A 144,179-nucleotide genomic window follows, 5' to 3' on the forward strand; every position below is an offset into this window, starting at 1 on the left:
TTTGCTGTTCTATTGAAAGAAGTTCTCAAGTTATTGGGGAAATCTCTAAAGAAATGCAAGATGGGATTGAACAGTTCCCTCGCTCAATTGGTATTTATTGAGCATCAATTTTTTTTTACTTATCAGATGCTCTTCAAAGTTCCAGAAAATGACAAAACAAATAAAACATAGATCCTGGCTCAAAAGAGTTCAGAGTCTAGTCAGGAGGCACATGTAGTTTATAATCATTATTTTCAGACTTCATATTTACAAGTTTGCAGACTTGCTACAATGTATTTGTAACCTTAAAACCAACACTCTGGGTACATTGGTGTCTTGGCTAATGTGTATCAGTAGTGAAAGACTTGAATCACAGACATGCATGCTCCTAGCTGAAGTCGATTGAGACAAAGTTCTGCCTTCTTGTTTCACTTCTCATACTGTGGACAAGCGCCCTTTTCACTGTCTATTTAGTGCCACATTTTTCACATTCTTGTGCTTCATGTTGATGACTTCACTGTGTCATATGGCCCCACATGCGGTGCTGCAATACTGTTGAGCGTTCCCAATTGTGAGAAAGCTGTGGTGCACCTTATGGAGGAAATATATGCGTTAGACAAGCTTCCTTCGAGCATGAATTCCTACAGTACTGTTGGCTGTGAATTCAATAATGAATGACTCAACAATTTTATGTTAAATAAGGTGTTTTAACAGGAACACACATAAAACAAGGTTATGTATTGATCAGTTGATGCAAATGCCGTGACCAGAGGCTCACAGCCTGATCCACGCATTTCCCCTAGGAACAGTGGTTCAGTATTTGTGAGCTTAGGGTTCATAGTGACTTTATAACAAAGCTACTGTGAATAGCAAAAATTGACTCTGTATAAACTGGTCTGATCGATGCAGTTTGGTGAGTGCAATGATAAAGATGTGAATGCAATATTATGGAAACATACAAGAAAGAACAACGGATTCGTCCTTGCAGACTTGAAGAAGGCATTATAGAGGGACCTTTTTTGAGCTGGGATTTAGAAAAACGAGTAGAAACTCAATGAACAGACCAGGATGGAAGGTCATTTAAGGCAGATGGGAACTGCGTGCAAAGGAAGGGAGATCTAAAAAAGCCTGACACACTCAGCGATTTCTGAACCGTCCCCACCAGGGCCTCCTCTTTGTTCATCTACCTGAAGTATCCTTGTCCCCATTTCCTGCCTATTGAAGCCTAACTCATCTCTCAGGGTTGAGCTCAAAAGAATCTGCTCTCATTTTCTCCAGTTACAATGAATTCCTTCTTGTCCTGAGCCCCCAAAGCAAATCCCTGTATGTAAGCCTGTTTCCTACCCTGCCTTGTCATAAACTGGGCTAGCAACCTGTTTGTGTATTCCTCAAGGCCAGGGACATGTGTCCTTATTGCCATCATTTGGCACACGGCCTGGCACTCTGTCAAAACTCAAGAAATCACTTTTAAAAAATAAACACATGAAGAGGATACCCTTGAAACTAGAACAGTGCAAAGTTAATTTAATTAAGATATTAAAGTTCATTTTAGCAAACTTATATTGTGAGTGAAGACTATCATCAGAAGTTTAATGTCAGCCTACCTGTCCCTTCAAGGACAGTTTAATTTCACTGTAATCTTTATTATAGTAACCTCTAAACTTGTTATTAGTATTAGTAAGTTGAAAGACCATTTCATCTGATTATTGTGTCTTAGGAAACACTTAATTATTAAATTCCACACTGATAATTAGAAACCCTATTATTTCACAATGGGTTTGGCAATAACCATGCAGATATCCCTCAATTACTGAAACAGAAGCCATCTTCTAAGTGTGTGGAAGTGAAATGTCATACATCAAATAGTCTCTTCTTACCAACTTAAGCTGTAGTATAAGAGACAGACAGGTGTAAAGTAGGGAGTCCTCATGTGGTCTGAAATGATAGTCGTTAATGGGGTGAATGGCATCTGTGGCTTATTTATTCTTGCCCTTCCCAGAGTCTTTCCAGGTCCAAAGTGGATAGAATAAGCCAGAAAGTTTGGTGTGTGTATGTATGAGGGTTGAGCAAGAAGGTTTTCTAACAAGGCCAGCCCCGAAATAACATGGATCACCTTTGCAGGGACTGACAGTAGGGCCGGGCCAGTCGTGGGCGAACTTGACACACACAAGTGAAAAATGGGAAAGTGTTCATTTTGATCCTAAGGACCCTTCCAATTAATTTGGAGACTATTTCATTCTAACTAGACTCTGCCCTCCTGGCTGCTGTCTGAGTTCTTGCCTAAACCCAGAGCAGGAGCAGAGCTAGGCAGCTCATGGAAGCTTTCCAGACCTGTGGCTTGTCAGAGCCTGAGGAGGTCGGGATGAAATCACGTGCTGCCTGGGGACATTGGAGCTCAGAAAAGAGAGGGACTTGACCAAGGTCTCCTGAAGATTCCTGAACTCCAGGACCTGGGCGCCTATGCCTCCAATCCACACACTCACACAGCTCCTGTACATAGCTTGGCCCATTATAGGGGTTTCATAAATGTTTCATGATGCCCTTGCTGATTGACTGGGAAAGGAAGCAGTAGAAGCTTGTGCCTGCAGGAGAGCACCCCCCCCCCCCCCAACCCAAGAGGAGCTCTGACTCACAACCTGTTTGGCACTGTGCAGCCCTCTCTGGTTTCCTGAATCTCTCTCTCTAATGCAAAAGGCCTCCATGGCAGATGTTTTAAAACAATGATCACGACGATGACACCATAATCCCTGACTTTCCCCTTGCATCATATAATCTTTTTAAAGTGTTTCCGCAGACTTGATCTTTAGGGTAATTATATTCTTTGGACTAAGCATTTGCAAAAAGTTTTTGTGGTCCCGACGGATAACTGCGACCCGCTGCCCCCCACCCACCTCTCCAGCCCCCCGCTCCGGGCCACGAATCTGTTAATAATTTGAGCAGGGCTGAACAGCAAAGACGGCTGGGTTCAGAATCCAAAGGAATTTGGGAGTGGGGGTAGAGGCTGGGATGGTCTGGCTGGGTGCATGGGCACGAACTGGAGCTAGGGGTTGAGGGCAGGGCCTTCTCCCCGAGTTCTCGGAGGGAAGAGTGGGTGTGGAGGAATTCCGTGCGTAGAGACAGCCAGGGCTGCTCCATGCTTCCTTGGAGCGCAAAGCCAAGTGCCGGAGGCCGAGAGAAGGACAGGGGTTACCGCGTGTGGACACGGTCAGCAGCAGCCCCTGGGCGCAGAACGGGTCGCCGCGGGAGGGCGGGGACGACGCCGGTGACAGCGGGGGTGGGGATCCCCAGGGGCCGGGGCGGGGCGGGGCGGGGCGGGCCGTGCTGGGGGCGGGGCGGGGCGGGGCTCCGGGGCGGCTCGCGGGCTGCGGCGGCCGCGGGAGAGGCGTCCACAGCGGCAGCGGCTGGGGCAGCGGCGGACGCGCGGCCGAGCAGGGCGTCGGCGACCCGGTGAGCGCGGCGCGGACGCGGCGGGGCGCGCGGCCGGGGTCTACGGGACAGGGGGCTCGGGAGGCGCCGCGCGGGCCCTGCAGCCCCTCGGCAGCTCCCGACGCCCCGCAGCCCTCGAGGGAAGGAGGGAGGGAAGGAGAGCGGGGAGCCAGGTCCTCAGCCCTTCCGCGGTCGCAGCCCCGACGTCGCTCTGTGCGCTCTGCAGCCCCTGCGCGCTGAGGACCGCCTCCCGACTGCGGTCCAGATCCCTCCCGAGCCCCTCAACCACTAACGCCCAGCCCGCCAGGTATCTGCAGCCCCACAGCCATTCTTCCAGGACACCCCATCCTCTGCTTCCTCATTCCCACCACCAGAGGCCCCAGCTCCCCGCCGCTCTCTACAGCCCCAGAGGCAGGGATGACCCCCCAGTGCCTGCACTCCAGGACCCTTGCTGCCACCTGTGCCAGAGGTTCTAGCCAGCCAGCCAGCCGCTGTGCCGGGGACCCAGGCCTCTGTGTCGTCACCCTCCTCACTCCTCAGAATCCCAGTCTGGCAAAAGGGACTTAACAAATCCTGAGCTTTGGGAACGATTTGACCCACTTCCCAAAAGGCTGGTTCCAGGCCAGCCATGCTGTTTGGTGGAGACACCTGTCTCGCCTGCCAGCTGAAGGACCGGGAAGCCTGTGTCAAAATGGGCCAGTGGGTTCCTGGGTCCGCCTGCAGCCTGTCCTGACTTGCTGGCCAGCGTCCCCAGAGACCAGAACTAAGAGCTTTGTCGTTTAAGACCTCCAGAGCTATTGGCTGACCCCACCTCCAATCCTGAGAATTCGGCCAGCCGCTGTGTTGGGAGTGCAGGGTCCAGCACAGGTGGGGCCGCCATTCTGGGGCTGGTCTCTCCCGCACCCTTGTTTTCCCGCCTGCTCCCAGGGGAACCCAGGGCAGAGTAAAGAGGCATTCAGGGCTATGGTCTCCCCCACAGCTCTGTGGCCCTCCTTCCTTACCCTGTGGGAAACTTTCCCCTCTTCACCAGTCCCTGTCACCTCCGGATAGGGCCTGGGCCATCTGCATAACACTGGTCCCCAGGGCCCAGAAAGCTGGCATGGACCGTGGAGGGCTGGGACTGTGTGCTTGGCCAGCAAGGGGAGGGGGGCTGCCAGCCAGGTCAGGCTGGGTATCGGGGGCGGGTGGAGGGCTTTAGGGTGGGTCGGTGTCTTTGAAATCCAGATGGGGTCCGAGGGCTTGCTTTGCTCTAAGAGAGGAGGCTGTTTTTCCTGCATGCTTGTAACTGTCTTGTGTTGCTATGGTGACAGTTTTGCTTCTCTTCCTCCTTCTGACTCTTCTGGGAGCTGATTTTTATTGGTCTGTTGTCCTGTCTTTTACGGCTTTAATTTCTTCTTTCTACTTGCTCTGAAATAAACAGTCATAAACATGGGCTCTGGGCCCAGGCTGGGGGCTCGCAGAACATCACCTTGACCTGGGCTCCTGTGAGGGGAGAGAGGTGGGGACAGATCCACCCCCTCGGCCTCCCTCTCTAGGGAGGGGCAACAGCACCACAGCCTCAGGCACACAGTGGGCCGCACACCGCCTTGACACCAATGAGAGACCCCAAGTGTGATTTAGGGGCTCACTGACGTTATTTCCTTTCCTCTCGACACAGTTCTGTGGGCTTGGGACTGTCCCCACTTTGCAGATGAGGAAACTAAGCTCAGACAGAGCTTTTCCCCTAAGGTCACACTGACTTTAGCACCTAGGCAGCCTGTTTTTGTTGAATGGGTGGGACATTGATGGAGCTGGCATGCAAATGACTGTCTTCCCCAAACTCATGGTATGGGAGGCTCATTGGAAGGTGTTCCCCTGTTGCCCCCACCACTCGGCTGTGTCACAGAACTCCCACAGCAGCAGGCTGCCAAGGAGCTGCCTGTCAGGACCTTTATGCACCCTTGACCCCCACTGTTAGGGACCCAGTCTGAGAGGAGAGTGATGCCACTTGTGACTTCCTGTTTTTTCTCAGCACCCAGACACATTCAGTTGGCTTTGCTGTGAGGGCCTTGATGTGAGTTGGGTACACTGAGAGCCAAGCAGACCCCAGAGCCAGACCTGGGTGAGGAGCTGGGAGTTCACCAGGGCCATGGGGTCACTGGCATTTCCCAGAGATGCTGCCTCCTCTCTGCTCTTCAGTTTTTTCCTTCAATGTACACTCTCTTCTTCCCCACCATCCCCTTTCTCCCTTCACATTGTGCATGCATTGAGCTTGTTAATAATTAGCTGAAAAAACATGATGGTAACCTGAAAAGACCAGGGCATCAGCAGCTTCGTGGCCAAATGCTGGGCTTGGAGAAGTGAGTTTGCTCATATGGGCCTCAGTTTCAGTCTTTAAAATGGAGCTGACAGCATCTGTCCCAATGGCCACATTTGCTTGTCTTGAAGGATGGGATGGAGCAAACTATAGGGAGTACTTTGAGGTTTGAAAGCCTAAAGGACCCATAATGTCCTCAAGCTGTTGGAAGATCTCAGTGTTAAACAGATCCCAAATCACTGCCCAGAGATGAAGAACTGACTTAAGAATAATTAAGCCTTAACATCTCAGGGTTAGAGGCATTCACTAAAGCCATCTTGTCTAGCCTTGATGATGAATTCATTTCTCCATTTATGTACTTTACATTCATTGAGCATTTACTCTGTACCAAACACAGTTTTCAGAACTGGGGATTTAAAAAGATGAGCATTCTTCACTTTTTCAAGGAATGTAGACTCGTGGTAAAGACAGACGTGGAAAGAGATCTTTATAATACAGACAGAGAAGTGATGTGATAGGGGCAAGGCAGGGTGAACGTGGGGCTCAGCGATGGTGACTTGACAGCTCATCCACTAGGGCTGAGTTGGGAGGCCTGTGCTTTGGGCTGAAATGGAGTTGGCCTGCCCCTGCCCACTTAGAAAGCCCCCCTGCCACCCTCAGAGTGCTGGGGTGGCTCCTGCTGGGCCTCTTAGTTCCGATGAGCAGGGATAGGAGAGAGGCATGCCTTCCTTGTTGAGTTTTGACCCATCCACCCATAGCATCCTGTAGTTCCTACTCATCTTGGTTAAAATCCTTTCTTGGGCTGCATGAATTACCTGACAAGGCAGCAAGCTTGGTGATTGCAAAGAAAGTGGGTTTTTGAGTCAGCCGTGAGTTCAAACTCTACTATTGCTATGTCCTAGTTGTGGAATCCTGAAGGAGTATCTAATCTCTCTGAGCCTCAGTTCTTGCATCTGTAAAATGGCAATAATGATACTCACCTTTCAGGAAGTAAATGATCGTATGTTTATATAAGAGTCTGGCCTGGTGCCCACCTTGTGGTAGACTTGGTATTATTTAGTATATTGATTGAAGAGTTCTCAGTTACTGGGCCTCTTAGAACTGTAGTGGGGAAATTTTCGGACTACTTATGGCCTTTGGAGATGCACTCATTATCTGGGAAGGTTAAAAATTGCCCATGCTCAGGTTCCTCACCTTGTTAATTAACCTTTGAGTTACCCTCACCAGATAAGCTGTGTTCTACAAGACCCTGATTCTATGCAAATCACCAACACTTGTTTTCTCCAAGGGGAGCAAATTTGAAATGGCAACAATCTGAGTTTCAAAAACACATTGCTATCTATGAGAATACTTTAATTTTATGTAATCCCATGTGTTTATTTCTGCTTTTTTTTGCCTCTGCTTTGATGACAAATCCAAAATTTTCATCACCAAGACCTATGTCAAAGAGCTTACCATCCATATTTTCTTCTAGGACTTTCATGGTTTCAGTTCTTACTTTAACTTTCAGGTTCAAGTCTTTAATCCATTGTGAGTTAATTTTTGTGTGTGGTGTTTAATAGTAGTCCAGTTTCATTCTTTTGCATGTAGCTGTCCAGTTTTCCCAACACCATTTATTGAAGAGATTGTCCTTTTCCCATTGTGTATTCTTGACTCCTTTGTCAGAGAAAACACAAAAATGAAACCTTCATCTTTTTTATTTTGGGCATATTTAGCTTCCCTTTGCTTTTATATTTTAAGTTACCATATATATGTATGTACATGTTCTCAAATCATCACCACAACTCTGTGACATTAGTATTATCATCCTCTTTTTACAGTTAAGGAAACAGGCAAGATAGCTTGCCCAGCGTCTGGCAGCTAGTAAGTGGCAGGGCCAGAAGTTAAAAACTGGGTCCTGCCTGCTCTTTATGCCATAATATACAGTCTTGTCATTTCCTTGGCTGGTGCGCCAGTGACCTAAAATTGTGTTTGGAGAATGTGAGCAGATTTTCACGGGGGTGGAACTGGTCAGTGTTTTAACTCAGACTCATAGTAAATATTTGGAGACTTTATTAGGGTTTTGCTCTCAGCACAGCATTAACAAGGCTTTCTGCTGTTGGCTGAGGCTTTGTTCCTAGAGGTGATGAATACAAGAGGGATTTGACATGTCTGAGTGAAGAGAAAATGTTTGATGATGCGAGAAGTAGCTTCCTTTGCCCAAGAACAAATTCCTGGTTTGCCACTGAAATGAACAGAACTGATTTTTTAACTGAACATCTGAATGTAAAGCATGCCAGGTACATCCCAGGGATATAAGGACAAAAGCAACAAGGTCAGAAAATGTGGGTGGATGGCTCTTCGAATGCAAGGATTCAGTCTGTCAGAATAATGCTCATCTAGGAAGAGGGGTGGATTGAAAAGAAATTAGAGAATTGCTCACTCCTAGCTTTTCTTGGGTAACTTAGAAACATAATTTGCCTCGTCTCAGATCCTCCTTGTCCTAGTGAACCTAAGTGTTGAGAACGGGTGCCATGTTTGCCAGCAATGTGCTTACCAGGTCCAGTTTAGCACTGAAGACAGATGCGTTTCTATTTGTAATTATCTCGGGGCCTGAGCCTGGTGTCTGCTTATTTAATGACTTCACTTTCTAATAAAAATTCTGCATGGCATAGATAATTAGATCTTTAAAATGAAACTGGGGAAATGGAGTGTCCCCAAAGAGTTTAATTGCAGTTTGGTGATGGATCAAGCATAAAAATGAGATCACTCATTCATTCACTTAACAAATTGTACAGGGCAGTTTCCTGCCCTGTGATGCACGAGATGGGATGGTGATGAGTATGGCTTTGTCTCTGCCTGCAGGTAGCTCTCACTCCACGGGGAGACAGAGGAGGAAACCGGTACCTAAGTGGAGCTTGGCAAGTGTTACACAGAGTGCAGTGTGCTGGGGGAAGAGGAAATGTAATCACTTCTGCTCTTAGTGCCACACAGTCCATTCCTCTCCACATGGTATTTATGACCTGTGCAGCACCCGAGTTGCGGCTGACATGTTGCAGGGAAAGGAAACATGGAACAGAAAACACAGGGTTTAGTGCATGGCTCTCAGCTCTGTGCCTCACTGCCTGGGGGCAGGAGGAACAGGTCTCTGTACTTCAGTTTTGCTGTTGGTAAATGGGACAGTTGGCTTTAATGACTTAAAAGGGATCTTCTGCATCTAGCCTGATGATTCTAATAAGCCCTTGGGTGACAGGTGAGGAAGCAAAACCTGGCAGCCATAGTCAGCAGGGCTGCCGAGACAGGGCTTATTAGGAATGGGAAGAAGAATCAAGTGTGTTTTCAAAGACTCCTCTCAGAAAGCAGAGAAACCTTGCTCTCCCTTCCAGAAGGGGAACCACATTCTGACTGAGCATCAGATAAATGAGTGAAAGTCAAGGCCAGTGACAGCAGGGAGAGACAAAGGGGATGCCGGACTCAGCAGAAGCAGGGAGGAGAGTCACCAGCTTCCTGTGGTGTTTGTCGGTGCGGATAAGGAGGGCCTGGCCTGACAGACGACTTGCTTATTGAAATTTGCTCTTGTTTTAAGTCAATGTCTTTTTCAAAATTGGTTTGATGATTTCCAGGTTTTTTAGAAGAAATAAAAGCGCATCCTTATTTTGGGATCATAGATAACAATGACAAACACACAACTAGCTCAGCACAACGTCAGGTTCTCGCGTTCCTGCCGGCAGCCAAACACAAGCCCTGATAGCTACATTGAGGCTGGGTCCCAGCTGCTTAGAGCAGAGCGGTGGGGGGAGGGGAGACTGTGGCAGGGGAGGAGCAAACAGGGGGGCAGAGAAGGCCTGGGGGTCTGATGGCCATGCTGCCCTCTCCCAGGCAGCTGGAGCTTCGGCTGATCTCGTCTGAGTTTTGCTTTCCCCTCTGTAAAACACAGGCACCAACACCTCTGAGCCACAAAGGGTAATGTTGGCAGGAATAACAAGCATTTAATATTCGCTTCTGGCAATCTTTTAAAGAGCTTTTGAAACAGAGATCCGCATTCTACAGGGCAAACCAAAGTCCAGAGGTGTTAAGGACCTTGCATAGTGTCACCTTATTAAGGAAAGAAGCATAGTTGGTGTCTGAAACCACATCTGTGTGCCCTTCAAAACCTGGTCTCGTTCTACCACCCACACTAGGAATGAGAGCCCCGCATCTGCGAGGAGCATGGAATTAATAAGCATGTGTCTTGGCTAAAGCATCATCTCAAAGAGCTAGAAGTGCCTCCATACCTTGAAACTGAAAAAAGTAAAATAAACTATAGCTTTATTTAAGTGCTTCCTGTGACCAGCGTCCCAGCTTTGGGCTGATGTCGTTCGAGGGCATCCTTTGCTTAGCTCACTGCATCAGAGCACGCCACCTGGCACTAATGAGGGGCCTCTCTGGTGTGTGCAGCATACGGCCTTGCTGAGCTGTGGAGCCCACCCAATCGAGGCAGGCTGTGTTATGACTTACTTTTCAGACCCCTCCCTGGCAGAGCTGGAGGTCATGGGAACACCAGAGAACTATGGTCTTGGCTTAGAGAATGACAGATTTGCATGTCATCAAGCTGCAACAACACCTTTAGTCTAATTCCTCTATTTTACAGAAACTGAGGTCAAGAGAAAGACAGAAAATAGATGGGGTGGAGGGAAGAGAAACCAATATTGGAGGTTTTCCAAGGCTGGGACAAGAATTCAGCCTGGCAAAAGCTATAAGTGGACCGTACCTCTTTGACATCCCGAGAGGTGAAATGTGGACCTAGAAGTCCTGTGAGAATATCCCCGGCTGCAGGGTGAGCTCACATCTGGAAGCTCATGGACCTGGTTTAGAATCCTGGCTCTTCCTTCAGTCACATTCCTTAGGCTTGCCAAATTTTGCAATCTGTGAACTGAAGTTAATTAATAGTATGTGTGTCTTAGGAATATTGTAAAGAGTAAGTGAATCAAACATATGTCAGTGACCCTTTGTGCCTGATCTTTGAAGAAAAGGTGTTTGATAAGTTTTTGCTATATTCTTCAGGTTCCTCTTTACTTGTTTTGGGTGGAAAATGATCTGGGACTTCTTTTTTTTCTCATACATACATTCCTGAATTGCCCGACAAAGCCCCCAAAATCCATTCTTCTGGACTTACATTTCTAGCTTCTCTTTAGACCTGAAATGAGCCTGGCTCTGTTGTTTGCTGGATCCACTCAGCATCCAGCATTGCACAGGCTATATGATCCATTTCCCTGCTCTCAGTATTTTTTTTTTTTTTGTAAATGTGTGTGTGTTTCTTAATGGAGTGTTGAGGTTTCAAAGATGGGCCTTTGATTACCCTCAGAAATGATAAACGGAGTTGTAAGTTATTTTCTGGCATTCCCTTATTTGCAAATCCAAAATCCAAAACACTGAAAATTTACTTATTTACATAACTCATTTGGAGTCAAAAGCAGGCTTGATTGATCATACAAGAAACTCTTTATTGTTTTTATTATCCTATTCAGGATGAATAAGTTTTTCATCAGAAAGATGCATGCCCCAGACCCTGCTTGGCATGTATGTAACATAGCATATGTACTATATTACCTTTCTAAAATATGAAAAATTCTGAATTTGGAAGCATACCTGATCAAAGAATTTCAGAGGGTTTGTGGATCTCTCTAGAAAAGCCCAGAGGTACTCACAGCATCCCTGGGGTTGGGGGACTGGAAAGGCATGAGTGTAGCCCCAGATTACCCTACCTTGAAACCAGGTGGTGTGGTGACATGGTTCATCTTGTCATAAAAGCCTTAAAGGCCAGTTTTATATTTCATCAATTTTTAAATAATAGGAAATAAGTTAAATGACCATCCTTGTCCAAACACAAAAACCAGACAACAAGAAACTGTTTAAAGCATGGGCTCCAAAATTTCACTGGGACAAAGTAAGTTTTAAAAAATTCCTTAGAACTAAAAATAAGCTGGGAATTTTTGGTCTATTGTGGCTCGTAATCAAGTTTCATCATTGGCCTTTGGGGGAAGGTAGAAGGGAATTTTTAAATCTTACTCATCATTTTAGCCTTATGAGAAGGAACCCAGGCCTGAAGAGTGAGCATGGGGAAGTGAAAAGCCCTGAGCGGAGCGTGAGAAGGTCTTGGTTCTTATTTGGGTCTGTTCCTGACTTGCTGAGGAAGCTTGGACTCGTTTGCTTCCCTTCTCTGGGCCCTAGAATCTGTTTCTAAGTCTTTCTCTCCCTCTCTCTCTCTCTCTCTCCCTCTCTGTCTCACTTTCTTTCTTTCCCTCGCTACCCTCCCTTCCTTCTTCCCGACAGTCTAGTAGTGGAGACCAGGGCCCCACAAGACAAGCAAAGCACCGAGCCGCCTGCCTGCTGCACTCATATGGCTTCCGTCCAGTCTCCGGGCACTGAAAAGACTTCCCTGTGCTCTGCACTGGTTTCCTCCAGGCTCTTCCTTTACTTCCCTGGCAACCCTGATCCTCTGCTGCCCGAGCTGGTTTGTGTGGGATTCATTTTGGTGCTGGCATCTGCACTTATGCCCAGTGAGGGCTCCTTAACACTTAAGCCAAACACATTTCAGTTGCCCTGACGGTGATGGCCATCACCAGAGGCCACCCTGCGTTGTTGGGGCAGTAGAGGAGGTAACAGGAAGGAGAGGGAAAGTTCCCTGTTGTGGACGACGTCACCAGGGCAGGCTCCACCCTCGGAAATAGCGGCGCTTCTGTGGCCTGCACCTGCGTGGGCTAGGTGCTGAAGCAGAGAACATTCAGGTGAAGGGCGTGGGGGACTGACTGCCACCACAACCCCCATTTATATTTCTTTGCCTTTTAAGTTTACACTTAAGGTGTCATAATTCTGGCTTTTGCCAGGTTGAAAGTTTAACATTTTCTCCAGAATCTAACTATTTGACAAACCAGGGGCTCTGCCTCCTCTGAGCGTGGCTCACCCAGGGCATTCACATGTAGCAGTAACTCATGGAAGGAACCAGGGCCTGACCACGGACGGGGGTTTCCACCCAGGAGAAGTGACCTTAATTTCAGGATCCTGAAGGTTTTCAGTTCGCACTGACTGTGGGAACCACTGGGCAGTTGTAAGTTCAAATACAAATAAGGTGGCACTGGGACCCTGAGATGAGGGTATTCCAGGCATGGCTGGTCCCCCCACATTAGAGAGGCCTGGACCCCCAAATGTGTGTGTGCGTGTGTGGGTGTTTGTGAGTGTGAGTGTGTGCATGGTGTGGTGTGTGTGCGAATGTGTGTGGAGGTGTGTGTATGCGTTGGGAGTTCCTTTCAGGTCCTGGGAGGTGCTGGGCCCTGTCAGACACCCGCTGGACAAGGCTCCCTGAGCCCCAGCTTTTGTCTTAGCTCATGAACGGAAGTGACCCCTGAGGGGCTCCCACAGGGCTGAGGGGGCTTTTGTCTTTCAGGGACCAGTGATCCTGGAGAAGGGTAGTTGGGAAGGTGGCTGGCAGGAAGTGACCACATTATGTGTCTTAGGGAAAAATATCTAATCCTTCTTTTCATCTTGAAAAACAGAACCCTGTCAAATCTTGTTCTATACATATTTGAAAGGACTCATTTGAGCATACCACTTTAAAAATCAAAATAAATGAAAGAAAAACCTATTACAAGTTTTAAAAAATAAAGGACTAGAAATATATTCAGCTTTACCTAATCGTCATTTGGGGGAAGGTTGGGAAAGATTATAAAGGAGGAAAGGAAGGGAAGGAGAAAGAGAAACAGAAGAGAAACTGCTGCGGCTGGGTTCATCCCTGTGGCACACGGCCTGCTCTGGGCCCCTCCTCCAGCCCCGGGGGAGCCAGGAGTCTGGAGAAGAGGGGGGAGGGGGGACGGAGCCTTGTACAGTTTTGCTTATTAAGCTTACAGGGAGCAGAAGACCCCTTGGGTGTGATGAGAGCCCCGTCCGAGGGGTCCCCTGGGAACTGAAGCCTGCCACTGACTCGCCTGAACTTCTGTAATCCTCTTTCCCCCTCTGAGCCTTAGTTTCCTCATCTCTAATGGGTGTGGATCACCAGATGAAGTACACAGCAATTCCTGGCTTGACCAGGGCAGCCTGGCCCCAGACTCCAGGCCCAAGGCTTTCCGGGGAGGAAGAGGCTTGTATGTCTCTGCCTGCAGTTGCCATGACCTCTCCCCTATGGGTCCAAATAGGCAGGTTCCTCCCTCATGACCAAGGAGACCGTGTAGCTCGTGCTGGTGTGAATGAAGTGCTCTACTTGTGTCCCCTATTTTCTCCTCCCTTTAAACCACCTGTGTGTCAAGGCCCCATCTTACCTCCCATTTAGACTATCCATTTAGTAACCTGCTAGGAAGATCGTATGTTGTATAAATTTATCTGTTCAACCTCAAATTCAGAAAATAATTTGAGTAGCTTATATAAACTAAAATAATGTGCTTGCTGTTTAGTGATATATACATGTAAGTTATTTTTTTTACCTGGTAATTTACAGGTTGCCCAGTACTGCCACAGCCCCTGGTTTTTTGCGGTATATCCACTTGTTCAGTTGTTAATAACAATGAATTATGTTCCTCAGCATGCATTTAACACCTTTTAATTTGGCTAGTCTGTTTAAATTTCTTATCCTATAGATAATCTTGCAAGGTAGATATATTTATTTCTCTTTTAAAGATAACGACACAGATGCTAAGAAAGTTCTAAAAACTTGTTTTAAGGCATAGGATTGAAAATGAAGCACTAGGATTTTGCTTCACGTCTCCCTGGCTCTCAAAGTCCTGCACTTGCCCACACCACATTGTTCACACTGATTCCAGGCCACAATTTTAATTTTTTAAGAAAAAACAAAACAAAACATTCTTTTCCTGTCATGACTACTTACACCTCAGAAAATACAATCATAACTGGAGTTTCTTTGCCTTTTTCCAGAATGGAGTCCTGTGGCCTTAATGTAAACTTGATGCAAATCATATATTCCCATATAACAACCTTCTACCATGTGCTTGCAAGATGCCCCATGCTGTCCTAGAGACTTTCATGTGTCATTTAATGGGAGACAATGCTGCGGACTTCATTCTAGAGAGAGCAAGACTAGACTCAGATGCAATTCTGTACCCAAAGGCAGATAACATATGAAGGCAGATAGCTCTATAAACTCAGAAGATCGTCCCATAGGGTGCTTGGGCTTCTGCCTTTGGCCTAGGACTCAAGCACCCCTGTTGAACTATGAGGTCAAGTCCTACTGACCCACCCAGCCCTCACTGTGCCCAGCTTTCTCCTTCTCTGTCTGTGGCAGTCAGACCTCTATCTGGTGGTTATGGAAAAAGGCATGGTTCCTCTTATCTTTTCCCATCTTGCATCAGCCTGCACCACCCTGGGCTCATTTCAGCTGCCCTGAATTCCTATTTTAGTTTCATGGCTCATCACAGACTCGGCAATATGATGCATTAGCTTCATATTTAAAAAGAGAAAGTAGAAATGTGATTTACCTAAGACTACCCATGAGCTACTCATTCTCTTTCCAAAATATTCTTTCTTTACCCAAACAGATCCTTCAAGAATCCCTTCTGGTGTTATTACATTCCTCTGGAAGCCTCCCCCAGCAACCCACCAAATCCATCCATCCATCATCCACTTAGTCAACACACACTTACTGAGAACCCACAGTGAGTCAGGCACTTCTCCGGGTCAGTTCCTGGAGATTCACAGTGAACCAAACAGACAGAACTCCTTGCCCCAGTGGAGCTTATATTCTATGGGGGAAAGATGGACCATAAACATAGAAACAAGCAAAATGTGTTATGTTAGATGGTCATATGTTCCATGAAGAAAAATAAAGCAGAGGTGGTTTAGAGAATGAGGGCCCTGTGGGAGGAATTGGGGGGCAGGGTTGCTATTTTAAGTTGGGTAGTCAGGGGAGGCCTTCTGAGAAGGTGAGGAAGAGGGCAGACCTGCAGGACGTGAGGACGAACCAACTCACTAGCCGGGTGTGTCCTCGGCAGAGTCGGCAAGGGGAGTACAAAACCCAGGGGGGGCGTGCCCGGCCTGCTGAATTCGCCGCCAGGAGGCCAGGGGCTGGAGCAGTGTGGACACGTGGTCGGTGGCAAGCGGCGAGGCCATGGGCATTCAGTGGTCTCCTGTTGCTATATTGTTATGGTCTTTTCATCGCTCTGTCCCCCCACTGGCCGGAGCACCCTGGGGGTAAGGCTAGGCTTCTCCTTTGTTTTTACATCCTTAACACCTAGTGTCAGACCTGGGGTGGAGGGAGAATATAGCATCTCTGCTCCTTGTTTTCTTCTTCTTTTTTTAAGGCCAGAAGTTCTAATTAAAGATTATTTTTGGTTCTAATGGGAATTTGGAAGGAATGCTGCTTCTAGACTCCAATTAGCCAGCTCCTTTTTAGACAGCCATCAAATGAATGGAATTGTTAGGTAAAGAGTAAGGTGCCAGGGAGACAAATACTGGAGTGAACCTTGTCGAGTGGGTAGTGTTAACCGGAGTCAGGAGGAAGAGGGTCTCACCAGAAATCCCCAGGGATTAGCAGGACTGCTGGTCCCTGCTGGGGACTGGTGTTTACAAAAAGTGACCGCAGGCTAGAACAGGGAGGTTCTCAAGAAACCCTCAAAGCGTGTCGGGAGACCAGCCAGGACTTTCCACTCACTACTTTGCTGACTCAGAGGAGAGCTGTGGGAGACCCAGGGACCTGGGAGGCCTTGTCTCTGGAGACCTTTCTGGAAAGAAAAGAGCATATGCTCCCTGGCAGGGAGTTTCCCCTCCCAGAGCTAAACACTGGCCTTTGAGAGGCTTGGGCTGCTTCTGAGGCAGGGAAAGAGCATAGGAAATGCAGATGGGCTATGGGTGGCAGAGAAGAGGGCCGAGCAGAAGCACGTGGCCCCCGGTGGCATGCCAGGGTCCTGGGCCCCCATGGCTGTCAGCTCCCTCCTTCACTGTTCACTCCCAATCTGAATGTTGCATCCCCAGGATAAAAGGAGACTTACAGTAACTTGTCTCAACTCACAGCAGTTGGTACAAGTAGGTCAGTAGGCTAGACACATGGAGTGAGGTGAGTAGCAATTTCTGGAAATGGAAGCTTCAGGACATCCTAAAGTCTGTGAGAGACATTAGGGAATGTCAGCAAGGTAGTGATGAAATTGGATTTTCAACCAGAGGGATATGTGTGTGTGTGTGTGTGTGTGTGTGTGTGTGTGTGTGCATGCCAAAGTATGTATGACATAGTTACCAAATAGGAGTTTTCATGAATAAGAGTTGTGAAGAGAAGTAATTCCTTTTCAGCTCTTGTACCAGGAGGCAGGTTTGTCTAAAAATAATAGAAAAGGAGAAATGAAAGATTTGCCTTGTAATTATTCAACAACCGTGTTTTGAGAATGGACTGTGTGCAGGCTCTGTGTTAGGTGCTTGTGTAGATGCAATAGATCAACATGGCCCACATAGAGCCTATAATCTATGGAGCCTTCTAGAAGAGCTATACTTTTAAGGTCCTTGGGATAAAATCGCTCCAGCTTCAAATACATGTTGCTAATGTTTCAAGGTGGGAAAATAAAAATGCACAGTGCCTGGTAAGAGAATGGAGAGTTACTTCTGTGCCTGCCAATGAACTGTTTAAAGCACATCACAGCCTTTCAAACCTTCATCTCCTCACTCATTGGTGGAACTGACCTTCAGTCCTACAGCCCACCCTCTGCCCCTCAGGGACATGATGAACAGAACAATATTAGAAAACAAGTTAGAAGCTCTGTACAGATTTCAGAGTGTTACTAACATGCCTATGACAGACCTCTGTCAGCCATGCAGTGCCTGGTGAGAGGTTTGGATGAAGTCGGACATTTGTTCACAACTCAATGGTTATATAAACTCTGCTTCTCTTGGTATTTCTCTGGCTGGCTGTTTGGGCTCCCTTCCAACCTTCAGCTTCAATTTTCCTGATATTATATTTCTGGTTTCTGCAATTCAATGCAGTGCTTTCAAAATGTACACACGTATATGTTATCCAAATACTCTGGGGCCAGTTGTGTTTTGGGGGTTGGTTTAATGCTAATGGAAGAAAGTGGCCAGGATGGTTGTTCAGAATATGAAAAGCCTTGGGTACCGAATGAAAATAGCATCTGTGGGTAAACAGGGGAGGGAGGTGTCAGAAGTCAGCCTCGCTTGGGTCAGGGTAGGAAACCAACAGTGTGAATTGCCATGAAAAGTAACATGCAGGGTGCCAGCTCTCCCAGACCCCCCACAAGGAGTGGTTGAAAATTGAGCTTTCTGGTGAAAAGATCAGCTGCTGCAGAATGCTTTCCAAAGATGTCAGCAAGCTGGGGCAGAGAGCATAGAGCCAGCCTGAAATGTGTCTAAATAAAAGATTAAAGTGACTCATTCCTGTTGAAAGGAGCTTTTTAAAAAGTGAAAGTAAGAGAGACAGAAGAGAAAAAAGCAAAGGCAAAGAACAATAGGGTTAGAATTTAAAACAACAGGAACAAGAAAATTGAATTAGTCACTCATGTCAGATCCTGTGCGCCTCTGTCCTGAATTACTACCTCCCTGACAAGGTTTTGAGGTCAGTGTCTCTCTATGTTTGCATTTCCTGGTGAAATAACATACTATCCCCAGTGTCAGTACCAGGCATTTGATGGGCATTCTGAGGGTGCTCGTTGTATAGCTGCTGCAGAGGGCCTCTGTGCAGCTCAGGAAGCCTTCCTGTAGCAGGAGAACAGTAGCCACTGTCCCTGAACGAGTTCGGTATGACCATGACCGTCTGGAGCCACTCGGCCAGGGGCAGGAGAGCTGAGGCCGGCGGCCTGTTCAGTTCAGTAGAAATGGAGGCTCTGCCCTCTGGTTTGCATTTCTTTTACTAGATATTTCTTGTTGTTTTGCTATAACATCCCTGATACCAGGAACCAGAGACCAATGAACCCTTTATGATTTTCTAGTGTTTTAATCAATCTGCACTTTGCAGAGGAGATTTTTACACTGAAGGTAAATCAGTTTTGTGTTTATCCACACTAGGCTGTGATAAAGTACAGTTTTGTTCCCATCACTTTCATCTCTTTGCTGTTTGATCCTGGACCACCACTTAGCCACCGTGGGTCTTAGGGACCTCATCATAAAAGAGACATCACTCCCTCTTTGTTGATCACAATATAATACCTGTGACTATGAAACGATTTAATCTGGAAAACTGTGGTACACTAGTCAGTTTTGCTGCAGTAAGAAATAACCCCCAAATTTCAGCATTTGGTAGCAGCCAGCATCTCACCTACGTTACGTATCTCACCTGGCTACAGGCTGGCCTCTGTGGCATGGCTTTATGTTTCTTCTTATTCTGGGACCTGGGCTAAGAGGCAGCTGCTTCCTGGAATGTGTCATGCTCATGGCAGAAGGTGGAAAGTGAGGAAGGAGACAGAAACCGGAGCTGCTTCTTGAGGCTTCTGCTTTATTCTACTCACATCCCATTTGCTAAGCAGGACAAGTTGCCACGTCCTCTATCAACTGGGTCCCCCTCCCATGGGAGGCGAGTTGTTCCATGCAAGTCACTGACAACAAAAAAAGTCTGTATCATTTTTTTATGTTTGAGAAAATGATACAGCTTGACCCATATGCAATAAACCTATTCAACAAGATATGAGTGTTATGTCCTAGCAAAATAATAACTGACAGTGTAGTAGGAATTGAGCTTACCTCTGGTGTTGATATTTCAGTCAAGAAGATGACACTGTATTAGCCAACATTCAATTACACTAGAATAGAGCCACTGTGGGATGGAAGAAATTTTGTGTCATTTAGACACATATGCTAGGGGTAAAACCTAGCATTGTGCCTGGAAATAGTAGGTATCGGGTACATACTAACTGTTCTCTGTAACTACACGAGGACACAGATACTCCAATACTCTAGGAACCCAAGATTTAACATAATTAAAGTTGCCACAGTCTATTTAAGATGAGAAAATCTGGCAAAGCATATATTTTAACTGTGCACCAGATAAACAGGTTTATCAATTTATTTCTTAAATTTAAATGTAATCAATCACATCTCTGAAGTCTTTTTGTTCCTTTTGTAGGAAGTCTCATGTAATCACATCAAATAACTCTCATATGACAAAGGCTCCTCAAGGTCCCCACGTTGTGGTAGTCCCTGTCCTTGTCTGGAGCAGTTTAGCAATGCTTTTGACTGCTGTTGTGTCTTTCTCTGGGGCTTTCCAAAACTTATTATTCTTCATATCTTTTGTTGGTTGTTCCTACCCTGTCTTGCTGGAAGCGTAGCCTCTTAAATTTAGAGAAAAGTGAACCAAGGCTCCAAGATGTGGGAGCAGAGCCAAAGGCCTCGCAGAGGGTGACGCCACTCAACAGCTGTGTGACCCGGAGCTAGTTAGTCAACCTTTCTGCATCTCATTGTTCACATCTGCAAAACATGGATGATAATAATAGTGTCTTCCTCTTAAGGGTGCTGCGAGGATTTAATGGGGTGATACATGTGAAGGGTTTGGAGGCACACAGGCACATGGTGGGTGCATCTGTGGTCCATTCTGGCAATTACCTCTGAGCAGCCTGGGCACAGAAAGGAGAGGAGCAGTGCAGATGTCTGCTCCTCGGGAGCCGTCCTCCAGGCTGTGGCCTTTTGAGAAGGGAGAGCCACAGTGGGAATGAGGTCTTGGACTGAGGCTGGGATGTGGGCCTCCATGGATGGAGGGGCTGGATGGACAAAGAGGAAGGTGGGCCCTCAGCAGCAGATGAGGCCACGCTTGCGTCTTGAACAATCTCGTGATGTGGTGCAGAGACTGGACCACTTGTCAGGGTCCTCATCACTGCTGTACCTGAGCCGGGGCAGTCAGGGGGACCCACTGGGCTTCCTGGGTGGGCAGGACTTGCAGTCTGTTCTGGCCATGGGCCTCAAAATGCTGTGGTGGCAACTTGGCAGAAACTTCCCGAAGCAATGCTCATTTGAGGCAAAGGAACATTTACAGGGATGTCTGTCTTTGTCCCGGGACTCTGATTGTATCTCCCAGAACAGCTGGAATCAGGCAGGGCTGGTCCAGTCTGTCCAGGGTTTGGGGTCTGTATGTGTGAAATGCAGCTCAAGAAACATGCTCAGATTCAGTCTCACGTAAGAGGGCTCCTGGCTCAGGAATCCGATCTCCGTCCTCCCCAATGTCCCACAGGGTGGGAGGAAACTTCCAAGCATGTCATACCCTCTGGGGGTCCTTGCAAACCATTATCTTCTGTTTCCTTCTAAGACTTTGGGTAGACAATGTTCTGAGGGGCCAGTGCGAACTACATTAGGAACTTGAAAAAAATAAAGCATCGTTTTGCTTTTTATTCTGTAATTGAGACTTACTTTTTCTCTAACACATTTAAGTAATTTCTTGAGCATATCCAGATATTTCAAAGTCCCCTTCAACACCTGGCCCTTTTGTCACCAGGATTAACAGGTTTAGCAAGACATAGCAGCTTGCTTTAGAATGTCATGTTTAGTAACAACAGGGAAAATGTAAGCCTTGCTCACATTTCAATCATTTTTCCCTTCCACTAGCATTATGTGGTAAGATAGTCTGTGCACAGCTCTGATGATATATGTTGTTCAAGGACACAAGGACACTGATTTTGAGGTGAGTTTTCACCTATATTGCCTCCCTTACTCTTTACAACAATCCTAGAAATTATATCTTACTATTTATGCCCATCTATGGAAGAGGGAACTAAGGTCCAGGGGCTCCTATGAGTACCTGGCCCAGGTTATAATGGCTGGGAGCTGGAAGGGCCAGAACTTGAGCCCAGAAGTGTGTCCAGACCCAGAGCATGTGTTCTTGGCTCTGCATAGGACAGTGGTCAATGCCCTGATGATCAGACCAAACTTTCAGAGGGCACTTTTCCTCCCTAACTGCTTGGGCTTAAGTGGGTGAACATCTGTATTTATAAAAACTTTGTAATGTGGCTCCAAGTGTTTATGTGAGGGTGGTCCTAGTGGTCAGAGATGTGGTCCCCGTACAACGGCCTCTCACCCCCACCATGCGGAGGTTTGGTGAGCAAGAGGAACACAGGATGAACCCCACCTGGGCTGCCCTGTGGGTGAGTTCTTCCCAGCCACACCATCACCAGCTTTTATGCATGACTGTCCTACACATGTGCAATGGCGACGGGGCTGGATGGAGCCTGGCTCATTCATTCCCTCATTCCATCCACGGAAATTTACTGAGTACCCACCATATTCCTGGCACTAAACAAAACAATGCTCCAGATTTTATTGTGTGTGTGTGTGTGTGTGAGAGAGAGAGAGAGAGACACACACACACACAATGTTAGGCCATGGCAAGTGTTATGAGAGGAAATGAAGCTGGGTAAGGGGGTAGAGAGTGAAGGAGGTTCGTTTTATAGGGGGAGTTCAGAGAAGGCAGTCTGATGAGCAGACACCTGAGAGAAGTGGCGATGAGCCACGTCAGGATCTGCAGGAAGAACGTGGATTGTATGAGGCAAAAGGAAAAGAAAGTGGGGACACGCTGAGTATGCTTTGCTGATTCACAGACAGAAGAGGCCAGCGGTACGTCTAAGGGGAGTGAATGAAGCCAGGCGTGGTAAGGGGAGAGGTGGAGGACAGACAGAACCTGAGGGCTTCGTGGAATAGGTTTTAACAGAGAGAAAAAAGGAAACTAACATTTACTGAGCACCCACTGTGCATTTACCTCTGAGCCGGGTCTAATCTCTTCAGTAGCTGCAAGACTAGCTGGTACACGTTCAGAGAAAGCTGTGGTGCTTGTTTGGCAGCTCACAAATAATAAAACCAGCATTTAGACAAGGTCTTTCAATTTCAGTGCATGATTACAGACCTGCTTCGCATATTTGTTTATTATTTAATATTTAAATATACTTTTCATTTATCTGCTTCACATCTCTTGTGGGGATACAGGAAAGCTCAATTTCTACTCACAAATTTGCATTAACACAGTTAGTGGCTACAAAACATCTTTTCGGAAGGGAGATTGTATCAGATGAGTGGTTTCATTGCTTGAGCAAATTAATACTTCTCCCGTGACTGGTATGTATTTGCATAGGTTCTCCAGAGAAACAGAACCAATAAGAGATAGACACATATATCCAAGAAGTTCACGATTGCCAGTCTGCAAGCTGGAGACCCAGCAGAACCAATGGTGTAGTTCTAGTCCAAGTCCAAAAGCCTGAGACCAGGAGAGCTGACGGCTTGAGTCAGAAGGCAGGAGAAGACTGATGTGCCAGCTCAAAGACAGTCGAGAGGAGAGAGGGATTTCTTCCGTAGTCTGCCTTTTGTTACTGATTTACCTGTTAGTCTCATCTAGAAACATCCTCAAAGACACACCAAGAATAATGTTCAACTACATTTTGAGGCATCTAATGGCCCTGCAAGTTGACACACAATACTAACCACCACAGAGGCGGTGTAATTATAAATACATTTAAGGAAAACAGCAAGTTCCAATGAAGAGGCTTCAACACTAGCCATGCCTTCTTTGGTCTTGCAGGGAGGGCCAAGCTCACTTGCCAGACTGGGCATAGAGCCCTCTCCCCCCTTGCATGGGTTGACTTTTCTAGGTTCCTAAGACTCTGCTTTTAGCCAGTTTAAACTCTCCCCCTTTTCAGGGCAACAGTCAAGCTCCACTTGACAGGTTCACCAAATAGGCAGGATTCTTTGAGATCATCTGGACTAAGGATTTTCAAAACGTCCTCTGTCATGGCCACATGGAAAATGGTATTCGTACAGTACGGAGAGGAAATGGATGAAGCTCCTTGTGGCCACAAGGGAGTGGCCTGGGGAGCTCTGGCCACCCTGACTCTGCCAACTGTCCCCCTAGATGAAGGGCATAAGTCAACATATCTTTGCCACATGGCTGGAGAAGTCTGATTTAGACCAAGCCATGTCCTCTACAGATGGGAATACTGACATCCAGAGAGGGGAAGTCCAGAGCTGCCTGCTTTCTGCTTGAGACCCTCCTGCATTCTTCTAGTTGTACTGCATGATTCGTCTTCCCATTTTAGTCACTCCAGACTTCTGAATTATTCATCGATCATTTGTCACAGATTGTTAGAGACAGCTGGCTTGATATGTGCCCGTGCATGGGTATACACACAGGGCCTCTCCCCAACCAGGTGACAGGTCCTCTAGGGACAAGGGCTTGGTCATGTTCTCTTTCTTTTCTTAGACCCTCCAGATTACAAAGCACAGTGGCTTGGACTTTTCTATGTATTAAAGTATAAATGAATAATCATCCATTCTTATCCTTTAAAATAAACTGTTTTATCCTCCTATGTCAAGCATCCCTTTCCTCCAGAAGGTGTTCCTGGATGTGCCTGGCTGTAAATAATGTCTGCGTTGTTTGACCCTCCGGAGCAATTTCTTTGTGACATCTTAGAGCTTCTCCTGCTTTCTACCTTACATTAGAGCTGTAGTGGAATGTATCCCATCTCTCATTTCAATCATACAGTCACTATGAAAGCAGAATTCTGTGTGGTTCACATAACAGAGTGGCATTTACTTCACAGGCAGTATGTTCAGATTCAGTGTCCTTGGGGGACCTCTACACCTAGGATGCTGCACTAGGTCTGTTGTTACAGCTCATTTCAGCAGCCATGCCAGGCAGGCGTGGCACAGTGACTCCATTTTAGATGAGGACCTGAGGCCCAAAGAGGAGAGGTACCTATTCAGATTGTTTTAGTGGAAGCCAAGATCTCTGGCTCCAAATCTCACACCTTTTGCATCAGCCCAGAATACACTCTTGCTTACCTTAACAAACGGTTGTTATAGAAATACACTAGCCAAGAAGAGATGAGTTATTTAAATTTACAGGCTAATAAATGCTGGACAGAAGTCATGTGTGATTTTTGTTAGTGATCATAAAGGTCCCCTCATATTAGAAAAATGAAAAGAATGTTGGTTCTCGTGGATGTGTCTGCTCCCTGCCAGTTGCCCCCAGAATGCCTGCAGGGTCCACTGAAACATGACTCAGATGAAAGAATGTGGTAACTGTCCCAAGTCTTTTTTCCTGTGGTTTCTACCACAATGGAAATGGAAATGGTATTTTTACTTTTCCATTTTGATGTTGATCAGTTCCTTAGGTCTTGCATTTAGGAGGCCCATTCAATCAGCTGCTGACCTCCAGGAGGCTGAGTTGGTTGTGCTGTGTGTGTGTATGTGTGTATACAGGTGGCAGGGCCATGAGCATCCTGCTTTATTTTTCTGCTCTACTTTCTTCTTATTTCCCATAGCAATAATTGACCCCCTTCCATGTTAAAGACCCCCTAAAGATAGGAGCGAGCATGCACAGCAATGCTGGATTCATCGTCCGTGTGATTATCGAATTGTGACCTCCAAGGAAGTCATTTCTCCAACCCAGTTAATTCCCGACTGTAATCAGAGCCCAAAAGCCCCTAATCGTGTGTCTGAGTTTGGTAATGGCAAGTCTGTCACAAACATCTGCAAAGAGAACACGCTTAGAGGAAGCTTTTGATAGACAACAGTAGTTAAGCCACAACACCCGTTTGACAGATGCATCTTGAATAGCCGGATAAGCTCCAGCTGCCTGGGGATGTGGCCCGGAGTGCTCGTAGAAAAAAATGATCATCTGAGGCTAGAACTGAGTGTCTGTCTTCAAAAGGTCTTCCATTCTGGCCCATCCACCGCAGGGACTGATCTTAGAGCAAAGCCATTTTGATTCCAGCCGTAACCTCCCTCTGCGGCAGGGTGGACACTGCAACTGAGTTGAGGGGTTCCAATTTGCCCCACACCAGCTCTCTGTCCTGGATCAAATCACGGCAACAGAGTAGAGAATGCTGAGCTCAGGGAGGCAAGAAGAGGGATGTACTTCAGCGCCTTTCACCACTTCCACGCCAGCAGGTAGATGAATTTGACTTTTAGGCATCAAATCCTTATCAGATGTCCACTGGAAACCAGGCACTGTGCTAGGCTCTGGGGGGGAAGTGGGGGAATGCATTTTCTGCCTCAAGGACAAGTGGAGTTGTTTCTCAGGATATATTCTTACATCATGGAACTGGTTCTGCAGTAGACATTCAGAGGCATTCATTCATTTCTTTATTCATTGAACAGGTTATTTTAGAACACTTACTATGTCTAAGGTTATGGCAGGGAGCAAGACTGACATGGGGCTGGCCCTGAAAACACTCTGACGGGATGTTGAATGGTGGATGAGTATAGATGGAAGTAGGGGTTTTGCCTTTGTAATACTTTAGGGAAAAAGCAAAAGAAAAACCAGAAAGACATATAGAAAAAATGTGTAATGAAAATAAAATTGTAGAGGGAATGTTTATACACAGTTATTTACCAATTTTAGTGTGTCTCATTTCCATTTGGTTGTATGTCTTTTGTACAAAAAATCATAACTCTCCTTTGAAGCCCCCTGATACTTTCCCTGGCTGGTCAGACAACTTGGAAACTGCTCAACTGGGTTTTTTAAGTGGTTTTTATGTAATTCAGGCATGTTTGGGGGACACTGCTGCATCTTAAGACGCTGGAGAAGGATATAGTGTCAGGCCCTTTTGCTTCTTGCATTCCCTGCCTATCAATGCCTTTTAGCTGTCTTTCTCTGTGGCAAAATGTTGTTTATTTGTTCAGCCAGTTCAGAGATCCTCAGTTAAAGTCACACGCAAGCCTTTGATAAATATTTATTGAATGGCTACTTTGTACCATGCATAGTTCTGGGCACTGGAAACATGATAAATCAGTGGAAAAATTAAGTAGATATAAAGCAAAATTAATAATAATTAATCAGGTAATAATAGTAAAGGAATATTTATTACCCTCTAATATATAAGAAGGTCAAAATAGTGATGGCAAAAATGGAACAGAGAAAAGGGGGTACGTTTTGGTCTAAACTGGATATATTTTAAAGGTAAAGCCAGAAGAATTTCCTGAAGGATTGGATGTGGGGTGTGAAAAAAGGCAGCTCAGATAACTCAGTGTTTTTCCCTAAGAAATGGGAAGGATGGAAATGTCATTAGCCTGGATCAAAAAGGTTGTGGGTGAAGTGGGATGGCGAGGGGACACAAGGGGGCCAGTGTGGGGCCAGGCTGAGTTTGACTTGGGCATCCATGTGTAGGTTTTGAGTAGGCTGTGGTTATTGCAAGAAAGGGAGAGGTCAGGGCTGGAAATATGAATCTGAGATTATTCAGAATATAGATAATGCTTAAATCATGGCTCCAGGTGAGGTCACCAAAGGTATGCATCCTGCTAGAGAAGATAGGGACAATCACTGATTCCTAGGGAATGCCAAAGTTAAGAGTTTGGGAAAACAGAGAAGGAACCAGCCAAGAAGACTGAGAAGGAGGAGACATTAACTGGAAGGAAAAAAAAGAAAAAAAATGTGATCACCTAGAATTCAAGTAAGCAAGACTTTCTAGAAGGGATAATGATTCAATTATGTCAGCATTACTGATGGTGTAGTAAAGATGACAGCTGAGAATTGACCATGGGATTTAGCCTCGTCGAGGTCGCTCATGCGGCCCACCTGCGACTCCAGCCCGCCCAGCTGGCCTCCTTTGCATGCTGCGTGCTCCTTTCATTATATGCTTCTCTACTGCAGTACCGTGCCCTGTTTAGATAGCTGGGCCCCCCAAAGTGGCTTTCTATCTGCCGCCCTGGAGCCATCCTCACCCATTTGCTTATAAAACAGCTAGAATCTAATAATATGGTTCAGGAGCTATCTAGGTGGAATGGACATGCTAAGGCCAGTTGGGCACTCTACCCTCAGGTGTCTTATAGTCTAAGGAAAGAAACAACCTGTATAGACTCTGTTATAGCAAAAGAAAGGGACTGAGGTATGCAACATGATGGAAGTGTGGAAGACAGAGGAATTTTCCCTGGGGGTCAAGGTTGAGTCCATGACAAAAGTGGCCTTCGAATTTAGTCTTGAAGGATGAATAGGATTTAGAATTATGGAAGTGGAGTGGAGAAAAGACTCTTTTAGACAGAGGGAAATACAGGAGCAAGGGCCTGCAGGGGGACGGACGCAAAGATGGCATGGAGCTGGTGGCAGGGCCATGGGAAGGGAGGGAGAAGTAGAGGACAAAGCTAGATTTTTGGCTGGGACTTGATCAAGAAGGCTTTAAGAATTAGAGGCTGGACTTCATTTCTTAGCCAGTGGGGAATTCATTAAAGGTTTGTGAGCCATGGAGTGACGCAATCACAGCTGAGTTGCTTCAGGAAGAGTCCTCTGGCTGCGTGTGCAGAACCATCCAAGAGAGAGAGAATAAGGGCCTGAATTAGGGCAGCGGCAGCGGGAGGAAGGAGGACGGGCCGTGTGAGACGCTGCAGGAGCAGGAGCAGGAGCACAGCGCGCGGGCGTGCATCTGGGGCTCCGGGCCCTCCCTAAAAGCCACGTGGGACTTTTGAAGGGTGATGGCCAAGGTGGTCACTTGTCCGTGTCACTTCCACCCCCATCCTCAGCTGAACCCAACTGAATACTCAAGCTTCACCTCATTGATGATACAGAGGTTGCTTATTTTTGGAACTCTGATTAACACAGTTTCTGCATTTCAGAAACAAAGAAACCCTGTGAATTTCAGGGCTCTCTGTCTGCACTTTAAAGAGGTAATTGTGGGGATGTGGCAGGAGCCTGGTGAGGGCCCCTACAGGTCACCTCCATTTCCAGACTCTGATCTGTTTCATCTGATCTGATCAGTTGCGTGCAGCAGTTTCAGAAATTGTTGAGCAAAGCCATTCTCAGAGCCGAGAGAGGCAATACACGGGGCCGCCCCGAAAGGCAGCGCCATAGGAAATGCCAAGTGACCCAGATGGGGCCCAGGCAGCCTGCCTGCTCATTTTCCCTAGAAAACCCAGCCCTGGAAGCATGGCCTTTGTACCAGAAGATGGGACCCCCGCGGCTGCTCTGTGATTCTCTCAGAATCAACTCTGAGAGATGCTGGGACAAGGCAGGTAATGGCACCCAGGGGGCTCCTCACCGGGTTCGGTGAGGCTGGAACCACAGGCTGTGGGGGAAGGGCCTGGCCCGCAGCCAGTCCCAGCATCCCAATTCATGTGGCGTAGGGGGAACAGCCTTTGTGGCAAGGCTGGTTTCCTCCCGAATCTGCCCATAAAAGGAGAAAAGCGCTGCTATCTGGTCGGCATTGGGTAGGATTGCTGATGATAAATTTTTTAAAAGTGCGGATTTTTTTTCCCCCTTTTTGCAAGGTAAGAGAGCGAGCCAGCGCCTGCTTTCACAGTTTGCAGCCTGTATGTGCTAACAGATGGATACAGCCTCATCTTTTATCTCCTGTTAGAGAAGATAAAATTGATGATATGCTGCCTCTTCAATTTACAAGAGGAAAAAAATAAATAAAAAAGGCTCTTTAAGGGAAGCCCTTATGGTAGAAAAGAGTGGTCCAACATATCATCTGGCTTTCCTCAAAAGGCGAAGTACAGCGGAACCATTTAAAAGTGATTTTCTCCCTCCCCCTCCCTGACTTCTCCAAAATATATGATGTGTGTCAGAAGTAGGCCCAGCTTTAAGGCTATCATGAATTATATATCAAGAGACATCATTACCCAGGAGTCTTGAACAAACACCCCATGGTTTAAATTTTACAGACATTTCTCCCCCCGGGTGACAGCAGTTTCTGTCGCTGCATTTTCCTGAGATGGAGAAAGAAAGTATTTTACAAAACTCATAAGGAGATGTTATGCTAATACAGGTAATTGTGCAGTGGTTGGAAACTGTTCTGCTCCTCTCTGAAAGCAGCTTTTATCCTCCACCCACTGCTCTCCAGGTACTTAAGCAAGCAGCCTGCTTCGGCTTTGTCTTGCCTGATTTCAGGAGAGCTGACTGAGAGCGGAAGCAAATGAACTGAGCGTTTCTGTGCCCAGCCTTTCTGGCAAAGACCTTGCCTTTTCACAGGACTATCCAATGTGCTTTACCCACCTATGCATTCTCTAGGATTCAAGAAGGGCTTTGTAAAGATAATTCTTGTACCTGTTTTGTATAGGCTTCTCAACTTGTTCTAATCTTTAATAATAAATTTATTCATTATCTCACTTTACTTTCATAACACTTTTGGGATACAGAGCACACATCAGGGTTTGTTGTTTTTTGTTGGTTTTTTTTTTTTTTTTTTTGCATTTTAGAGATGAAATCATTAAAAGCCAGAGTGGAGAAGTAACTTGACTAAGGCCAGTGGCATGAGAGTAGTGACAGATGTGTACATTGCTGATATGCATGCATCGGATATAAAATACAGACCTGATAGTATCACCCTGTCACTGCCAAATAATTCAAGGTAACCTTATGATCCAGCTCCCGTTGGAGGGGAGATTCTTTACGAGGCTTTGCTGGCCCTCTGTGGTCTGACTCAGCCTCTGCCTCTTGTTTTGATCCAGGCTTCCCTCCCTGCTTATCATTTTCTTACCTTCCCGCTGTACCCAACTGCATGTGGTTCCTCCCTCAGGTGCTTTGTCACTCCTGTCCAAGTTTATTGCTCTGGGACCTCTGCTCAGGCACTGACCCCCATGAAGCCTTAATCCAGAAGATCCCTACTACACAGGTAGCTTAGGTGCCCACAGCCTAGGCTTCCCACTGCAGCAACTGCCACACTGTATGTGAATTGTCATTTCACTTATTTCCCTTTTCTGGTAGCTCATAAGTTACCAGCAAACACATGTGAGGTGCCATACTTTGTTCTCAGAATCTTCATCCCTGGAGTGGAAGAAATACAGGGAGCTAGTAACTCAGCTGCAGGGGGTGGGGAGGCCTGGTGGGATTCTTCCTCCCTACTGACTATCCCTGGGTTCACCCCAAAGACTCAACCCACCTGCTAGGGTTTGAAGACCATCCTGGGTGCCGTTCAGGTGTGCAATTGCATTCAGACCCCAAGATGAGGTCACCACCACCTCCCCACTCATCACTTCCACTGACTCAGCCCCTCCATACTATCCAGCTGACACTTTTAAGAATGTCACCAGAGCTTGTGGCATCCGACCTGGTACCAAGTTAGCACAGCCACTAGGGAAGAAGCAGTTGGTTAGGATAGAAGGAATACAGGATCCAAAATCAGACAGACCTGCATGAGAATCCCAGTCTGCCCTTAGAAGTTGAGAGTTGAGAGACTTGAACAAAAACATTTTCTGGGCACTCAGAAAACTGCATTCCACTGAGAGTCAGAACGAAACTCCTTAGCAGGCCTGGGGCAGTCAGCCTCCTCCCTTGGGCCCCAGGCCTCTCATCCACAAGGTTGAAAAAGTTGCTCAGGTGGCTTCCAGCTCTGGCATTTAATTTATGGTTGAGTGAGTTGTCATTCATAGACCAGGAAGGGCACAATTACTCTCCTTATTTTGCTCACAGTTCTGGTGCCTGAGAAACCACGGATCCTGCCACATATAGAATTAGCTTGGAACCCTTGGGTTTTTAATTAAAGAGCTTTGTGAGTCAGGTGGTTTATGGTCAGATCATATCGTAGGGAAGACACAGAGGGAGGTCCTCTGCCCTGTCATCTACTTCTGAAAACCAGCTGTCTCTCCCAGGGCAAGGACAGGGAACCCGGAGTCTCACAGGGGGACTTCCAGGAAAGGCTTGTGGTTAGCTTCCTGCCACAGCCTCACGGACTCCAGGCCCCAGAGGCTCAGGGACCATTGGTATGTTGCATGCCATCTTTTTTTCCCTGTGAGCCTCTGAGCTGGGCCAGCATAGTCTGGTTTGGTTACAGCTGCCCTCGGTTGCCACATGCCTAGAGTGTGTCTTACCCAACGCTCTTTCCACTTTGGGTGGTTTATGATAAATGCATTTTCAATCCCAAGTGGTACAAGGGATAAAAGGATTGTCTCAAAAAAGTGGTGTCTGAATGTGTCGGAAGCATGACTGCCTGCTGTGTGTTTTTTACAACTGCATCCCCAGAGGAGAGTTTGAAAACCTCACCTTTCAAGATGTTTCAGCTCCTATTAGAAAGTGACTTAAATAAAATCTCTCTTCTGACCACTGCCGCTGTGATTGTCAGGCTAGCTATTATTTGTCTAACCCCAGTCTCCAGGGCCGGAACTTTACACCATTGCTTCCCAGTGGAGGTGAAATTGCGCTTGTCAGTCTTCCACCTGGTGTCACTGTTTGTGGGGGAGGGGGTGTGCGGAGAGTGCACGCACTGGGAGGACACATTCTGATTTCAGCTAGACCCGTCTGCTTTCTCCACAAACCATTCTTGAGTACCTGCTGTGTGCCCACACCATGTTAGGGCAAGAACCCTATGTTAGGCTCATATTGTCCCCCTGCAACATGCATCACGATGTTCTGCACCCATAGGCTTTCCAGGGTTCCTGTAAACTGACCCAAGTTCCCTTTCTTTTCCCCTGGATGCAAATGTGTTAAAGGACTTTGAATGGGCCACCGTGTTTGAATATCCATATACCTGGGTTTCTCAGCTTCAACACTACTGACATTTTGGGCAAGCCAACTCCTTGTTGTAGGGGGCTCTCCTGTGCATTGAAGGATATTAGCAGCATCCTGGCCACCTGCACTAGATGCCAGTTGTGGCAACCAAAATTGTGTGTAGATATTACCAAATATGTCCCCGTAACTCTACATTTACCAAAATGCCCTTATGAGCAATGTCTCAGTTTATGTAGTTATACGTAAGGAAAGCAAAGATTTTTCTCGCTTCTTATGATTAAAGTAATTGAAGACCAAGAAGGAAGAAATTTGTCCATCAAATGATCAACTGGGGGAAGAGCTACAACTATAATTTAAATTTCCCAGCTTCCCAATCCAGGGTCCCTCTTATGGATCCAATTAGTGCTGTGCTGGTAAATGTTTAATAACAGATCCTCTGGGAAAAACAACGCCATGGACAAACCTGCTTAGGAGTGTTAGTTAATTTCATGATATAAATACTCCTACCATGGTTGGTTTCTACTTTTAAGACCTCACTGAATGTGAAGTTGAGAGGACATATGTATAATTGGCTCTGGTGAGCAGGTGCCAGGGGGCTCCAGGATGCTTCTAGATCCATGTATGCTTCTGTTTGATGTTAGACTTGCTCTTTTCTAGACCTTGTTCTCCAGCCTCTCGCCCCATAAATGCACATACTTGTTATTATGAGGTGCAATGGGGTAAGCATGAGCCTGGTAAGTGTTTTGGTCATCTCTTTAGAAAAGTATAAAACAAGTTAAAGTGGAATTTTCTTTCTCTTCTGTTCAATGAACATTTTGTTTCACAATCTTTCCTGTAGGAGTAATAGGAAAGCTCTGGTGTTGGAACAGAAACCTTAGGGCATTCATCAATAAGATCTCCTGGACAGGAACTGAAGTCTGTTTTCAGAATCAGACATGCTGAGCGTGGGGTGCTTAGAGATGTAAGGTAGTGATGGTCACCAGACTGTGGGACATACCATTCTGGAGGGCTGGAGTAGGCTCTTGGCTGGGGTTTTAGTCCAGATATGAGCTGTGACTTCTGGAAGCCTCAGCTTTCACACCTGTGAAAGGAGAACAATCCTATATCTGAGCTTCGGATGCTTACTTCCCACGGTTACTTGATGGATTGGCTGGTTGTCATGATATCGTAAAGTCGCTGAGCCTAAGGGCTTACCCAATCTTGGCTCTTTCACCATGGCCATGGTATGGTGTCATATGCTCCTAACCATCTTCCCTGGTCCAGCACCAGACCTGGGGGAGCTCAGACTGTGGAAAGAGCCCTCCGCTAGTTATCAGAAGACCTGGGTTCTCATCCACCTTTGGTACCCCCTCCTTGCATAACCTTGGGGAGTGGTTTGATGTGACTAGAATAAGGGTAGCTCTGGGGGAGGGGCAGCACATGATGTGGCATTTGGGTTTTATCTTGAAGGTGGTAAGTGCTTGAAGGGTTTTAAGCAGAGCAGACACATCATCAGATGTGTGCTTCAGAAAGTTCTTCCTGCAGGTCACAGAGCCAGCATCCAGGCAGAATGAAACCAGTTAGGAAGTTGTTCCAACAGTCTAGTCCAAAAGTGATGAGGGAACCCATGGGAGCTCAATGCTGAGCACAGATGGCAGGTGCTATGAGAGTTCAGAGAAGGGAGGGGTCAGTGTGGACTGGGGTGTCAGGAGAAGATCAGAGCAGACTGCATGCAAGAGGTGAGGCTGCTGCTGACTTTGACGGTTGGTAGGAAGGATAGAGGTATACGTCTAGGCTGCAGAACAGGATAAGAAAATGTGGTGCTGCAGTAAATCTCATATGGACTTACACTGAGTTTATATGAAAGAGGGCTCTTAATTAGTATGGACCCATTTATGAAGGGACTTGAATGCTAGGCTTCAGAATATGGATTTTGTTGGAAGGTGGTGGTTTTCACAGGGGAAGTACATAGTGGGGATACTATCCCTGGTACTCCCCTGTCCACCGTTTCACTTCCCTTCCTCCCATGGCAAGGTGTAGGGTGCTGGGACCTGGATGAGGGGTGTGCATTCACCCCCTGCCACCTGGTGCTGTTGGGGAAGGCACATCCCTTTGAGTCTTGAGGACGAATGTGGAGCTGAATATTGATCACCTGACTCCTGAGTTGCCCCATAGCAGGGGGCCTAGGAACAGGAGCAGCTGTACCGTTGTCTGGGCACCATGGGCCGTGCGTGTCTGCCCTGGCCAGGGTGACCACTGTCAGCACTGTAGATAAGCCGGCTCGCAGCCGTCATGGGTACATTCTCAGTCATCCATCTCTGCGTTGACTGACTCTCTTTCCTTACTGAGAATAATGGAAGGTCCCCGTTTTCCCCCATGCCTGTTTTGTGCAAGTGTGTCTGGATCTGTCCGCAAAGGGGAAGGGTGGCTAGCCTTGTAGCATCTGGGTGAAATGATATTTGTACTTTCTGTGAAGGTTTTCTTAGAAAGTAGAATTTGCTGGGAAATGGCAGGAGCTAAATAAAATTACTTCTGAGGCTCAGAGGAGTAAAGCAACTCACTCAAGGTTGCACAGCCAGGAATTGGCTGGGTAAGGACTAGAAAGCAGGCACCTCTGGACTTCAGCAGTTCCTGTTGGAAAGCCTTCATTTTCATGGTGTTTTTAGCAGTAGCTTTCCTTGTAAGAAAATTACTTTCTCCTGTAAGATGGCAGTCTATATCATAGGTTAAACTGTTCCAGAAACACTCCACTGAAGGACTGTCCTAGACATCGAGAGTCCCAACTTCCAGGGATAGCTTCATTGTACAGATGGTGGTGAGTGACTTGCCCAATGTCTTAGAGAGATTTAGGGTCAAAGCAAAAACTAGAGCCCAGATCTCTTGCTTCTCAACCCACAGCACAGTGCCTTCCACCCAGCCTCACAGTGTGAGTGGGGTCTGCACAGAAGTCCCAACATAAGCAACCTGAAAGGTGCCCTTTGTTGATGGCCCTGTAGGTCATGGGCTGCTGGGAAGTTCACAGGCAGTCTGTGGCACTCAGGTGGTGTTGGCCATGTGGGACCCACACTGCTTTGGGGCACATGAGTGCTGCAAGTATTTGCAGGTATGGTGGAGCACACCAGTGTCATCCGAAACGCGGCCACACAGGACTCCAACCAGACCGGCTCTCGGACTGTGCTCGCTGCAATCTGGCCACGGCACCATAATCTTGGTTTCCCATTCCTAGGCAGCACCAGCCTTGAGTTTCCATAACTAGTGTTTGTTCTGACTGTCCAGGTCAGCTTTGCTCACTTAGGTAGGCAGTCAGATTTGCTGTAGTTCAAACAGGTGCAGAGTACTGCGCTGAGCTCTTTTCATGTTGGGAAACACATGGCAACGGAGCTGTTGCTCCCATTGTACAGCCTGGGCAACCCAGCCTCAAGGAAGTTCCATCCATGATTGCTGGCAGGACCCCAGGCTCTTTCCACAGCCCCATCTTTCCACTAATACTTGGCATTTGATAGACAGTTTACAGTTGCATCACAGGGAATGCCACGCTTGTGAAATCCTCTGTGGCCTGACACCAGCCTCCACCTCTTCTCTGGCTGTATCTTCGCCACCTCTGTCCTCCCTCTCTGGCCACACTGAGCTGTTCGCTGTCTGCAAGGAAGCTGCATTTTGAAGATTCAACCATCAGCACTTGTCATGTGCAGGGCTCTGGGCTCATTACGATAGCCTGTAAAGATAAGTGAGACATGCCACACTCCTCATAAGGGAATGTCCATCCAATGGCAGAGATAAAACATGAACCTAAGTAGCGGTGGTACTTTGAAGAGAAAGCTCGCCTGATTCTCAGAGTAGTCCAGAGAGGCTTGCTGGTGTGCATCCCTCTAAGATCTGCATTTAACGGACTTTGCATCTAGAGGTCAGAGAGGAGAAGCAACTGGCCAAAGACCACACAGCACAGCCGAGGCCACGTCGGTTTTCTTCACTCCCTATAAGGCCTCTGAGCTGCATCAAGGCCCCCTCCTGGCTTGTGTCACCGGCCATGTCGGGCACGGCCTCTGCAGTCTGGACTGTTTGTCTCTGTCATCTTGCTGCCTTCCTGGTGGAGACTAGGTGCGTGTCAGCCGCTCATGCCTCAGGCCTGTTACGTTGAGGCCTTTCCCTCCCAAAAGGTGCCATTCCTGTGGTTACAGCCCCAGGAAGGGGAGGAGAGAGCAAGGAAATGCCCTGTTTGTCTGGAACTTCATTGTTCTGATGCTCAGACTGTCAGGGGAGGACGCTGATCTCATTTGGTTTCTAAATGTCCCCCGCTCCCCACCCCGGAGGGGACATGGTATAACCAACGCTGTGAAATGCCCCCTCAGAGCACAGGGTTCCACACTGGCAGCTTTGTGCAGGGAGTGAGCTGGAACTTCCTTGAAAAGCTGGGTGGGTTTCCTGAAGGTTCTGGGCCATTCCACCAGTGTCTCCCTGCTTCTCACACGGGGCACTTACTTACAACTGGTTAGGTGTGAGCCAGACACTAAACCACAGCCTGGGAAATGGAACAAACCTGAGCTTGGAGTTGCGACCTGGGCTCTTGTCCTGGTTCTGCCACCACTTGCCTCTGGCAACTGCACTCCTGCCCCATTTTCAGGTGCCCCAGCTGTGAGTGCGGGCGGCCTGCCCATTGCTGTGGAGCACCGTGGTAGGCCCCTGCTCTGGGATCGAGCTTAATGCATGCTTCGCTGCCAACTTGCTGTTAATCTTGGGCTGCTCACTCAGCCTCTCTGAGTTGCTCTCCAGGCCCTTCTCTGTGAGATGTGGCTAAACAGGGCACCACCACTTTCAGCAGGAATGATGTGAGGGCTGAGGGGGGTACCATGCGCTTTGTGGCACAGCGCCTGGCACATGCTTAGTCCACAGTGAAGAGGAGTGACATCCTTCTGCCCCACCACCATACCCCTTTTGACCTGACAGTCTAGGATGGCCTGAGCCCAGGCCAGTCTGTTCACTGTCTGTGTCTGAGGTGCTCCCAAGCGGGGCTTCCCATCCTGGGTTCCCAGTAGGAGAGCTGCATGCTGAGGTGGAAGGAGCCCGGGTCAGTGGGGAGAACTGTATTCTAATCCTGTATCTTCCCTGTGCTCGCTGGGCGGCGTTCACCAGGTCCCTTCTCTTCTTGAGAACTCAGGAATCCCCCGAATAACATGAATAGCAATATTAGAATCAGTAGTCATATTAATAGGAGAGGTTGGTTGCATGATGGCCCCCAGAAAGATAAGTCCGTGCCCTAACCCGCTCACCCTGTGGCCGTGACCCGATTTGGAGAAAGGTCTTACCTGTTTACCAAATATCATCACCTGCTGATGCCCCTATGCAAAACCGACAAAAAGCCCTGCCGGCCTCTCCCGGCGTCTCTGGGGTTCCTCTGTCAGAAAATCCCTGGGCTCCAAGTCCTGTGACGCTCCGTGATTAAATAACTGCCAGAAACGGCCTCCAGAGGAGGGACTACGGCTTCTGGCTTTCTTACTAGCATTTCTCTTTACCTGTATTAATGTGTGAGCTTGATTCATGACTGATTTCCTGGTTTCAAAAGAACAGCAGATTCTTTCTCCTTTTGGCCAGAGTTTCTTAAGAAGGCAGATTCTTCAGGAAAGTTCAAAACAAAAGAGGCTTTAAGTGCTGCCTCCTTCCTGCCCAGGCCAATGGGGTGAAAGGGGACACCTGGACCAAAGGCTACAGCTCCCACCAGTGGGGCAGGTCAGAGCTGCTGCCCGTGGAGAATGGCCGGGCCTGTCCCAGCGATGCGCGGCCCGAGGAAATGCAGTCCTGTGTCCTGCCAGGGGATGGATTTTTGCAGCAGCGTTGGGCAGCACCTGCTCCCCACACTGGTTGCTGGTCCAGCTGCCTGAGGTGCCCTGGGTAGGAGAGTCCCTGAGCCCTCATGTTTGGGGCTGGTTGTCAGACAGCTGCACAGTCAGGTTCCGGGGAAGTCCTTTAAAAATATATTGCTAAATATATAGTCACGCCCTTGCTTCTCAAATCATAAGATGACTGCCTTATTATCAAGTTGCATCAGCCTGTTTTATATGTAAGGCCTGGACGCCCAGCAGATTTAGAAGACATTCTGGTGAGCAAAGGGAAGGTGAATGGCTCAAAGGTACCTGCGTGGACTGGAAAGCAGGGGGTCATCCAGGAGAGTTCTCTGCCAACTAGGTATAGAGCTAACCAGCCCGTGGGACTGTGGATTAGATCAGGGTGACCATATGTCCCTGTGCACCTGCTACAGTCCTGGTTTGTGCCTGCTGTCCCAGCAGCATTATTAAGAGACCCCCTCCCACCCTCAGAAGTACCTGGGTTTGGATGATAAATCACATGGTCCCTCTAATTGTCTGTGGCCATGTGCATGCACTTATTAGAGATGTAGTGTGGACCATATGTGTAAGTAAAACCTGTACCTATGTGCTCTGACAGCTCACGTGTTGGCTGTGGATCGGCACACACTGTGGGTAAGGCCTGTCAGTCACCATTTCACAGCACATGTGTCTCAGAGGTGAGATCATGGGCCAAAATGTCAAATAGACAGTGGCTCAGATCCTTTTGCACAGCTTACTAGCTCTTTGACCTTTAGGAAATCACTTAGCTTATCTCAACTATAAATTAGGAATAATCATACAGACCTCACAGAGCTGGTGAGGTCCCCAGGTCTTTGTGAGACTGAAACCAGGTGGCATCCCCAGAGCCTATTTCCTTGGGAGTGTGTCCACTATTCAAGGAGGGGACTTTGGGCAGAGTCTCGCCTGCCCGCCTGCCCAGTAGGGCCATCCGGCCATGACGTGGGAGCTGGGTTCCCCAGACACCATCCCTTCCACCACCTGATGACTCTCCATCTCAGGCCCTCCCTTGGCCCCTCCCGGCCCAACTTACTTCCTCCTCCCAGGAGCAGAGAGGTGCTGAGTAAACAAACACCAAGGCCAGGATGTCCTTTACTGTGCTGGCTGAACTGGGGGCTGCCACCCAAGGGGGTCTTGGGGCCGAATTCCTGGTCCTGCCTGCTCAACACCCTCAGTACCCCCACCTGGAGACATTCCTCCCTTACTCTGCCTTTTGAAAGAAGGTGTCATCTCTTCCTCGTGTCTTTACTTTATTGCCTGCTTCTTTCCACAATTCCTTTTCTTTACCTGCCTTCCCCTACCCACTTTTTTTCATTTTCAACATCACAGCTTTGAGAGGGAGTACTGCATTGTAATCAAGAGCAGGAATTCAAGCCAGACTGCCTGAACTGAACCCTTGGTTTTACACCAAAAGCAAGCACCCTTTTGATGAATGCCTCAGTTACCTCATCTGTGAAAGGCGACAAGAACAGCGCCCACCTAGCATGTGCTGCGAAGCTTCAGGGGTTTACCAGCTGCATAGTTCTAAACACCACCTGACACACATAGGCAGCCACGTTTGTTATCTACAAACCTGCCTGGTTGAATTGCTTCATGTTGGCCAGCACCCATGGTGCCGTGTGGGAGGCCATACTGAGGTTCCGTGACTCAGAGTCTAGGCTGTGCTACTGGTGAGCTGGGACTCTGAGCAAGCAGGCTCCCACCCTGGGCTCAGAGTCCCCGTCTGCATAGCCTGGAAGGTGGACTGGGGCTCCCCAGCTTGGTCCACTTGCCCTCTGTGTGCCCTCTCTTCAGGGAACCCCTTCCCTGCCCTCCCACTTCCAGAGCTGTTCCAAAGTGGAAGACATGTGGCTATTCTAGGCCATTCCTCAGCCCCTCTACTGAACAGTGGAGCAGGGACACAGGCTGTAGTGGAAAGGTCACAGGTCACTAGACTGGAAGTCAGGAGATACTAGTTCTGTTGTGTGGCCCTGGATAAGTCATTCCATGTCTCTGGATAGCTTTCCCATTTCTGAAATGGGGTCATTACCTCTCTGCTTTGTATCTCTCTTAAAATGACCAAGGAAAACAAGATATGAAAAAATGCTTTGCTGGCTGCCAGGTGCTACAGCATAGACTCCTGTGGTCTCAGGTGGTGTCAGTCTCCTCCATGGAGCAGAGATTTGGCCACAGCTCTGGCTGTCCACAGTGCTGGTGACAGAAGCAATTGAGTGTTGTGCTGGGAGAGGTCATTTTGGGGGGACCTGAGATGGGGGTTCTGAGTGCCTTGCCTGCTTGATCTCTGCTCTCCCTGGTGGACATCTGGCCTAGGGGTGACTCAGACAGGAAACCACCGGCCGTCACTGCCAAACGCTTGGGCTCCTCTCAAACATGTGCTATTTTTGTTGCTCTGTGTTTGTTTGGATGGCAGGGAGATAATTTACAGAATTAGGGGCAGATCATTGGCGCATGCCCCTCCCTTGGAGGGCCCCCGTGACCCAGTCTGTATGAAGGACAGAGGCTGGATAGGGGTCCAAGTCACCCAAACCCTGGTCTGTGACCCAGAGCCAGATCGATGACATCAAAACTCTCCAGAAGCTTTGGGCCCAGTTCTGACGTGGGACTGCGCTGTCTGTAAGCTTCTCCAGATAGGTGCACAACCAGTTTGGGGAACACTGGAATGGGTGGGACTTATCTGAGAGCTTGTCTATAGGGGGCTCTGCCTTTCCTGTGCCTCTCCTGGTACCAGTCAGGAGACCATAGACTATGATAGTATCTGCATTAGAGTCTGATTAGGCTATCATGAGGGTTCTCACTCTGTGTGGTTGTTCAACGTACCAGTGACTGCTCTCCTTAATGTGTGCATTGGAAGCTGGGGAACCTTTGCAAATGTCTGTGAATAAGTAAACAAAATGGATAGGAAGCTTCTGGAAGTACTTTGGCATCCTGGTCTGGACTCTATTAGTTGTGTGGTAAAAGAAAGTGGGATTCTTGCTGGGCCCAGTTGGGTGACTCAAGCCCCAATCATATACATGAAAAACGGGTTGTCATTCTGAGGGTGTTTGAGAAAGAAGCAATGGGGGTGGGATAGCACCCCTCACACCAACCACTTCAGCATCTTCTCTCTAGTCTCCGGGTTCCTTTGTGGCACATCTGGCCTCCCAGGCACAGCCGAGAGGGGAGTGAGGTCGTCTCACACCAGGATCCTCTTTTAGAAATACATCTTCTTCACTGTCTACACCCAAGTGCCCGAAGGAATCAGCCCCCGTGTTAAGGTGCCCTTTTCCTCATGTTCTGCTCTGTGGTGGAAATTGACAGCATAACCCCAAATCTGGAGGAAACAAGCTTCTCCCCCCACTGCCACCATGACCTGGTTTCCCAAATGCAGGGCCAGCCCCACAAATGCCAGCTCAAAAATCACTTTCCCATCAGGCCAAGAGCTCTGCAAAGTTGCTGTGTTTTCTCTACCATTTCCTTCCCTCCCCCCCTTTACTTCCTGTTTTCTCTTCCTCTTTCTCCACCCCCACCCCATCTCTCCAGCCATGTCCCTTGTTGTCTCAGAACAGGAACAAAGCCCCGAGCGTTGATAATCATGATTTCCTGACAGGCTCTCTTATTGCTGGGAGCCAGGGCCAGCCCAGCTTCTCGGGGGCACAGGAGCCCAGCTAGGAACACAGCAGGAAGCCATGCCCTTTCGGGCCCCTGTCTGAAAGAGAATCTAACAAGAATAGTCCTTCTTGTCCTTACGACAATTTATAGCTTCCAAAGAACTTTCTCCTGCATTGAGGCTAAGCTGGAAAAATAAGACATCTTAACTCCTAGTGTTTTGGCCTAGTAACTGTAGTCCAGTTTAGATGGGCAAAACATGAATTTGGGAGTTAGAAATGAGTTCGTTTCTGATTCTGTAGCATGTTCTTTTTCTCATTCTGCAGATCATTCTAGTTCTCTCAAGCTCAGTTCTGTAACCCTTTGGAAAAAAAGTGAAATTAATGTTACCACACAGGAAATTTTTTAGGACAAAGTAGGAAAGAATATCTGTATGATGCACATTGTACGTCTGGCAGATATTATTTGCTTCATAAATGTGAGATCCCTTCCTTGGTTTTGGTTTTCTGCACAGAGGAGTGGCTGTTCAAATGTGCAGTAGCCAGAAAAATCACATAATAAATGATACCCAGGGGAGGGGAGTCATGTCTGTTACTGTGTTTTCCTGAAACCCATGGGGAGAGAGAGAGACAGAGAGACAGAGACAGAAAGGCCTACGAGCTCGAGCTTGGTGCACACCTGCCTGTCACTGGGAAACAAAACCCACTGCTGCTGTGCTCAGGCTCAGGCTAGTCCACAATATTTTTCTAATGGGAAACAGGGAGAACCATCCCAACCACATGCCCGAGGTGGACTGTTTTACTCATTTAGGTCCCAGCAGCAAAACTAAAAAAACAGCAATCTGGAAAAAGCCACCTCCCGGTTTGAAAATCTGTTAAGAATTAAAAAAAAGACTTCCCATCCAGGGTCACTGGCCACTTGTTGGAGAAGTCAGCCTGACCATGAGGCTGCTTTTTAAAAAATTCCAAAGGCCAGAGAGGTAGAGACATGTTCTCATCGGGATCCTTCCTCCAAATTGCTAAATCCTTGAGTGACGCTGCTTTCTTCTCTGAGCCTCAGTTTCCCCAACTACAGAACACAAACCTATCAAGGACAAGGTTGCCACACTGATTTCTTCCATCCCTGGTACTCTGTGGTTCTGGGACCCTCTCTGCTCTCCTTAAAAGATGTGTTGTTTCTAGAGAAGGATAGGAAATGGCCTGTCATAGTAACACGACTTGCCTTCCCTTTAGCAGGTTATCACTCACTTAAGGACAGAGGAACCACAGGATTCTAGGGGGCCACAGCCCAGATTGGGGCAGCCAGACTCATTGGCCAGACAGCTGCTCAGCTGGTTCGTCCCATCAGCCTGGATTGGTGAACCTGAATCACACACGAGGCCTCCAGGTAAGAAACAAGTGACTCTGGTTACAGCAGACAGCACAGTGATAGCCAATATTTGTAGTGCGGGTATGTGTGATATGCATACTTATAGATTACCTGAAAGTATTGAGGATTGCCATTTCACTAGACTTATCATCTTTGATTAGAAGCCATGCTTCTTAAACCACAAACATGTAAAAAGAAAAAAAATGTAATTAATAACTGACATGCATTTCAGAGTAGCTGTAATTATCTAGTGGCGAAAGGTCCCTGGGATCTGTAACTGCATTCTGAGTGGCTCCTGTTGCTCTGTCAATTGAATCTTGTGAGTGTTTAGGTATGAACTAGAGAAGCTGAGAACTCCATGCAGAGGTAGAGCAGATTTTAGAGCTGTGGTTTTAGGTTACCTTTTTCTTGCAGAATCCCTGTGAAATTCAACACAGTCTGGGTTTGATTCTGCCCATCCTGGTCATGCAGGTTTAGATGAGCTGGGGGAGAAGAGAAGTCCTTAAGCCAACCTGGGATAGAATTTAGTTCTTATACCAGAGGTCCAGCTGGTGTCTCACTTGCTATAACATTTTTAAAGGCAAATTCAGTTCATGAAGTTATCATCCAACAGCACCTCGGTGCCTAAGCTGTAGGTCACCATGTCCCATGCCTCTTTCCTCACTGCCAACACATTGGTTTTCTCTAGTTACTTCCCTCCTCTGTCACCTCTTCCCCATCAGTTAGGGACACTTTTCTTCTTATCTGTAAGGATAAGGTTGCATCCTCTTGAACTTCTTCATTAAACTTGGGCCTGACATTTATTGATCTCCCTCCCAGATGAATAAAGATCTACTGAGGGGTCAGCACCCTGAACCCTTTATAGTAATGCATGTCCTTTAAGCTGGCCCAGGGCACCCACACCTACAGATCAGGAGTCACAGAGGAGACGCCAATAGGCTAACATGGCCACGCACCTGCCTGCCTGCTCATCTTTTCCTAGTTGCTGGTGTTACCTTCTGCTGTCCTCTGTCCTAAAGCTCTTCTTTTTCATCTAGACATCTTGAATTCCCTTGAAAACTAAAACCAGAAGCATTTCATAAAGCTGAGCACAGGAGAGGTCAGACCTGATAATTTCTAAGACGTTTTCCAGTCCTGAGTTCCAGGATCATTGTCTCCCAGACTTTGTTCCTTATACCATATTCTCATTTTGAGGGGGAATAGGATTATGTTGAGCTCCCTTCCTTTCTTCCTCTTCTGGTTCCTTCCCGTAGAGTGGTTGCTGAGCTATGGCACAATTCGGAGGAAGAAGAGCTTTTGGAATTAGACAGACCTGACTCCAAATCTCAGTTCTGCTCTTTATTAGTTGAGTGATTTTGCCTAGATCATTTTAAACTCCTGAGCTTCTGTTTTCCCATTTGTAAGATGGAGACAGAACTCCTACATTGTAGGCTTATGTGAGGGTCAAAGGAGAGAATTTAAATGTATTTGTGGAGTTTCTTTCTGATAGTAGGCCTCAAAAAAATGTTAATGTTGATGCCTTTCCCTGTCCAATGTTAATTAGAGCTACTTAAATATAGCTTTGATCCCCCACTGGGTGCCATCCAAACCTTGTGCCTAAAGTCTGCCCATAGGCTTTGTCTACACACACCATACATCCCAACCAGCTAAAGATAAGAGCTGTTAACAAGGCCTTTAATTTCAGAGTTATGCTTAGTGTTGCCCTCGTCTTTGGCCAGATTGTCCTTTCCAACACAGACACTGGAAGGGTTGCCCTGAAATATTTAGCTTCAGGGCCCTCCCTGCTCCTGCCCCATGACTCCATCCTTTGTCCCAGGAGGTATTAGATGAAAACTAACTCACCTGAGCAGCCTTCTCACTTCAGACCAGCACACTTCCAAGACCCAGAGGAACATCCAGGCAACTGGGACCAACGGATTTGGGGCAGGCATCCTGGTCTGTGCTCAGCAAGACAGGCTTCAAGTGCGTGTTCAGCCCCGGGGTGTGGCCTTGACTTTCCTCCGTGTCTGTTAACTCTTACAAGGCATTCATTCATCCAGCCATCCTTCCATTCAACAGACATTCATAGACCATGTACTACTCTGCAGGTGGCAGGTGCCATTCTGGGTTTGACAGCTTGCATTCTGGTCGGATCAGGGGATCGTCAGCAAGTAAACAGACATACATTATGTCAGGCAAGGTTAAGTGTTACAGAAAAAAATAAAGCAGAACAAATAAATAAATAAAGCCATGCCAGAGACGTGGGAAGTTGGGGCAATAGGCACTGTTGTTTTATACAGGATGGTAGGAAAGACCTCCTTGACGAGGCAAAATTTGAGCAGGCCCTGAGCGAGTTAGGCTAGAAGGCACAGAGGCTCTGAGGTGGGCTTTGAGGACCTGCAGGTGGCCGGTAGGGTTGGAGCAGAAGGAACAAGGGGCCGGTGGAAGGCGGTGAGGGCGGTGAGGAGCGGGCAGCCACACAGGTCTTCCTGAGCCACTGTAAGGACGTGGGCTTTTATATTCTGACCCTTCCCAGAGATTCTTCCACCCTTCCTTCCTCTTCCCCAGATCCGGGCAAAGGCCTCATCCCTAAGTGGAAATGAGGATGGCTGCTCATCCTCATTACACATGGTAATGAGGGAGCCTTAGCCGTTCACTCAGAAACCTCCAGGGGATGCTCAGTACTGACACCCTGGAGATGCGTGAGACCTGCCCCGTCCTAGGAGCGCATGGTCTGGTGGGAGTTCAGAGCTGCCTGGGGATCTGCGTCGATGAATGAGGTCAAAGTGAGTAGTTGTCCTGATTTGGTCATTGTGCTACCAATTCGCTAGAGTGGGAATTTTCCACTGGAACCTCCCACAGGTCGCTTCTGCCAGCTGTTGCTGATCTCATTCTCACAGGCTATGGCCAAGCCTCGCCTTCACAGTACGGGGAGGGTCAATTCATTCAGCAAACATTCAAGTGCCTATTAAATGTTAGCGCCAGTGTAGACACCGGGGCTGAATGACGACCAGATGCAGCCCCTGCCCTGGGGGTGTTCATGGGGTCACTGGGAGACCTGCATACTTGTCAGTGTTGCAATGAAAGTGGGTGTGAGGGAGCCCGAGGCGGGCAGAGCCGGAGAGGCTCCCTGGATATGTGTCCCCTTTCAGGCCCGGAGGTACTGAGTTGTCAGGCGGGTGAAGAGCACAGAGGGTGGAGGATTCTGTGAGGAGTTCGCAGGCCGAGGGAAGGCCTGAGCTAAGGAGCCCCTTGCAGGAACGCTGTGCGCCGTCCCCTCTGTGGCTGCGTAGCGTGAGGTGAGGCATGTCTGAAACTCATTCAGGGAGGGAAGCTAGAAGGATTAACCAGGGGCCTTGAATATCAGGCCAAGGGGGTTGAGTCCACCCTCAGGACAGCTCAGGGCATTTTTTAAAGGAAAGGTTGATGACCTGGTAAGATTGGGATTTTATGAAGCAAAAGTCAAATTTTCCTTGACCCTCCATTTTTAAAGTGCAAATTTTACACTTCTGGTAATATTGTAAGTTCATAGTTTGCTCAGCTGTAAAATAAAATAGATTCATAGGGATCGACTGGATGAGGCAGCCGTCTGGCATAGATGAGGACTTGGCCCTTTCCACCACCATGAGGCCTAGTGGATGTTAAATGCTGACAATGTTTCATGTGCCGTCCTGGTGCACAAATTGCTGGGAAATGGTTAGAACAGGAACCTTCTCTCTGATTGGAGAGAGTGGCTGCCAAAAACCCATGCTATTCTAGTGGCAATGATGGAATTTATATCTTGATAGATTTTCTTCTAGTGAGAAAGCAAGCAGTGACACCCATCTCTCAACCCTCTCCCTGTTGAATATGAAGATAAGAGTATTCTCTTTAGAAATGTACACATTCACGGAACAGATACTATTCATGGAACAGAGTAACAGATACTACCATGGGCTAGACATTGTGCTAGGCCTGGGAATTATCAAAACAAATCAAGCATGGTCAGCCCCTCAAGGAGGCTGTAAGTTTGTGACAAAGAGGAGCCAGCAGTCACAGATGAAGATAGTAGGTAAGAGCCTCAGCATGACAAAATTATGTAAATACAGAGGGGGAGCATACTATCTTTCCAGGGAAGTCATAGAAGGCTTCCAAGGGGGACATGATGAGCTGGGTGTTGAAGGATAAGTAGGAGTTGGGAGCTGTGAGAAAGACACTCCTAGTACAGAATAGCACTCTATAAATAAGGGCTGATACTCAATTATCTGTTAGATAGTGGGGAGGAAATAGCCAGTATGATCATCATGCATAGATAATGCCTCAACTCTACTTTTTAAAAATCCATTAGTTGACACCTCCTCATCCTCCCACCTTGTTCTCAACAATGACTAAAAATAATAAAATTGACTAATTTGAGGTGATCTCTTCCCTGACCCCATGGAGGTGTTAGTGAGCAGAATAGGATAAGGGGGACCAAGAAAAGAAGTAGAAAAAGGAGGAGGAGGGGGAATCCATCACTATCATCCAGAAACACTGATTTAGCAGCACAAATTGTGCCAGAGCTCTTTGGTGGCACAATTCAGCTTTACAGAGAACTGGGTCTGCTTCTCCCCAGTGAAAACTGCAAGAGACTCTGTCCTTCTACCTTCATCTTGGAAAAAAAAAAACATATTATTAACACACACATGTATATGACGTGTGTGTACGTGTATATACATATATGTGTATGCTATGTAAGTTCACATATATATGTGTGCACACAGGCACACACAGACATGTATATTACATAGAATATTATTACATGGAATTTATTCTAACCTAGTGTAGAGCCTGGTGCCAATGACCTCCAGTCACACTTACTGGCTGGAAGATGATTGGGCAGACTTGCCAATCTGTACACTTGCCAATCTGAAGTGTGTCAAGGTCTATGCACTTCCTGGTGCTGAATATTCCCATCACACCAGGATGCCAGTTACAGAAGAGGAAACTGAAACTCAGAGAGATGAAGTGGCTTGTCCAAGGCCCACAGCTAGTAGGTAGTCAGGATTCACACTCTCTTCTTCCATTGTATATGCTGTGTCTCCCTATCTACAAATAGGTGAAACTTCTGGTAAATCAAGGAGGAGTAAGTAGTTAAGTATCATCCTTGGACACAGCCCTCACCCGAAGCCCCGGGAGTGCAGACCTGGGCAGAGTGCTGGCATCCCAACATGGAGTCAGACGTGCGTGTGCCTGGAAGTGCTCCCAGCTCCCTCTGGTGTCAGCAGACTCTCTACATCTGGCCCTGCAGGTGTCTGTTCATATGCTTCCAGGACAGATGGCCCACTATCAGGCAGGGGAGCTGGCCACCCCTGCCTCTGGCATTGGGCACCCTCCCCTCCTTATAGAGCCATCTCTGAACCCAACCACGTCTCGTTTCTCACTGGCTTAAACATCTCAAAGGGTGGGCACTTTGCTCTGACTGGCGTTGCTGGGAGACCCAGGCAGCCCTGAGACACATCCTTCTCACAGCTTCTGCTCTTGGAGACCCAGTTGCACCTCCTCAAGCCAGGGTTTCCTTGTCCTTTGTGGGAACTTCTGTGTTTCCCGATGGACTAGGTGGAATGGGAGACATAGCACCCGGCTGTCTTCTCTTTTCCCTCTAAGGAAAGACCTTACCATGAACTTTCTCTCACCTTCTTCTCTCTAGAACCCTGGCTGTACCCAGGGGGAGTAGGCATTTCCTTTGGATGCCTATGACAGACATAAGGGGAAATTCAAAACGAAAGAGGAGAGAAGAAAGGAAAGGAAGGACTAAGAGGAAGCAAAAAGGTGATGTTATCTTGGATCCTCGCCTGAGCTCTGGCGCACATGCACCATCTGATGTTGCACACCCCCTTCCCTTCTCCGTCGCCCTCCCAGGGAGTTGGGCTTGATTGTCCAGGGCTTTCCACTTCTGAACTTGTCCCCATGGAGAGTCCTTGCATCCAGCTGAATTTGCTTGTGGTCCAGCGGGACCCGTGTGGGGGTCTCACCTGCACCACACCTCCACCAGGAAGTGCCTCTGGACGGTGAGAAACTAGACCCCTCACCTTTTCATGACAGGCAGGGCCTCTATGAGCCCATGAGCCCTTGAACACAGACCAACTATCTGTTTCAGGGTGAGAGGAGGCTCAGCCTGTGCCCCGTCCTGAGGCTGGGAACCCTGGTGCAGCCCCGACTCCTGCTCCGTTCCTTTGTTCTGGCCCTCTAGCTTCCCCATAGCTCCATCTATTCCTTCTGTGGGTTGGAAAATAGGAAAATTGGCTTGGAGCATTTGGCTTAGCCCTGATGGCAAGCCTGCCTTTGTCTGTTTGGGACTTGCAAGCTTCCAGCCCGATGGCTGCAGGACGGGGACCTTATCTGACCTGCAAAGCTGGAAGGAATCCAGGGGTCAGGACCAGGCTGCAAACTAGCTGAGGAATTCTGCAGACTTGATCGTGCTGAAAGCAGGCTTAGAAAGTGTTTGGAAAGACCTCTTGCTTGGCCATCAGTGTCCCCGACAGGACCCCCTTCCCAGCATGTCAGCTTTCTCTTCTGCTGACTCTGCTGCTAGTCAAGGACAACAGGAATAGTGATCTATTTTCTTCAGCTATCATAATGTGGGATAAAAGGGACCCAGGAATGTGGTGACACTTGCAAAGGCACACGTCCCTAGTTGTAAGGAATGCCACAAAACAAATACTGTGCATCAGAATGGACTCCAGGTGAGATTTGTTTCAGTTGCGGTCATCATGAAATGCCATGTCACATTGTGGTTAGGAGCACAACCTGGAGCCAGACCGCTCGGGTTTGAATCCTCCTCTGCGGCTTACTAGCTGGTGAGCTCGGGCAGTTACTGCACCCTACACCCAACAGTTTCCTCACCTGTAGCTGAGGAAGCCAATAGCGCCTGCCTTGTAAGGCTGCTCTGATCATTGAATGAGTTAATGGGTTGTACAAGCTCCCAGTGGTGCCTGGCACATAGCAAGGACTCCATCAGTGTTAGCTGTTTTCATTTTGACCTAAAGCCTCAGTTGAATATTCTATTGAAAGTAAGTTTCCAGGATGTGCTGTGGCTGCAGTCGTTTCATGGCCATTTCTTAAGCATCTCATGTGTGCAGAACTCTTCCTAGAAGATGGAGTTTCAAAGCTGATGTCAGCAACAGTGGTCCACACAGTCAGTCATCACGGGCCTGGGACACCAGCTGTGCCATTAGAGCAACTGAAGCATTTCAGGAGATCAGAGGCAGGAGGGACCCCTAAGCGGGAGGTTTCTTAGCAGCCTTGGGAGGGCCAGGACCATGGCAGGGCAGGGATGGAGGCAGGAAATGAGAGTGGGTTGAGGGAAGATGAGCAGTCGACTAAGATGACTTTGGGTGGGGTGCAGTTCTCAATGAGCGAGGGGAGCGTAGCAGGGGGGCGGGGAGCTGCGTGAGGGGTTTGCTGGTGTGTGCAAACAGGGGTGGAGGGCCTGCGGGTGCAGTGCGGGGATCCCTGCACGTTGCCCAGCTCTGGTGTCGGGAAGAGGGCTCCCGGTGTGCTAGTGGCAGCCGCTCGGAGGCCTGGAGCAGGCCAGCTGCTCCCTGCTGAGGGAGCTCAGGCCCTCTGTGCAGCTCAGAGCCAGGCCTCCTCTCCTTGAAGGGCTGACAAAGACCTGCTTGTTCGCCTCTGACATCAGACCTCGCCCTCAGGATTGCTCTGTTCTGCTGGGCAAGATCTCACACAGTGATAATAGACTGAAAGGGAACGGAGGAATCAAGCGAGGACTGTAGCAGGCATCGCCATGCCAACCACTGCCCCAGCAGAGGGTAGGAGGACAGGCGTAGCTTCCAGGTCACACCCGGGACAGACCCTGGACGGAGCTGAACAGAAGCTGCTGGCATTGGTTCCTAGAGATGCCAGCTGCCTGGTCAGTAATGGAGAAAACATTAGACGGTGATGGTTTTCCTTTTTTTATTCTTAAAGTTAAGCAAGTGTTGTATTTAAACTCCTGGGTTTTCTTTTTTTGTGAGGGCATCTCTCATATTTATTGATCAAATGGTTGTTAACAACAATGAAATTCTGTATAGGGGGGTCAATGCTCAATGCACAATCATTAATCCACCCCAAGCCTAATTCTCGTCAGTCTCCAATCTTCTGAAGCATAACAAACAAGTTCTTACATGGAGAACAAATTCTTACATAGTGAATAAGTCCTTACATGGTGAACAGTACAAGGGCAGTCATATCACAGAAACTTTCAGTTTTGATCACGCATCATGAACTATAAACAATCAGGTCAAATATGAATATTCGTTTGATTTTTATACTTGATTTATATGTGAATCCCACATTTCTCCCTTATTATTATTATTATTATTTTTTTTAAATAAAATGCTGAAGTGGTAGGTAGATGCAAGATAAAGGTAGAAACATAGTTTAGTGTTGTAAGAGAGCAAATGTAGATGATCAGGTGTGTGCCTGTAGACTAAGTGTTAATCCAAGCTAGACAAGGGCAACAAAACATCCACGGATGCAGAAGATTTCTCTTAAAACAGGGGGGGTGAGGTTCTAAGCCTCACCTCTGTTGATCCCCAATTTCTCACCTGATGGCCCCCCTGCGACTGTGCCTGTCTTAGGTTGTTCCTCCCTTGAGGAATCTTAATGGGTTTTCTATTTTAACAGAGATTTCCAAGGAGAGTTTTGCCTTGGGAATTTCATAAAAGCTTATATTTTAGAGGGATATGCAAGATCATCTGGTCCAGCTTCTGTCTGATCCTTTTCTCAGTGAAGAAAATCAAGGCTGGGGGAGTGAGATGCACACTGATAATAGAAAGAATAGACTTTAACACCAAATAGTCCCAGGCTCAGGATGGAGATACCATATGTAAAGCAATTAGCACAGGTCCTGGTCCACAATGGGGCCCAATAAATGCTATCCCTGAATACTTTTTGGGCTTTCTTTCGTGCCAAGTAGGATCAATAAATAAATCACTCCTAAAATAAGATGTGTATTAACCCTGCAGCAAGGGATCTCCCGATTTCCTTCATTCTAAAATAATCACTCCTGAAACAAACCTTTACTTGAAAGATACGGGACGAAAAGGGTGTTCAGCACTGGACCTTCCAACCCTCAGTCCAGTATAGTGGTTCTCAGATTTAAAGCCAAGGCCACAGGCTAGTTAGTGAAAAGCTTAGCTGGTGTCTCCACTGACCTTCAGTGTGTTTCCCACTCCCCACTGGGCACCAGATCACCTGAGATTATTTTGCTTAGCTGGATTCTCAGCTGGTATGAACTACGGAGCAGCTCCAGACCTCGTGTTTGAATTACAATTTGCTCTCTTTAAGTGGAATTAAGAAATGGCCTAACCAGTACTTGATCTCTCTGTGAGGCCTGTAAGCCCCAGAAGAGATGAAGGGCAAAGCTTTCAGATTTAGTCATTTGCGGCCACGGACACCAGCCTGGGAACCCGGTTGCAGGGTGAGTTTAAATCAGCATAGTGCACGGCTGAGTCATCAAGAGCAGGGCCGGGCTTAAGCATAACTTGGGAGATAAACTTGGTGAGTTGTTTGGTTTAATTGTGGTCTCGGTTGATCCATCCCAACAGGGAAGTTCCAGGGTGACTTTGCTGCCTCTCTGTTTACTGTGAGTTTCCTGCAGGGACATCCTTTGTGCAAACAATGCCATACTTCTGTACGCCTGTCCGTCTGTGAGCCCAGGACTGGGGGATGGAGTGCTAATGGGGAATCTCCCACTATCTTAATTTTAATTTGCACTTCAGAGTATTGTCAAGATCAAAAATATAATTTTTGATGGACTTTTTGCCAAAATAACCTATAGAAACTCATTTTGATAAGCATGGGTGAGGATTTCAGACTTTCTTTTTACTCTTTATATTTTATAACTGGACCCAAGTGGATTCAGGATTCAGCCACAAGACAGATGTTTCCCTTGGTGGAAAATGTGACTTAAGAAATAGCAGAAGGGTTTGAAAACGATGATTACTTAGCCAAATGGCTGAATCTATTGATTTTTTTCCCCACCTCAAATGTCATGGCTCCCTTTCTGGCCAAGTAGTCAAGACCAGTGCTTTTGAAATGACCTTGAACAAGAACAAGAACTGAGTTACTGCATTGGGTACTACAGCTGTTGATTTGAATCCTTTTTGCCACTGAGAGGGATATATTTTAGAAAATATTCAGGACATTGAAATTGATCCTCTGCTTTGTCCTTCCTACAAACTTCTGCATTTGTATTAAGTTTGCAGCATGACTGGGTCTGGCATTTTTAATGTGAGATGATAATGCCCCTTACTGGAGAAAGTGCTTAACTGCAAGCTCTTGCATTTGTCCAAAAGAAAACTATTCTAGCAGAGCAGAATATATATATCAGCAGAAACATAGTAACCCTTAAAACTAAACTACTTACCTGCTTTTGAGGGTCATAGTGAGAATCAAATGAGAGAATTTGTGTGCAGCATCTCCGAAAACATTGAGTGCAGGTTTGGCCATTAACAGCTGCTATTAGTGTGGTTATAGGGTCTTGTGGATTTTTGGAAGCAGGGGAATGAGTGAAGTAATCTTTCAAGTCTCCAGGGTTGGAGCTTCAGCGCCCTCCATGTCAGCTCTCATCTGCTGGAGGACAGGCGACTGAACAGCTGCGTTGTTACCTGGGACAGGACTCTCTTTCGCTGCCCCCCAGTTTCAGAGGCAAAGGCAGGGAGTCCCCCCTTCAGCAGGTGCACAGAGGTAGCTCAGCCTTCTGTGTTCTCACCCCACAGAAATTTCAGTTTAAAGGAGCAGCCACACAATGCAAATCCACAACAGGAGACACTGTTACTCGTGCAACACCCGTCCCTGACGTGGGACTTCTGGCAGCTCGGCCTCCCGCCGCCGACTGGTAGGGCCGGGACACTGTCACAAGCTTCTCTTTGTGCAAGTGAGTCACTGCCATCTTCTCTGAGCGAAGGACGCAGGCTGCTCGCAGATCCCGGTGGCTGCCTTCAGAACTTAATTCGTACATCACTGAAGCCATATTGTGCTCTTCTGATGACTCACATGTTCTTTCTTTTAATTTTCAAGTATAGCATGAGAGTCCTGTCCGCTTCCTCACATGACAGAAACTAGTCATATCTTAATTAAACCAGGTGTGAAAGCAGGGAGACAGTGTTTTCCCTTCCCTCTTCTCTTTCCTCCCTCCCTTCCTCCCTCCCTCCTTGCCTCTCCCTCCTTCCCTCTCCCTCTTGGTCCTTCTCCATGGTCCCATCTTCCTTCTTTTCCTCTTTCTAAGCCAATGGCTAGAACTCAGACAAGAAGTCCTTGAAGATTTTGGCATTCACGCCGTCCCTTCTCCACTCCTGTTTCATCCATCCAGCAGATGCATAGTCCCTGGGTGGCCTGCTGTGGATTCAGACGGGAGGAGGTCCGAAGGGCGTCCACCTTTAGGAGGAGGAGAGGCAGGTGGTCAGCCCGGGAGGCAGGAGCATGGGAAGATGCGTGAGAGCTCGCGGGGTCTGGAGAGAGGCACGGAGGGCAGGACACCCCCCGGGGCTGGACAGGCACTTGGCAAGCTCCGGCCAGTGGGCGATGTAAGTCTGTCTGGCTGCGAAGTACCTTTAGAGCAGGTTTAAAAGCCACGTAGGGAAACCAGTGCCACCACTTCCTCATAACCAGATCTGCCAACAGAACTCAAAGCTGATCACTGTGGCGGCTCTTGCTCCAAAGTCCCCTCATCTCCACCCGCTCATCCAGAGTGTGTGATCTCAGCGGCCTGGCACTCCCTTCCTCCCAGCTCCTGGGCCACCAGCGGCCCATATCCACCAGCAGTTTCTCCCCTCCTGCATCCCACTCCACAGCCCCTTTCTGCATGAAACCTTTCCAGAATATTCCAGCCCCAATGAGTCACCTCCTCTCTTGCACACACCTTCCCTTGAACACCTTTCCCTTTACCCAGCTAACAGTCCTCACTAGAACCTTCCATCCCGTGCAGTGGTCCTAGAACATGGTTTCTCATCCTCACTGGGTTGCTCGCAGAGCACAGCAGAGACTGTATCCCATTTAGCTCTAGTCTCTACAAAGAACAAATGTTCTTGTATTTACTCCTTTGACCGTTCTCCAGCTTTCTATGCTCTGTTAAGAATTGTGTCAAGTAAGCAGGATGGAGCAATAATTAAGACCTGCCCTCAAGTTGCTCAACTAATATGTATGAATATTATATTTTGGGTAGAAATATAAACTGGATGTATAGGGTATATGTATTAGGGCTACAAGAAGAAGAGGTCATTTCTAACTTGGGAGCAAGTGTCAAGGATGTGGAGGGTGTTGGGTTTAGGTGGTGAGTGATCAGCTGAATTATGTCAAATATGAAGTGAAATGTGTGCTGATAATGACCCAGCAGAGCCAATAACATTCTGGCAACTACATAGAATCTTTGGCTCTACAGGTAATTTCTAGAAATTTTGAAAAAGCATATTATTTACTCCAACGAATGCTGCCATTTCCCAGGCAATGTAAGTAGACTTCCAGAGCCATTGTATTAACATCACTTCTCATCATCTCATTGAATTTTTTTGAAATTTGAAAGCCAAAGGACATAGCTCTGGTGTTTGCAAATTATCCCCAACCTAGTGCCTTATTGTTATGATTGTACTGTTATTATAATTACAGTGAGACCTGATTTGGGCTCCTAGGGCAGGACCTTAATTGCTTCTCAAATTCCAAAATAAAAGACTCTGAATGAGAGAATGTCATATCAGACCTTTGAATGCACATGAGAGATTCAACCACGCTGTCCAAGCCTTGCGTAAAATAGGTATTTAGGGGTCTACTTTATTCAATGTATGAAAATGTTTTGTAGTTAGCATATCTGTGCATTTCATGATGTTGATGCCTCAAAAATACTCAAGGGCTTGAGAATAATTTCTCTTTAGTAGCTTAAACATTCCACCTGATTTCAGAATTGCTGTGTTTTCACAGACATAAACTCCACAGCACTCCCTGGTTGCTGCAGAGGCCAATTTTACATAGCATGGTACGCTCGAAGGTGCTGGGAGTATCATTACGTCCTTCTCAAACAACCTGAAGGCCACAGAGCTTCAAGGAACAAGACAGGGGAAGCTTGCAGAAGTGCTGTTAGTGAGCAGTCTGCTTCTGAAATGGAAGTCGCATCCTGTTTCTAATTAATTTAGCTCATGGTTTGGCATTAGGTTGCCTGGATATGTATTTGGAAATTGTTGAGCATTCTCCTTGTATGAAAGTCTACAATGGTGGAATAGGTAAAAGTTTCCCAGATCATCTAGCCCGTCCTGGGGGGACTACAGATGGTATAGACAGAACTCGGAATTGGGGAATGACCTTCCCCAAGGTCCCATAGCAAGTAAGTGACTGAGATGAGATTGGGGTGCAGAGCCCATGACTCCTTGTGCAGTGGGTTGCAGAACGAGGCTTTACAGTCCTGGAATCTCCCGGGTCCTCAGGCCCAGGGTTACACACTAATCGTGTGACCCCACAAGGTGCCAAGCTGCCTCTGTGACCAGGAGGCCCTGTTCCTGCTTTCAGGTTTCAGAGAGCCTATGTAGTTCCTCAGCCGATTTCTGGCCTCCTTTCCCTCGACTGCTCCTGAAAATGCACTTTCTGTTTTCGTCCCTCGCTAGGATCATGCTCACTGACCACGCGTTTCCCCATCTCCTGGAACAACTTCTTCTCCCACATTCTTATCCCAATAACAGTGCCTGATCAAAATATCAGGTGACCTGAGAGCCTCCCCTCCCATGGAATATGGAGGAAGAAACTTATATTTTGTTGAAAGAAAAGCTCCATGGGGTGATGGGAGTTCTGTTCATGAATGAATGACTTCATTCATTGCACATGTATGCAAGGAATTCCTACTATGTGTCAGGCTCTAGTCTAGTTGTTGAAGGAACATATGTTAATGTAATAGAGATAGAAAGGAAAAATCAAAACAGTGGTTGGAGGGTGGGGTGAAGTACTATTTTGGACAGGGTGGTTAGGTTGGGCTCCAGTGAAAAGCAAATTCTGAACAGAGACCTAAAGAGAAACCATGCAGATATGCTAGGGAAAGTAATTGTAGGCAGGAAGACTAGCAAGTGCAAAGGTTCTGTGGCAGAAACATGGGTGATGAGTTCATAACAGACAAAGGGAGGAGGCAAGAGTGGATGAAGCAGAGGGAAAGAGAAGGAGCTGTAGATAAACTACCTTGGGATAAGGTCACTTAAGGCCTTGTTGACTGTGATAAGGATCTTGTATTTTACTCTAAGTAAAAAAGGAAGTCATTGAAAGGATTTAAGAAGAGAAGTGATATGGTACAACTTTCAAAGCATGCTTATTAGCTGCCAGAGAAGCACTGACTGAGCAGTTGGGAGTGGGCGAGAGGAGAACCAGGGAACTGCTCACAAGGTGAGTGTTATTGGCAAGATCTGGTGCTGGCCTGCGGCTGGTGTAGGGCGCTGATGGACGGCGTGAGAAATGATCGAATTCCAGATGCATCCCAAAAGGTGAGTTGATGGGATTTGTTAGCTTGGATATGGGGTGTGAGAGAGAGAGAGAGAGAAAAGTCAAGCATGACACCAGTATTTTGGGACTAAGTATCTAGAAGCACAAGATTGCCATTTACTGAAATAGGGAAGACGGAAGGGGCAATTTGTGAAAGAAGAAACCAAAGCTTTAAAGTGGAGTTTCTGTTAATGTTTGTGTCAAGTCTGAAGTGTTTATTATAATTCACATAGTCTATTGGATATGAATCTGGAGTTCAAGTGAGGGGATCAAGGCACAGCTATAAATTGGGAAATCAGCATATGTACTCCAAGGTTTAAAGTCCTCACTGATATTAGTAGTTGCTTAGGAATGTTGAACTCTTTTTCATGGCCAGGAGGACAGAACTAAGACCAGTGGATGGAATAATAAAAATAACAGTAGTAACAGTGATTACAGCAACTACCATTTAAGCATCTGGCTATTTATATGTCATCCCATCATTTCCAAAAACCACCCTTGAGGAGGTTGAAATAAACCCCGTCTTACACACATTGAAACCAAGACTCAGGGAGATGAGATAACTGTTGTTAAATACATTGCTTAGAACCACCCAGCTAATCAGTGACTGAGCTCATGTTCCTGCTGCTACGCCTCTGCCCTGGGTCTGTCTGGCCAAATGAGTGCTGCAGACTCCACCCAGGAAAGATCTGAGGGGTTAGATGACTTATCCAAGGTCCTGGAGTAATGCATGTTAGAATTCTGATTTGACCTGGCTTTCCAGAGCCTAGCGAAGCTGCTGTCTGCTGCACTGCACTGCTTAAGGAGGGAAAGCAAGAAGGGGCTGGGATCCTGAGAGCGTGTCTGTGCTTCGTCGTCCAAGCCTCCCTGGCATGCAGTTCCTGCGATGGCCAGCAGAGGGGACCACACACCTGGTTTTTCCAGCCCCCTGCCTGAAGCCATGTTGAATGAGCAAATGTCTGTAGCCGACTCTGTGAGATCTAAATGTCTCCTTGGCAGGAAATCCGCGAGGAGCACTGCGGGGTTGTGCAAACAGCCTCACAATGTCCGCTTGTGTGTGTGCACTCGGCTTCGCCCGCGTCGCCCACAATGCTCTGTTTTTTTTGGATAATGGGGCTCTGTGGACCCGCACGCCTTGTCATGCAAAGGGAGTGACCTGTGTTTGTCATAAATGGGCTCTTGTATGATTAATAGCCATGCGAATAAGCCCGCAGCAGCCGTTCAGCACCCGGCTTCACCTCTTCACTGAGGCGGTGGTCGAGTCGGCTTTCTTTCCTCGCTGCAAAGACGCAGCAGTGCAGAATTTATTGCTAGAAGGGAAATGACTTGTTTGCCTTGTGGTTGGCAATTTTTTATATGTAGAACAGGAGGTGTAGAAAATCAGTATTCGTTATAAGAGGCTGACTGCATGCCAGATACTACACTAGATACGTTACCTGCATTATCTTATTTATTCAATAAAATCTATGCAAAGGAAGCATTATGATTTGCATTTTATAGATGAGGACCATTCAGATTCAAAGAAGTAGAACGACTTGCCCAAAGTCTCCAAAGCCCTGGTGGCTCCACTAAATGACCCTTTATCCTTTTCAGTGTGGTCCATGGTCCACATGCTTGGAAACACCTTCCTCATCCTGCCTGGGTTTTCTCTACGCTGAAAGTGCTGATTTTAAAGTAGATGAGGAATTTCCATTCCTGGACTTCAATGTGTTCATTGTATCTCCCGGAATTATATGCAAACACATGTGAGTCTATGTGTGTGTGCACTTTTCTGAGAAGGCTGAATTATATCAGATTCTCAAACTCATCAATGATCATAAAATAGCAGAGTCAAGCAACCAAAAGTATTTCTACTTTGGGAAATGCTTATTTTCTCTGACCTGTTCCTCTTAGCAGTGACTGCTTTCTCTGTTCAGTTGACATCGTATTGTTGCTATGCAGTGACTACTTATCCAACATTTCCAGTCCATTTCAGTGGCCATAAATGAAGAGGGCTGTGTGCCGGACCTGTGCTTGGTACATGGGTGGGGAGGAGTAGTTGAAATGGAGTAGCATGAAAATGAAGGAAACATAGCCCTTGAAAGAATTCATAACAAGGAAGTTTCTTAATTCAGCCTGGGGCTCAGGTAGGAGGTTCTGGAAGAAAATACTATTATATTTGGGCCCTCTGCAGGCAGAGGAGAGGGGAAGAGTGTTCCAGGCAAAGGGAACAGCATGAGCAAAAAACACAGTAGCAAGGAGGCCAGAGTGGTTGGCACTGCCCATATTCTGTTTGACCAAAGTACAGAGTGTTCAGTGGACCTGAAACTTGAAAGAGAGCTTTGGGTCAGATTTTACAGCCCTGATACTATGTAAAAAATTGTACCCATCTTAATCTGACAGCTAGCTAGGAAAGCATTTATGCGAAAACATGCTGTCCTTCTATCCAACTAATTCCAGGTCCCACCACAGTCACGGAAGCAGCATTCATTTCACACGTCACATTTCCTGTACTGTGCACAGGAGCCCTGCCTCCCACCGCCTACCCCAATCCCTGCTGTGCTCCCCACACTCTCCCCAGACCACCTTTCCTGTACCCCCCCCTACAGGCATGGTCTTCACAGCTTGCCTGGGGTTCAAGCCAGGCATTTTATTTTAAAGCGATAGTTTGGTTTGCAGTGAAGACTACTTTGAAATCAAGGTGATTCTTCCTTTCAGAAACTGGAAACAAAAGCAGAGCCACTCCTGCCTCTGAGATTTCAGGGCAGGTTTTCAACCCTTTGGCTGTCCCTGATGCTTGAGGTCTGAGGGAGCATGCCAACCTCCCTTGGCTTTGACTTCTTCAGGTTTTCAATATGTGAAATGTCTTTTGTTGGTCTTTCGGGGACTTACCTAACTTTGGGCATCCCGCTCTTCCCAAAATAAACTTGACTTGGAGAATCATACTCCTGATGGTTGACATGTCAATTCCACAGGTGCCTTTGGTACACAGGTGAGCCCCAGTTTAGGAAAAGTCAGCATCTGAAAACATAGCCTTACAAATCAAGTCAGTCCATGGCACGGGGCTGGGTGGGAATCTTCTTTGTTGGGTTTCACGTCCCAGAAGGACTTGTTTCAGTAACACCACGCCTCCCTGTGCCTTGACCCGCTAAGTCATATGTCACCACCTGACAGCCGGCTCTGGAGGCAGAGAAACTTCAAGAACAAATGTGGGATACAGCTGCAGTGGAATGAAAGCCAAGCAGACACAAGGGGAAAGCCTTTTTTTTTTCTTTTTAGGTTATATTGTAACATAACAGTAACAGAAGACATTTGATTCAGCAGCATTCATTTCACACGTCACATTTCCTGTACCGCGCTCAGAGACAGGTACATGATCTCAGGCGTTTAGTGTATCTAGTGTTGGATTTGTGGGAGGCGAGGAAGATAAGGATAATGTCTGGAGGCGATAAGGACAGATGGCAGCAAGGAGAGGCATAGAGAAGGGATGGATCTCAGCAGGTGTGGGACGTTCGGTGAATGGAGTCTGGTGAGAGAAAGCATCTACAGGGTGCAGTAGATGCAGAAATCTCCTCGGGCACTCAGGTTTCTGGCTCATGTCATTAGATGGATGAGGACGCCTTCCTTTGAATAAGCGAGGAGGATTTGGGGCAGGACAGAACTCGAGGAGATTAAACCCTCCCCACATTGCTATGCTTGCAGGAAATCTGCTACGATTTGTGGACCTGGAGTTGGGGAGGGAGATCCAACCTGGGACTGGAGGTTGAGAAGTTGTCAGCACTTGGGTGAACAGTGGCGTCTGGAGGGTCTCCCCAGGGAGGGTGAGAGGAGGTGTGAGGAAAGACCAGCAGAGCCCCACATTGAAAGGGTACATGGAGGAAGCAGAGACTCAAGAAAGAGCATTCAGAGAGATGAGGGGGCGTCAAGGAGCATCTCAGGGAGGGGAGTCTGACCCACAGTGCGCGTGGCAGGCCCCCTCTGCATCCTCTGTGCTCAGGAGGAGGACCTGGCTCTTGTTGATTTAAACGCCTGGGAAAGAATTCTGGAAAAGGGAGATTGTAATGCAAGAGAAGTGAGAGTCTGTTTAATCCAAATTACTGATGGCCAAAGCAATGCAAACTTTAGGCAACTTCTGAGCATTCTCTTTCAGTTTCTAGACTGAAGTAAGGCCACCAAAAGAGGAGGAATAAATAACGGGCCAACGCGACTCAGCAAGCCAAAGGACTGAAGTGCTGGTCCCTTGGTTGCTGGCTCTGGAAGAGCTGACTTTCCCCTTGACATTAGGCAGAACTGGCCCAGGGGGCTGAGACCGCCCGCCCTCCTTCTAGATGAGGGGCAGGCTTGTCAGGCAGCTTCCTCGTAGCCATGTTCTTGATTTCACAAGTGAAAGGGGACAAATTCACCAATGACTTCTCAGGAGTGGGCTGGTCCAGAACTGAGCTCCAGTTTGATTGTTTCCATATTCACCAGCATTTTAAATTGGGGAGGTGCATTGATTGCCATTCCTTAAAAGAGAATCTAATTTGCCCTCCTTTCTTGTAGACTTTTTGCTGCTGCAATATTGATGTTTATGGGGAAATCAGCTATAATGAGGTAACAGTCTATTTTAGAAAACTGAACTCAGATATTGAAAGAGCTATTTTAAAACAGCACTTAATCATTCAGTTCCATAATGGTCTCTTGGTATTTTTTTCGAGAATTCCCATGGATTGCCTTACAACTGGACTCTAGCTGCTTGTATGCCACAGGGAATGCCAAGCCCTTTTGAGCGACACCATGGTATTAACGATCAATGAGAATATTCAAGGCATTTTCCCATTTGAGTGCCATTACTTGTGGTGTTAAAACGTTTTGAAAACACATTTTAGCCATTAACTCATTTTTATTGTCAGATGAAAGTGCTTAATAGACTCACTCTACTTCATTTTTCCTCCTTCATCTTGGAATGGAATCATCTGTTGGATTCTTGGCAACACATTGGGCAACAGAACAGAAAACCTTATGACTTCATTGCAGACGTGGCAGATGGGGAAGGGAATTCCAGCCCAGCCCAGCCCAGCTTTCTTAAATCGCTAGCCTGGCTTAGCAAATTCAGGATCCTGGAATTTAAGAGCTGAGCTACTTCATTCCATTAGTGCCATTTCCCCCCCGCCCCACCAGAAAACAGGTGCTTATGTCATTTAAGAAATGTACCTTTACGTTAGTCATGTTTTTCAAAGCCGCCTATTTTGTGTCTGATACATTCTAGACTGACAGCTCACTGGTTTTGCTTGTAATTCAAAACAACCACACAGTGTAAATGTTGTGCAAGGAAGTCCCGCAGTTACCAGGAGAAAGGGTCTCTGGACCACATGACCACCAGACCTATCAGGGCTGTTCTCTTTCCTCCTGGGACAGCCCCAGGGATGCCGCTGATGGCCTGTGGGAGGCAAGCCCGAGGGGTCCGCTGCTTTGCAGAGCAGTGTGGGGAGTCTGCAAGCTTCTGGAGTTACTGGCAGTGGCTGCCATCCTGGCTGCCCACATGATTTCTCCCGCTCTGAACCTTGTTGATCAGGCTGGAAGATGGAGTGTCTAATGGCCCTCCTGAAATCACATCCAGTCCCTAAAAACTGTCCTAAAGCCAAAACTGGATTGCATCCCCCCATTCTGCTGGGGAAATGAACTGCATGCCCCCATCCTGCCGGGGGAAATCTCAGGGCACCACGTTAGTTAGGAGGTCAGACTTCAGGTAAGACCAGCTGAGGCAGGTAGCCGGATGCAGCTGGCGGCACGGGCCTGAGAACAAATCCCCGGTAGCTCTGCTCCCAAACCCAGGCAGGAACTGCCCAGGTTGACAGCTCCTAGACTTCTGAATTTCATAAACCAGTAAAATTTCAAAATAACCTATCACCATCATTTTGTAAAATAAGTAAAAACATGACAGCCTCAGACTGTTTGAATAACTAGCTTTCAGCGAGGCCCATGACACAGCCTTTATGTTTCTCTTTCGGCTTTGGACTGCCTGATGCTTTGGAACCACTGGACAGAGCAATCGTAAGGTTGTTTTTCCAGTGTTAACTGTATGCCAGGCCCTGTGCCAAGTGCTGGGAGTACATCGATGTGTAAAAATAGTCCTGCCCAGGAAGACCTTCCGTTCAGAGAGAGGTGGGAGAAGGCGTGCAGTCATGGTCCATGCTGACAGGCACTGTGACACAGTGAACACTGTGTGTTAGGTGAGTGGAGAAGGCAGAGTTCAGTCAAGGGAGTGAATTTTGTTTTCTTTGAGGGGGGGTCAAGGAGTTGGGAGGACTCAGGAGTTTCCTTCTGAAGGTATGATTTCCAAACTCATGCTTAGAATTCCGGAGAAGCAATTGTCAAAAGAGCCAGTGCTTGCAGGTCAGAGGGAATTGGATTCCAGACCCTACTCTGCCACCTGTGGGCTTGAGCAAATTTCTCAATCTCTAGGATTATTTACCTCTAACATTGGGATAATAACAGTTCCTCATATGGTGGCTGTGAACATTAAAATACAACAATACATGAAAAGCTCTCATCACTATTGCCTGCGGACCATTAAAAAATGTTAGCTCTCATTATTGTAAACAGAAGAAACAACACATGCAAAGGCCCTGAGGCAATAAAGAGCAAGGCTCCTTTAAAGAAGCAGCGTGTGGCTAGAGTGTAGGATCCAGGGGGATGGAGGAAGAGAGGGGATGGAGGAGAGGAACAGAGGCCAGAGGCTGGGTTTTCTGTGCCCAGTGTGCATATCGGGATGCATTATATTTTACAGGCTCTGGGGAGCCACATAAGCATTTGAAACAAGGGATTAACATAATCAGACTTGAATTCAGAAAGATGGAAATGAAGGGACTGAGACAAGACTAGAGTCAGGAATACCGGTTTGGAGTCTATTTTCAGGATGCAAGCAAGCTCTGCGGAGGGTCTGAACTAGGATAAACACAGTAGGGACAAGGAGAAGCGCACACAATTTTATGAATCACCGGTGGGGGTGTTCTTGTCAGGTACCTGCTTAGCATGTTCCTATGAGACCCTACTAACAGGGAACAGGAGCCCTCCAGAGGTAGCAATGCATTGCACTTTCTGTTTTTGTTATCTTAAAAAAAATGGATTTGATGTCCCATTTACTTTTTTGTGTTAGTGTGCAGAGCATGAGATTGAGAGCCAGAACATTCTCCCTTCTTGTACCTTTGCCCTTAATGTATTGTGGGTCCTTCAGCAAGTGCTTTTTTGTAAAACAAGAGCTTTAAAAAGATGATGCCAGTTCTAATAGAGAAGATATTTGATGACACTTGGGACTGCAGATCAGGAAGTCCAGAAGCCATCTGGTAGGCTTTGGGAAGGACACTTTCTATACCATGAGTTCTGATCTGTAAAGTGGGTCCAAAAATACCTTCCCTGCCTTTGACACATGCTCATGTTGAAGATAAATACAACCAGATACATCTTTGACAAAGACATGATGTTACATAAATACATGCATTACTGTATGCATGATTGGTCTGTGGCTTATATGCTAACTATGTTGCAGACAAATATTAGGATCCATCAGGACTTCCTAATCCCCAAAATACTGAGTTATGGAAAAGAATCTAAGGCTTTGACTTGTTCAATTCTTTGCACCAGGGATGCTCAATATTGTAGATTCTGGGATGTACTGGCTCCTTTAAATGGTTAACAAAACCCATCCCTTCTGATAGAGGCATTGAATATTTTTTCCTTAGACCTTAAAAAAATTGGTAGAAAATGAAACTCTTTAGGGTTGCTGTTTTATTTTTTCTCACCTTCTAGTCTTTATTGATAAAAGGAGGTATTGTCTTAGGAATTCTCCTTTCAAATAGTCATAGCTGCAAAAGAAATCTGAGTGCTTGTTCTCTAAGCATGGAAACTGGGCTTTGCAATTTGGGTGTACATAAAGGTCAGCGTCCACACTGTCTGCACTCTGGTCCTAGTTCTTTGTTATGTGTTACTTACAGTAAACAAATATATTTCTTCATAAACTATGGCCACATCTTTTTAAAACAAGCTCAGGTTGATTTTGTTTGGTTTTACACTCTGAGAATATAACTAATGCTATTATTTAATTTTCTTCTTTGAAACAAAACCAGAGTTCCAAACAGGAAAAAAAAAAATATGTGGGTGTGGGTGTGTGTGCATGTGGGAGAGTGTTGGGGAGGTATGTGTTTTGATTCTCTTCTCTTTTTTGGAACTTGACATGTTATCATAAAATTATTTCTTTAAGAGAGTTGCTGTGTGCTACCGACCACTCTTGGAGCTCCTCCCATGGAAGTGGTCTTGAGCTCTGAGCCAAGAAAACAGTCATAGAAAATACCATGGGTACGTCCCAAATTGTCACCCCTGGGAGATGAGTGCCTCCCTTGGCAGGGGTGTGGGGACAGTCTTTAAAAGCACTGTTAGAATTCCTACAGTGCCTAGAGAAATGTCCTCCTTCTAAACTACTAGGAACAAATGTGAAAGGACTCATTTCCAAATGATTTTGCAGTAAATGAACCTTGAGGAATAAGCTTCCTGGTTTTGGAAGACTTGGTGAGTCACCCAACTTGTTTTTTGTCCCCACCTCACTCCTAATCACCCACCCCAGGCTGGAGGCTCCTCTCACCAACCCAGCCTCCCAGCGTCCTTCACGCCCAAGGGGGCAGCTCATATCTATGAAGCCGGCTTCTTCAGGAGACTTACCCCACATGTTTTTCTCTCTTCTCTGAATTCCTGAAGAAATACGTTCCTATGCATGCCATTGAGTAGTACTGGTGTGGAGCATGACACTTGGGAATCTATCACAAACTGTAGTTCCTCTCCTGAGAAAAATGTGCATATACCTGTAATAATACAATATCCTGCCTGCTTCCCTCAGACTGTGGGCTTTCCAAGTCCCCCAACAATACCTCCTAAGGGTCTGGGGCCCCAGGTCTTTTCCTGCATGGAAGGAGCATGTGGACGTTGCATTTCCAGACTCTCAAAAGTCAAAAGTGACTCTGTCTTTTATTCTTCTGTAGTCCTCAGAAAGACGCAAACCCTCTTTTTCTTCTAATAAAGTGCAGATAATTGTTGCTACCCAAGGAGCTGCTGTAAGGTTTGAGTGAACTAAAGCATGTGAAACATAGTGCCAGGCACACAGTGAGCACTCCGGAAAATGTGGCTGCCCTTGTCCCTCTCACATATAATAGTAATAATAGCTCTAATCACTTTGATTGATATTTAATATGTACCAAGTACCTGCAATTACTCTCACATTCATAACATTACTGAGCACTTACTATTTATCAGAAATCTGTTATGTGCTTCCAGGTAGATCACATTCTTACACCTGGGCTAACTCCCTAAATAGAAAGTGTATCACCTAAGCTCTGCGGCTATGACTTCCTGCTCTGCATACCCAACCTGGGGATTCAGGGTGTTCTCACTAACTCCCTCATGGTAGTTATTAAAGGTGGCTTTTTATTAGAAAACAAACGGGGAAGAAGAAACTTCCCACCAAACTGTTACCAGATTCCCTTTTCCTGGGAAAGGAGTTTGTTTTCCCATTTTATGTAGCTAGGTCACTGCCAATGTTCAGGAAGGTAAACTGAGTCTTCTAGAAGCAGAGTGGGCAGAAATCCTGGCCACCTCTTCCTTAGATTGCTAGCAAAATCTCTGTGTTACCTCCTTTGTCCTTTGGTGTTTAAATCCTTTTCAACAGGAATAGTTCATGAACCATGTTGGTGGGTTTTCTCCATTAAATATTTGTGTTTTCCTTGGACTTTATGCTCTGTCTATGAAATGGGGTAAGCATGGACACAACCATTAGATTAAAATTTATAGTTTTCAATGATTTTTTTTTCTAGAATTTACTATAAGAGTGGCCTAGCTATTCCTATTTTCAAAATCATTCATTCATGATTAGAATTTTTGTGTTGAAAACGGGTATTAATTTATATAGAGTTAACAAAAGACACCAGCCTCTAATTATCAAAAACTTAGATAAATATCGTTCTTTTGAAAATTTAGTTTTCATTCATAAGGATTTATATTTTTTCAATCAGTGTCTGTATTTAATTTTAATAATTCAAAGTCTTCTAAACCCTTTAAACTGTATCTTCCTTCCAGGTATATTCTGAAGATAAAATAAGAAAATGTATCCAAAATGCAATGTTTCACACATAGAAAAATATCTTGTGGTACTAGCTATTATATTTTCAATATTTGCCTTATTATAGTTGAAGAGGTTTCCATAGAGAATACTGGTTCTTGGGAGATCGAACTTGAAAGTTGAAGACAAATGCAACTTAGATGATTCTGGGGATGTTTCATTTATTTGATTTTCCCTGGATATCTTAAATCATAAGATGAGTTGGAATTTGGAATCATTGTAGCTAATATTTGCTTGGCATGTTACAGTATACATCTTTTCACACTCATTCAGTCCTTGCAAGAATCCCATGTGGGAGGTATTATTATATGATGGTTTTGTAAATGAGGAACCCAAGGTTCACATGTAAAATGACTTACTCCAGAATAATGGGACAATTAGATAATGTTTTATATTTGTGGGGCTCTTTCAAACTTTTCTCTATGATCCTTTTCATCCACTACTTATACTACACATTTTTCGAGAATATCAGTTACCCATATTATTTTGACCTACTCTGTGCTTCAGATCCTCAAGAGGATGTCTTAATCTTTATCAATGAATTCCAGTTTGCAATGCTATTAGAGAGTAGGCCCAGCAAACAGTGAAAGCCACCAGGCCAAGGACCCAGTCACCCCAAAGCCCACATGTCTTCACTTCAGTAGAGAAGGGGAAGTTGTGGAAAATCCAGCTATGGAAGAAGAGTAGTGAGTCTAAGAGCAAAAGTCCATGCAGAACGGTCACCCATGTAAAGAGAACCACCTTCCAATGCCATTCTCCAGAAGCAGAAGACACCCCAAGTAAAAGAGTCAGTATTTGCAGGGCCCATCCCTTCATGAGTATTTATCCAGCAGGGATATCCTTCCCTTTCTCCTCATCTAGTAGCCAAGACCTGTGCTCTTCCCTTGCCACACACCTACCAGAGCCCCCTTAGAGGAACGGAGTCGGTTCTAGCAATGCTCAGGTGCACACTGTAGCCGTACCATGTCCCAGGGAGGCTTCATTTTAAGGTGATCTCTGCATTTGTCAAGGAAGTTGTGTGTTTTCTTGTGTTTAAAGCAAGCCTAAGATTTACAATTTAGACAACACAGTAGTTTTAAATAATAAACATGCTCTGTACATTAATGCTTGAGCTCTTTTTTGCCTGGAATTCCTCTTATCATCCTCCTTTATAACTTCTATTTCTAATATTTTAGTACTTTTGCATCCACAATTTTTGCTCTGCTTCTCTCCTTCTTCCAAGTGGGTCTCCCCACTCCATTGTTACTGGGGAGACCATTCCTGTCCCTTGAACTTACATAAGCAGCCTTTATACCTATAGCAACTGTGAAGAGTCATCACCAGAATCATCACTGTTTTAAGGGGCTCAGGTTAAGGTACCCCAGAGGGGGCTCAAAGCACCTGCTGGGTCACCATAGGGAGAGAGTCAAGTAACTGGTGGCCCAGAAGCAGGTTTACCTTAGGAGTGTAGCCATGGAGTCCCCAAATAGTTCATGGAAGCTGGAGTTCCAGATTTCCCAGATATAGCTGTGTACTGCCAGCCAGGCTGCCCTGCCCTCCATTTGGCTGTGAAACCCCTGCTGTGCCCACAGGAGCTCTGAAACTCAGCTCCTCCTCAGACGTGACTTCCCCCATGGGCAGGTCTATGCTTTCTGAGAGGAGGCTTCTCTTTGTCTCAACCCACTTAGTCATGCCAACTTCTTCCTTTTCTTTCTTCTAAATAAAAAAAGAAAGCTGTACTTTTTCTTCATCTTAAATAAAAACTAGAAAGCTGCACTTCCATTTATTTTATTTTCTGACCACCAAATCTTTGAAGAGACCATTTTTTTTCTCCTTTGCCTTGGCCATCAGAAGCTCGGGTCCTGAGTGATGTCCTTTCTCTCCAGCAAATGTGAAGTCCTCGTGGCCTAGAAGACCTGTAATTCACAAACTACTTTCCTCTCTACCTACCTCTTCCTATTCAACCGTTATTCTTCTTTCCCCCACTTCCGTTATGTATTTGCGTTCTCTAATAATGTATAATACCTTACCTGAAATTCTTTTATTGAACAAGATAAAATATTTAAACATAAACTTCACATTAATTAATTAAGCCATCTCCCTAGGAATGTGGTGCATAATCTCTGGCAGGAGGAGTATGGCCGAGGCTGTAGTGGAGGCCCCATGGGCGAGCAGCCCTTCCAGGTAGAGCCCTGGGCCCAATTAAAAATAACTATTTTTCTACTCAGTGACACTCGGTGTGATCTTAAGTCAGAATATACTTCCATAAATTTCTGTGACCTAAGAAGGGAGAAGTAAGCATCAAAGTTTTTGCAAATAAAGGAGATGAAATATTTCTGTATTGATCTTAAGGAGTTTGTGTCGGAATGCATATTTTCCAGATCCCATAAGACTCTTTCTAGATTCCGTAGGACTGGACTTGACCCCTTAATACTACATAATGTCCCATAATCATTGTTACACACGGTTCCTGTGTGGGATGTGAAACACCTAAAATACTGGGAGTTCTGTCATTGACCTTGGCAAATGTTAAAATCATGTTACAAAATATTTGACCATATCAACCTTATCAGCCAATCAGCTTAAATGACCTTTGAACAGATAGGACTCTATAGCCAGCTGACATTTGGGTGTATTTCCACATGTGTTCTTTTTAGTCTGTTACTAATTTTAAAGACTTGGCATATTTCCCACCCAGGTACTCTGTCAGTAAAATCATGCACAGACCGAATTTTAGGAGGAAGCTAAATCCATTCAGGTCTCTTGATACACATTAATAGCATAAAACTGGAGAAATTAAGAATATTTAACTTTCATTAAGGCATGTTATATGAAAGTCATGGGCTTCTACTCAACAGTAGAATCATCTTCCTACAAGAAGTGCCCCTGGGTCTCATCAGAATTGTTCATTTAAGTTGAAACAGATTCTTTCTGAGCGACCCTGGAGTTTGTGAATATTGTCCAGTGGCAAGGGTGGACTATACCTGTTCTGAGCTTTAATTTGGCAGAACCTACCTCATACAGGGCTTTGCTCGAAGAATCTTAAAAGTGAATGTGCATAAAGGCAACAGAGGCAGGGAAAAAGAGAAAAAGAATAAGAAAGATTCTTTTGGAAGAGAGAAGCATGGTGTTTGTTTCCCACTGTGTTTGTGTGTGTGTGTGTGTGTGTGTGTGCATATGCACGCATACCCAAATATTCATATACCTTAAGATGGGAGAGGTTTCTAGTCTAATCTTCCATCTAACATACAACTCATTTTTGCAATATTTTTAAGGACTGATGTAACATACTTCTACTTCAGCACCACCAGTGACAGGGAGCTCACCACTTCACGAGGCACATCACTCAATATCTAAACAATACTGATGGCTAGAAAACTTTTCATGACAATGAATAAACATCACCCTTACTATTCCCTCAATGATCCTAGCTCTCTTCCCTACAGCTGCATACAACCTGACCCATCTTCCATAGGGTAATCCTAAATTAAGTATCTAGAGGCTGTGATGACATGACGATGATGGTGATAATTACCATCAGTGTCCTCAACAGTAATAGCACATAACATTTCTTATAAGTGCTGTATAGGCATCTTATATTGTTATCTCATTAATCCTCACAACTTAATGAAATAGATACATTCAAAAAATTCATCTTAAAGATGAGAACACTGAGGCTCAGAAAGATGAAATCGGTCGTCCTGGCTACAGAGCCACAGGAAACAGCTAGGACTGAAATCAGACTCCCTGAGCAGTATCTTTTCCAGCTTCATTCTTGTGACTTACATCGTGGATGAAGTCTGCATGTGTACATGCGTGTTTTCACAGAGGAGGACTGTGATGGAGACTAGATTGTTACCACCTTTTGCACCCATGGGAACTGCTGGCTATATTCTTTTGTACACAAAGCCATCCTTTTAGTGCATTCTATCACTGCATCTTTCTTATAGTGGAGCATTAAAAAAAATTCCTTCTATTGGCATAAATATGCTTGGAAGCCATGTGCATACAAAATTACTGCACTGTGGTTCCCTTTTACTGGTGAAGTGATTTTTTCAAGTTGATCTTTCCCTGCTGATATGTCTGAATCACAAGTTAGAGAAGTGCCTTCCAGAGAACACAGCCAGCATCTAGCACTGAACTTCAGCTCCATGAATGGGTGCTGAGTGAATGAATGGGCAAGCAGTCTCCTGAAAGTAGTTTAATATCTAGAACTGAGAGCAGTACAAATTTCACTGTTTATTTAAATAATAACTACATTTCCATAGTCTTTTTTTCTCCTTATGTTGAGATTGAAAATATGTAACAAATTTGCATTTCTTGTTGGTTTGATTCACCCATGCAAGTACACTGTAACTTCACTAAGAATAACATTTTGGAATAGTATTGATATATTTTAATTTTTATACTTAATGAACTACCCAGTCTCATTACTGAAACAGCAAATTACGAGAGTCCCCAACTTGCCTGAAGTTACCCCTCTGGGAAATGTGGCCTCCTCTGCAGGCCAGCAGGGTCTCTAGGACTGTAAATCCATTTTTTTTTATAGTCTTTACATCAAGAACTTTAAGAAACTTAGCTTTCTGGACAGATATTAATCACCACTGTGGTGCTTGTCCATTGACATAGTATGTTTCCACATTGATGGAAATGAAACATAGCAAAAGCTGAAATATTAACTATAAGGATTTAGGAGATTAATTAAGGGGAAAAGAAAACACTTTTTAGAATATACCCAAGGTCTGCCTCCTGTAACTAAAATACCTGATTCTTTGCATACAATGTTCTTTAATTAATTTTCTTTATAGTGAAGGAGATGCAGGATGTAAGTATTCTCCAGAGAGCTTATGACATTTTTCTAATTATCTAGTTCATACGAGTTAGGCCAGATATTCCCAACTTTTAGAGAGCTAGAACCTCAGAGATACTTACCTGCCACTGATTCAGAAATGAATTGCTAAGTTATTATTAGTCATTTCCCAGTATGCAGACGCTTCTTATCTGGTCTTCAGATGAAGCTACTGAGGTCCAGTAGTATTTAAGCAAGTTAGTCAAACATTTCCAGCCCGTTAAGAAGTCTATTTTTATCCTACTAATGGTGTTTGGTTTTGTGTTGCCTCTCGTAGGTTTGCTGGGATGGGAAACCTGCTCAAAGTCCTTACCAGGGAAATTGAGAACTACCCACATTTTTTCCTGGATTTTGAAAGTAAGTTACAAAAATTAAAAGATAATGATTAAAGCTTTTCACTGTCTTTATAGTTTGTTGGTAGGGAAGTTATAAAGATTTTATATGATACTTAAATTCAAATGGCAATATGCTTTTATTTCTGGTCTTCAAAGATAATTTCCATTATTTCTTTTCCTATTTCTTAAGAACCCCAATAGAAAAATATTTTAATATGTCCATAGTTTTCTTTGATTTTAGAAGTGATCAGCTTTTGTAGGCCTAGCATAGATCATCATCATGTATTTTTCCTAATAATTTTTATGAAATACTATGTCATACTCTGAAGAAAAATAGTATGCATAGTAATCTACACAAATTAATATAAAACAGATATACTGAACATGAAAGAAAAATGATCAATACCAGAAATAAGGCTTACAGATTGCTTTTTGAGTCACCTCTTTCTGTTTTTTATATGTTATTTGATTATACAAAACTGTTTTCAGGATTTTGAGTGATGCTCCTTTTAGCTGAAAGGTTACATTTCTTTTATCAAAAACTAAAATGTTTCTAAGGTAAAATGGTTTGTGAATCATGATGATAAATATGAAGAGTCTTGTTTGTTTTCTTGACTGACTATATTGACAAATGTGTGACACATTCATGTTTCATCTGCTGAGTTTCTACCTTCATTTCTGTGCCTTTTTAAAAATTATAAACAGTGAGCCCAGCTGAATGTCTTTTTTACCAGCATTTTCCATCTGAGAATCTGCTTTAATTTGTCTTCAACTTTAACTTTTCAACTATTTATCTATATTAAAAGTAAGACAGAAATTCCTTATATGTAAATTAAACTTTCGAACAAAGATCTTCTAAGTAAATGCTAGAAGACCCTTTCAAGGTTTAGTAAATCAAAAGCTGCAAGATCCCTAGATGTATGTTGTCAAAATCTTTGGTGGGTCTAAAATAGCTACTTGAAAAGGAAAAGTGACCTCAGAGTTCATGTGTTCTGAAAAAGTATATTTAATCTAGACTATATTCAATGAAAAATATGTCACTTATGATTTGACTCATTTTGCTGTTGTTCTTGTTGTTTGACTGGGCTTGGTTTGGTTGGGTTGGGTTGGGTTGGGTTGGGTGTGGCTGGGTGTGGATAGATTTGGTAAGGGTTCAGCTGGGAGCTCCATACCAGATTGATTTGATACTTCAAGAGGAATGGGTCTTTTTACTGATGTAACTTCTACTTCTCTACAATATAAATATCTTTGTTGTTAAAATGAAGGTTTATTAACTTTAAAGAATTATTACAAACTAAATTACCTATTATCCCACCACCCTAATTTTACTACTTGCATTTCCATCCACTTCTTATCACATGCATTTTATACTTTGGCATCCAGTATGTACAAAGGCCAAAATACTGGTAAAATACTCCATTCACTCAAAACTGCGGGGGGCATATAAACACCTATGGAAGTTACATGCTCTTTCTTGTTTTGTGACTCTACATGCACCTACACATGCTGCTTTATAAACGCCCACCAGATTCAGTGGCCCTCATTTGCCTATTTATCTCTTCTTGGTTCTTGGTTCCCATGTTCTACAAAGAATAGTATTGAGTCATTTGTCAAGTCTAATTTTAAAAGCTTTTGAAGGGACAAAAGTAAAATCTGCAGGGAATTAAGGCAGTCCTTTCTGCCAGGGGCCTCTGGGGCACAGAGTTCTGAGGTGATGCCTCAGGAGATCCTCTGTCCCAAGCACCAGAGTACTTTGATCTGTTCAGTCTTGTCCTTTGGACAGTTTCTTAACATTTTATTTTTAAAAAGGTTATGGGCAGCTAAAGAGAATATTTAAAAATCTTGAATTTTGACAGTGGTTTATGGTACTGATACTCCTTTTGTAGATAGACTATAATTTCTTCAAGAGGGGGAAATGTGGACTGGATTCCCATGTCTGGCTGCTTATTGCTAGGACTAGAGCAATAGTATTTAAGGAACATGTAAAGCTATAAATTTCTAAAAGTATATAAAATCCTCTTTATTTCCCCATCAACCCCATGGAGAAGAGTAGCATTATTTCCCTGAGACTGAGAAGATAAATGACTGGGCTAAAGTCACACAGGGAGTGATTGGGGACCTGAGATGGAAACAGTTCTCTTTGCCTTTCTCCCTTCCTCTGATTTGCTTCCCTTAAGTACTCATCAGAAGCCGCTTCCTGGAAGTACTACAGCCATCATCCTATTCCTGACTAAAGAGAAACCTCTTAGTCATCTGTAAATTAAGATGTCTCATGGCAAAAAAAAAGTAATTTTGGTTTCTTGATTCTGTAAATCCTATTTCCTAAAGCTAGTCTTCAAAAAAAAGTGATAATGGACAGGAAGAATAGGAAAGGCAGACTGTGGTTGTTATTTTCCCTTGAGACCACAGATTTCAACTCAATACAGTAACAGTATGTTGAATATGGTTATGGACATCCATGTAAGTCAGGCAACACTGGGGAGAGAGAGCGAAGCAAGAGCAGTCATCGCCTAATGAAGTCTCAGGCTAGTGTGGAAGACAACACTGACACATAGTTCAAGACAAGATAAAAACGGCTTTAAGAGAGACATGGTGTGGCCTAGGAATAAAGAGGGAGAAAGAGTGTACATCTAGCTTCAGGAACTGCAAGACTGCAGAAAGAATCAGAGAAGTCTTCTAGCAAGAGGTGGCATTTGGAATGGACTTTAAAGAATGAGTGGGTTTTCATATAAGCATAGATAGGGAGAGTTTTCCAAAGATGGAAATGGAGATAAGAAGAGGAAGGGCATGTTTGAAGAATAGCAAGAGGCCCAATTTAGACCATCAAATGGTTGTTGAAAGATAGTGAGGACTGAAGTAGAAGACTGGGTAGACCCCAGCAGGAACAGAGGCTCAGGGAGTGAGGTCCGTAATTGGGGCTCATCTCCAAAAAAAATAGCTAAAATCTCTGAGGGAAAACTAGAGAACAAACAAGAGCTGAGCAGACAGGAAATTTGGGTGTGCTTATACTTAAATGGAGCTTGCATATTTAGAGGATCCAGGAAAGATGCTATATTGTAGAGAAAGGAAGACATCTTACTAAACTGAGATTCCTGATGGCGGGACCTGGGCCCCACTCTGTTTTGCAGCCCAGTACTTAGCCTTGTGTTGAGCAAAGCTTATTGATCACCAAGTTAGCCTTATTAGCAGATGCTGGCCTTGTGAAGGAACAGAATAGAACAGGCTAGATCCAGGCAGTCAGGAGAACACAGATATTTAAGGAGGGTTTGTAAGAGGATTCAAATGTCATAGAGTTGTCAAGAAGGGTGAGGTTTGAAAAGGGTATGAAGGGTTGGTCAGTCAGCTGATCAACTACCGGTATCACTGGTAGAATAGATGCAAAATTTATTGCTTTGAGTGTGGAGGCTGGATTGCAAAGAGTTAAGGAGTAAGTGGTGGAGGGAGGGAGGAAGGCTAAACAGCATGTAGCAACAGCTTAAATGAATTTGGCACCTCTACTTGGAGTGCTGAATATTCTTTTTGAAGTCAGTGATGGAATATAATGGAACTGGGTCAAATAGATATAATTAAGCGGGGTCAAAATGTAATACAAAATTAGACACATCTGTCCTTAGGTTTTTCAGTTGTGAAGATCTGATATAAATTCTTGTTTGACCTTTGCGGTGAGTTTCACACTTTCTTCTCACATCTCTACACAACCATTAACATCTTTTTCATTATTGTCTTTTCATCCCATTACTTTTTTTCCTTTTTTCTCTATACATCCTGACCATATTTCCATTTCCTCTTTGCAGACTGAGAGACAGAGAATAAATGCAACCTAATCTTTCATGAGTGATGGTTCTGGGGACCCTGTGTAGGAAAATGTATGCCTGAAGGCCTGATGATAATTGTTCAGTTGAATCCACCCATTATGGTGCCCGAAGTGGGCAGCAGGCATTAGCCTTCTAATTAAATAGTTCCAGCATTTTCCAGACTGAAATGATCATAGAAACATCTGCTGAACCTTCTTTTTATATAGTTGTCTGAGCCTCATCCCAAAATTCTGTCTGATTCAGTGGTCTAGACCCAAGAACCTGCATTTGCCCACATTTCCAAGGTGCTTCTGATGATCAGCCGATTTGGGAAATACATTTAACTGATGCATCTAAATGAGGCACTAGTCCGCCCTAAAGTCTGGGACAGAGGAGCTAACCAGGCAGCCTTTCTAGTTTCAAGATGTAGAGCTGAGGTCTCTGGAATTAGTCACAGAGGACCCCTTTCAGTTCTCGTTTTCCATTTTCCCTTACTACACAGGCAGACAGAGCGAGCTGTAAATCAGAGATACAGCTCCTCAGTCCTTCAGGTAGTGTCTGCCTGAGGGGTAGGTCTCCAAGACAGGTAGAAGTTCAAGTAGATTAAAATCTATGCTAGAGGATTTTGCTTCAAAGAAACTCTGATTCAGCAAACAACTTGATTTATCAAAAGATTCCTTTGGGATCTGAGTAGATATTTATCCAAGAAGATAAACGAATGGCAAATAAGCACCTGAGAAAACATTCACTCTCATTAGCCATGAGGGAAACCAAGTGAGATCACCATCTCACAAAGAGCTACTACTAAGTGCTGGTGGGGATGAGAAGAAATGGGAACCCTCATTCACTGCTGGTGAAAATGTGAAAGGGGCAGATGCTTTGGAAAACAGTATGACAGTTCCTCAAAAGGCAAAACATGAAGTTTCCAAATGATCTAATGATTCCACTCTGAGATATATACCCAAGAGAAATGGAAATGTGTCCACACAAAAAATTATACATGAATATTCATAGCAGTATTATTCATAATAGCCAAAAAGTGGAAATAGCTTAAATGTCCATCAAGTCACACATGGGCAAATAAAATATAGTACATCCATTCAATAGAATATTAATTATTATTGAACAATGAAATGTAATGCTGATTAATAGATACCTAGCAACCATTATGCTGGGTGAAACACAAAAGACCACATATTGTATGAATCCATTTACAAGTGGAATGTCTAGATTAGGCAAATCTATAGTGATGGAAAGTTTATTAGTGGTTGTCTAGTCCTGGGGAGATTGGGAAGAAATGGGGAGTGACTGCTAATGGGTGCAACATTTTTTGAGGGAAAAGGAAAATATTCTAAAATTGATTATGATGATGTTTGTGTAACAATACCAGTATATTAAAAATCATTGAAATATACACTTTAACTGGGTAAACTGTGTGTCATGTGAATTATATCACAATAAACCTGTTATTAAAAAAAGATTATTTTGGAAGATCCAGTATATTGCTTCTGGTTAATTATGATACCATTCCATCTGCCCTGAATAATTTCTCTTCTTTGCCTGACTATTCCATTTTTTTAAGGTTCATTTTTATTGAGGTATGATTTACATGCATTGAAATGTACAGATCTTTAGTGTACATTTTAACCAGTTTGACAAATGCCACACTCTGTCAAGACACACAATATTTCCATCACTCCAGAAAGTTCCATTTTGCCTCTTCCTCATCTCCTCCAACCCCCTCCAAGTCCCCAGGAACAACTACTGATCTGACCTGATTTATATCTCAATGATTAATTTAAATAAATTCTTGAATTTCACATAAATGAAATGATATAATATATGCTTTTATGTATCCTTTTTTACATACAACAAAAGGTTTTTGAGATTCAACCACATCATTACATGTATTACATGTATCAGTAGATCACTACCTTTTTTGCTGAGTACTCTTGCTGTGTGCCAATTTGTGTATTCATTCTCCTATTGATGAACACCTAGGCTATTTCCAGTGTTTGGCTATTATAAACCTACTATGAACATCTTGTAGAATCTTTCTGGACATTTCTCTTAGACAAACACACAGGAATAGAATTGTTGAGTCAGTTATATCCAACTTTTCAGGCAACTGTCAAATAGCTTTCCCAATGGAATGCACTCTTTTCCCTTCCTACCAACCATGTAGGGAACTCAGGTGTTCCAGATCTTCTCCAACATTTAGCATTGTCAATCTTTTTCCCTTTTAGCTATTCCAGTGATTGTAGGATGGTATCTCATTGTGGTTTTAATTTGCATTTCCATAATAACTGATAATGTTTAAAATTTTTTCATGTGCTTACTGGATATTCGCTTATCGTTTTTAGGAAATACTGTCTATTCAAGTATTTTGTTGTTTCTCTTTGTATTCTTTGTATTACTAAGTTCTAAGAGTTCTTTACTGTAGTGTGGGTCCCTGTCTTTCTTGAGGTATATATAGCTTGCAAATGCTTAAACTCAGTCAGGAGCTTGCTTATTCATTTTCTTAATACTGTCTTTTTATAAACAGAAGTTTTACATTTTGATGAAGTGTAATTTATCTTTTTACTTTTTCTATTGCACCAAGTTCATACTATATCTAAGAAATCATGGTCTATTCTAAGATCATAAAGATATTATACTACTTTTTCTTCTAGAAGTTTTAGAATTTTAAGCTTTATAAGTCAATGATACATTCTGAACTAATTTTTGTACATGTTGTAAGAGAGGTGTTGGGTTTATTTTTTTCATGTGATATAAAATTATTTCAACACAGATAGATTGCTTTAATGCCCTTATCAGAAATTAGTTAACTGTAACATGTTGGGACCTTCTCTTCTTTTCCATTGCTTTATTGATCTTTTCACCAAAGAATACCAAAATATAACAAATATCAAGTCTTAAGGTTAAAAAAAATATAAGTCCTTCAACCTTTTTTTTCTTTTTCAAGATTGGTTTGGCTATTGTGGTTCCTTTACTTTTCTAAATAAATTTTATAATCAGCTTTCAGTTCTACAAAATAGTCTTACTGGGATATTGACTATAATTACATTAAATCTGTAGATCAATCTGGGGAGAACTGATATCTAAACAATATTGATTCTCCCCACCTGTGAACATGGTACATTTTCCATTTATTTAGATATTTTTAGTTATACTCAGCAATGTTTTATAGTTTTTAGAGGTCCTGCATGTCTCTTGTTTTATATACATCCCTAAGCATATCATATTTTGACTGTAGCAGCTTTTTTAATGCTTTCTGCTTGCATGGCATGTTTCCCTATTCTGTCTATACCTTTATCTGTATAGTGCATTTCTTGTAAACAACACATAGCTGGCCCTCAGTTTTGCATCCAAGCTGATAATATCTACCTTTGAACTAAAGTGGGTAGTCCATTCCATTTTTATTTAGTTATTGTATGTGCACTTAGTTAGCATTTGTGTTTGAGTCTTAGTGTCGAATTCTATTTGTTTTATTTGTCATTTGTTTCTCTCAATGTTTTCTTGCCTTTTTGATTAAGTCAAATAATTTTTGGTATAAGAGGCTTTTTAGTTATACCTTTGATTGCTAATTTTCAAAGTTAAAATATACACCATTAACTCACCACAATCAATCCTTTCAAAATGTCTTATTTCATGAAGAGTTTGAGAACCTGTCTCAGTATACTTCCAATTACTACACTTCCCCCCTTTTTGTACTTGCTATATATTTTACTTCTACATATGCTATAAACTCCTCATTACAATGTTTTTTTTTTAACTCTGAACAGCCTTTTAAATGTGTGTGTGTTGTATGTTGTGTAATTTTAATAGATCTTTTAAATTTACTGACATAACTTCCTATGGTGTTCTCCATTCGTTCTTACATAACTAGGTCTCTTCAGTACCATTTTCAGTTCAGCCTGACGAACTTCACTGCAGAGAAGATTTAGATGGCATCTTATGTTTAGATGGTATATTGTATATCTTCATATCCGTCATAGAGCTGGACGTGAAGTATAAGCTTAGGAACTTTGACTTTTTGATTGATGCTAATTCAGTAATTATATGCAGAACATCTCCTGCCTGGTAGCATCAGGCCAGAGCAGTAGGATTGGGTGTGGGCTCTTAAGGGGCACGGGGGCATAAAGGGATGATAGGGCACATAAATGTAGAAACACTAGAAGAATATGACCTTTTCTCCAAGGACTGTATAATTTTACTGGGTAGATAAAGTGTTAGCAAATTGAAGAGGTAATAGTTCAGGTAGCAGAAAAGAAGTCTGTAGTAGTTAGAATGGAGAGCAAGTAATGGGCTACCCAGAAGAAAGGGTACAGGTTCTAAGCTGGGCTAAAGAGATGTTTCTTGGAAGATGGTAACTGAGAAATGATTTTCTTGTAAGACAAACCCACCTTTATGAGCATAATAGGAACATCAAGATCCATAATGCTGGTGAGGGTGGGGATTGTTAAGAAGCATCCAAATTCTAAAGCCTCCGAATCACTGTACTTGCAGAAAGGCTCTGGGAGTTTGACCCCCTGAGACCACAGGCTCCTAATCGATCAGACATCAGGCAGGCGTTACATTCAGTGACCCCCTGGGGATTTTTGTTGTTGCAGACCACTTCTTGCCTCTATTGATCTCTTTTTCATCGCTCCTTGTCTTGTACCCTCACATCTGCTAAGGTTGTTCAGGGAAGGCTAGATAATCTTGAGAGAGAAGGGGAAAAATAAGACATGTCTTCTGGTCACTTTACAAATGAAACAAACAAAAACCAACAGAACAGACCTGGAAAGCAATTTATTTGTGCCAACACAGATTCAGTCACAATAATCCCAGCACTTTTTCTTTTTAAGTACTTTTCGTCCAGGTCAATATCCTCATTATAATCCTATATAAGTCACAGTCCCTACAGGACCCTTTATCGCTTCTCTCCCATTACCAAGAATTAATCTGATGCCCAGAGAGAAGAAGTGGTTTGCCCTGGGTCTCACATTCAGCGAGTAGCAAAACGGGCAGGAAGACCTGGGTCTCAAAAGTCTCCATCCTTGGAGTCCGTCCTCTTCCTGTGACATCTCAGGGACCCCACTGCATGTGAACAAACAGACAAGCCTTCAAGCACCTCAGCACCCCCTGCTCTCTGCAGGCCCTCATCTGCTCGTTCCATGGAAAAGGGCTCTGGACTCTGGTGTGCTTTGGCTAATGTTCCTGTGCAAGTCAATATTAGCCCAGTCACATTTATATTTTCCAATGTAAATACACTTTGCAATTTTCTATTGTCCCTGTAAGCAGTTAGTATTCTGTTGTACATCATTACCTTTTTATATCCCCAAATGTTAATAACAGATAATTAGTTGTGTTTCTTCGTTTATCCTAAGGGCAGAGGGATGGAGAAGTGAGGAAGTGGGTGGGGAAGAAGAGCTATAGATTTAAATTTATGGCTTTAGCAAATCCTTTCCGCCTTACTTTTCTTCAGTGTTTGTACAGCAGCCGGTGGGGTACAGAGACAGCGACATATACTCCTGATGAAATGCCAGGGCTTCCTTCAAAGCCAGACATCTCGTATCTTCTGTTCACATTATCTCCCGTTAATTTGTTTGATTCTCTGTCTGATTTTCTCATACAGTCCTGAATGGCTTGTTAGGAGAAGGTATGTGTGTGCCTGTTGGAGTGTTTCTTTGGCAGATTTACAAAGATACCGGCGCTTTGATTTGACAGCCCTCCACCGGTTGGCGCCCTACTGCCATGCCTTGGGGTACGTTCACCAGAGATGTTCCTCCCTGACAAAGCACATGGCCGGCCTTCCTCTCTGTCCCCACAGTGGGATGCTGACTAAGCATCCTGCTCTCAGGGACCCCCTTAGTCCTCCACCGTGCCACCTCCACCTGACCCCGGTGACACCGAAATGCTGACAGCTAATATCCCCTGTCTCAAGCAAGCTGACCCAACAGAGGGTAAATAGATGAACCTTAAGCAGAGTGAATCCTGTTTATCTTCATTGTTAATAGTGTATTTTTCCATTAGAAATTCTAGGCACTTGGAATTCAGTGAGTTCTGGACGATGTAGTCAAGGTCACAGTACCCATGATACATTCTCAATCTTTCTGCAGTAGCCAGTATGAGCAAGGATGTAAATCCTCACCCGGGGGATGGGCTGGACAGGCTTGTTCCAGCGCTCCTAGAAGTATTGGTTTCTGAAATTGCCTGTGTAAATCACAGGGATTTGTAACAGCTTCATTGTCAGACAGGAGCAGTCCAGCTTTATGTAACCGTTCTCAGTTTTGATGAAATAATCAGCTATGATTGGACGTTTAGAATGTGTTTCTTAGAAAAAACATCACCAAGGTATTCACTGGTTGCAGCTGGAAACAAGGACCCCGTTTCATCAGTAATATTATCATTGGGCATGTGGTGTGTGCACCTTGAACCACAGGTCAGCCTTTGTATTAAAAACAGAAAAAATAAAAACCATAGTTCAGAATTCCTGTTTACTCAGCAAATGCTTTAAGAGGTTCCGGTAGGTTAAATATCAGCATACTTTTTAATCACCAGTTTTTCAAGGTCTTTTTCAAGATGTCTCTCCTTGACCTCTGAAGACACAACACATTTTAAAAACATGTTGATCAACTGAATCTGAATATGAGAACGCCAAAAGTATAGACCCCAAAGCCTCTTAAAGGGGTGTTCCAGAAAGCAAAATGATAACAGCCTGAGGACTGGGAGAGTAAAAGTTAAGTGCAGCTTTTCACTCAAATAATATCCTATTAGTTTGTTAACCACACTGAAGAGATACTGAGGCCACAGAGAAATGAAAGATGAATTAAAAACACAGTGTTCATGAAAGTGTGAATAGCCAATTTGATTTTAGGTAAATACATATATCTCGTAACTGTGAGTTGTAATGGTGTAAAAGCCAGTTGAAGAGAAAAGACAGAGCAGAGGATGTAGCCATAATAGGGTCTTCAGCTTTTTTCACTGCTTTCCAACACCCACATTCTTTACCAATCTGGTCAACTTCCTCATTTATTCACTGAGTCATGACAGTTCACTGAGTATCTCCAACTGATAGGACATATAGGGTCACCAAGGATAAGAATACAGCCCGAGTTCTTGTCTCAGAACTCAAAGACAAGCAGAAAAATCATCACAAACATAGTGTGAGTAGTATGTCTAAGTCAGTTACTCAACTATTTATTCAGCAGTTTTTTTCTTGAGCATCTATTGTGTGTCAGGCATCATGCTGGGTCCTAGAGATTTAATGTCAAATGAAAGAAATAAGGACAGAGTCCTACAGCCTAGTGGATCCCACTCTCTTAATCAGACCTGACTGGCTGATTGTTTAGCTGGGGGATCAAAGTAGGATGAATCAGGGACCTCCGCAGGGATATGGGCCAATATCAAATGTCACAGGGTAGCACGGTCCTTTTCCCGCTTAAAAGGAAGAGACTTGGAGCTTCTCCCAGTGAGCACTCTCCACCTGGGAAGCGGACACCGCTTGTGATTTGAGTCCCCTGAGAATCTCGCAAGGCTGTGACCCAGAAGGCACGGACTGTGCCGAAGCACCCAGGGCCTAATCATGAGCTGGAAAAAGAGGTGACTTCGCTTCCATGACAGGGGAAGGAGGAAGAAACAGGCCAGCCAACAAAACTAACACATCGTGGAGGAAAATGAGCCGACACATTTCTAAGTTGGGATGAGAGAGGGAATGATGGGTTGGATTTCTCCCACCCAGCCCACCCCCACTAACCAGGGCCCTGGGGGAAATATTTCTAATAGGGCAGTAGGACATCTCCCAGAAGAGACGTTTTCCCCGCGGGGAGGCTGGGACTGAGGGTCCTGTCTCACAGTCACTGCAGAACCAGGAGAGGGCCGCTGTAGGGCAGAAGGTGGTCACCACTGCCCCCCGTGTCACTGCCCCTGGGAGAGGGAGAGGTGACACCACCACCCCCACTTTAATCCTCCAACTCTCCATGGTCACGTAAATGTCTGTGTTGATTTGTGTGCAAAAGTGGTCACTTCTCCTGGGATGGAGAGAGAAGCTTGCCTATCGCTACGCTGTACCACTTTTAGGCCACTCAATCGGAAACCATCTTATTTCTGAAGCTCTGAAGAACGGCCTCTATTTTTAAAAACTGGCTTTGAAATCGTTCTCCTTTTGTGTTTGCATAATCATCAAAAGAATGTTGTGTTTTGTTTTGTTTTGTTTTGTTTTTCCGGCCCTTCTCTTCTGGCCACTTAGCTTTCCTTCTGTTTTGTCTACAACTTATCAAGTGGTGACTTGCTAAGATGGGGCCATGTGACAGCCAAGATTAGAAGGGCTCCCCTTCTGTCTCAACTGCCTTCTTCAGCACGGACTAGTTGCAACGATATTCAAGTAGGCTTAGCCCTCAGCGTCGGGATCACAGAGTCTTTTTCTTTTCCTCCTTTGCAAACATACCTCTCTCTAGGAAGTCGTCTTTGTTTGGCATTCTATACATTCACTGAAAGGGAAAAGGATTTGAGTTAATTAGTCTTTGATTTTTATTTGTTTCCTAGGATCTTTGCCTTGTGGTTTGTCATTATGTTCTCTGCCCTGATTTTCTTCTTCTCCAGAAACTGCCCTGGAATTCTGTTCCCCTGCAATGCTTTCCTCAGCTACAGGCTTCCTAGCTTGTGGGTTGTTTAGGTTTCTGTTTAAGACACCCATATCACTTCAAGAAACGTCTGGAACAGCAGGGAAAGATAAAATATAAAGTAACTAATAGTGTGAATAGCACTGAACTTGAGGAAACATCCCAGTATGGGAAAGAGTGGAAGGGCAGAAAAAGATGGAGGAGGAGGAACACGTTTCTTTGTCCCCTTCTGCTTGCCAGGCTAGACTCTGCACTGTAACCTGAGCAGGTCTTTCCTCCTGCAGACCAGCCGTGATCCCACCGGCTGCCGGCCCTTCTCATGCTCTTTGTGGATGCACCTCTGTCGGACTGCCACCTAGCCAGCTCGAGTCCCATCCCTTGGATTAAGTGGTCTCTACTTCTCCCAGACCACATTTCAGCTTTCCTTTCTCTGAACCTTGGTGTGCATGTGCTTTAGGCCCTCCTTATGCCTTAGTTCAAATCCATCTTATTCCTAGAAGGTATAGTGTGCAAAGTTTCTGGACAACCTATGAAAGCCTGTGATTGTTTTTTCTAAAGAGAATACCCATACACTGATGAATTGCACTGTTCATTTCCCAGGAAACTCTAATTTCTTAGGTCTTAGCAGGACCTGATAAGTAAAATTGTTTAAAAATCCCATGGGCTTCACTTCTCAAGGGTCTGGCCTTAGATCTGGCAGGCCCAGGAGGCGGGGAGTGAAGCAGATACAGCTGTACCTGGCCCAGCCCTTGCTCCGAAGGCCCACTCAGCATGGACAGTGCCTTGACTGACACCACCTCTGTTGTGAGTTCTGTCTTTTCTACCCTCTGAGTAACACCAGGAAATCATTACCTCTTGCAGAATCAGCATTTTGTGCTCCCACCAAGACTAGTCAAAACCAGAATTTGATGTGGTGGGTCTTAGGCCAGGCGTCAGTCTGTCCTGCCCTTTCATTAGTGAGGTCTGCTCAGGGAATTCAGTGCCTTACGACTTGGATTTTTGAACATGGATTTTTAGAAGATGGTCTCTATCCCCTTTCTCCAGTAGGACTACCTTTGTTTCAGATGGAGATTAGCCCGGGAAGTAGCCTATTTCATAGGTATTATGAGATAAATATAGCCCAGACTTTACCACCATCCAGCTTCCACCCTCAGCCCCCACAAAATACTCCTGGGTTCAAGAACATATATCAGTTACAGAAATGTAATCAGGTGGGAATTCAGGGCTCAGAGGATGCTTCTGTGACTGTTTCAAGATGTTATTCATTCATGTAAACTTGACAATGTGTGTTTTGTGGGTGACATTCAGGGTCAAGACTAAAAAGACGAACAGTAGAGGTGTCTTTAAAATAAACTCCCTGCACTTCTTGAGTTCACGCCCAATGAGAAGTCTTACCGCTTTCTACACATTATTGTGTTCTGGAAAGATACATCTCTGCCATGGCTCTGAATGATTATCTAATATTTTCAGTTTATTTGCCATACAGAAATTATATTTGCTATACAGAAATTATAAATTATAACTACAGAAATTATAAGATGTTTTTTTTTCCATCTATACTCAGATTTGCAGATTTCCAATCATGACAGAAATATTCAATAGCTTCTGTTAAAAACGGACCCCCTAAAGACCATTTGTATTCCTTCTGCCACCCAGGGAACCACTTGGCACATGCAGGTGCACAAAAAAATGTGTTCTGCACAAATCAATAAAGGAATGCCTGCAATGATCTTGACACGCTTGGTTTAATGTGTGCAGGAAGATTGGTGACTATAGTGGACTGAGTAGCAGGCAGAAGCTGTGTTCGTTTTCCCTTCCCAGCAGCTTGTTATGTTAAAGAGTAAACAGCAAAGCTGCGAGAATCAAATAGGATTGTCTAGCAGGTAAAACTGAGCATCAGTCCTCTTCCCAAGTCGTCTGTAAACATGAACGCTCTGCCTTCCGGTCTCTCTTCTTCTTAGATGCCCAGCCCACAGAAGGAGAGAGGGAAATATGGAACCAGATCAGCGCTGTCCTCCAGGACTCTGAGAGCATCCTCACAGACCTGCAGGCGTACAAGGGCGCGGGGCCTGAGATCCGAGATGTACGCCAGTGATCCGCCTGAGCTGACAGCACCCTTGGAGGAGAGGGGACCCCGTGTGTGTGCACGCACACACACATACACACAGAGCAAGATTAATAGCTCTAGTATTTCTTAATGTACTAGGAAGAAAAGGAGGGTAACAAGTCCTTAAAAAAATGTATAACTGGCTCCCTTTATTTTAGTACATTGATCTGAGCACACAGTATTGTAGACCATATAAAATATTAGCCATTATCTTCTCAGACATACATCTGATATCACAGGACTCATACTGAAACAATAATGTGTTAGTATATGACTTCATTTATATGGAGCGTACATAGAAAGTCTATGAACAGTTGAAATATGCGTCGTGAGGTCTGGGTTTACATGAACTTTCCAACATTTTGTTGTTATTTTGGCAGGTTCCACCAGTATCACAAACAATAGCCATAAACTATGAAGCTTTAAGTAGCCTCCAGATCTGTCGTCTTTAAGTAGCGTGCAGATCTGCAGTGCCTTATGAGATTAAAGAAATAAATACATGAAAAACAAAACAACCAAAAAAAAAGAGAGAATTGTCATTGTGGCTTTGAGACTTCACAATGCCTTAAAGAAAAGAAGCCTCACACTCTTTTAATTGGAAATAATTAGTGTTGTGGAATTATCAACAAACGTGTGCACACACACATTGCTATGCATATGCCCTATTGCAGTTGCCACCATCCTTCGGAAAATAACACTGCTAATTTAACCCTCAAGCTGCTAAAATACAGACAAAACAGCATTTCTAAGAAAGTGACAGCCTTAAGATGTTTTTCTACTTAGGGGTCACTAGAAATTCAGGTAATCTAGGTAGTATCACAGAATTGGCAAGAATGTAATACGTATTATAGAGAAAGGAAAATATCTATCAAATCTGCAATTCATAAGAGCATTAGCTCTACTTTAGAAGAATTAAGTGGTGATGGAGGAGGGCTGAATTGCTTCCAATTTAGACTTGTACTTTTTTGTTTGCATTTAAGAGAAGAGAAACAAGATGACATGGGATCTAATTGTAGAACTATTTGCATTATGTTCAAGTGTTAATTGAGCATCTTGGAAGACATCTGATAAACTGATGTCAACTTAAGAAGTACTCATTAGCAAAGGACATCAGGAATTGCATTTTTTTTAACTAAAGTCTTTTTTCAATCTTAAGGCATTTTGATGTGGAGCTTATTCCTTCTTCTTAAACAGATAATTCTATCATGTTTTTGTAGGCAATCCAAAATCCCAATGACATTCAGCTTCAAGAAAAAGCTTGGAATGCAGTGTGTCCTCTGGTCGTGAGGCTAAAGAGATTTTATGAATTTTCCATAAGGCTAGGTGAGTCTGTATTTATAGTTTTCCTCATCCCACATGTGAAGTTCTGGGATGGTGATTGAGAAAGTGGCAGGAAGAGCTCGGTGTGTTGGAAAATGCCCCGTATCCATCTGCCATATCTTATGAGAGGCCACTCATGGACAAAGCTCCTGTCATCTTCATTCCTTTCAATCCACCTGAAGGCTTTTCCCCTGCAGTCACTGGCACATTTAAGCTGTCTCTACTGGTGGGTATCCTTTTGGTATAGTTCTCATCAAAATCCAATAATTAACAGTCTTACTATGTTCTGATCATATTTCTAAATGATAGAGAAGTTGGAAAGTACAGGTTACCTGCTAACCCAAAAAGAATTGGTTGGCTGGAGTCATGTGATAAATTCAATACAGTACAATACAAGAAAAATAAGCAATGTTCTGCCCTCAGCCTTTAAAGAAAACCTGTGCACGTACTGGATGGCTTTGCAGAAGCAAGAGTAAAGTTAAGTCTGGTTGACAATAGGCTCAATGTGAGCCCCCAAAAGTAAAGCTCTCTGAGGTTTCACTAGTTAATATATCCAGAATGGACAAAGGGGCAGTCATGTTTCACTCTACGTTTGCCATAAATGAATGTCACATTTTAAGAGTTAAACAGAAATTGAGATATTTGGGGGGAATAATGACCGTGATGTTGGGAGAACTTGAAGCCGAGACCCAGAGAGAATCACTGATGAACTGGAGCAATTTCCCAAGAAGGCAGAAGACTCTCAGGTAGAAGAGGGATCAACTTCTCTCTCTGTTTCCTCAGAGCATATGTCTAGACCCAAAGAACTGAAATCCTAATGAGCCAAGTTTCATCTCAACAGAAGGAAAAAGACCCACCTGTCCAACTAGGCCAACACAGAACTGGCTGCCTCAGGAGGCAGTGCATTGCCCATAGATTGGAAAAGGCTTGCAGTGCCCTCGTAAAGATGCTGTGAAAGATGTTTAAGGCCTATAGAACAGGTGCCAGAAAACTTTTCTGTAAAGAGCAGGAAATAAATATTTTAGACTTGTGGGCCACCTATATTTGTTGCAACTACTCAACTCTGCCATGGTAGCTCATTAGTAGCCATAATCAATGCACAAAGGAATGAAAATAAAGTACGACTGTGTTTTAGTAAAACTTCATTTGGAAAAATTGATGGTGGACCGTAGTTTGCCAACCCCTGCTGTGGGGCACTGGTTCAATGACTTGGTGCTGTTAGAAATACATCAAAGGGGAAATTAGGAGGATGGTTGAGAAATAGACATATGGGAGTAAGGAGACTGTTTCAAGGACAACACTGGAGGTAACTATGGCAGTAGACTTGAAGAAAAATATCCCTGGGATTAGGTTAGAGAGAAGATGCAGAGAAAAGGTAGAATGGGACCAGAAGCCTTTCCCTGCAAAGCAGGTTGTCTAACCTATGTATTCAGGGTCACCTCATCTCTTCCTGGGTCATGAATGGCTTTCTCATGCATATGATTCAAAAACATGCATGTGTTTTTTTTAACAGTTAGGAACTGAGACTACTGGACATGTGTAAATTTGGCTAAGCTTTGAGACATTTACAGAACTGTGTGGTCCTCTGCAGTGGGGACAGTGTGCTTGAACACAAGGGGCTTCTTGTCTTCCTCCTCCACACACATCACTTGCACACAGCTTTAGGGGAAGAACATGGAGAGGAAAGACCCAACTAGGTAATCTCCGAGGATGTCAAGTGGGCCTAAGAATTGTACTTTTTGAAGGATCTCTATGGGCCACCTCAAATATCTATTTGTTACTTTGATTTTCAGAGAAAGCTCTTCAGAGTTTATTAGAATCTCTGACCTGTCCACCCTACACACCAACCCAACACCTGGAGCGGGAACAAGCCCTGGCAAAGGAATTTGCAGAAATTCTACATTTTACCCTTCGATTCGATGAACTGAAGGTTAGACCACATAGTTTGACAATTTAACAAACTTGTGCTGAGTACCTAATGCTGTGGGTGGGGGGAGAAAGGGATGAGTAAGATGTAACAGAGACATGTAACAAGGGAAGAATTTGCATTCCTGTGGTCAAAGTGATTTAGGATGGTGGTTTGTACAAAGAAATTCAAAATCTGCCAAATGAAATAAGAGAAAGCCTTTTCTAGTATCTGTTCCTCATTGAGAACAAATATACTTCCCCTGAAATCTAGCCTATAGAAAACTAGAGCATATTTTAAAAGAATGTGGCTCTGAGTACTTATTTTTAACCAGAAGTTGCTTTGGCTCTTGTGTCACAAAGAGAAGTCCTGGTGTATTTACAAAACCTGGTGTCTGGGGTCCTCATGCATACCCCCCGTCTGATGCTGAAAGAGGACACTCTTTCCTTTCTTCCAAATTTCAGATGAGGAACCCAGCTATTCAGAATGACTTCAGCTACTACAGAAGGACGATAAGTCGCAATCGTATCAACAACATGCATGTGAGTGCCTGCATCTCCTAGGCCTGTGCACCCATTCTCCATGTCTGTTTTGATTTCTGCATCAGGCAGGACACAAAGAGAAGACAGAACCCTTGTTTGTAATTACATTTCCAGAAGACACTGTTTTAGGGTCTTTGATCATCTCTTTATCAATTGCACATTGTCTTTTTATTTTCATTAGCTAGACATTGAGAATGAAGTCAACAATGAGATGGCCAATCGAATGTCCCTCTTCTATGCAGAAGCCACACCAATGCTGAAAACCCTTAGCAATGCCACCATGCACTTTGTCTCTGAAGTAAGTGAAGTTAAGTAATGAGGTGCTTTTTTCTTCATTACAAGTAAAAGCTGCTAGTGGGACTAATACACATTTGTGTCTCCCATTTAGAACAAAACCCTGCCCATAGAGAACACCACAGACTGCCTCAGTACAATGACAAGTGTTTGCAAAGTCATGCTGGAAACTCCGTAAGTGAAACCAGACAGGCTATTTGTGGGCAGAACTCACCAAGACAGGGCCAGTTAATATGATGGTGATGGCATCTAACCTTTGGGTCAGCACGCTAACATTTGCATGTGTATTATGGGAACTAATTTCATGAAGACCTCTGTGTGATAGATGTACTTGCCCCCATTTTAGAGCTGAAGAAGTTGAGGTCCAGATGGGTTCACTGACTTCCCAAACCTTGCATAATTTGTCTGATGGCAGAACCAAGACTCAAATCACATATGCTGCAGAAGATGTGGCAGGGCCAGATGGAGGATTGGGTTAAATGATTGGGTATTGTTATAAATATATTAGAAAGAAGATTTAGAACCAAGAGCAGAAGTGGTAAGACTGTTGCCAGAGTGGTAATGGACATGTCTCCCTCTCCTCTCTCTAAGCAGTTTCTTTGTATTTAAACTAGTTGCTAGCTTTGAAAACTGGCTGAGGTTGTTTGTGAAGGACAAGGCAGCATGGTAATGAGGAAATCCACACTCAATAGTCAAGGTTCCGCTTATGTCTTATGCCCCTTCTGTGCCCACAGACAAGTGGTCTGACCTGTCTGGGCTGTGTTTTCCTCATCCGATGGAGTTCCCACATGCCATCTATGTTGCTGAGTGTTTGGGTGGGCCAAAGGTGTCAAAAATGGGATGTTCTGTTCAACTATAAGACTGTGCTCATTTCAAATATTTTACTTATACTGAAGTTGAGATTTATTCCAAGACAGAAATAGTAATCATGTTCACTGTGGGGCCAATTCATAATGCAGTAGATGTTTAAAAAGCCTCTAGAATTGGCCTGAATTATGTGAGGCATCAGGGACCCTGTCAAGGTAAGTGAACAAAATCCAAACTCCACAAATTCTCTCAGCCCGGTGAGTGGTCCATAATTCCTCTCAGGTGTTTTCGCCAAGCCAATTCAATCAGCAGTCTGTGTCTTAACAAAGGAAGTTACTCTGACTGGAGACAGGATAGCTGCTGTGTAGCAATGAGCCTGATTCTTTTTCTCTGTAATGAAACCATTATTTTCTATAATCTTGGACAGCCAGAGGGACCTGCTATAAAATATTCAAGATTGATGGGCGGAGGGGTGATGTATGTGATGAGCTGGCCGGCTGAAGGGCAGAAGAGAACAGAATTTACTGCCCTCTGATTTACCTTATTTTCACACTGCATTGCTGGTTGGATAGGTTCAAGGAGAATTATCATCATGGGTTTCCTCAGAGCATATTAACCTGGTTGCTGCAGGTCTGAGATTGTTCTCAAGAGAGGATCTGAGGAGTCTCTAGTAGCCAGCTGTGGAGCCAGGAAGGAACATCCTCTGGCAAGGAAGTAACAGCCCCACCATTTCTTCTCTCTTCCAGGGAGTACAGGAGTAGGTTTACAAGCGAAGAAACACTGATGTTCTGCATGAGGGTGATGGTGGGGGTCATCATCCTTTATGACCACGTCCACCCTGTGGGAGCTTTCTGCAAGACGTCCAAGATCGATGTAAGCATAACTGTGAAACGTGCTTTCTGATTAAGAGCTTGTAAATGTTGCCCAACAGACCTCACTTCTCCCGCACTCCTCCACCCCCACTGAGAGAGATCTCTGCAAGATGCAAGCCGCACCCTGGCAGGCCTCCTTGTAGCAACAAGTCCAGTCTTTGTCATGTGCTTCCAAAAAATCATACTTCAGAAGCATAGGAGGCACATGGAGATACTGGATGACAAGCACCCCAGTCAAATTTCAAACATTCCAACTTCCTCTCCTACCGTCCTCGCTGGTTGCTCTACCCAGTTTTCAATCCTGTCCTTGTCATTGGAATATGCTTGAGCCCTTTCTCTGCCCAGAGTGCCCCCCTCTCTTCTCTGATGGACACATTCCTTCATGACACTCCTCAGATGTCACCTCATCTAGGAGCACATCTCCTGCACCCCGCCTGGGTCAGAACCTCCCTTCTCCTCCAGCCCCCAGAGCACTTACATTTTGGATTTTCTGACTCCCTCACAGATTCCAAGTTTATCTGCAAGGGCAGAGACCATGGTCTATAAACCTAATGTCTACTTTAGTGCTTAGCATTGTATCTGACACAGGGCATGGCACTCAACAGGTGTCCTGTAGAGTTTTTTGCTGGATGAATGAATGTAACTGGAAAACACTTGATTTTAGCGTGCAGGTGATTTCTGTTGATTGTGGCACAAAGTACATCTCCCCTGATGCCATCATATGCCTGCAGCATCAACCCAGTAGCATATCCCAGGTATTAATTTAAAGCCTTTTAAGTGCAGAATAGGACCTGTTGGTGCTCACTTATTCTGGCCCGGCTAAGTTTAAATGGTACTCTACTCTCATTCATCTGCACAGAACAGCATCTTTGACACTCTACCACTATGCAGACAGGAAGTCTGCCTGCCCAGAGAGATATGTCTGTAGAATATAAGGAAATTTATCAATTAAAAGTTCAACTCAGATTACTCATTTTGAGCTTCTGGCTTCCTAGCACAGCTAGTCATGGTTCTTCATAGAGTCTTCATTAGTTTAATGTAATTATTTCTGTTTACCAAGGAAATAAATATTTAGTATGAAAAATATTTGGAAGCTACAGGAAATCAAAATACAGAATTTATATGTATCTATAGTAATCTTACCACAGACAGATGACCACTGTTAATATGGCAGAACCTGTATGTTCCTTCTTTTTATATAAATACTTGTGTGTGTGTGTGTATTTGCACTTAATAAATTAACATCCTTCTATATTTGCTATTTTGAAATATATTTAATTTGCATAACGGGATATTATGGAGATTTTTTTCATACTGATAAATATTTTTCCTGTATTCACTGTGAAGCTTTAACATTTGTATTCTGCAGATTGAGTATAAATAACTCTATTAATGACTTCATGAACATCATTTGAAAGTGGATTGAGTTTATTACCTGGTAATCACAGGATATTCTTATTTACCTTAGCCATTTGGGAACTTGTCATAGAGTCAACAATTAAAAACACCCTGGGTACAATTATGTCTTGTAGACCAGACCTTTAAAAAGCTTGTCCTTGCTTGTGATTTACTGAGTCTTTCTTTTGAGGCTGTAAATATTATATAATGCTGCCTCTTACCACACATAGTCTTGATGAAGTCCATTTGTTCATATGGCTCTCACTAAGAAAGGGTTGTTCATATTGAAGTTTGCATGTGTCTCTAAGAAAGTTTCGAGTTTACCAAATACAACACATATTCAAGATGGGCCATTGTCTTTGATGACATAAAGTGTCTCCTTCAGATATCTGTCTGTTTCTAAGCCAGAAATTATATTCACTGGGTTTTTTAATCCTTGGGGTATAGACATCAACTGTGAAAAAAAAAATTTACTTGTGAGGCCCTGAGGTTGGTGCTATTATATGCACTTACAAAGAACATTCCCTGGAGGGCAAAACAGCTTTGCAGTGAGCCCTAGAGCCCAAGGAGGGAGCACCCATTCTGCTTAAAGGAGAGGCAGAGGGTGATGCTTGAGGTGGACCCTGGAGAAGGGTAGGATCTTCCCAAATGGAAGCAGGGAAGGCAGGGTACTCCCAGAATAGGGAATCATCAGAGCAAAGGCCCAGTAGTCCAGAGGGTGGGGGTTATTTAGAGAATACACACTATTCTTGGGTGCCAGGAAAGGCAGGCTAGAGAGAGATGGTGTTTTCAACGGATTTCCTTAGAATCTTATGGAATGACCTAATAAGGAATCACTCCTTAATCTAAGTCCCCAGCCCAAACCTCACCCAGAATGCCAAGCTCCATCTGCTCTGGAACCTGAAACTTGGCTGGCCCCAAATCAAAGGCAATCCTTTCCCCACAAACCTATTCCTCGTCCTGGGTTCCTTTTGCAGGCATTTCACCATCCTCCAACCCAATCTCTAACCTAGACACCTGGAATTGTACCTTGGAACCTACAAATTGTCTTCCTCTCTCTTCTTCAGCCCTGTGTCATATCCACCACCAAGTCCTGTGGACCAGACCTCAGATTAGTCCTCCGTGCACACTGCTGCCCTTACACTTCAACCCCTCAGGCATTTCCCTGGCCCTCCTGTATCCAGTCTTGCATCCTTCTGACCCTTTTCCATATTAACCATATTGCTGGATAGTTTAACACCTATCAGAGGTGTTTCGTACAGGTAAAGGCCCCCAATTCTCTAACATGCTATTAAACTCACACTAAATCTGGCCCTGACTACATCTTGTTATTTATACTCAAGGTTTTAATCAGCCTGAAATAGAACTAGAAATTCCCAGAGAGTACCCACTGTCTTCCCACCCCTCTTCTAATCTGTGATCTCATTGCTCCTTAGGCATGTTTTATAGGAACAGTTATCACACAATGATAATGAGCCATTTGTGTGTCTTCTCCCACCAGACCATGAGCTCCGCTGGGAGAGGGGCCAAATTCCTGCGTCCCTGGGCTGGATCCCATCCTTGGAAGTGAACAGGCCCAGTGCACACACTCAGTGTGTTTGTGGCCTCTCCCCATCTTGCACCCGTGGCAGACACCTCTGACTGACCATGACATTCTTTCCTGATGACCTTATACATGACCCCCAAATGATTCTCAACTCTGTACTTCTGGCTGTCTCAGCATCAATTTGTCAGGTTCTATCAGGCCTTAGGTTAAAACTTCCTACCTACCAGAAGTATACCCCCAGAAAACATTTGCAAGTCATTCATTGTAAAAGAGGCCCTTGGGTCGCCCAGATCTAGTGCAGGACATGAGCATCTGAGTTTTAAATGAGTGATTGTAGTCTTTGCAAAAAGATTCCACCTTTGTCATAGAAAAGTCCAGGATGTTCATAATATAATGCTATATAAATTTCGTTTTGTGCACTTCCCAAAATTATGAGTAAATTATATTCCAAGGGCACAAAAACCTAAGAAACTTGCCTAGGTTCATGCAGGTACTAAACAACAAGCATGGATGAAACCCAGGCATTGTACCTCCTGTGGATCACATTTTTGACTTCTGTCCTTTAGCAATCCTCGCCTGCTAGTGAGGGAGACAGGTTAATGAGGGTACTGAAGTCTCCAAGGTCCTCTGATAAATGCCAGCTTCATCTTGGTAACACGAAGAGGTTGTGGTTACATCTGCCCGGTGAAGGTGATGAGGTCCTGTGTTGGTGATCTTCAGCTGAGTCCTAGGAAAAAATCATCAAGAGTTTACCAGTCAAAGAGCTGGCAAGGAGGGAGAAGGAAAAGCACTGTGGGCAGAGGGATGGCATAAATCCATCAGGTTGGTACTCCATTCCATCATTGACAACTGAGCACTTACTGGGAGGAAAGCCCTCCCCGTGGCTCTGGAGTGCGAGACAAGGTCACAGTCTCAAGTCTTTGTCCCCAGATGCCAGCCATAGGAAATGTTCAATGGCAATATATTGTAAAAAGTGACACAACCTTCTAAAAGCCCTCAGAGGAGCAACTCACCAGCTGGAAAGAGTAAGGAGATCTGTGGGTCATTTCTGTGTTCGATTGCTCTCCGCAGAAGAATGGGATATTTTTATGGACATCTGTGGGCAGGTATTAACAGATACGGGCAGGATATTAACAAAATGGCATGCTTTCTCCTCCTAGATGAAAGGCTGCATAAAGGTTTTGAAGGAGCAGGCCCCCGACAGCGTGGAGGGGCTGCTGAATGCCCTCAGGTGAGCCTCTGCCCTATGATTACAAATTTAGATGCTGTGAGCCCCAGGCTTACCCTCTCCCATATCTTAACACATTTCATCTTCCCAGCAACCCATTGAGGTCAACACCATTTTTATCACACCCTTTTTACAGACGGAACAAAGGAGGTTGAGAGAAATCAAGTAAGTTGCCAAAAGGCACACTGCAGATGGCGGGGCTAGACCCTAAACCGGGGTCTGTGTGGCCCCACAGGTCACGGCTAACCCCAGGCCACACTGCTTTGTGGTTAGTAGGGACTCGTCAGAAGCAGCAGCTTCCCGATCTCACTTCCTCCACCAGTGGTCCCCAAATCTGGCTGCACATGAGAACGGTGCGGGTAGTTTTTGAAAACATTCCAACCCAGATGAATGAGAATCTCTGGGGTGGGGGCTCAGGCGCCCATTTTTCATTTGTTCTAAAGCTCCCTGGGTGAACCACATGTACAGCTGCCAGAACTGAGAGCCCTGCTCCGCCGAGCCCGGAGGCCTAGGCACTCAGCAGCCGGGGTTCATTACATCTCCTCACAGCTAGCAATGCCAAGTATCCTCCTTTCAGGATCCGTGTGCTTAGTCCACTTCCGGGGAGGGGATTCTTGCTTTGTCAGTGGAGACACATCTACAGGAATCTGTTGAGTCATACTACTGTGTAAATCCTTCCAATACCAGATTGTCATCTGGAAGTTTTATGGTTCCTTCTGTCTCATTCATCTTTGATTTCTCCCCAGTTCTATTCAATGTTGGGCATGTAGTAAGTGTTCAATAACTGTAAGTGGAATGGATCAATAATCTGCTACCTGTGTACAACACTTAAGTTTTACACTCATTTCCCAAGTGCGGTGTCTCATTTAATCATCACAATTTGGAGAAGTAAGGCTGCCCTAGTAATCCCATTTAATAAATTAAGAAACTGAGACACACATGAAATGAATAAACTAGACACTGAGATTGATGCTGTTTCGTGGAGCTTCTAGTCATCATTCTTCAGAACAGATGTAGCATTAATGTAAGAGCCTTCCAGATTTTGTGGTTTTCTCCACTGGTGCCCATTTCACAGCAGGCTAGCTTTCCATACACAGTCAAGAGACTTTAGCTTCTGAATTTTTTGAATTTGTCAGCTTCATTCAATCAAGCAAGACTTCACTGAGGGCAGGGCACTGTGCCAGGCCATGAGTCCCGTGTAAGTGATGGTATTTGTGGTTTCTGCAGACATTGTGATGAAGTGAAAGAGCACAGGCTTTGAGGCACCCAGACCTGGGTCCAAACCAGAAGTCACAAATTGTTCACAAATTACACATGGCCTGACTTGTGATCTGGGTTATTGAACCTTGCTGAATCTATTTTCTCATCTGTGAAATGGAGGCAATAAATCTCCTGCAAAGAGTTAGTGTGAGTGAAGTGAAAACTTACGTAGAGTGCTTGGGACATGGTGGAGGTTCGATTACATGTCAATTTCCCTTTCCTTCCTTTTCATAAATGATTTCTTTATCAGTTAATGTGCGATTGCATTCTACTTGTTTTCCTGCATTTGTGCCCCCTGGTGGTGGCAATGAGCAGAAGCGTTAACTGGGAAAGTGGAAACCCATGAACGTTTAAGTTTGTGGCTGATGCTGCTGAGCCAATCCTCCGAAGGGGTAAGCTGGGTGGTCAAGGTTCTGCACTCAAACTTGTGAGCTCTACCTTCCTGGAAACTGAGGTTGTTTATATCTCCTCTTTTTAATTATTTGATTGGAAAGAAGACCTACTTTTGAACAACCATAATACAAAATTCCTTTGGAAGGAAGAATTGAATATTAAATGTGTCTGAGAAAACTCTGGGCATGGAAGTGTGGCTCTTTGTCTAAAGAATCGAGCCTGCATGTGGTTTATAAATGTCAGTTGTGCCTCTCAAGGTAAAGATGGGCTGGTGAGTCATTACTGAAGCTTTTGAGCAGCACCGTTTGCACGCTGACTGCCATCATTTTCTCCCCATCTAGGTTCACTACAAAGCACTTGAATGATGAATCAACTTCTAAACAGATTCGAGCGATGCTTCAGTAGAGCTCTGCTCAAAGAAGAGGATCTATGTACTGACCTCAGAAGATGTATATGTTTACATAATTTAATACAGATTGATGTTAATACTTGTGTATTTACATAACCATTTCCTTCTTGTCACTGAAATACACGGACCTTGATTTGTATCCTGACTGACTCAACCCAGCAGAGCATAAATTGACTTGAGAGCCTTACCTTTGATGTCTAAAACAAAATCCCCTTCTCCAGAGGCAAAACTGGGAGACTTTTATCTTTGCTACTGGAGTCCTTTAACAACATCTGTAACAATCAGAAATTCTTAATAGTTTGTGGGAGTAGTTTAATTCTAGATGCGTAATCTCTCTGGGAAGTATAGTTATAGAAACAGAGAGTATTTGATTTCCTGTGTCAGCTCAGCTACAAAAGATACAACTGTTATCCTGACAGAGAGACAGAGGAATCTGAGAAAAGAAAAAGGCACATGAAGAAACAAACCCAAGTGTTTCCAATTCAGCACATCCCCTCCCTATCCTCAGGCTGCAAGCCACACGTGCAACTTTCCTGTTTGCATGTATTTTGTTTATCTGCCTATTCCCTTTCTGTTTGGATTTATATCCAACATTCCCTTTAGATTCTGTAAGAGGATAATCATCTGTTTTGATTCTTAGTGGGAGAGAAGCAAAAATATGTAGGTACGCTGTATAGCTGAGCTGATGAAGGTGCTCTCTCCCAAGCTGCGGACAGGTTGGGAGCAAGGTCACCCAGGCAACAGGACAGTCATCTCTCTGCTTCACCCTTTCTGTCTGCAGAGACAGGGAGGTGGAACTTTGACTTTGAAATTGTGGGTAAGTTTGCTGACACTCCAGTTGTCTTCAGAGTGCTGGGCACACAGACCCTCCTAAAAGGAGCCCTGTGCCCTGTGGACCATTCATGTGGCAACAGAGGTCTTGGGTACTTCATCAATTACCAGACCACTGGGGAAATTTGGAGGAGAAAATGTGCATTTTCCCATCATATTTAAAAGGCAGCTCCTCCCTGCCCCCACTGCTAGCTTGTTGCAATGTGTAAAGCTCTGGTCTAAGTACCTGGATTTAGTCCTAGCCAGGTTGATTCACAGCATGATCTTGGGAAATTCACATAAGCTGTCTGTGTCTTACTTTCCTCACCTATAAAATGGACAACTAAAACAGACAATCTCCAAGAGCCCTACAAGGCTATGAGCCAATAAAATGACTGACTCTCACATGCTTCTTTTGTAAGTAGAGCCCAGTCAGCGTCAGGCCATCTATCTTGATGATTAGCAATATGACAAGGCCTAGAGTCATTCTGTCTGCAGTTCAGAGTTTAACATGGAATCTTGGAAATCTTCCATTCTGTCCGCCAGTGGAAAAATGAGACAGAGGGTGAAAAGTCAGAGAGGACCAGTCCGTCCTATGTAGGACTAGAATCCAGGCTGCCTCACTCCCAACTCTATGTTCTTTCCTATTTCACCACGTAGCCTATGCACATCTATGGGATGAGACTGGACATCTTAAAATAAGCCGTCTGTCTGGCCTATATTATTTCTTGACTGTTGTGATAAAGAAAGAGTTGCCCAGTGAATGATAAGTTGGATCTGAGTATGTCACGGTTTCATTCACCATATCCCAAGGAATGAGTTTCAGACACCATTGCTTTCCAGACTTCAGTGCCCAGCTGGCATTCCCTTGAGCCCTCCAGGAATAGGGGAAACCTACCTTTGTTTTGTTTTATTTTTAACAAAGAAATCCAGTCAAGGAGCAGAATGCATTCCCCTCAGTGTAGCCAAATGCCAGTCAAGAAAGAGGAAAGGCCCTTTTTCTCAGAGCTTTTCAAGCTGACCAAAGTACAGCTGCTTGGACGGGGGTTCTCTCATCAGAACAGAAATTCTGGGTGGCCTTCAAGACCTTTTCAAATCTAGAGATTCTAAAACCCTAGCTAGAGGAAGCCAGAAAATGTCCTGATAATGGGTGAACAAATTCAATTAACTATTCAGCTTAAGAAATGTTCTTCTATTTGGCAGCCACATATTATCCTTGGACAGCAACACTGTCAAGAGTAGAAATATAGAGTGCTCAATGTTTATTGTCAGTGAGTCCATTTTCCCTTTTGATCAGGTGAGGAGATCAAGTCATTAAAGAGGACAGGGCATGCAGAGTAAATAGTTGAGCACATTTATAATTTTTAATTAGAGTTTCTATCAAATGGGACCAAACTAAATGGGGGTGGGGGGCTGCTGGCCTGCTCCAATTTAGCCAGGCCTCCTTGTTTCAAAACCAAGATTCACGTACAGGGATTCTTAAATGCCCAGGACCTGAGCTGTTGTCTCTAATTATCACGAGGACAGGTTAACTGGATGTCTGTGATCACTAACAGGTGATGGGCCTTTGGTCCATTCCAGAGCTATTGTGGGAGACAAATTCTTTTAACAGACTGTCCTCTAGGCATCAGGGGTCCTTGAACAATCATGTTTTTTTTATTGTTGTTCTGCATGCACACGTCCAAAATCTGTGGGTGGTTTAGGGGAAGGACTAGAGACAGTATCCATTTCAATGTTAACTATATTTCATAGTTGATGGTTCATAGTTTCAAATAAAGTGTTTTCCATTACTCAGATATTTATTTTTGGGCAAGCAACAAAGTGAAAATTACATTTCTCAGATGCACTGCTACTTTGGCATTATAACTTTATTCTCAGAAGCCTTTTTCATATGCCACTGAGAATTACTAGTGAAAAGCAAGTGGCAATGAATGTTTTGAACTGTGGTAGTCCATTAGGATTGAAGTATTAATAACAACCAGAAAGCAAGTCTTGGACACTATCGTTTAACTATTAGTTATTATCATGCTTCATCAGCAGTTGCTCCTAGTCATCATCATTATGTCAGATACTAATGGTAAACTGAGGTTTTTATCATCACCATTAAGTAAAAATAATGTCATGTTTCCTGGAAAAAAAATGAAGCATACTTGATCTTGGAATCCAATTGCACAGAAGAATTCAGAGACTTCTCATCCAACCTTATATCCAAAATGCTACACTTTTCTTCTTGATGTTAATAGGAAACACTGGAGTTTCCTCTTAACTCCACCTTGGAACCCATTTCCCCACTTCATCGATAAAGGCTGTTGCACACCCAAAGCTGTTTTAAAGTTGTCATATGTTGTATGCTGAAGTCATCGTAATTTTTTCTGCCTGCTTTGCCTCTTTTTGTACAGAAGTTCTGAGTGTGAAATGAAAATTAAAGTTTGGTACATATATTTAAAAAATACACCTCTATTTTATATGCTGTTCAAAGTTGAGTGGGTGCTAAGCACATGATCACAGACATTGCTCAACACCTGTTCTGGGGACCAGGAATCACTCCATCTGTCTTTCACCTCTCTGAGCCTCAGTTTCTTCATGTATAACATGAAATACCCAAAATTTACTGTTCTTGGAATCAGCTTTATCTTATTCATTTCCGCAAAACCCTTCATTATTTTTAAAAATAAGGCACAAAATAGAGATATGACTGATATCTAGAGATGCATGGAATCTCGGTGTCTAAGGATGCTAAGGAACCCTAATAAAAGCTCTTGCAATCTATCTTTTGAGTTCAGTAGCACTTTGTGGATTCAGCCAAACTAGCAAATAACCTATTCCTTGTAAGTACATTTTTCAGGCAACTTAGGCTTCAAAGCAATTCTTAAACAATTGAACATTGAAATTGTTCTAGAGTATCACTTTTAATCCCTACACCTTTTAGGGTGATCACCATATAATTACATGCTATCAATGGGACAGAGTCCCCACAAGAGACCTTCCATGATGCCCTGTACAGAAGACAAGGCACAATAATTTGGACTATTTGGGATTCAAAGGGACAGGAATGGGAAATTTTCTGTAATGGATACATAGATGAATTGTAAGAGGATAAAAGCTGGGAGGAAAGTGAAGGAAGGGGCATTAAAGAGAAACAGAGAGATGAAGTGTGTACCCCTAATTAAATGAGAGTTGAGAGTCTAAAGACATGAAAAAATGATGAGTAGAATATATGTGTGGTTCTTGAGGGAATGCAGTTAGTGAGGAATACCCTCCAGACCAGCCAGAAAGTTGGTTGTCAGTCAGGGTTCTCTTGGACTAATGGAGAAGAGGAGTTCACTGGTCACATTCATGAAACATGAATATTTTCAATCTGTACTCACACTTCATGCTTTGGGCTGTCAATGAGTAGATAGAATTTCTATGTGTTTGCAAGCTCTGTGCTACATTTGGTCATCACAACTTAACTGATTGATTAAATTATACTAAAAAATGTTGATTTAAGCAATTCATATCATAATGTGCAATAATCTATCCAGTGATGAAATCCTGGTCTCTACTAGTAAAAAAAAAAAAATTAAAAACTGCTGATCATACATGGTTCCTCTCACGCATGAGTCAAGAGAGGTCTTGACCATTTTATCTGCTTCAACTCAAAAGTCAAACTCCACAGAAGGAAGCTTTTCTGTCCTGGTCACATCAAGTTCCTGGTATTATATTTGTACTACTATAACTCTTCCCTTGCCTGTTTTCTTACACAAAAGTCTAGAAATCCTGTAAGTGTCGGATATGGATAATCTGAAAATACCTTCCACAAAATGCCTTTACCAAAATACTCCCTTGAAATTGTGATAAGTAGAATTTGAGGTAAGTCTAAGAATTAAGTTTAGAGTCTTTTAGAAGGAAAATTCTTATAAACTCACCTAACAAAGTCCTTTATGAAATCTTACAGTTTTCCCTTATCAAAGTGCCCATTTCTAGATTACTTCTTTCTGCTTGCACTTACTGTTCATTTTGAAATTGTCCTTGTTTGCATTCCTACAGGCTTTGTTTCGTCAGGAGCTATATTTCATTAGTCATTTCTATGCCCCCCAAGAGCTAAAGTCTTCAAAGTTGTGAGTTAAGGACCAGTAGTTTAAAAGTTTCCTTACACCTTGAAGAAGCATGTCACTAGGAAATATCAAAAGTATGAGCTATGACATTATTTTCTTCCAAATGTAACTATATTTGAAAGTATTTTTCTTCCTTCTGTATGACAGAAATGATGCGATCATTGTGGGCGGAAGTATAAAGGTGGTAGTGTTATTCATGAACATAGGTAGGGAGAATACAAGGATAGGGAGCTCTAGGCTGAAACACGTGAGTATGTACTACCTCCAAAATGTGCCGTGGGCATTTCCACTCCCATGATATTATCATCAATACACACCCTGTTCCTCACTGGCATCAAGGCCCAGATTCTACTCCACCTCCTCCATGAAGCTTTCCCTAATTCTCCCAGTCCATGCTAATCCTCTCTCTTCTTGGTCCCTAATGTATTTAATTTATTTGATACTAAATATAGGCCACTGCACAGTACTTTAAATTCTGTGCTTGTTTTTCCATGAAGCTTTAAGTTCCTGGGGGAAGAGAATGTGTCCCTTAGAGGGCCAAGCATAATATACAGGCTGGTGGCCAATGATAGCAGCTTGCAAAGAGGAAACATCCGGGTCCTGAAACCTGAATGCACTGAAATAAAACCCTGAGAATTAATTTTAATTTCCACAGCTCATGACCCTCCACACTAACAAATTATCTGTTCCCTTGGCTGGTTAATTTTGTTCCTGGAGGAAATATTTACCTACCAGTCAGGATCTTTTTAACCTCTGTGGACACAGCTTGCCGCTAGCTGTTGATCGGCCAGGAGTCCAGCTGAGAAATCAGGCAATCAGGCTGTTGTCTTGATCAAAAGTCAGAGTCAACTAGTACTGGCAAGGATTGCCAGTCAGATGACATCTTGCTTGGTCCAAGACAAGGGTGCTACTTCTCCAGAGAGCTGATCTTCAGGCAGAAGCAGAGGGGCAACAGAAACCGTTTCCAGTAACTAGACTAATAGATTCAGCACCTTGGATAGCAATCTGGGAGCATTACCCTTAGAGTGCACAGCCATTTGTCCTGTAATCTATAAACCCTATTATTTGGTTCGACTTTGTCGCTAGAACTTTGGTTATCAAAGATAATATATTAATTCTAAAAATAAAGTTGCTAGGTAGATAGAAAAGCATTTTTCTTTGTCCTGCCTTCTCACATAAGATGGGCAGAGAGTACTTATGGAAAAGCCCACATATCATCTAGGTTTTCATATTCAAAATATTTATAAATTCAAACCAAACTCATAGGAATGACTGATCCTTCTTCTTTAGCCCCACTTCTCCAGTTGGTCATTAAGTTCTAACAAATATCCTTTCTAAAGAGCTCTCAACTTCTCCCCAAGCCATTTTTGCGTTATTTCCTCCAAGCTACATCATCACTTCCTTATTAGATCACTAACCCTTTACCTCCCTCCTGTAATCTATTCTTGACATAATCAACACTCATTTTTCTGTGACATATGTCTGACCATGTCTGTACCATACTATTGCCATTAGCAAGTTTCCTGAAATATGTTTTTGGAGAAGTTAATTGGTGTTCCATGAAAAATACATTTTTTCAGTATTCAAGTACTTATGAGACAAAGTTAAACAGAATTTTTTTTACTCATTCTTTTTACTTCAAGAATTCTTATTCATTGTAAATCTCCACAGGAGAGTGGAGGATAGGATATGTAGCATTTCTCACATGTGTTTGTCTATAGAACTCATATTTCACAGAACATCTGTAATTTCTCATGGACATTAGCATTCTGAAGAAACACTGCTAAGTCAAACCCAGTATCTTGAGATGCCATGTCTTTCTGAGATAAACTGGGCTTAATATTTCCATCTCACTCATCTTCTATTGAAGATACATCTCGTTTTTTCTACTATGTAACAGTCTTGCAGGCAATGCCTGTATTAATTTCTCTCTCTCTTCACATCACCTACTTGAATGCCTGGCACTGAGTGTGTGCTCAGGGCATGTTTAAATGAATTCCCTCATCTCACCCAAGTCTGAAGCCCAGACATGCCACCAATCAAAACAGGGTGACCTTGTGCACCTTGCATAAATGCAGCTCTGCCTGATGGTCTCCCTCTGGGTGGGATTTCACTCTGCTGCCAACTCTGGACCAGGACCACTATGTATGGTTTGAAATATGTACCATGGCAATAGAGGATGTACTCTGGTTCTTGCTCTACTCCTAGGCCAGAAGCCATTGTATCACTGTCACTCCCACAACTGAATTTTGTTCTCCTTAGCTCTGTAGCTCTCAGCTATATAAATCTGCCCAGGATGTATGCTAGAAAGTTTCAATAGGAACATTTTCCTGAGACTTTAAAAGCTAAAGCAATTCTTAGATACAGGTTACTATTCAATGGCACATTGGAGCAAGAGAAAAATGAGACCTAGACACAGCTGTTTCTTACTAATCTCCTTGGAACTACTCAAATCTGAGGACAAGGATGGTGGAGACAAAAGTGAGCAGCCTGAACTGCTGAAAACAGCACAGCAAAGCTCTCACAGAGCTGGAACTGACCCATCCCCATGGACTGATGTATCATAGGGTCCCCGTCCCAAGCAGTCATGATTGTATGGACACAGAGATGCAATGAACAGGTGGCATAGTGTTTGAAAGTATAAATTGTCCTTAACAAGGTGGGAAAATACAGACATGCTGATACAGAAGAAGATACACTCTCACTATGGAAAGGGCACTTATCTGGGGATAGTTCTCTTTGCTGGCACCTGAAACGCAACCCACTGCCAAGTTCCTGCCAACCACAGTGAGTGACTGGTGAGCCAAACAAGGTAGAGGCGGGTCAGTCCCTGACCCACGGAGCTACACTTAAGGCACTTTTGATGACCGATTCTGCTCCACTGGCCTGGGATACATAGCAGCTTTGGATTTGATGAAAGCATGTGAAATTTTTTTTTTAAATAGCAGTTTCCCATAACACACCATTGAAAACAGCACTTCTTTTAATGTTTCTTATCTTTTCATTCATGGTTTTTGTTGTCTACATAGGGGGATTTTATTCTTATGAACATAGAGTCATATTAGATATAATTTTGTAAACTTAACCTTCATTTAAACTATATATAATGAACATCTTTCCAGGACAGTGCATGGGAGGATGAGGGATGGGTGTGTATACACACACACACATACACACACACACACAGGCACACACACACACACACATTTAAAATTTGTTTGTTTTTTCCATTTATTAATTCAATTTATTCTAGTTTACTTTCTTAATAGCTTCCCTGAGGTTGAATTTATATATAACAGACTGAACTTATTTAAAGGGTGCAATTATATAAATATGCATATAAAGAGATGTGTGTGTGTGTATATATATATATCTGTGAAATCTCCACTACAACCAATATAACACACATGTCCGTTACCCCTAAATGTCTTTCTATGTCTTTGTAAGCCTTTCTTTCCACCCCTGCCACCACCATCCTCCAGCAACCACTGATTTTGCTGTCACTCTAGATTAGTTTTTATTCCTAGAATTTCTTAAATAGTATCATACAACATGTATTCGAGCAAGTTCCCTTGATTCAGAGGAAGCAGGACACAGAAAAGTGAAGAGGAGAGTCTAGGTCCCGAAGAGGCCCACCTCAGTCTCCTCTGACATCACGTGTAGGCCTAGGCATCTGGTGTGGGACTTATATGGTACATTATGCATAAAATATTTCCCATTTGTAAAGTGTACCAACAATAAGGTGGTGTTTTTTTAAGGCTCTTTGGGGCATGATGTCCAGTCTTTCCCTCTAAACTTGTATGAAGGAGAAGCTGCATATGTCACAAGGCAAACAATTCTATTTAGGGATATCTGGGAGTCTTATCATTTCAAATAGAGGTACCATTCTATACCTTCTTCTTTTTTCACAAATGGTAAATAATTGCTCATATTTAATTGACTAAGAGTTTCTTTGTGTCAAACTGGAACTTGAAGAGGAACTCTCCAGTATGGATTGGTCATAGAACAGATGTATTCTGAATTGGCATTAGTAATTTTCTGAAAACACATCATTTTCTTTCCTATTACTACTACAAAAAATCACACTGGTCCTATAAAGTGATTTCTTATTTAGGTAGAAATAATAATCCTGAAATAAATTATATTTGTAATATTATATGATGGAAGAGGGAAACTCGATTGCCTCTCCTTAATTAAGAAGCTTGTAATTTTTTCTTTGGTTTTAATATAAATTGTTATTATACTATTTGTGAAAAATCATTACTAAAGGATTTTGCATAGTCCCATGATATGATAAAGTTAGCATAACATTAATTGTGGCAAGTTAAGAACATACATTTATAAAAACAGCAAGAGGAGCTAAGCAGGGTATAGAAAGAACAGCTAAAAATATTTAGGACAGATGATGGATTAACACTGCTACTGGTAATTGAGGATCTTATGTAACATAAGATGTTACAGATGGTAAGAATTATGGATATGAAAGGTCTCACTTTGACAGACTTTGCCAGTGTTTTTAATAAATGTCCCATTCTAGCCTTAGACTGAGTTGGGTTGTTTGAAAAGCAGCCATGCGTGGCATGTTGACTTAAACTACCTGTTATTAACTCATTTTGTAGCCTCAAGGTAGCTAGACTGAACCTATGGAATTATAGTTTCCCATGCACAATTTTTTCAGAAGGCTGTCAAATTAGCATCTCTGAATTCCCATGGTGATAAGTGAAGATCAGTGACCCAGGAATAAAAGAGAAGAGGTTCTCAGTGAAAAATCCTTCATTTCTTCTCAGAATCAGTCACTTTTCCATTTTCCATTTTTTAGCTCTACTGAGTTACTTATACTGAATATAAGACGATGTGCTGACTGACCAGAGTATAATTATCAAAGTCAGAAAATTCACATTCCAGTGGACACAGCAGAAAAATATGATTCCATGTGATAGTTATTCTAATAGAGATAAACACAAAGTCATGTGACAGCAAGGATGTGAAAACCCAACCCAGCCTGGGCAGGTTGGGGGAAGGTCAAGGAGGCCGTCCTGGTGATGGCATCTGAGCTGAGCTTTGAAGACTAGAGGGAGCACCCAGAAGGTCAAGGACAGGGACTGACGATGTCAGAGAGAAGTAGCAACGTCTGCAAAGGCAACGGGCAGGTCACCGTCAGTGACTCTATGTGGCTGAAGCACATGGGGTTGGTGGGGGCAGGGGGTGTAAAAGATGAGAGCCCCATGAGAGGTGAGGCTGCACAAGAAAGCACTGAGGGTGACAGGAAGGTTTTAAACTCAGAAGTGATGTGGCACAAGGTATGCCTTCCAGAGATTAGCCTGGCTACTGGGCGGGAGGATGTTTTGGAAAATATAGACTGAAGAGAGGCAAGCAGCAATCAGCAGTAAGGGTGTAAATAAGTATAAATATTTATATAGCACTTACCCAGGGGCTAGGCCCAGTAAGTGAATTATGCCCATTAACTGTTTTATGTGATCCTACTAAGTGAAAAAAAAAAATCCCATTTTGACAGAGGAGAAAACTGAGGCACAAAGAGATTCCAGTCCTCAGAGCTGTCTGTGGCAGGTTTGCGATCCTAAACCAGATCTCCTGCTCTCAGTCACTACACCACAGAAACTTGAATTTTTATGGGCGCTCAGGACTTGTAGATAGTGTGTGAACACTGTGTACTTGATCCCAGCACTTTCACAATGGCTGTAGGTAGGTAATGGTTTTCTCCCCATTTTGAAGATGAAGAAACTGGGGCACTAAAAGGTTGGATGAGTTTCCCAGGAACTCACAGGTAATAGAAGCTGCAGGAGGGTTGGGACCCCCACTGTGTCATTCCAGGGTCTGTGTTTGTGATCACTGTGATGCTTTCCATTAGGAAGCAGTTGCTGTGATTCTCCACGGCTCTAACTGTTGAAGCAGACCAAGATCAGAGTCTCTTTACTTCCATTGATGTGACTGAACACACCCATTTCCTTGACTATTATCTTCCTCAGTAGATTCTGAACTTTTTGAAGAAAGGGACCCTAACTAACTGATCTGTATATGCCCGGATACTGACAAATATGAGATAAAATTAATTAATGCTACCCAACCTAGAATGTTCCATAGTAGGCAAAGAGGTCTTTGAACTAAAAAGGAAGTGTCTCTGCCTATTAAGGATGGTTCAGGACAGACTCTTTCACAGAGAAAACATGGGTATTACACCACCCAGCTCTGGGCTGGGACTTTCATTGGTTAATAAAGTTTCTAAACTCACTTTGCCATGTGGAGGGATGATCGCCATGTGGTGGTAGGAGGGACAGGTATACAATCATTCTCATTCTTACACCTTGGCTCAACCTGACACTGTCATTGGCATTTAGACTGAGCAATTCATCCAAAGATGTCAGATAATGTCTATAAAGCTACCATTATGGTAATATCCTCATAAATGATATATTTTCTCCTTAGCAAAATGCAAGTGCTTCTGGCATGCAGTGTTTCTTCCTCTGAGTATACCATGGTTGAGCGCTGGAGTAGATGATCATCTATGCATGCAGAAATGTTTACTGGGTTCCATCCATTGCCCCAGATCCTTCCAGGTCTGACATTTGATAGCATGCATGTTGTATTAAACTACAGTGAGGGCATTGAATAAACACATGAACAGAGCAATGTTATTCTTTTGGACCACTTTTATTTTCAGGATTTCATTTGTAAACTACAGGGCGTACCATATTTATTTAACTTAATTTATCAGGATGACACTTCATTAAATTAAGAAATTTTAATTAACTAATGAAGATCTCACTGTCTACCCTTTTTATGCTCATATTAGGGTAAGCCATTTTGATGACAACTTTTATAGCTATAATTAAATATTTCTAATAGACTTAGTTAAAGTTCACAAATAATAAGGCATATTTCATCTTTATTTTATTATTCATGACATATCCAATAGGACTTTGTGGCAGTCACCCAGATTTCTGTGTCTTATTTCTTTTCTCAAGTCTTGCTTTACTTAAGGAAAAAGCTTGAGGTACTGATGTATCAGGATTGTAATATCCATGAGATTCAGAGATGGAGGCGTGAACTAAGGACGTGCTCCTTTCTCTGCTGTAGTATGTGGGGTAAGGCAGCCCCATGTGACCAGCACACACATGTATCTCACAGCTGAATCAGCGTACATCCAGATAGTGACAGCTTGGCGTGTGTTCCCTGGGTTTTATGCCACTCAGAAACGTCCTTCCATGACATTCCTAGAAGAGCATCATTCTGCTGACGGCTGCACAATCGGGGGGGTGGGTGCTAATACCTGTAAAGGGACACTGATCACTTAACTATTTGACATTGATTTTCAGTATGTTCTTTATTATTCAGCTAAAGGATGCCTTATTTTTTCCTTACATTCATTGGATTCTAGATCACTGATCTAGATCATAGGATCCACTCTTCATTCATTTATTCAAACATTTATTTACTCTCTGTTACATTCCACGCTCTGGAGACCCACTGTTGAAGGCCAGTTCCCTGCCTGTTTTCTGCTGACTCCAAAACTATATGCCTCCATAATGAATTTCCTTTATTACTAAAATTCAGACTATCTAAGGCAAGAAGGTAAGGAGGATCTCCTTGTGGGGAAAGTCGGTGAGACTTGTAAGCCCCAGCTCTGTCCCAGGCAGTCACTTTCCAGTGATACTTATTTGACTGTCTCCAGCAGGACAGCCACTTAGCTTCTATATCAGGGACCCAGAAACAACAGCATCAGATTTTTATGCTTCTCTGGATACAGATACAAGACATGCCTTCATCTTTTCCAAGCACATTGCCTTAGGAGGGTTGAAGTTCTTTGAATGGCATTTTTGACTAATGAGCTACTACAAAGACTCAGAAACTTAAAGTGAGGGAATGTTATGAACATCAGAGTCCACTGATGTTTCTTTCCACAGTACCTTATGCACAGGTGGTCTCTTACGAGAGAACTTGCACCCCTTTTCCTAACTGTGTTTCCCAGGACTTCAAATGGAGCACTTGGAATGGACTGAGCTTTGAAGGACCTAAGACCTCAAATAGTAAGTTCTCAGAGCTGTAAGTACCCAGCTCTTCACAGGTCACGCAGGTTAAGTGCCCCATCACCTAGGCAGGAAGGCAGGCTCACCAAGGGCAAGGGATTTGTCCAAGGGCTGAGCCATGTATCTTGACCAGAGCCCCTGTTTCGCATCTTGTCAAAATGCTGTCACTGTGATTTTAAGCCATTGGCATGAGTGCTGGTCACACTCCTATGGTAGCAGCAGCATCTTTCCCGAGAAGGGCAGACACTCCCATTTGACAGTCACCTCAGGAAAGAGGTCTATTCTTCAGACAAGAAACGAGAATCAACGCGGAGGTTAACTTGCAGTTGTGGTGATTCCTACTCTTTGGAGGCTGAATTTTCTTGGATCCAGACACTGATGTGGGTAAATGCCCGGATGAGTGGACACCTGGGAGCAGACAGCAGAGATCATGTTGATTATATGTTGGCACAATCATAGCACCTATTATGATAATAATTAACATTTTTATATAGCCTTTACATTTTAGCAAATCACCTTTATAGTTATTACCTTATTTCACCCTTTCAATGTTTAACTTCATTCAGATGAGGAAATTGAAGTTCAAAGATGCTGGCTTATCCCTAGTCCCACAGCTAGCTGACAGTAGAGTTGGGATCTAAATGAGATTTTTGGATGCAACAGAATTCTTCTTACCAAACCTACTGCCTTCCCCTGGGGGAATTCAAAGAAGGAAGAATTCATTGATCATTTCAGCAGACCAGTATTGATTGAACGTCCACAATGTGTCATGCTCTGAACCAAGTACTGGGTATGCAGAGTAGATAAAAGAGACACCGTGTCTGCCCTCACAGAGCTTACCATCTACAGCAGGGTTAGCAAGCATTATCTCTAAAGAGAAATATAAATAATAATATTTAGGGTTTGCTGGGTAAAGAAGCAAAAAAAAAAGGATATTACGTAGGGCTTATATAGCCATTTATAATGTAAAAGTATTTTTTAACTCATAGGTCATGTGGGCTATAAAAAACAGTTTATTACACTAATACTCCATTAATCTCTGGTCCAGATAAATAAGTAGATAGATAGATAGATAGATAGATAGATAGATAGATCGATAAATACATGTGTGAGTACAAAGTATAAAAAGGAATCAATGGTTCTGTGAAAGAAGTAAGATGTAGGAAGAGATTAAGACTGAGGATCAGAGATGTTATTTCTGAGGAGGGACATTTGGAATGAAACTTGAAGGGTGAATTGACAGCTAGGCAAGGAGGGTATTTTGGGAAGAGGCAACAGCCTTGTATTGGAGGCTGGGGCAGGGGGTGGGGGTGGAGTGCAGGGGGCCTGCACACACACAGCAGTGTTGCTGGAACACAGAGGGCAAAAAGGAGAGAAATGTGTAGATGAAAGAGGAAGTTGGGGACCAGGTCATCAGATCACACAGGGTATCGTGAAGAGTCACACAGGGAGGTGCTCACACCTGGGAACAATCAGAAGTCAGGGGAAAGGAGGAAGAGGGGAGGGAAGCAGATGCCAGGGAGAGCCCAACTCAGCGACGGCGGGGACCTCACAACCTCACGGCCGCACCCATGAAATGCTTTTCATGCGTGTCAGCCTTCAGGGAAGGCCAGACTTTCAAGCCTCCACCCCTCTCCAGCACACATTCCTTTCTGGTCTGGACTTTGATGCATTCAAAGAGAATTCAAACCATCTTTTCATTGCATAATTTAGTCTGTAGCTCCAGCCCTGACAGAGAGGGCAGGAAATCAGCCTGGTCATTCCCCCTTCCACAAGCTGGAGCATTTCAGGGCCCTGGAAAAGGACACGGAAACAGGAGTCAGGAGACATGGTCTCTGTTCTGCCTCAGCCTGGATCTCACTGTTCACCTTTGCATCTGGATTCTGATTTACATGTTCACAGAGACCCGGTCACATCATGGTTTGGAGCACTGGCTTGGCTTCGGACCCTCTGGGTGTACATAGTCCTCAGCTTCCTCCAACTACACAACTTTGATCCTATTACGGAGCCTCACTCAGCTCCCCTGCCTTCAGGTTGGGGATCATTACAGCATCGAGTTGGTGGGGGGCAGTGGGTGTGTGAGGCTAACAGTACAGAGCACATGAAAAGCTCTCAGCAAATCTTTGCTAGATTAGCTGACCGTTCATTGGCTCTTTCAGTAACTGTATAACATAAAGCAGAAATAATTCTTAGCCCATTTTATAGACAATGAGCTCAGGACAACATAAAGTCAAGTCTCTTGCCTAAAGTCACATGGCAAAGCCAGTTCTCAAACTCATGTCTTGGGAGCTCCAGCCCAAGACCCGCCACTGCCAACACTGGAACTTGGCGTAGTTGCCGTGGGTGGGTCACTGCAGCCTCGTGGGCTTCAGTCTATCCAAGGGGCGGAGGGGATATATTATCTCTGGGTTGTCTTCCTGATCTGACCGTAAACCTAGAAGCAAATCTGGGGGCTGTCATTCAGGGAAATTCCTGGTTTGCCTGGCAGGCGGCATGGATGGGGTTGTGTCCAGCCTTCTACAGACCCCTTTTTTCCCAGGCAAGGTCTTTTTCCACGGTCAGCCCCGGCTCTGTGCTCCAAAAGTTCCCTTGTCACATAAAAGTTTCCTTCTGACACTGTTTCCCTTTACAAAGAAAGTAAATCATAACTTTTCACTTAAGCATTTCTGCTTCTAGTCAGACCTGCTTTAGCCTGAAGTTGAAAAAGAGTGTATTTGGTTGGATCACATTTCAACTCAGTCTAATAGATATTTGCTTAAGGGGAAAAAAGGTTGAAGAAAAAAGGGAAATGTCAAAACGGAATAATAAAATGGTCTATAAACAGAAGCAGGTTTTCTGCGATACGTTACCCGATAAACCCGATAATAGTTCCCAAATGCACTGTCCTGGTTTGATGCCAGGCTGGCCAGCAGGGGGTTCTGGGTTATTTTTAATTTTACTGTAGCCAAACCATGACCTCATCCCGAAGGAATTCTCTCCCACCAAAGAGCTGTATCGAGTTATTTGTCGGCTGAAATTCATTTGAATGTGGATTCATAGGAAACATGTGTGGCCACAGAAGCAGCAAAGAGGGAAATCTGGGAAAAATGAGATTTTCAAGGAAACCCTTCCCTCTGTTTTAATGAAATGAGCTGGTCCTGGTGGGGCCTCAGGTCTTTGAGAGTGTAGGCCCTGGGCCTGCTGTTCTCTGTGACCGCCCTGTGCCCTCAGCAGCCTCAGAACAGACCTCCCCACCTGCCCCTGTAGTAAAGGTAGCCATCACCCACCAGGGACAGGTCCTGGCACAACCACCTTGTGGGATGGACTCAGATGTTTGAGTGCAGGAGCCTTGGCCAATGCCCACATGACTTAAAGCCAGTGCATAACAATAACCATGAATAATAATAATTCTCAAATAACAATAGTCAGACACCTACTGTGGGCATTTTGCTAAGTGCTTTGCACCCAGTACCTCTCATCCTCACAACAAATGTAGGAGGTATGATTATTCCCCATTACACAGGTTAAAAAAAAAAAACCCTGAGGCTTAGAGAGGTTTACTCCCTAAGAATGACCGATTATTTAGTGGCTAATAAGATCTCAAGCTTCCACTCTACTCACAATGCTTCTACCTACAGAAATCTTCAAAACATTTGAAGAAATGCAAGATGCCTTCAGACTGGAAGGTCAGGGAAGGCTTCATGTAGGAGGTGGTACTTGAGCTAAGTGTGAACTACAAGTAGCATTTGGACCAAGAGAGCCACAGGCCAGACAGAACACTCAGAAAGAAATAGGAGGCATCAGGGAAATGTGAACAGAATCCCAGAAAGAGGGAAGAATTTGGTTTGATGACTCCCGAAGCAAAAGAGTGGGGGATGTCTCATGAGCTTGCACCATGGAGAACATCTGATTTTCAGGTGACTGGACAAGCCTCACCTGGAAGGAGATGAACAGTTATTGACAAGTTTCAAAAATTAATCGTCATGAGCAATCATCTGGAAGAGGGTGGCATGGGAAACTCCGAGAGGGAGATCTGCAGAGGGTGCAGAGCTCATGAGGTGGGCAAAAAGGAACCAAAGAATAATCTAGAGGATTTAGGATGGTTAGGTGGGGGGAAAGGAGAGGAGCAATCCTGGATGAGTGACTGGAGGGTAGGGGTGGTGGGGATCATTCACAGGAATAGGTGTCAGTTTTTCCAGACAAAAGGAGTGAATCTTGCTTTTGAACCTATTTGGCCTGAATTATGTTACTTCTGTTACCCTGGCTCCCACATGGATGGACTCAGTCATGCTCCTTTCTGTTTCTCCCAGGCTCCCGGCACAAGCCTCAGCAGGTAGGATATACTCAGGGAAAAGCACTGAACTGAGAGATCAGTACAATCGTCCTGTGGATGAACAGATTTGACCCACCAATAGAGTGGGTCTGACCACACTCAGTAACTGGGTTGTGCAGGCAGTACAAGCACCATGTCTGCACCCAAAGCCAGGGTCTAAACCCAGATGGAACCAGAAGAGCAGCTCTCTGAGCCTGTTTCATGGCAGCATTTGCAGTGGGAGGAGATCTGGCATCAGCACAAGACCCTGCCTTTTGCCATCCCTGTCCCGAGATGGACCCATGCTACCAATAAGCCACTGTGGCAAAAGAGTCCAAAGGACCCAGAAGAACAGCCTGCTCGGAGCAGGTGGGAGGCAGAATGGGCTGCTCTGGTTTTCCATCTTGCTCTTTCCTGCGCAAAGCAACCTTGTGGAAAATTGACTTCCCTCTTGCCCTCTCAGAAATAGAGATTCTGATACTGAAGAGAATGGTTTCCTGTAAGCACAGAGAGCGGTAGTCTGTGTGTCTGGGCGGACAATAATTTCTTCTCCTGTCTTCTAAACGATCACCTTAAATAGGACACGTATCACGGCAGGCTTGGGAAACAGAGGATGAAGTGCTCCGTAAAATCCCAGCTGGACAGAGGCTTCTCCCTCCAGGTGTTTCTCCTGCCCGTGTTCATGACCTTCGTGTCCTCCCTTCTCCAGGGCAGCGTTCACCCATGCAACCTGTGCAAGAACATGGCCTTTTAGGAGCAAACCTGTCTGGGGGCAGGGGGAGGTCTCTGTTTCTAGGAGGCTTAATTTCTGAGAAAGGATGCTCCATTTTGAACTGGGGGGGGTGGTGTCTCTATTTTTGAGAAGACATGATCATAAGCCACATGATGACATTTTCAAACATTAACTAGGCAGAGAAAGTAGGGCAATGAGTCTCTGTGCTCCCACCACTCAAGTTCAACAATCACCCCCGTTTTCCCATCCTCGCTTCATCCATAGCTCTCATATACTTGCACCTGATATGGTTCTCCCCAGTTCACAATGTATTGCCAAGCAATATACTACAGCAGCGGCTCGGCCGAACCCCAGGGCCTCTGCTGCTCCTGGATCGTGAAGTCTTGACAGCAGGTGCAGTGTTTACCTTTGTGCTCAGGACTTGCACAGGACCTCATGTGCGTTTGGCACTCAGAGAATGGCCTCATGACCTCTCACTGGTTGTGTGATTCTGGAAACATCCTTTGACCTCTCCAGCCCCATATTTCTCATCTGAAAAGTAGGAGCAAGACAATTGGTCTGACAAAGTGGTGACAAGTATCAAATCAGGTGATATATGCTGGGACCAGTAAACTCAGCAGTGCCTCTCCCCTCTTCCTGCTCGGTCCCTCCTCTGCTGTGGGAGCCCAGCCTTCCTAAGATGTAGAAATTAAAACGCGCGGATAAGAAGGAAAAGAAAAGGAAGGCAGCATAAAGGTAAATGAGGAATGAGTAAACAGGAGGCAAGAGAAGGGAAAAATAAAGAGCAATATGGACTAATAGATGGGGAGGGAGAGATGAGGAGGGAGGAGAGAGGGCCCCCCTCAGCACCCCAAGACCCATCTTCATGACATATCTACTGTGGCCAAATGATACACGTCAGAGCATGTCCTCTGTCCCCCATGTCTCCTGCTGAAAGAAAGCCGAAAGGTGTGGTACTCTCTGCCCTCAGGCATACTCCTCTTCTCCCCCACCCCCATCGCAGCCCTCCAGGGGCCTTGCAGCCCTTCTCCATGCCCCATGGCCCCTTCAGGACTTGCTCCTTACAGGGGGTAGGAAGAGGTGCAGTGGAGAGGTCACCACACCGGGCTGTGAAGGCTGGTGAGCTCCGAGGAGCCCAGGGACAAGGGCGTGCATCCCCTTCCATCCGGTCCGTGTAAGATCCTGGGTAATAGGCCAGGAGGACACGGAGGGATAGACGCTATGGCCGGGCTTAGCCTGGCGGGACGCAGCCGCAGACAGATGCAAGAGGCTAAGGTTCTCACAGTCCCAGACTTCCCCAGGAGGGTAGGGGCAGTTACGCTGTGTCTTAAGTGGGGAGTAAATGTTTACCCAGTAAAGAGAGCTGTGGAAAGATCTACTTTCAGAAACTTAAAACTCCTATATTTGATTAGCACATGGGTTAAACTGTACTTTTAAACATGGAGAAGTTTTTTTTAATCACATGCACAAACCTCCATTTACTGATAAAGATAGGAAAGCCCCTTTACCATGGACCTCAAAATCTTTCCTCACCCTCTGCTCCAGCCTTGGACAACCCAGGGGTGATCCCCTCAGTGCACAGATTGAACGACTGAGCTTCAGGCTAAGTCCCATTGCCTTGACAGGTAAAATTTCCAAAGTTCCAGTTCACTGATGGTCTATGATTTGGCTGTTGGGGACACCCCCCCCCCTCCACCCCACTCCAAGTAGTCCCGGGAGCTGGAGCTGGAACTTTCATGTGGCACCTCTTATTTTTGTTTTAAGTTTTTATTAAGGTATGATTGATATACACTCTTACGAAGGTTTCACATGAAAAAACAATGGGGTTACTACATTTACCCATATTATCAAGTCCCCACCCATACCCCAGTGCAGTCATTGTCCATCAGTGCAGCAAGTTCATGTGGCACCTTTTTTACCTTGGATAAAATTAACTGTGATCTCGTCACCCATTTCTCTAGCTTGCCAGTCCCTCCATGGTGGGAATCATTCATCTCTACATCCCCTGCCAGCAGCACCGAGTCTAGCAAAAAGTTGGTGTAAACAAATGTTTGTTGAATTTAAAGCAACTGAACCTTAACCCAAGGATGAAGAGGGAAATCGCAATGGTCTCCGGACGGTCTGTGTTCCCCTGGCAAACACTCTCATGTGAAGAACACCCAGCTCTGTGGTCTGGCTTTTGCATATTCCATCCAGATGTTTGGCTTCAGGTAGAAGCAGACTAGGAAATCCTTAATGAACAGACTAGTGTTACTTCACATGTCGAGCCTCCAGACCGTGCTGTTGTCTCCTGTGCTGAGACTGCAGGGAATTCAACCTTCTTAGATAGGCTGCACAGTCAAGTGCCCTGGACTGAGATTCACAAGGAGAGAGAGCAGACCCAGCACACACCCCTGCTCAGAAGTATACTGACTGTGTCAGTGGGTGAGCAAGGAGCCTGGTGGCTGGAGGAGGTGAGCATGAGGACAGGCAGCCAGAGAGCTGAGAGCTGGTCTGGGCAGGGAAGATCCATTCGCCTACAGGTCAGAGTAAGGATTCTGGTGAAATGGTGAGTCACTGTAGAGTTTTGAGCAGAGCAAGGGCATATGATAAACTGCATTTTAAAAAGAACACTCTGATTTCTTTGTTAAAACAAACCGTGAGAGGGGCAAGGGAAGGAAGGGAAGTGGGAGGACGATTTGGAAGGCTGTTGCCAAGCCCCAGAGAAGAGGTGGTGGCAGCCTGGGCGGGTGGGCATGCTGGGAGTGCTGAGAAATTGTCAGGACCTGGATGTGTTTTGGTTCTGCTTCTCCGTTGTCAGTCCTCGGACCCTGGGCAGCCTCCTGCTCCAGAATGCTGCCATATGCCTGAAACTGCACAGTAGGCCAGCAACATTTTTATGCTCAGTGAATGAATGAATAAACAAACAGATGCACCAGATCTGGTGGATTAGATGCTGTTTCTGAAAGACATGCTCCCAGATATCTCACTTTGGCCTTAACTTATCACTTTGAGGGACACAGAAGCTAAAAGAACAGAAACTGTGAATTATGCCCCTAGCTGTCGTTTGAACAAGACCTGTTTGGGAAGAAAAAAAAAAAAAAGAACTGCTTGATTTCATTTGTTTGGTAAGAGAAATCACCAGAGGGAATAAAAGTGGGAATTTCAATCCTCCTGAATGGGATTTAAGAAGGAGGCTAGTACCTGTGAGGAATGCGGACGGCCCTAGGGATCAGGAAGCCCGGCTGATTGGCACAGGAACCTCCAGAGGGCGGCCGCGATGTGGCTGGACTCCATCTGGAGGGAAGGCGCAGAGAGGGGGTTCTCACAGGTAGGTGGGGTTAATGACAGATCTCAGGAAAGCCCACCCCCGGTTCGCTCGGCCCAGCCTGTTCTCTGGGCTTCCCATGGTCTGGTGCAGCGTGAAGCTCTCTCTCTCCACCTCACACTGTGGCCTCCAGGGAGTGAGGACACTTTATCTGGCACAGAGCACAGAGTGACTCCATCCACTCTCTATGTCAAACCTTGCAGCCCCTTGGTGAAGCAGAAGTGATTATTTTCATTTAAGAAAAGAAAGAGGCCCAGAGTTGGGAAATGTTCTATGCAGGATCATGCAGCAAGTTAAAGAGACCCAGCCTGCCTGGCCCATCTGAGCCTCCTCTCTTCAAAATTATGTGGACCTCCCAGCAGGGCTGGCAGACCCATCTCATTGAGGGGTTCATGAGGGGACATGGATGGTTGGGTGTGAGGATGACATAATAGGGGATCCAAGTCTGAATCCCTCAGCCACTGGGGTACCAGTGCCAACCATCATTCATTGCCACACAGCCCTGTAGAAAGCAGGTGGCATATTTTTTTGCCTGCCTCTCTTTCTGAAGAATATGAGTTACATCCATTTTAAGAAACCATTTTGATGATTAGAAAACTTCTAGAAAAATGGCTCTTAACCTTGGCTATAAAATGAAAACCCCTTGGGCAACTTGAAATAAAAAACTGATACCCAGGTTTATCCCCAGAGTTTCTCATTTAATTGGGGCATTATGATGAAGAAACATTACTCTAGAAAGTCCCCTCTTAGCGTCTAAATACCGTGTTGTCTGAGAAAGAGTTAAGATAAGTGAAACTCTTAATTATGCATATACTCATTAATATGTAAGCTGTTATAAATCATGCCATTTTAGCATCTAAAAATGTAACCATTTTTCCACTAGTTTGGATTCTTTCAGTAGCATGAATTTCCAGGAACAGAACTGGCTGATTGAATTAGAATCTGCTGATCGAAAAATAAAACTAATTTTAAAGCTCTTGGTACAGGCTGATAACACATCCTCTAAAAGTTGGGTACTGATTTGTGTTCCCTTACTTTTTATAGAAATGCCTACCTCCTATATCAAATCATTATATTGTACACCGAAAACTAATACAATGTTATATTGTCAATTATATCTCAAGAAAAAAAGAAATGCCTGTGCCCATCTTCCAAATCGCCAGAGCTTTCCAATCACGAAATGAGCCTCTTCAGGTAGCAGTAAGCCGCTCAGCATCGGAGGTGTTCGAGTGTATCTGAGGAGCACTTTGCAGAGTGTGAACTGACATGCAGCCACTCCCTGAGTTTGAGGAGAAAGTACAAGATGCAGAAAGCATCCCTGATATATCCTGCCCACCATCCTGCGAGAACCTGGGGCCACAGGACCCCTTGCGATCCATTGGTGGACAGATATAGGAAGGCAGGCAGGTTTACAGTGTAAAATGCCCACAAACAGCTGACACCTGACATTGCTGAGGAAACAAAGCTGGAGTCAGGGCACGTGAGAATGACAAGGGTCACCTTGGCAAGGGTAATAAAATAGGATGATCTCAAGCTTTCCGAAGTACTTCTCTAGCCTGACATTGTCTCTCAGAAAGGAGGTTCATCCTGTATTTCACACGGTTTTATAGTTGGCTGTGAATGACAGACATTTAGAGGGGGGTAACCAACAACCTGAAATAATTCTAAAATGAGATGTCAATCTCTCCAAAACAGGCAGTGCTGGATAGTGGGAAGGGCAAAGCATACGGAGTCAGACAGACCTGGGTCTGAACGAGGCTCTTCCAAAGAGACCCTGTGGACTGTCTACAAGCTGTGTGACTTCTCTCAGCCTCAGTAAAGTGATGATCATAATGTCTTTCTCTCTGCGTTGTTGAGACAACTAAAATGCTAATTTGTATGCAAAACACCTCGTATAGGACCTGGCACATAGTTTACAGTCAATAAGAGGTATCCATTATTACATTACTAATTAGAACATACTTATATCCTCCACTTAACACAGAGGTAATTAAATGGTGAGCATGGATGGTGATCGTGATAATTATAATAACAATTATAAGAGCAACCGCTTATTAAGGACCGATGTGCTAGACATTGCATAAGTATAACCCCTTATGTTTACCTGGCACTTTATAATCGTCTAAGCAGCTTTACCTTCGTCAAAAACCAAGAAAAACTAAACAAAGTTTATAGACTATGTATTATAAACATAAAATAGAGTATGTATTGTAAGTGAAGAATCAAGAGGTTCTAATTATTTTTCTAAGACCATAGACAAAGTAAAATGTTGATTTTAATAAGATTAAGTAAATTAAATCCCACTCTAGGTCCTATAATTCAAAGTTTTCTTGCAGCAAATGCTCCTCCTGATGTATTCCATCCCCTTATATATCAGCACTTTAAACAGTTAAGATCATTTGAATTTTTTTAAACAAGGTTCACCTATTCTGGCTTTAATTCCATCTTTCCAATTTTTAGAATAAGATCTGGTGTTGAAGACATTGCTGGAGCTCTCAGTGTGAGTGTGTCTGGTTTTGGGGGTCTTCCCCCTATGCTCCAGGAAGTTTCATTATTGACTCCAGACTCCAGCAAATCCCTAGGGCCCAGGCATTTTACATGTCTGTGGTAGGGAGACAAAGAGCCCGCTTCCCAGGCCAGGCTCTGTTTACACTTCCTTGATCAGGGATAATGATGTGTTTACAAGAGACATTCTGTCTTCATTCAACTCACTTCTGGACAATCAATAGAGAGACTAAGATGACAGGGCAAATGTGTATTTGAAGTTCACACATCCTGACTTGCTCAAAAGGGACCAAGGCTCAGCCAAGACTTTCTCATTCGGAGACCTATAGGACCGAGACATCAGATGTTCTACTTGAACTAAGGAAAGATGACCCTTCCCCCCAAAGAAACATGAATACAGCCTCAATAAATGACTTTGTTAATTGATTTTCTCTGATTCCTGGTACCCCATAGTGGGACAGGCCCTATCTAGTGTACTTCATGTACTGTGCAGTCTGCTTCCCAGACCCATTAAAAAATCATATTTGAAGATGTTTAATGAACAAGTTAGTGACATTTCTGTAATTATCATAGGTGCTTATCTTTGCCAACTCAAATACAGAGAAGGGTCCACCAGTTTTAATTAGTTGATATGCCTTATTCACTGTACAATTCATGCTTTAACTTGAGATTAAGATCAGAACAAAAGAATTTACACTTGTCTTTCCTTTTTTAGGAAAAGTGAAATATTTTTACTTTGCTAAATATAACATTTTAAAGCCTCTTCTTTGTGGAGATGCTTTTACAGTGTAAAGGAAAAAAATAAGTCCAGCATAGCTCACTTATGAATAATCATCAGTTCTCATTCACATCTTGGTTTCACTCTCCACCTTCAAGCTAAAGTACAGTCACACCATCTAATCTGCCTTAGACCTATTTATTGTCTATCTTATGCACAGACTCAATTCTTGTACTGATACAGGTCTGCAAAATATTATTTTCAAAAAAAGAAAAAGGATGTTTGTGTGTGAGAAATGACTTGGCCCTGGGTGAGCATCTTGTGGCTGTCCTCAGCCTCACCTGGGGAGAGTCTCCAGGTTGCTCACAGTCTAAAAGGCCCCGAAGATCAATGGTAGCAACTGTAGCCACAGACAAGATGATAGCCTTCATACTGAGCAATCACCTTAAATCTGGACCAAAGGGGTTATCCTACATGGAGCAACTAATACACCTATTTAGATTGAACATTAATGAAAGCCTGTCCACTTATTGGTAGTCAGGACTGAAAGATCCCTATGCGCACTGAAAATCAGACAGGAATAATGCCAACCTGAGTTCTGGGCCCAAATCTTCACACCCAAAGGAAGACATGTCAGGGGTTTGTCTCAAACCCCAGGACTAAATACAGATACTGATGTTCATCACATGGATATGGACAGTGCAACTAACATCAAGCTACAAAGGCCAAGAAGAGAATATGTTGATTAGCTTCTAAGAACCGGAAATGACACTCTGATTTGAAGAATTGTGGCTTAGATCATACAAGTGGTAAGAAATAGAGTGAAGATTTTAATTTTAGTCTCTGTGACACCAAATTGGAGTCCTTTCCCCCTTGACACAATCTCAGTCAAAGGCAAATGGGTATGGGGCCTGGCACAAGTGAGCTTCATGCTGGGCCAGTGCCTAGAGGTCTCATCTCCTTTGAAATAGCACCAAATGTCACTCTTTTCTCCCCAGAAAGGAAGAGTTGGAAAGCAGTCTCCCCTGCAAGGTGGACAATCTTCTCAGTGCTTCATTCTTGGCCGGAAGAGGCAATGGGAACAAAACCTCCTGTTAAGAGATCTGGGTCCTAACTCTGGTTCCATTACTAGCCAAGTGGCCTGAGCAAGACATTTCAACTACCTGGGCCTCAGCACCTCATTTATAAATTAGTGATATTCATTGGTACCCTATACACTTTTCAGTGATAATATATTTAAAAGCCAATATCTGAAAAGGGCAGTTCTGAATCAAATAGGATCAAATACATGTGATCTCCTTGCTCAAGTCCCAGCCCCATCAAGAGTTCTGTGTGACCACAGGAAAATCATCTCCCCTCCCTGGGCCTCAGACTTTTCAACTATATAGTAGAAAGGGTGATCCAAACACCTTTTGGAACTCATTTATCTCCAATGGCTTATGGCCCTTATTCTCTGCTGGATCTTGGTTTCTGGGCAAAAGCCAGCACATTTTGCCCATTCACCCCACAGAGACATGGACACCCTCAAAAAAGAGATTGGACAAGTTCCCCCACTGGACCTGTCAGTGCACAGAGAAGGAAGGTCATATCAGATTCACTGCGACACCCTATTTTGCTGGCTCAGGGATGACTAAGGGTACCACTTTGGTCTACCTGATCAACCAGTGTGATGTAATGCTCACTAGAGACCACAGACTTTGCTTGGGGATCAGGGAACAAAAACAGGCCTGTTGACTCCAACATCCAATAACCAGAGTTTGAGAGGTTTGGGATGGGCTGGAGCTGTCCTTTAAATAGCATTGGCTGAAAAAATACCAGATATCCAAAAGGGTGCAAGCCTGGGTCATCCTTGAAACAGCTAACTCTCTCCACTAGAAAGAATAAGACTGGGAAAAACACAGGTTTTAGAAGTAGGCAGACGTGGATTTAAATGATACTCTCCCACACATTAGGTGTGTGACCTTGTGTAAAACTCTCAGCCTGGCCACCTGGCAGCTTCTCCATCTGCCATGATGCGGTGTTTGGGGAAGCAGAGCTCATTATTTGTTTGTTTGTTTATGTTGTTGAAATGTGATAGGTCACCTCTATCTCTGCTCAGTCAGCCAAGTTGCTGCCTTTCTTTAGGTGAAAATTAGGTAAGTTGTCCACAGCTCTGGGAGGAGACTGGAGATATGGGACTTTTTCTGACCTTGTTTAACAAAGCTAATGCCCTCTGATATCCTTGGTTAGTAGAGTCAATGAATGAGAAAGCAGTGGGCAAATTTTCACAAGGGCCAAGGAACCTTCTGGAAAGAGGCTAGATCTTAGCTCTTCTTTTGAGATTTTCTGGAAGAGTGAGATAGCTACTGCAGTCCACCATCAGAAAGGCTGACAAATCTAGGTAGAAGGCACCTTGCGAGAGAAAAGTAGGATTTTGCCACATATGTGGCCGAGGATGGATGGAAGGCCCTGCAGACCCAGAAGATGACATTCAGTTATAGTGACTGTGTAAGTAGAAACTTCGAGAGCTGGGAGCATGGGGGCAAAGCAGGATTCCAGCTATGAAGGGCAGCATGGAAATACTCGACAGGGACTCGTCAGTCTGTCCAGGCCCAGTTTTCCACTGATAGCTACTATGATACTGACCAGATTCCAGCTCTTTCTCCATCTGGCATTTGGAAGCAGGACTGATCCCTTTGGTCTAACTAAAACCTAAAGAACTTTGATATATTGGTGGACAACTGGAGGTGGAGTAGGGGTTGGCCTTGAAAAGAGATTTTAAAACTTCCTGATAAGCTTAACAAACGGGGCTTGGAAGATTAAATGGGAAAATTAGGTATATTTGACTGTATCCATTCCCAAGCTGAAATGTTCCTACCAGTCACATGTATAATGGGGTTGCAATAATACAATAATAAGACAATGCAATAATACAATAATACAGTGCCTGTACAAGTGTCCTAAAAGAATTTGCCAATGTAGCATCTGGGTTTGCCAGGGTGCCTGGCACAGTATAGATCCTCAGTCAGCGTCCAGGGCAGTAGGCTCCAGAATGAGTATAGATGGCAAGAAGGAGTTAAAGTGCAATCACTTCAGCAGTGTTTCTAGAAAACTCTCTCATCACTGTTGTGCTGGGGTAGGAGTAGGGTATGTTGGGAGGAGATGAAAGAACATTCCTGGGCCTCCAGAGATCTCAGTCCTGGGGAACAAAACTCACACTGGGCCATAGCTCTGAGAAAGGACAGATGACTGTGGGCTCCATCAGTTCTAAGGGCCTAGCCTATGCTGCACATCACAACAAACCTGCCCTTCCAGGGAAGGGGGCAAAAATGTTTGCACAAGTCATGCACCTGCTCCCAGCAGCCAGGCTTACTGTCAAGACACCTTTAAGAATAAGGTAAACAGGGATGCCAGAGGAGCCCGGGTGCAGCCAGGCTATGGCCTTAGGGAAACGGGATGGGCTCCAGGCAGTTTTGGAAGACGGTTTCCATGCAGGCTGCTTGGCAGCAGGGCTTCCTCTGTCTTGGCTTCTCTTCCTCTTGTTAAAACCAGATCACTTTGCCCTCCGCCAGTATGTCCCTTCCTCTGCCTCATTTCTTTGTTTTCTCACCCGTGTGTCAGCCTTTCCGCTATTGAGAGACGCCTTTGTGTTCCTCTGGGTCTTCTCCTCTGCAGATGTCCTTCCTCCTGGTGCAGAATATCCTCAGGGGGGCTTGTGCTTTCAGACCATCCCAGATCATCCCTGCTGAGAGAGGGGGCCTGGGCCACAGCAGCAGGCAATGACCTTAGTCTTGGCTCATCTACAACAGCAACTGTAAAAAAAAGTCTATGGCTCTTTGTACCTTGATTTTCTCAGCTGTAAAATGGAGATAATGACACAGGCTGCCGGCCTCAAAGCCAAGGTCTGAAGGAGGTTGCCTCTGGCCGGAGGGCTATGGAGCTCTGTGCTTGTGGGAATGGTGATGTGACGTGTTTGTGGAGCCAGCTCCTTTTCCCAAGGTCCTTTCTTCTTGAGCCTCACCGTGACTCAACAGCATCTGATTTACCTCCTCGGAGTGAATTTTGACTTAGAAACCTTCCCATGGCTAGCAGATGCATTCCTGTGATTGGGGACCAAGGAAGGTCTCAGGATGACCCCCTAAGGGTGATGCAGTTGAGTTTCAGGTCACATGGCTTGGCCAAGATCACAGCGGAAGTAGCTGGCAGAGGACAGGGAACAAGCAAGATAAGCTTTCCCAAGGGCATGTCTGTCAGGAGGAGCTGCTCTCACCCGGGCAGTGCAGCAAAGAGGCCCAATACACAGACTGCGGCTCACATGCCCCAACCCTCTGGGCGCTTTGCGACGAGCTACTTCACCTGGCAGAGTCTCCGTTTCCCTCCTTGCCTGCCAGTGGCTGTTGGGATGATCGGGGAGTAAAATGCCATCACATGGAACAACTGATAACGGTGGGCATTGCTACCACCTCTAGGTGAATCCGGGAAACCGAGGCCAGGGCTGGAGAGGCGACGTGCCCAGGCCCCTGCGGTGACCCACGGATGCCTGCGGAGCGCTCTCGCCCCTTTCCGGGCGTCTCTCTCCCCGACCCAGGGACCCGGATCGCCCCTAGATGGTGCTGGTGCACCGGGCAGCGCCGCGGAGTGCCCCGCCCGCGGTCGGCTTCGCGGCAGCCGCAGACGGTGGGCAGACGGTGGACCGGGACAAAGGAAGGACCTGCGGCGGCGCGGCGACCCGGAGGCCCGCAAGGACCCCTACAACGCGGATACCCCGCTTCCCCGCAGAGGGAGCCGCTGCCCGCGCGGGGCCGAGCCGAGGGCCGGGCTTGCCGGCCGCGAAGCTGGGGCGCGCCTGCCCCTCCCCGCGCCTCCCCCACCCCTGCGGGGAAGCAGGTGGGCGGGGCTCGCCAGGGCGTCTGGGGAGCTGGGCATTGAGCGCCGCCTCCACACAAGGCCTTGGCGTTGGTGGCGCTTTAGAGAGCCACCTCGAGCCACTTGCCAACCCAGGTTCCTCTAGCCGCCATTCCTTCACTAATTATTGATCCACCGATCTGGGGCTACAAGAGGCAAGACTAGGGGACATTGGGAAGAGGCCTGGGCCAGCAGCGGGGCCTGACCATGCCCACCCGCCGCTGTGAGCCCCAGCTGGCCACCTGCAAAGTGGGGGTGCAGATGCCTGCCCGCCGTGGCTCCTGCTCAGGCCCCGGCAGTGCTGGGCTCCAGGACCTCCCTGATGGATGTGAGACAGCCCTGGCCGGGACGGGCCAACAGCGGACGGCGCTTACAGGACGTCTGCCCAGAGGGTGAGAGGAGGGTCTCCAGGGATATAGGGCTGGTGGAAGTGCCCTAAAACCGCATGGCAGCTTCAAACCTTGTTACTGCCTCTAAATGTGGCAGTGAGCTCAGGGTTGAAAGCCACTTTCATGACTCACATTATTTTAAGCTGAGTTACAGGTTGGGATTCTCAGCTCTCCACTCTGTACCAATGTCTCAGGCAAAGCTGATGGGATGCTGGTTAAAGGAGCGGCCCAGAGCCAGACTGGATTTGAACTCTGGCCTACCCTGCCTGATCACTCACCTCCCAAGGCTCCATTCTCCCAGCTGTGAAAGTGGGAGTTCTGAGAAGCCGCCCTGCCTGGGGACCAGCAGCCTTTTAGTAATGCAGATTGTTGCTATACCTCTAGTTGCACAGCAATGCCCCAGAGAGACTTGGGACTCAGGAAACATGAATCTTAGCCCTACTTTGTTGAGGCGTCTTGGAAAAGTGTCTTCTCCTAACAAGTCAAGTTACCCAATGGTGCAAGCTGGACAGAGGGAGCATGAGACCACCTGGTGGCCAGTGTCCCCTCTGCCACCCCAGTCTGTCTCACAGAGCTCTTGGCCCAGTCCATAAGGCAGCAGACAGTGTGACAATCAAGGGCATGAACTCTAGAGCCAGACTGCTCTTAATGTACAAGAAATTCCAGTTGTTCCATGGTCTAGATGTGTGACCTGGTGTGTGACCTTGGGCAAATTACCTATGCCTCCGTTTCCATACCTGAAAAATGGGGATGATCATGACGACAATGATAATTATAGCATAAAGTTTGGTTAGAATAGGCTAGGCCATGGTTACAGAGAAACTCAAATATGCATTAGCTAAACATAAAATGTTCATTTCTCATTCACAAAATAGTGCTGGGTAGTTTCAGGTGACAAAGATTCTGTCTCAGTCATTCAGATGACTGGCTGACAGCCGTTCTGCCAACTGTAACATCTGGTTTCCAAAGACCCCATGAAGGAGAAGATCATGATGGGGAGCCCATAGGAGCTCCGTGGCCTGGCCTGGAAGGCACGTGCCCCTTTCACTTGCATAGGCCAGCGCCGAGAGCCATGGCGCACCTAACCCAGGAGATGAGAAATGCAGTCTTGGCTGTGTGCCCAGGAAGAAGAGGAGAACGGATTGCAGAAACCAGCCAGCTGTCTCAGTCACCATGCCCTATGTTGTAGGGTGTCTTGAGGATGACATTAGTTTAACAAATGCGAATACTTAGTGCCTGGCACCTGGTCAATTCTACATAAATATTTGCTGTTATTACTTTTATTGTTATTCTTATCACTGAAAGAATTCATTGAAGATACAAATGGGGAAGCTCTCCCAGACTTTCCAGCCACCACTGCAGAGGACTGGTTAGGAGCCCTCTGGGTGCCCTCCCTTGTCTCGGCAATACAAGCGTCTCTAGTAGCTTTGATTTCCATGCTGATAGGGAAGCTTCCTGGAAAGGAGTCTTGCCAGAGGTTCTTCAAGTCATTCAGATGCTTCGAGAAGAGCCTCCAGCAGGGCCGGCTCTGTCCCTCCCCTTTACATGCAGTGCAGACCACAGGGCACGGATGGGCACACACCTCCTGCCCTCTCTGCCCCAGCTCTCACATACTACCTCCGTACCTCCCTCAGGATGTTATGGGCTGAGGAGGTAGGTACGGAGAAGGAAGGCCAGCTAATCAGATCTGTCAAATGTTAGTTGTTAAAAATTACTTGACATCTTTGCCTCTCAGTTTGCTTATATGTAAAATGGAGTCAGGTAATGCTAATGGCTGCAAAGAGCTATTGAAGGGCAAACATAAACGGCATGAAGCACAAGCACTGAGTAAGGCATAGAGCATTCCCCTAACCAACAGTAGCGATTTTTGATTGATCAGTCTTGTGCTGACATGTTGTAGACTCTGCATGTATGGAGTGCTTAGTGTGTACCCAGATAGAGGTAAAGTAAGTTGGTGCATGTGAGCTGTCAGGATTCTAGCCTTACAAATGCCCAGCAGGTCTGGCATGGAATCTCACTCCCAGGACATCCAAGCCTTCAGAGGAGAAAGCTCCAGACTACTTTCTCCTTTCTGAGCTGTATGCTCTGGCTCCAACTACCTGCCATGTTTCTACCCTACTAAGAGTCCTCAGTGTTAAAGATAACTGTCAGAGGGTTTTATTTGGAAATAAGAAATGAATAACTATGTTAGGATGTCAATTGAAAGCACTGGAATGAAATAGAGTACTTTAATATAATCTAATAACACTATGGAGGGTTGGAATTGTCGCCAAGAGACTTAACTAGAATTCCTACTTGGGGCCCAATGCTCCCTGGGCCCAATGCCACAAACAGTGACATTGTGTCTAAGTATCCATTTTCCTATCAGTCAATTGATGATCCCAAGAGTCAGTGGTATGTTGGTGAATATTTACCAATCAGCTCTCTAGGGGGAAACATTAAAATACATATATATGTATATATATAGGTATATGCACATACACATATAAAGTACACATATATGTTTGCACATAAGTTAATTTTAAATTCTACTAAAGTATGTGTAGTACACAATTTTTAAATAACAGAATATATAACATTCTTTATTATAAATTCTATATAGCCAATTGATTCTCACAGAATGCTTTCATTGATTTTTGCCAAATTCATGTATCTGTTGCCAACCTATGATAGCTATTGAACAAAGCACATAGTTTAGATATGGATGTTAGTTAATATTTTCATTTTAATTAACAAGTACAATAAAAGTGAAATAATGGAAACGTGTGTTGTAATATCGCTTGTTTCTCAATGACATGAGCAACTTCTTTGCTGGTTCAGATAATTATTTTTGAATACTAAAATAATATTCCTCAATATTTTTGTGTGTTATTCACAGTGTGATGGCTACAGATATAGCACAACTTTAAGTTTAATTTGCATTATCAACATTTACCCATCAGTCTCTTATGTCTAGATAATCAACTAATTGGTAAATCAAGCCTTACTTGTGATGTTTGCAGATTTCCATGATGTAAATGCTTCCAACCATAGTCAATTTAGAACTACCAAGATAACTTTACTGAACACAGAGTTACAAAGATATGTGCACACCATTATATAATAGTTTCATCATATAGATATAATAGATGTAAGTCATCTTAAAAGCATAGGTAATGCTAAGATGTAGTAAAATAATTAGGAGGTAATAATTTTGAGTGTTTTATACTGTTGTTTTCATTATGATTTATTTAATTAAACTATACAATTTTATGTTTAATAATGGCTGTGTTTAATAATCAGCTTGCAAAATTTTGGAAAATTTACCCATCAGTTTACAAGCTGGCTTGAGCATACCACTGTCAAGAGTCTAATTTGTTTTCACTGGAAATTGGGTAAAAAATATACTGTTTCTTAATATTATTCAGTAAAGGATAAGGAAACAGACACAGAGAAAGCAGAGTTTATGGAGAGGTTCAATTTCAACCAAACACATACCATTTGTGCCAACAGAAACTACCAGTGTGGGCACCAAACCTTTTGAAAGTTCTGCCTAAACAGAAGTTCATTCTCTGTCCCAATTTTGCTTTGTCCAGATGTGTATAATAGCTCAGCCTCCAGCTATGGCTGGGTATTCAGTTTTCCCATTCACCCATGTGGAGTACTGGCTGAAAGGCAGAATGTCAGCAGAGAGAAGTGTGTTTCCTTCCCATCCACTTACACCCCATCTCATCTCCTGGCTCATCCATTCCCATATTCCTAATGCTAAGAGCAACAGGCCTGTCTGTGTCCTTTATCCGTGGGTGCCTATGGCTGTCCCTCTCTATTCAGATAAAGGTAACAGGGCATTCTGTTGCCCAAACTCCAGGGAAATGTGATGAGAAGTCATGGGCAGGGAATAAGGCCTAGCCTGGTCTCCCCACCTGGTTTCCCTCTGAGTTTCCTCATAGTCATCCTTTTAGGACCCCGGTCTTATGATTCCACATCTCACACTTTAGGGTTGAACTGGAAAGCAATGGAAGAATCATCTCATGGGGAAAAGAATAAAGACGGAAAGAGGCCAGCTGACCCTCCCTCCCATTCGCTTGTCATGGGTAGTCGTCCCGCGGTACTTCAGTTTCCCTGTGTGCTATGACCGTGGAGAGATGGAACACAATCCAACACTCCTGGCAGCTGAGCAAAACCAGACCCACAGAGGGAAAGCCACTTGTCCACGGTCACGCAGCAAGGCAGGAGGAGCCAGGATTTGCCCCGCCCCCTCCAGCTTTCGCAGGGCACAGCCCAGAACACTTCCCAGATGGCTTCTAGGCCTCCTTGCAGAGTTGAGGGCAAGCAAAATTCTTCAGAATCAACAGCTTAAACATTTGGGGATTTTTCTTCTCCTTTGACTTTCTTCCACTTCTGGGTGTGCCTCTGTTACAACCTCCTGTCATATCTGTCACCCACCTACAGCTCACTGGACTCTGCCCGCCTCAGTGGCATGAGCCGCACCCAGTAAGTCTCGGCTACAGCAGAGAGAGAGAGCCGGGCATAGGCTCCACTCACTGGGATTTTAACCCCTGCTCAGCCCAGCTGTGCGACTTGACCAAGTTGTTTATCCTTTGTCTCCAAGCTCCAATGTCCATAACTGTAGAATGGGGACTATAATACCTAGTTACAGAGCCTATTTGCTGAACATTTAATGCCACGAGGTATACAGACTTCCTAATACTATGTCTGGGTCCTAGGAGGACAGAAATAGATGCAGCTTACTATGATCCTTGATATAAGGCTACAAGGTGCTGCGTGTGCTGAGAGCCTGGCAGAAAGAGCCCAATAAAAGGAACTGAACAAATGCAGTGATTAAGTAGTAAAGACACTACCAAACCTCTCTATTTTCCTTCCAAATGTGCCTTGCATCTTTTTCCTTCTTCACCATCCCTACTGGGACCATCTTCTAGGCCCAAACAATTTCTTACCCAGACTGCTACAGTGAACTCCCGCCTAGTGTCCACCTTCAGCCTATTCCTGTTCTAATCTGTCTTTTACACACACCTGAATTAGTCTTCCTACAGCTTAGTTTAAGGTTAAGGTCTGTGTCTTAGCCAGCATCTCTATGATTTCTAAACATGTTCAGTAAACAGCTGATTAATTAAATATATGAAGTGCATATATCTTTGTAGATGAAATAAACACTAAGTATTTTTTTAATCCTCTTCTCTCCTTTTCCTTTATTCCTCCAAGCTCTTCCTATTACTTCTTATATACCATCTTCAGCATTATTAAAAGTTCAGCAAGTTTATGCTAACAATACTAATTGTATTTCTGGTACTAACTAAGCCTGGTATGGGAATTATTTCGTTTAATAATTACAGCAACCCTGTAAGGCAGGATAGGAGGCTAAGTCACCATGTGTGTTCTGGACATGTAAGCACTCTTCACAAAGGTTCACTTAAAAACTGGGCAACAGTGGCAAATACATGCTTAATCTTATTTGGGGCCCTGAAAACGTCCACTAGGATGTGGGAAAGTGGGGCAGGGATGGGCAAGAACTTGGCTTTATGGACATCCTCTCTGTAGCTGAGTTACTCTGATAAAAGAAATGTTCACACTGGATTTCATTAGCAGCTCCTGGTTGATGAAATTTACCAGCACTCCCCAACTCACTGCTTCATTGAACTGCAAGTTTCTTGAGACTGGAAAGATAGATTTTTGTGGTTATTACTTGCACTGCATAGCAATATGGACATGGGAGGTCTCAACAACTTTGGTCTTTGAAAATCTAAGAGAAATGAAGCCAGTATTAGGATGCGCATTTTATAAATGAAAGAAACTGAATCTCAGGCAGGTGAAACTCCACAGGTAGGATGAGATCACAGGCCTCCTGAAGGCTAATGGGTTCTGTACAGTTCTTTAAACTAACTGGTTATGGGCTCCTGGGGGAATCTGCTAATCATTTGGAAAAATAGGACGCAACTTTGAACATAATTCCATGGGCCACCAGAAGCCCCCTACAGGTGCACAATTCATTCATTCAGCAAACACTTATTGAGCACTTTTATGTGCCAGGCACTGTTCTAAGCTCTGGGAATGTGGTGGTAAAAAGCAGAATGTCAGCACTTAAAAGACTAACATTTTAGAGGCTGGTGTGTAGAGAAAGACAGCAAATAAATACATAAAGTATTAGCTAATGATAAGTGCCAGGAAGAAAAATGAATCTGTGTAAGAAAGATGGAGAGTTCCATAAAGGTGCTATTCTGTATAGAGAGGTCAGAAGAGTGTTCTCTGATGAGGTGACTTTTGAGCAAGTTTAGAAAGAAAAGAGGAGACAAATTATATGGGTATCTCAGAGTAAAGAATCCCAGGCAGAGGAAAATTTAAGTTCAAAGGCTTGGTGCAAGGTGCTTGGCTCTATGGAGTCCAGTGTAGCTGGAATCTAAGCAGCAGGAAGAGTAGTAGGACACAGGGGCCAGATCACACGGGACTTTGAAGGCCTTTATTGAGGCTGTGATCTTTACTGTGAGCAACATGGAAGGCCACTGGAAGGCCTCTGAACATTGAGTGCCTTTGCCCACACCAATGCCAGGAAGCTATCTGTGACTTGACTATGTAGCAGCAATTGTCCTACTCATGCCTTAGCATGTTTTCTTCTTTGTTTTGTCTTCTACATCTAGATTCAAGTACTTGTGCCCGACTTCAGCAGTCCCAGTAAACTGACATGCGGGCTGTTTAATACATTGTCCTACTGGTTGCTGTACTGAACTTGATCAGTCTCACTTCTTTTTGCCAGTCCCACCCAAGGCCTTTGCTTGAGTGGTCTCCATCAGCTAGAACCTTCTCTTCCCCTTTACTGATCTTGGTCCTCCCAGTGTGTAAGAGATGGCCCAAGTCCCACCTCCTTTCCCATCTCTTCCATACCCACATGGCACCTGACCTCTCCTCCCTCCACTAAGGACCTTATGATCTGGCCAGTCGGTTGGGTGCTACTTTGCATTGCACACTGGCCATTTTAGTTGTGTCAGCCGTTCTCTTTGCTACATTAAGAGTCAGTCTTTGGTTCTTCATTGCACATGTGCACAATGTAAGGTACATGATAATATTTTATTAAATCTTGCCTGTTTATGGCTTGAGGTAATGTCCCATTCCTCTGTCATCATGGCCTTGTCCCGATAACTGAAGCTGAGCCTGTCAAACATCAAACAAGTACAGCAAGCTCTTTTTAATAGACATTTTCTGAAATGTATTTGACATTTCCAGAAATTCTGAATTCCCATCTGCCACACAGAACTATGTAATTTCAAAATCACTCAGAGATGTCATTCTAAAGACCCATTAACGTGCTGAGCAGGGCTTCAGTTCAGTATCTGGTTTTAAGTCTTCCTGTCTCCTCTTCGGTGTCACGCAGTGGCACCTGTGATTTTGCTTAGGGTTTGTGTATCATCTCGCCTGAGAACCTTTTCCAACCATTCCCTTCCTGGATACTACTGTATTTCTTTTACTAAAGGCCAGAAAGCTAGATCCCTGGCCAGAAAGCTAGATTCCTAGCCACCTCCAGGAAACACCCCCTGCATACACTCATTGTCAGGCTCCATCCTAAGGCATAGGGCAAATAAAACATGACACTGAACCCAACAAGCTTAAACCCTTAACAAGCTTAGCAGTAATACAGAACGAAGGCATGCACGTGTTAGAGTGACAGCACCAGAAGTGGGGCAACAAGCTTTGTGGGCAAGTAGGAGGCTGCAGTACCCGCTTAGAGCAGTGAGATTTTGAGATAAGCTCAAAAACGTATAGAGCTGCATGAGCAAGAATAGACAAGGAAGACAATTCCTAGCAAAGGAAACAACACCCCTGAGTAATTGATGGAAAACAAGAATCTAGACTCTATAAAGCTTTGAAGAGGGTATGAGAAACAGTGCACATAATCTTCAGTGCCGGGCATCCTGGCAGCTCATGCAGGTACCCAGGGGACTCTTTGGATGAAATCAGGATCAAAGGTCCTGAACGAGTCAGATTTCTGGGAAATGGACCTGAGGATAAATGGGGCTTCATTCTGGCTTGGGATGTTGGCTCTTTGAAAGGACCTTGGCTGTCGCTGTGGTAAAGAACATATTTTTCTGAAAGCATGCAAATGCAGTGGTCCTTCTAAAATCAATTAACACTAGCCAGCTGCAAGAAGAAAATAATAGGCAAGAGTATTTCATGATATTCTAGGATTCAGAGTTAGAAGGTCTCATAGAACTGATCTGTTTTGCCCTTTTTACTTATTATTTGGTGATTAATTGAAAATAGAGATGGTTTAAGAGACTTGCCTAAACCAATACAGCTGGGGGTGAAGCAAGGACTAGATTTTTAGGTCTCCTGATGCCCAGCCTCTGTGGTTATTCTACTGAAAAAATATGCCTTTTAACTCAGTTATTGTACTCATTACTTAATTTCAGAAACATTTGTTGAGTGTGTGGGGCTCAGTAAATATTTGAGTTGAACTAGGAATTGGATATGGAGACCAGAGGCAAGGAGATCATATTATCTTTGGTGGATGAGGTTCTGGACTGAGTTCCCAGTAGTAGAAGGGTGTGGTGTGCCTTTTGAACTTTCAATTAATTTGCCTCTTAAACAGCCTTGAACACTTTCAAAGGTGTTCCTTAACTAGGCCTTCAGAAATACTTATCTGCACCCACTAGATGCTGGTGATATAGTGATGGACAGACTCACATAGTCCCTATCTTCATGGAACTTATAAATTTATTTGGGAGAGACATACATATATACACACATAACATGCATATGTCATTATCTAATATATCAGGGTACTGGTAAATGCTGTGAAGAAAAATAAATCAAGAAAAAGAGAGAGTGATAAGAGTCCCATTCTAGATAAAATGATCAGGGGAGGTCTCCCTGAGGAGGTGACATCTGGATAGACATGTAATGAAGAGAGGGCGTGGTCCATGCAGCTATGAGGGAGAAGAGCATGTTTACTGGTCTGAAGGAAAGTGCAAAGGCCCTGAGAGGGGAGCCTGCTTGCTCTGTTTCAAAAATAGTAAGACACTGTGTGGCTGAGCAGACCAAGCTAGGGGGAGAGCTCAGAAGAGGGTGTCAGACAGGGGCTGGGACCAGGTGATAAAGGACCACAGCCCATAATGGAAGAATAAAGGACAGAGAAGAAAAATCTCTGAATCGGGGAACCAAATCTTCTGGTTTCTTTAGAATTTTCCCTGCCGCTGACTTCCTGAAGGACTCCAGGCCTCTAATTTCCCCTCTGGGACTAAGGACCTCCCAGTTCTGTTGTCTGTGGACCTTGCTTATGAATTTCAGATTTACCCATGGGACAGAGAGTGGACTGCCCAGATGAACACAGAGCCTCTGGGGTGCATATGTCCAGGAGCTGCACCAGGGAGCTCTCTGCTCCTGAACTTCCCAGTTGTCTCTCTATGGGCAGTCAAAGGGGACTGAGGTTTCAGGCATTTCAAAATGACCAAGTTTTTGTGTCCATGAGCCTTCTTTACCAGTTTGAATGGGACTTTCAATGAATTTCATCTATAAACTGAAGCCATAGAAATGATATGGGCCATAAGCAAACACAACTCATCTTCGTGGGAAGTGACTATACACCTCCTTTTTTACATAATGGTCAGAATCACATCTTTTACAAGTTGTGCATCATTCCGTGAAGACTTTCTTCTTCTAATGATCGGCTGTCACTCTGTCTTTGTAAAGTAGGTACTGGAATTATTTTTACAGCCTTCACTTAACAGGCTTACTCTTTGTAAAGACCCACTTGGGGAATGCAAGCGTCTTTAGAGAGGGAAGTGACAGGTGTCTCTGACATTAAATAGATCTCTTTCTTACCTGTCCTGTTAAACATATGAAATATCAGACCCCACTTTCCTATGACAGTGGTTTAGATTTGTGCTGCATGTTGCAGAGAGCACAGCTGGTGTGCACCCTGGGAGGTACACAGAGCCAGACTGGGGTTATGTTTAAAGGCTTTTTAACGGCACCATCTAAAGATAAAAATGCTGCCTCTGGAGGTTACAAGATTCTTGTTACTGGAGATGATCAAGAAAAGACCATTAGGCAGAATATTTCAGACAGAAGGTATGTGTCAGTGGGAGGACTGAACAAGCTGCCTTCAAAAAGCCCTTCCCACTCTGAGATCTCTCCATTAGCATAATCTTCCCTTAATCGTAATATTCTGTTATACAAGGGCAGATCAGAAGATTGTCAGTGCCATTTTAATCACTATGTGCCTTTGCAAGTGACATAAGACCAGGAAGATCTGATTACGAGTACGTGTAGCCCCAGAAATGGGCTTGGAGTTGTGTGCAGTGGTTTAGAGGGTCTTATTACCCACGGGGAGAAAAGTGTGTAGGTATACACCTGTGTGTGTGTGTGCACGTGTAACTGACTTCATCTGTACTGCTTTCCCATGCTGCATTCTTTCTCTTCTAGGACTTATTTTCTAATTTTTTAAATCACAGGTTTAAATTGGTCTCAGGAGTTCGTACTCAGAAATGGCTTTGGTATTACATTTTAGGTGTTAATCCAAGTATAGCATTACTTTGGGGTTTAACAATAGATCCCATATTTTAAGATTTCCTTTCCGCACGATAAACCAATGACAAGACAATGAGAAGATGACAAAAGCCTTATGGAATCCTTTCAAATATTAACAGGACCTTCTAAGTCATCAGGGGTTTCTGGTTCATGATGCAAATCCAAACATACCTATTTACCTCCTCTTTCTTTCTAATTTCCACATAAATAACAGAAAAATGAAGACAGAGCATAAAATTGTAGTGATGTAGAGAACAGAAACTGGGACACCAACATACAGGACATTTAACAAATTTCTAAAAGAGGACAAGTAGATGAAATCAAACGAATGGTTACCCCAGAGAGGAGAACACGGATGACGAGAACCGAAGAAGAGGAGGCTACAGCAGTGGTCCAGCTGTTTGACTTAACCAAGTTCTAAACAGGTTCCAAATTTGAAGTCTGCGGGCATGGATAGCCAAGAATTAAGTGGTATCTCTGCTTTTTAATTTAAAAAGAAAAAAAAAAACCTTCAAGGACTATCTGAACCATTCAATCTTCTCTTCCTCGACAGAGCAACCTGCAGTTTCTTGGTTTAGGCAGAGAACACTCCGTTCTATAGAAACTGAACAACTGCTAAGAGAAGTTTTAGGTGCCAAGTGTTGGAACTGGCCTCACGGTAAAACCCTTCTTATTTGGCAGGTTGGTGAGAAGTAGAAAGGTGCAGACAAGGCATCTGCCCACAAAATCCAGTGTACACCCTGCCAGTCAGCACAACACGTACACTCACTCCCAGTTTACCACCAGCCCTCCCATCCAGGAGAAAGGCTTGCTGGGCAAACAAACAAGCTAAAATAGCATTGGAAGAAATTCACGACCGCTGTCTATACCAGTTCAGCAATTCTAAATTCATAAGTATGAATGGGCACCTGAGATTTGCCCTACAGTTGAGGAGGTGGAAAAAAAAAAGATAAATGAAAATAACACATCTTCTAAAGAAGAAATAGAGTTAATCCAGGGAAAAAAGAGAATGCAAAAGTGGAATAATTGTTGTTAGAGGGAGTTAGGTAATATTACAACTTATTTTAAAAATTGGAATGACTAAAAGAAAAATATGTAGAAAATTAGAAAAAAAAAATATCTGAAATATGTAAAAAAAATCACAGTTGGCCAAAAAAGTCAATAGGCAGTCTGAAAGATGAAACTGGGGACATGAGAACAAAAATTTGGAAAAGTAAATGCAAGAGAAAAATTAAAAGACCGATTTAGGATATCTACAATCCAACTAAAAGATGTTGATTGAAAAAAAAAAAAGCTATTAAATAAACAATACAATGAAAATTTCCAGAGCTGAAGACCACCAATCTTTAAGTTGCAAGGACTAAAAGCCAGAAGCAAAATTAAGGAAACGTGATCCACATGTCAATGCACACATCCTTGTATAAGTTCGGCAGGGTAAGAATAAGAAGACAAACTTACTTACAGAAAAAGAAAATGAAATAAACAAAAAACTAAAATAATTAAGCCAAAAAGGATAATCTGATTTTCAACATCAGATTTCTCATCAACAACATTAGCTGCAATTGGAGAAGTCCTTAAACATTATGGAATAAAGGAATTTTCATTTATATGAAAGCTCAGAAAGTTGCTTTCTACCCACTATTTCTGGAGGTAAAATATTTGGGGGTATATTTCAGCAGAATAATAAACATATAGACACTAAAAAAGAAGACACAGATTCAAGAAACTGAAAATAGTCCAAGAACAAATGAAAAAAAAACAAAATCTCAGACTGCAAAACAGCAGATTGGGAAAATAATTGGTCCAAATGAGATCATTAAACAATTACTATGATTGATTAACAATGTGGATATTGTTGCAGATATTGTAAAGAAGATGCATTTCTTTGAAAATCAAGTAAAAGAGCAATTGGGAACACCAAGAGAAATATAAACTACATTACAAACTTAAGAATCAAAGTAAACTATGGAATGATTTGGAGTATTTAATGAAGCAACAGAAAAAAAGAATCACTTTGAATATAGTACCTGAATCTCTTTTAATCATATAGTATCAGTGACAAAAGATTCTATTTTCATTATTGATTGGTCCAGATGCACTAGCTGGTCTAACAGTGAATAATATTAATATGATCAAATATTTAAAATTTTGTTTATTGGTTTCCATGTGCAGAGTCAACATACAGATAAAACATGAAAGAATCATAATACAAATGGAATGTAATTATTTTGTAAACCTTGATGATATAAAAGTCACTGTAGCACTACCATACTGGACCTTGGAAAGTGTTAAATGAATGAGGGATGGGGGAGGCAATTTTCTCATCCTACCCGATGAGAGAAGAGACTCCATCAATAGTTGGTGGAATAATAACTATCATTTAAAATATCCAAATGGATAAATAAGTGAATATAATTATAACCATGATATTTAGAATCACGGCACTAACTCCAAAAATGACAGAAATCAGAAAAGACTAAAGACGATTACCTCTGGGGACTGGACAGGGGAGAGAATTACCTTTTCCTTCTATAAACTTTCTGCACCTTTAAAAAATGTTTACCATGTGCATGATTAGTTTTGAAAATGGTAAGGATAATATCGAAAAATGAAGTGGCCCAGTTCCAGAAAGGAGGAACATAATCTTTATTGAGCCCCTGTTATATAGGAACTATATACATCTATTACTCATCATAAAGTGAGTATAATTGGTCATTATCTTCTCTGAGCCTGATTTCCCTCATTGATAAAATACTGATAAGTTGGTCAGACAGTTGATAAGTGTGACTGCACCTGTGCCAGGTGTGCTTTCCCCATCTGTGCCAGGCTTTCTCAGTGGGGTGCTCTACACACCCACATGCACAGATGAAAGAAATTTAGGTTCTAATCCTGCCTCTGTGACCAACTGGTCCAGGGCTTTGGGCTCCTCACGTTTCACCTCAAATGTCTTCTTTTAAATGGATGTTCTCAAACAGAGAAATACCTAGGACTTTGTATTTTAAACGCAGTCTCCCCCATTCTTTCATCCATACTCGTCCACACCTGACACACACACACACAAACACACACAGAAGTACAGACTTTAGAATTAGACTTATTAGCTTTGTAACTTTAGGCTGGCCACTCTGAGCCTACTGCATTTTGAAAGGAAGTCAGTACATACACTAAGTCATGTATGTTTATGTTCATCTTCTTCTCTCTGGCCAGATGGGGGCGTCAGCTCCCTTGGCATCGGTCAGCCAATAATCTCAAGCTGTGCCCTGCCTGGCATCTGGAAGGGAGAAGAGAGGCTCTAATTCATGAGCAGAGAGTCCCCTCCTGGATAATGGGACTGTAGTATGAAGCATGCAGTTAACTTCTTGATCAAGCACAGAGAAAGACTGTGCTTCCCAGAAGGGGGTGATTTCATAGTTCAATGATGTTAAAATGAAAATAATGCAATGCGGGTCTCAAATGGAGAAAGGAACCATAATGGTGATCTTCTCTCATGGACTGAAAATCTTCAGAGGTAATTTTCCAATCATGCCCAAGGTACCAGACCTTATAGGGAGGTCTGAGCCATTCTAGGAATGATGGAATAGAGAAGATCACTTGGGAATGCAGCCTCCCTTTTCTTCGTATTTCCTCAAACAACTGTAATTTGGCCTCATGTGAAAATATCTCAAACTTATAACTCTTCGGAGGGACATTTTTCTCTGTTCTTCTAGGCTTGGGATCTGATGAAAAAGAGAGGGCAGTAGTTGGATTTTATAGGTTAACGTCCTACACCAGCTACTGAAGTAAGGGCAGCCTGAAGGGCAGCTGGTCTACCCAAGCTTCTCCATAAAGTGGTGAAGGTGTGTTGTAGGTGTTTGTAATAGTGTCAGATGAGCCAATTTTGCCTCTGGCCTTGGATTGATAGGTTGTTATCAGAACTTTCAGAGCTGTGGGAGATGAAGTTGATACTCCCCCAAATGCTTGAAATAGTTAGTGTGACTCTTACACAGACACTGTGCGGTGGGCTCTCCTATCCACAGGCAGAGGCATTTTATCTGCATTTGAAGTGGAGATGAACAGAACTCTTTTGCCTGAGTTATTTGGAGTTGAGGTTGCTTGAAGTATTTGGAATAATAAAAAGCTTTGGGCTTGTAAAAGTGTCTTCATCAACCTCGGGCAACATATAAAAATGGCTCCTGAATTTCATACCCATAAGTTGCCAGAATTTGAAGGGATCTCTGACATCATCCAGTCACGTTGACTCATTTTAAAGATGATCAAGGTTAAAGGAGGTGACATGATCTGCCCAGGTCCATAAATCCTGTATGGATTGGGAAAGACCCCCAATCTATTCATTTATCTATGTATTTATTTAAACAACAATTGTTTATTGAGCACCTACAAGTCCTAGTGATTCCATTAGGCTGTGGGAACACAAATCTATGCATGTGATAACCTTCTCCTTCCTGAGGTTCCAGTCTGGAGGGGAGGCAGGCATGTGTCAGTGCCAGGGTAACATAACAAGGCCAACCAGAGAGATGGTAGCCATGTGTTCTGGGAAACAGAGCACAGAATTCAGATTCTCCTAAGGGGCTGGAAAAGGTCTCACTAAAGGACATCCTATATGAGTAGAATCTTGCAGAATGAGAACATTGCAGGTGAAAGAAACAATATGTGCAGGATTTATAGGTCAAAGCAATTAAAAAGTACTATTAGCCTAAGTGGGGTCCCATGGGGTATTACTATCCAAGTACTCTAGAAGATGTGTCCTAGACTCCAAATTCTCCAACATAAAATTGCATCATGTCTTGGACGTGGACCAGCATGGGTTTCCAATTACTTCATAATGAAAATCAGAGCAGGTTTTGAATGTAATGAGAAGAGGTCATTTTAGGGG

General features: G+C 44.4%; 1 protein-coding gene and 1 long non-coding RNA gene across 11 annotated transcripts; one reads left to right on the top strand and one right to left on the bottom strand.

Annotated features, from left to right (window-relative positions):
• The first annotated feature begins 3,321 nt into the window (after positions 1-3,321).
• CYRIA (CYFIP related Rac1 interactor A) lies at positions 3,322-101,804 on the top strand. 10 transcript variants are annotated; one of them, XM_036881693.2, is made up of 13 exons: positions 3,362-3,424; positions 21,187-21,263; positions 42,658-42,811; positions 72,470-72,549; positions 86,889-87,065; positions 88,252-88,357; positions 90,148-90,284; positions 90,725-90,802; positions 90,984-91,100; positions 91,191-91,270; positions 92,650-92,776; positions 96,880-96,950; positions 98,942-101,804. In XM_036881693.2, the coding sequence occupies exons 2-13, from the start codon at positions 21,222-21,224 to the stop codon at positions 99,003-99,005; spliced, it is 1,233 nt and encodes a 410-aa protein (XP_036737588.2). In that variant the 5' UTR covers positions 3,362-3,424; positions 21,187-21,221; the 3' UTR covers positions 99,006-101,804. The 10 variants fall into 10 exon arrangements, with proteins under 10 accessions (XP_057353421.1, XP_036737591.1, XP_036737588.2 ...); XM_036881694.2 differs by having other exon boundaries at positions 42,661-42,811; XM_057497436.1 differs by lacking the exon at positions 21,187-21,263 and adding an exon at positions 61,763-61,813 and having other exon boundaries at positions 3,382-3,426; positions 86,889-87,010.
• Positions 101,805-117,863: 16,059 nt separating this feature from the next.
• Positions 117,864-119,336, bottom strand: LOC130682637 (uncharacterized). Its single transcript, XR_008995946.1, has 3 exons — positions 119,061-119,336; positions 118,051-118,167; positions 117,864-117,915 (listed from the first exon to the last, which is right to left on the bottom strand). It is a non-coding gene; the product is annotated as an uncharacterized LOC130682637 (long non-coding RNA).
• Between the last annotated feature and the right edge of the window lie 24,843 nt (positions 119,337-144,179).

The sequence above is a fragment of the Manis pentadactyla genome, chromosome 2 (assembly GCF_030020395.1).
Source record: "Manis pentadactyla isolate mManPen7 chromosome 2, mManPen7.hap1, whole genome shotgun sequence".
NCBI classification, from domain to species: Eukaryota; Metazoa; Chordata; class Mammalia; order Pholidota; family Manidae; genus Manis; species Manis pentadactyla.

Bases quoted from the DNA above. Each gene is read 5' to 3' on its own strand.
- CYRIA (XM_036881693.2), top strand. From the start codon at position 21,222: ATGATATATGTTGTTCAAGGACACAAGGACACTGATTTTGAG. The intron at 21,264-42,657 runs GTGAGTTTTCAC...CCTTCCCTTTAG, and splicing joins ACAAGGACACTGATTTTGAG to CAGGTTATCACTCACTTAAG. The intron at 91,101-91,190 runs GTAAGTGAAGTT...TCTCCCATTTAG, and splicing joins CCATGCACTTTGTCTCTGAA to AACAAAACCCTGCCCATAGA.